This window comes from Nyctibius grandis, chromosome 1, assembly GCF_013368605.1.
Source record: "Nyctibius grandis isolate bNycGra1 chromosome 1, bNycGra1.pri, whole genome shotgun sequence".
Lineage (NCBI taxonomy): Eukaryota > Metazoa > Chordata > Aves > Nyctibiiformes > Nyctibiidae > Nyctibius > Nyctibius grandis.
In genome coordinates this window covers 55,946,686-56,079,243 of record NC_090658.1, presented here as the reverse complement: position 1 = coordinate 56,079,243, position 132,558 = coordinate 55,946,686, and the positions used below count along the sequence as shown (strand labels likewise).

Genomic DNA, 132,558 nt, shown 5'->3' with positions numbered 1-132,558 from the left:
AGAAAACAGAAAGGCAGCACACTGTACAGTCTTGCTTGTAAAAGGGAAAGCATTTATATTATGTGGTAAGCTGATTTAGATGTATTAGTGATTTGGGTAAAATGTTCATTGCTGAAAAGCTTAGACAGCCTATGTTTCTTCAAAGAGCAATTGAAGAACCTGTTACCAGATAAGCACTGCTATTCTCATTTTTTAGTTTTAGGTACTGTGTCAGAGCAGTGATAAGTGCATGAACTGCTTTAGCTGCTTAGTGCTAGTAGCAGCCTTTTTGCAGATTAAGCTACAGAAGTTCTGGCATGACTGACCATTTTAGGAATTGTGTTGGGGAATTATATTGTAATAATAGGTAGGACACTACAGGAGATTATTTTCACTTTTGCACGGGGTTTTGTATAAAATATTTCCTTAACTTTTTAACTTAAGTTCCCTAACTTAGTTTGTTATGTTTAGAAGTAACTAGGCAGCATAAATATGCAATAACATTAGAGTAAACATTACAGGAATACATACAGGAATAACTGTTCTAGTATGTTTGTTTTTTCAAAATCCAATAAAAACATAAAGCTATCTCTGCATCCTCCCCTGCCTCAGATGCCCCAACATATTTCAACAGAGGGCTCTTTCAGTATGCTGTATCAGCCTCGTCAATGCTCAGGTATCAACAAATATCACAGGCAATCCCAGCACACAGGTCCTTCCATTTATATATATAAATGACTAAATTATTGATCTTGAATTCAGGAACAATAAAAACCCATTTGCTGTTGTGTATAAGGTGAGAGAATACACTTGTTAGTTTGCGAAGCAACCATGGGGAAGAAAGTTAAACAAGAAAAGTTTCTTCTCAATATGCTCTTAAGCAATACATTTCTAGCTCCAAAGCTGACTGGAACTTAATGTACAGCATTAAAAAAAATGGAAGTGTTGCAGAAAAGTCTTCTGACTAGATTTTAAGGAAGTTAGAAGTAGACCATTTCATTGTATAATAATTAAACAGCTTTGTTTCATTTACTGTTTTAAAAAAAAAAAAAGCAAACACAAACTGAGGGATGCTATCCCTGAAGTCACGACCCGTATAACAGAAAAGAGAACAGAGGATGAAATGTAGAGAGATGATTAATCACTTAAGTATACAATTCTCAGTGGTTATTATATGCTCCCTGTAAGAAATCCAGCTTATTGGTGGCTGACCTTACCAATCAATTTCTCCAATTATATTAAAAACTAATAACAACTTAAAGCCTTTTCCTTAGACTGAAACTGAATAAAAAAAAAAAAATCCAGAAACCACCCTGCTTCCTACCCAACAGTCCCGCCACACACAGAAAATAAGAACAGGTTGTGTCATCAGCCCAATTTAATAAAGAAGTAGATTTAATGCTCAAGTAGATAATAGAGTACAGAGTATCTACTCTGTTATCTTCTTTCCTTGTATGAGTATGTTGCTGTATCAGTGTATCAATCCAATACATTGCTGCTGCTTCCTCATCTTCTTGGTTTCATGTGTTTCCCGATTTTTCAACTTTACATTTCTTCTCTTTTAAACAAACTCTATTTATTTCAGCTGATTTGGCAAGCTTCACTGAATTCGCTTACCTGAACCACAAAAAATCCTTGCTGAGGAACAAACACTGTTTTCATCCAGCCATACAGAAACCCTTGAAAATAGGAATTGCAGTCTAGAATGAGTGTGTAAACAGCCTGCAACTTAGCAACCTTCCACAGGTCATGGCAACAGCTTGCAGCCAAGAGCCAGAAGATGTGTATGACATACTTTGGAGACTAGATCATAGACAGGGGACTCCTACTTCTTAATTTGGTGTGTGTATGTTGCTGTGCACCATAGTGACCTGTTTCCACTTGAGCCTGAGCTCTCCCACAGATGCCTTTCCATTAGGACAGCCAGTCCCTCAAGATAATCCCAACGTGGAAACCACAGCTGGCTACTCAAGAGCTGTACCTGGCCCCTAAGTCACCAGCTGACCACTTCTTGTTTTTTTCTTCACCTGTTTTGAAGGAATAAGAGAGTTTGGAGATAAGCCCAAAAATGGATCAGTCGTGTTAATGAACACTATTTTAACAGCCTTTGAAGTGCAAGAGTATATACTTCATATATGCATAAGAATAGTCTCCTTGTTAGAGTTACACCTGTATTACACATACATATTACGTTGTCTTGAACAGCTATAAGCACACTTCCATTTTCAAGTGACATAATCTTAGTACTTACTTTTTGCTGCTTACTGCATGAAAATATAATTACACAAGCTGTCTGAAACTTCTTACGTCTTCTACCCCCCACCAAATGGTTTTAAGTTTACTGAAAAATAGCACCTAGGTCTAATTGTCCTACTTAGATTCCTTCTTGGTTTACTTGTATACATTAAGTCATCTGCACGCTTATATAGGCACAATATGCTCAAACTATGATCATTATTGAAGGCTGTCCTGGTTTGGCCCAAACCAGGCCAATTAGTCTTAGAGAAACCAAGGTCACTGCTAAATTCCTCACTGCTTATGAGTGAAGAGCCGAAGGGGGCTCGCACCTGCAGGGAGGAGCAGACAGGGCAGGTGACCCAAGATTGACCAACGAGGTATTCCATCCCATACATGTCATTCTCACTTTCCTATTTATCACTAACCCACTGCCTCCTGGAGGTGGGGCCCAGGAGGGAGGGGTCCTCCTGTCTCCCACTGATTGGTACCAGCTTTCCCAGTTTCCAGTTAAAAGCCTGCAGGTGTGATGGCAGGGAGCTATTGCATTTTGCCCTCTGCCTGTGCTGGGTGGAGCTACTGCATTTTCCCCTCTGCCCGTGCTGGGGGGAGCAACTCTGCCCGAGGAGGATTTCTAAGCTCTCGATCTTGGTTTTGTATATATTTGTATATATTTGATTATTTCTATTATTATTGTTATTATATTCTTTTTCATTATTATAGTTTATTAAAACTGTTTTAACTTTCCAACCCATAAGTCTCTCTCCCTTTTCACTTTCCCCTCGGGTGGTGGGGGGGAGGGTTAACAGAGAGCATCTGCCACAGGTTTAATAGCCAGCCCAGCTTTAAACCGTGACAGATTTATTGGTGCCCAACGTAGGGCTTGAGACAAGCTCCAACAGGTTGCTCTGATAAGTTGAATCCTGGCTCTGGTGGGAGGAGACCCAGAGAGCTCAGCTGAGAGAGTATCAGATTTCTTCCTTTGAGATTTATGAGGGGCTGGAAATTAAAACAGATAGTGAAGATGGTGATGTCATTTTTGAATGCTGTGTTATCTCATCTTTTTATGGCGCTTCTTTCACAGTTGAGTATTGCAATGATGCCTTACCTGCCGTGGGCACTGTGTTATTGCTTGCTTCTTATGAATGTTTACATGCACTTTAGCAGTGGGCGCTGGTCGAAATGTATTGTTTTGGTATGGGGTTTGATCCTGATTTATGCTGTGATAAACTGGGCAGTTAATATTCCGATCTCTTATCTCTATGACACAATGATGGGCAGCTTTAATCGCAAATCAGTAGCAGCAACTTCATCTGCACGCTCCAGGCGTCCTTTAGCTGATTCTGTTAATGATTACACTTCCAGTTTTACTTTGCGAAATAGTACCTTCTCCTTTTCTGCCAAGCTGATTCCACTAGATTTTGCGAAATTAGGATGGTGCTGTCTAGGTGGCATGTTCTTATTTTTGGTTGTCCTGAATGTGTTTCTGATGTGGGATAAGATTAAATATCGGTGCAGGGACAGTTGTAGGTGTTATGCAGCCACCTCAGATCCTACAGTGTGTACTGCTGCTACAGCCACTAAACCCACTGAAGCCTCGGCAGCCTGTACCACAGCTGCTACACCCCCCAAGATGGCCACTGCAGCTACTCAGACTCTCAGCACTCCCACGACAGCCACTGCATCTACTCAGACTCCAGCATCTATCGAATCTGTACCAATTGCTCCTGTAACCAGGAAGAAATACCAAAAGAAATCACCTTGTGAAGAGAAGGATGATGACTCAGAGCCTTCTAAGGCAGAGCCATCATATGACCCAGGTGAGGGCCCTTCTCAGGCAGAGTTGGGGCCTGACACAGATGGGGGTTTCCTTGATTGTCCTTTTAAAGCAGACCCATCACAGAAGAAAGGTCCTTCTAAAGCAGAACTATCACAAGAGGAGGACTCGGACGTAGAGATAACCTACCACTCTTTATCCCTGAAGGACCTGAGAAATATAAGGAAAGACTTCAGCCGTTATGACGGTGAACCTATTATTACCTGGTTGCTCCGATGCTGGGATAATGGGGCAGACAGCATGCAATTGGATGGCAGAGAAGCCAGACAGTTGGGATCCCTGTCCAGAGATGGTGGTATTGATAAGGCGCTCGCAAGAAAGTCAAACACTATCAGTCTCTGGAGGCGACTCTTGTCAGCTGTAAAGAGCAGGTATCCCTATAAAGATGATGTTATGAGCCATCTAAGCAAATGGACCACTATAGAAAAAGGTATTAACTACCTTAGAGAACTGGCTGTGCAAGAGATCATTTATAGACACCCACGGGACATTGTAGATCCTGTAGATCCTGGTGAAGTGGAATGCAACCGATCCATGTTCCGGAAGGTTGTGAAGAATGCTCCACCGACATATACCCATACATTGTCAATATTAGTATGGGGAGAAGATGATATGGCACATTCTACTGTGGGTGAAATGGCTAACTGTATGCGACAGTATGAAGATAGTATTTCTTCCCCACTGCAGGCACGCATCTCGGCTGTGGAAAAACTGACTAAGGAGAACAAGGACTCATTTAAATAACAACTGTCAGACAAACTGTCCAAGATCGAGAATAAACTTGACTCTCTACCTACACAGGCGCACGTTGCAGCCATTAAGAGAAAACGTTCTCCTACAGGACCAGCTCAAAGGAAACGGAACACATCACGAGGTATCCTGTGGTTTGCCCTGCGTGGTTATGGGGAGGACATGAGCAGATGGCATGGACAACCTACCAGTACCCTACAGGCACGAGTACGTGAGTTGCAAGCTAAAAGAAATACCAGAGAGAATTTTTCTAGAAGGATGGCTGCTCCAGTTACCAGTGAGCAGGACCCCAGTCAGGGTAGATGGGCCTCAAATCACTTTTTCCCAAGTGTGAATAGGAGAAATGAAGGTCCAGTCCCTGTGAGCAGCATGAATCCATTTCTTAATTGAGGTGACACGTGCTGAAGAAGCCCCACCATATAGTGAACTACCAGAGGATGAGAAGCTGTATGCCCTGTTCACCGATGGATCCTGCCGTCTTGTAGGAAAGCATCGGAAGTGGAAAGCTGCTGTATGGAGTCCTATACGATGAGTCACAGAAGCCACAGAAGGACAAGGTGAATCAAGTCAATTTGCAGAGGTAAAAGCCATCCAGCTGGCTTTAGGCATGGCTGAACGAGAAAAGTGGCCAAGGCTGTATCTTTATACTGACTCATGGATGGTAGCAAATGCCTTGTGGGGGTGGTTAAAGCAGTGGAAGCGAAGCAACTGGCAGCGCAAAGGTAAACCTATTTGGGCTGCTGAATTGTGGCAAGATATTGCTGCTCGGCTAGAGAAACTAGTCGTGAAGGTACGTCATGTAGATGCTCACGTACCTAAAAGTCGGGCAACTGAGGAACATCGAAACAACCAACAAGCGGATCAAGCTGCTAAAGTGTTCCAAATAGATTTGGACTGGGAACATAAAGGTGAACTATTTTTAGCTCGGTGGGCTCATGACACTTCAGGTCATCAAGGGAGAGATGCAACATACAGATGGGCTCGTGACCGAGGGGTGGACTTAACCATGGACTCTATTGCACAGGTTATCCATGATTGTGAAACATGCGCCGCAATTAAGCAAGCCAAACGGTTAAAACCTTTGTGGTATTGGGGGGGGTGGTTGAAATATAAATATGGGGAGGCCTGGCAAATTGACTACATCACACTCCCTCAAACCTGCCAGGGTAAACGCTATGTGCTTACCATGGTGGAGGCGACCACTGGATGGTTGGAAACATACGCTGTGCCCCATGCCACTGCCCGGAACACCATTCTGGGCCTTGAAAAGCAAATCTTGTGGCGACACGGCACGCCAGAGAGAATTGAGTCGGACAATGGGACTCATTTCAAAAACAGTCTCATAGACAACTGGGCCAAAGAGCATGGCATCGAATGGGTATATCACATCCCCTATCATGCACCAGCCTCTGGGAAAATTGAACGGTATAATGGGCTGTTAAAAACTACCCTGAAAGCAATGGGGGGTGGAACCTTTAAAAACTGGGATAAACATCTGGCACAAGCTACCTGGTTAGTTAACACCAGGGGATCTATCAATCGAGCTGGCCCTGCTCAGTCAGACCTTCTACATACAGTAGAAGGGGATAAAGTCCCGGTGGTGCATGAAAGGAATCTGTTGGGAAAAACTGTCTGGATTCTTCCTGCAACAGGCAAAGGTAAACCCATTCGTGGGATTGCTTTTGCTCAGGGACCTGGATGTACTTGGTGGGTGATTGTCACGGTTTAAAGCTGGGCCAGCTATTAACCAGGTGGCAGATGCTCTCTGTTAACCCTCTCCCCCCACCCAAGGGAAAGGGAAAAGGGAGAGAGACTTATGGGTTGGAAAGTTAAAACAGTTTTAATAAACTATAATAATGAAAAAGAATATAATAACAATAATAATAGAAATAACCAAATATATACAAATATGTACAAAACCAAGATCAAGAGCTTGGAAATCCTCCTCAGGCAGAGTTGCTCCCCCCAGTACAGGCAGAGGGGAAAATGCAGTAGCTCCCTGCCATCACACCTGCAGGCTTTTAACTGGAAACTGGGAAAGCTGGTACCAATCAGTGGGAGACAGGAGGGCCCCTCCCTCCTGGGCCCCACCTCCAGGAGGCAGTGGGTTAGTGATAAATAGGAAAGTGAGAATGACATGTATGGGATGGAATACCTTGTTGGTCAATCTTGGGTCACCTGCCCTGTCTGCTCCTCCCTGCAGGTGCGAGCCCCCTTCGGCTCTTCACTCGTAAGCAGTGAGGAATTTAGCAGTGACCTTGGTTTCTCTAAGACTAATTGGCCTGGTTTGGGCCAAACCAGGACAGTGATGTTGCAAGATGGTGAAGTCCGATGTGTCCCTGAAGGTGATCTGATTCTGGGTGAGACTACTTAAGTCCGAACTGTATGTTGTTACTGCATAAGTGTCTTTCAGGTTAAGACAGTGGTGATGAGACCGAAGCTAGCTTCATCAAGTGGCGTCCAGTAACCTCCTCGAGTCTGACATCTTTAACCTACAACCCGTGGGCACGAACCATGACAAAAGAGAGACTGCTAGCCAGAGAGACTGCTGAGAGACTGCTAGCCAGATGGAAACCCACAATCCTGAACCAAATGAACTTAATGAACTTTTTGTATAGAGATGAATCATAAACTAGTGATATGTGTATATATATTTGAAAATGAAAAGGTAGTGGTGATCTGAGTATGATGTGAATGGTATGGAATAAGGGGTGGAATGTCCTGGTTTGGCCCAAACCAGGCCAATTAGTCTTAGAGAAACCAAGGTCACTGCTAAATTCCTCACTGCTTATGAGTGAAGAGCCGAAGGGGGCTCGCACCTGCAGGGAGGAGCAGACAGGGCAGGTGACCCAAGATTGACCAACGAGGTATTCCATCCCATACATGTCATTCTCACTTTCCTATTTATCACTAACCCACTGCCTCCTGGAGGTGGGGCCCAGGAGTGAGGGGTCCTCCTGTCTCCCACTGATTGGTACCAGCTTTGCCAGTTTCCAGTTAAAAGCCTGCAGGTGTGATGGCAGGGAGCTATTGCATTTTGCCCTCTGCCTGTGCTGGGTGGAGCTACTGCATTTTCCCCTCTGCCCGTGCTGGGGGGAGCAACTCTGCCCGAGGAGGATTTCTAAGCTCTCGATCTTGGTTTTGTATATATTTGTATATATTTGATTATTTCTATTATTATTGTTATTATACTCTTTTTCATTATTATAGTTTATTAAAACTGTTTTAACTTTCCAACCCATAAGTCTCTCTCCCTTTTCCCTTGGGTGGGGGGGGAGGGTTAACAGAGAGCATCTGCCACAGGTTTAATAGCCAGCCCAGCTTTAAACCGTGACAAGGCTTAGTGCTATAAAAAATTTGTTGCCAAAAGCCTTTCCTATTCTGAGAAAAACTCCAATAGAAAAATTCATAGATTCACAGATTAGTAACAGGCACTAATTTGGCCAAAATTTAATAGTTTTTGAGTATGTCACTAATGACCTCAAATTCCAGATAAGTGGAATTGATTTCTTAAATTATCAGAATTAGTTTTTGCTTGATAGCAAATTCCTTGTCTGGGGAACTTGTAGAAGAAATCCTGATCTGTTATCTCACTTTTCAGGTTCCTACCCATAAAACAATGAAATGGAGTTTTGAAAAATATATTTATATATGAATTTTTGGAACTAGTTTGCATGGAACTAGTCCCATGCAAACTTCAAGCCCTCTCTGAATTCCTGCCAGCCAACCAACCATTCTTTGTAGCGTGTAGTAGTTAAACACATGTAGTAGAATATTGTGTTCCAAGTTCTCAAGAGCTTAAACAGTCTTTACACTGCATACATTTATGAGTATTTTTAATTTATTACTGCTTACAGCTATCCCAGTGGTTAAAATATTTTTAAGAAGGGAAAGGGAATAGAGCTATTAGACTAGCATGATGGCCAGTCTGGATTGACAGGGGCAGCACAGTGAAGCACTTCATGAGCAGTTACTAGATTTCCTTTGTAAGCATCTACATTTCAAATGTCTTAAACTGGAAACAACAATTAACCTCTGTATTTTTAATTCTACTGTAACTATGAATATGCAAATACAGTGACTTTTTTTTACCTTAGTAATCAATGATACAGATATTGTAACTATTCAGTACCCTGGTTGCATTAAATGGCACACAAAATAAACTGTATCCTTTGTTTTGAAAAGATCTAGATGTGATAACTCAGTCTATTGCTTCCATAATTAGAACTCCTGAGAGTACCAGTCCTGACCTAGTGAATATGACCAGTGCTGTTGCACAGTTCCACCTCACCAGGAACAACAGTATATTAAGTGAGGTACTGACTGTGTGTACCAGGTACAACAGACCACTTCTTTTACCTTTGCTCTCTAAATTACCTCATTTTCAGCTACACCCATTTCTTTCAAACGACATAGATTCTACCAATATGTAATAATAAACAAGCTAAAATAATTGACAGGGTTTTCTTGAACTGTATTTCTAAGAAGTGATTATGCACACAAAGGGCACATTTAATATTTGCATATTGATCTGCATGTTCCCTTAGTAACTATCTACACGTACTTGTTTGTCTGTATCTACCATTCTACTGTGGGATGGAAGTGAACAATCTGGCAAAGTTATCAACGTCAATACCTTTAAAAAAATGAAGCCTGTTGCAACGTATGACCAATTGAATAATCCATGCCACAGCACGCCCAAAGCCAAGCACTGCAGGTGAGATGGCAATCGGAGACCGTTCCACGTTCATACAACAACCATCTGAAGGAGAACAACTTCAGTATTATTTTATTCCAGAAAGATCCTATACTGAACAAGCACAAGACTTACATCTTTTTAGACTTAATACTGCAAAAGCTGAGCCCACCATTGTTTGCCTGCCAAACTAACAGGGCCAAGGTGGCGTATTCTGTTGGAACAACTAAATTAGATTTATCTTCTAATGGTTTTCCTTTTAATATTTTTAAGGAAAGAGCACAAATCAGTATTCATGTCATTCTGGGCCTCATGTCTTTGTAGGGAAAGTTAAACTAATCTGTCTTACCCAATGAGGCGCTCTGACTTTTTTAAACACTAAACTTTAGAATGTAGAAGTTTCTTTTTTCATATTAAAAAAGTGTAAAATAAAAAACACTGACTGTCAGTGCCGTCTCTTACTAGCAGAAAGATTCGAAGTGGCTCTAGCAAAAGCATTCCGATTTGGAAGCCTAAAGCTAAGACTTTAATTATTAGAGGTAACAGATAAAACAGTACCCTCTATTGATTTTATCAGCACATAAAGGATTAAGTCCCTCTGGAAATACACCTTTCATTTTCTATGCTTTTAAGCCATATATTTGGGCATTTAACATTGGTGCAAGTTTCAACTGAAGACTTTATGAAAATAAAACTAATTGCTGTTTATAAAGCTATTAAATAATGGGTTTACATATGTAATTTAGGTTAGTATGACTGCGAATTAGGAGTCTCACTGATGACAGCCAGTGGGATATTTTTAGAACAATGCAAGGAAAATTACAAAATAAGAAACAAGGGAATAGTGCAAAGAAACTGTTCACTGTCTGGACTACACAGACTTCAAGAGAGGCTAATCATTTTTCTGCTGCTGCTCTCAGCCGTGCTTTTTGCAAAGCTCTATTGATTTCATTAAAGTTCACATATAATCAGCTCAAAATTTAAAATTTAATTATATAATTTTTTTTTGAACATTGCAATTCTTCTCTGCCTTTCAGAAATGCTTGCAAATGTAACAATGTTTTCTTTAGGGACATGTCACCAACCAGAGAACTATAAAAGGGAAAGCTACAGAACTGTTACTTGGCAGCTGACTAGAGTGATGGATGAATTGCGCATTATCACCTAGAAGAGCTTATTTCAGACTTGGAGAACTAGTACTTTGTTCTAGAATTGAGACATATTTTAAGCAGCAACCAGTATGACCTGGATTAGAACAGTCTGAAAATTGCATGGAAGTCAACTGAATCCACTCATTTCACCACAAACACCTCTTTTCTGTAAATTTAGTAATAGTGTTATCATATGCCAGAACATGAATATGTACAACACGTATATCCCTGTAGCTAACAAACTTAAGACTGTTCTACTGAGACCAAAAATACTCAAAAATCTGTTAAAAATTGTATTTACATAACAAATCCAGCTGGCATCACTTTTCACTCGAGTGCTTCTAAGTCAGATAAACAAGTTGCTGGCAGCCTTTCCTAAGTAAACAAGTTCTGTTAAGGTTTCTGTACATACCACCAGAGAATAAGTGTTTTTGTATTGCATTGATTATTCTGTATTTATTAATACTTGTTTTGCTATAGTGCATCTCTGTTCAAACATTACTACCTGCAAAAGTTCAAGGAAATAGAAACCAACATGTTTGATACATTGATCCAACTAAGCATAAAATGAGCTCTGCATGAATTTCACATAATTACTGTAGTCATTGTTTTAGCAGCTCAATTCATTTCAATGTGATTACATCTATATGATCCATAGGGAGCAATAAATAAAAAGGGTTTTTTTTTTCCTCACCCAAGTCGCTTTATGGATGAGTTTGTCAGAACATCCCCTTGAAGCCTAACAGCAACTTTAAAGGTTTCTAATATCGGTGTCAAACAGTGTTTTGAAAAAAATCATTACTTCTATTGTTAATCCTACTTACACTGATGTAAAAAACAATAGACTAGCATTTAATGCCACAGAGGGAAACAAAAGTGACAGTAAATCTGCTGGGAGAGTACATTCAGCAATGATGGGATCACTGACAGTACAGGCTAGATTTTGGCTCCTAGCACATCCCGTGGCAATTCCTCAACCAAATTATTTGTGGAGTAATGTGTCATCAGCTGAGTTGTGGTAAATGACCAGATAAATTCTCTCAGTCTGCTCCAGCTGCAAAGAAGAACACATCTGCTAATACGACCATGATGTCTCAGCTGATTAATGAGTAACCCATTATACTGCAGTAGCTTGCAATTATAAACTATGTGGTCACTTGTGTCTGGGAGCAGGTAACTCCCTTATCATGGATGAGTCCCTAGATAATGATGTGCAGCTCGTCATGTTCTCTATACTTTCTTCAGTTTCTCCTCAGGTTAGTTTCAGCTTGACCACAACTCTAAAATTCTACCTCCATGGATGCAAGCAGTCACTCTGACCTGATGCGTTGCATCAAAGTTTGAAGAAAAACAGTCTTGTATGAGCTTCACTTAACCATTAGGTACTTGCTCAAGGTCCAAAGTCAAACAGCATGCTTCAGTTGGCCACTTGTTAACTTTTTCCTGAGCACTGTTAGGTCACCACAACTGACAGGGAACACTCAACCACTTTGTGTGTTGTTCTCAGTAACTACCATAATTAACATTAAGTTGTTCATCCAACTTATGTTAATTAAGAGTGTCTTAAAGTTCAAACAGAATATTCCAAAGGCAGGCTGTGCCCTAACTCTCTCTAGAGTAGTACTTCTCAAACCCAGTTTTGCTGAGAGCATACCTGCAGGCAGAGCAAAATTAAAGACCAGTTACAATTTATCTTGACTAACTGTCAAAGCATAAATCATCCCATATTCTCCACCTGTTTTGAAGACTTCTTACTGACATTTTATTTCACCTATGGACGTTCTGTCCAGCCTTGTTTAACACACCTATATACAAGGTAACTATTTCCTACAGTGGAATAATTTAACATCATTCATTCTATGAGGAGAGAAAGGGGAAAGCAAGAGACAACTCAGAAGCAGCTCTTGCAGTGGTGATGATGTGAGAAACAGCGCCTTATTATTGCATGTTCCTTCTCTGCTTGATTTGGACACAAGACAAACTGGATTTTCCACATATGAAATGCTCTAACCATTCAGCTGTTACTCTGTATCTTCCTTGCTTTCTTGACATAAACCATACCAAAAAGTTTGTTTCTCATTCCAAAGCAAGAGGAAAATATAGATAAAAACCTCATTTTTTTTTTCTGCAAGGCAAAATTACAGCTTTCCAGTCAAATGTTATTGCTGAGTGACATTAAGCCATACAACCTACTTCACTCCATCAACACTGCAACCCTGATGACAAATCTAATTAAGGCTTCAACACCTGCTCTGGATCAAAACCCTGAATGAAAACTGTTCAACCACTTGAGTAACAGGAAACAAGAAAGTTGGTTATTAAGAAGCGAAATCTTTTGAGTGGTGCTATTGTTACGAATTCATACTATGAGTGCATATGCATCCAGTGACTCAAAACCAAGTACTTTTTAGTCTGAGCTAGGACCTTCGTGGATGTGGTCAGACCCTTCCCTCTCATGTAGCAGGGCTGGTGCTCACCTATCTTGCTGAGTCATAGGACCTCATCATCTCATACATGGTACAAATCAACACAGTAAGCCTGGTATCTCAACCTCCCAAGCCCTGGCATGTTCAATGTGACTCCTAGAAAACTGAAGAGTTTCAAGATGGTATGGAAGATCATAGCTACGTATGAGAATTGCCCTTCTCCCTGATCTTGCAATACAGGGCTGAAAAGATCATCTCATGGCATCTAAGGTATAAAATAACCACCAGAATCTTAGCAAAGACCCATGGTAGAATCTTGTACTTGAAACTGTCTCAGCCCATTAAACACCTATAAAAGCCCTGAGATTTTTTTTCAGCTATTTACGTACTTGGAACTAGTCAAAGAGAACAAAAAACATCTGGATGATAAAACTGAAATCTGGTATCATTTAAGCTTCACTTGAAGATCAAAAGGACAGTAAAAAAGTAACACTGCCAATCACACACCTTTTGTAAATGTGTTTTGTTTTGGTTTTGTTTTTCATTAAAATGGTGCACTTTCTTACCTATATGCAGTAGATTTTATTTGAACAAAATATAGAAATTGGGTTTTCTATTTACTTGCCAGGTTCTCCTAACAAACATTAATGAACACTGTTTATATATAGAAACAGGACAGAAATCCATCAATGAGAATTTTTCTAGTTGTTGAGGGGGTGTTTTTTTTTTTCCCCTGGTTGGTTGGTTTGTTTGTTTTGTTTTTTTAACTTTTAACATAAATGCTTCTGTGTTTATCCAGAATGGCATCAGCTGAAAAATATGATTACAAGTTGCAACTCCATTTAACTGAAGTCCAAGTCACAGGTCACTTAGACTGAATCTGTTTTATCACAAAATATGGAAGCAATTTTGTGTTGTGTGCAATCCCATCTGCTAAGAAGTTAGTCTTACTGCATTGTTAAATCAAGAATATCCTACTCATCTGCATATCAAAAACCATCTGCACAGTGAGATACAATATAAAACTCTTCTGGTTTAGAAGTAAAGCCACCGTGCTTAGGCAACAAGGCATCCACTCATCCCTTACTCTTGAAACACACAATGACAGGAAACTCCAGACAGCTGAGGTTTGTAAACAGCTGCCACAGTTCATAACAGTCATATTTTACCTCAACCAAGGTTCAAATCTCATTAAGCAGCACATTATTTCCTGTTTGCTGCAAAGGCCTCCAGAATTACATGTGGAACACAACTACGTAATTACAATACTAAAGAGTACACAACATTCAGAAGATTACACAACATGTAATGATCAAACATTAACACTTCTGAACAAAGTCCAACATATATTTGTGCCAGGTCTTTGATTGTTCATTTGCTAACCAGTCACATAATCAGATTAGTTTTGTTCTACAGCCTACCCCATTGTTGGGATGTTCATGTGAAAATACTAATGCAACCCAACTTTCATCCTGCCAGCAGAATTCTCTCCATTTAAATCACAATAAGCTTGAAGATAGCTCTTTTGTTACATGCTTGAAAACATACCTTGGCGGGGGGAGGAAATAAAATCTTAAATGAAAAGCATATATTACAATCTGGTTTTTACGTTCCTTTTTTTTCATATTGTAAAATTCTCAGTTTGATACTATGCTATCACAGAATCACAGAATCGTTTTGGTTGGAAAGGACCTTTAAGATCATCAAGTCCAACCATTAACCTAACACTGCCAAGTCAACCACTAAACCATGTCCCTAAGCACCACATCTACTTGTCTTTTAAATACCTCCAGGGACAGTGACTCCACCACTTCCCTGGGCAGCCTGTTCCACTGCTTGACAACCCCTTCCGTAAAGAAACTTTTCCTAACAGCCCATCTAAAACTTCCCTGGTGCAACTTGAGGCTGTTTCCTCTCGTCCTATCACTTGTTACCTGGGAGAAGAGACTAGCACCCTCCTCGCTACAACCTCCTTTCAGGTACTTGTAGACAGCAATAAGGTCTCCCCTGAGCCTCCTTTTCTCCAGGCTAAACAACCCTAGTTCCCTCAGGTACTCCTCATAAGACTTGTTCTCCAGACCCTTCACCAGCTTTGTTGCCCTTCTTTGGACTCTTATGATGCTGTCAAATTGAAATAATTTTGTAAGGTCATTGCAACTTTTCCTACTACTGTTTTTCTGCAGTTCATTCATTTTATGATATTAAATAAATAAATAAATGTCAGCATAGTTTAGGATGAAAATAAGCACCAGAACACTGAAATATCATCAAGGCAGAAATCACATTTTTATGATTGATTCTACAAATCCAGCCTTATGTGAATTCATACCTCATTAAATTCTAGCTTTTCTTCTACGTTTTGCGGTTAAAATCAGACATGCCTATTTTGTATACCTTTTTTTCTACTAACTGAGGCTATAACCAGTCTGCATACCTACTACTGCATGTGTTGCAGAATTCGGTTTGTCAAAACGGCAGAGGTGTGCACTTTTGCTGTCACATTTCGTAGTACATCTAACGATGACTAATAATGTTTTCTGAACTACCAGGCCATTAGCCAGTTATAGTGAATGCTATCAGTCTTCTTATTTTGCTCCTTGTATTCCCTAACACATTTTTGTTCCCTTTTTCTGGCAAATACCGATGGAAACCATGCAGATGAATTCTCCATACCTGAAGGACCTTATGTTTCTATTCTTCTTACCATATTGCCTCTGACACCCCCAGCATATAGAACCTACACTGAATACACACCTTGCATTCAGTAGAGAGGACTGCATTCAACTTAACTAATACTTAATTCAGGAATACAGGCAGCACTTGGAGACAGTTTACAACTAAAGCACATTATAGAGCTCAAATAGCAGCAGGTAACTCCCACTATCATGGAAAGACTGGTAAATCATCAGTAAAACACAGTTAACGGCATGCACAAGTGAGAAACTCCCAGCACTCTCACAAACGCAGTCCCTCAGAAGAGCCTCTATGCAGGGACTGGATGCCTTTGTTCTTTTAAGCCTACTTCTCCATTCAGTTTTCCTCTCCAGTTTGGATTACTGCTACAATATTCACCACATGCCGACCAGTCACACTATGAGAATCCCATTCTTCAAACTGTCTCTGCTTTACATGCCACAACTTTTTATAAACACTATCTGAATGCTGTTCTTTCCTCAGTGCTGTAAACAACCACAAGATTTTGCTCATCTGAAGATGATCAAAGATAATCTGAAATATTAAATCAGCTTTCTGATATTACAGCAAGCATCAAATTCTCCACTGAACTTAAATCTCATTTTAGGAAAGCACATTCAGCAGATAAGAGCCTATGAAGATAGTTTTAGCAGTAGTATTCTCAGAAAAACAAGCTAAAACACATCGTCAAATCCTCTAGAATATTTTAAGTATCAAGAAAGTTAAAGTGAGACAAAAAATATTTCCTTACACAGCAGAATATCTAATCCACTTACGGAGAGAGAAAAACAAAAGGCTAATGTGGCCTGTCTAAACAGTAAAATAGCCACAAGTTTGTAATGGCTGAAATTAAACCATAAGTCACACCATGTTACTGAACACAGTTTAGATTAATTTATTATCATATTTATGTAGTATAGGTACATTTTTGTTTGTAAAGACTATTAGCATACTCATATTAGCAAACGGCAGGGCAAAAGGTTTCTGGGCAGGGTCTTCTATTTTAATGAGGTTTCGGTTTATGTTTTGCCATTCTACAAACAGTCTGAACTACAACTACTATCTAAAAACCACCCTACATTTTTGCTTCTGTACCATTTTAAGCAACTACTTTCTACAGAAACTTTACTCACGAGACAATACACTGAAAATGTTCTTCACAAACCGATAGCATAAGCGTGTACCATGTTGATCAGATAATCTTTTCAATTTATTACTCAGAAAACACAATTAAAACAAACTTATAAGGTACAATTTGAGTCTTCGATGTTATGTAGTTAAATCTTTAATTGTGGAAGGAAATCTATGCTGCATAATAGACCAAAGCAATAGAAATGGGTGTCTAAAAAGGAATGACTGATCCTCATAATGAAGTGAATCTGAATACATATTAATCACTTCCAAATTATGCAGTTTTTAAATGTTTGTAAATAGATTCTTTTATGTAACTTGATTCTTTGAGTACTTACTAGAATCCTTTAGGCAGACACTGAGCACCATGTCTGAACACTGGAAGGCTGGCGATAAGCTTTAAAAAAAGTACAATCATACTAAAAGAGAAACTCCAAAAGTTTTATTAGGATTTCAACAGACATTGCAAAAAAATATTGCATAATGATTGAAAACATAATAGTTTAAACAAAGTAGCAATGTGGTATCAAGTAAAAGAAAGACTGGAACAGCTGTCTATATATGCCGTAAGGAAGATGTACCAGGAAAGGGATACAACATTTTTAAAATTCAAGGGCAAATGTGAACAAGCCACATTTTGATAGACTGACTATACACCATAGATGTTTTCCAAACTGCATAGCAGTGTAAAAAAAAAAGTTTTTATCATAACTATATTGTATTCCTGCATTTGGAGCAGTTTACAAGGCAGAGGTTTTGTTTACAACACTGATATTTTAATAGCTCTGGATTCTCATAAAAAATAAACTAATTTAACAAAAAAAGCCTGTATCTACATTTGAAAACAAAAGTGCATGTATTGAGAAATAGTGTTATTTCCTAAAAACAACACTGAGTACTTAAAAAGATCATTTTAATAGATCAACAACAGATGATACTTTAGATGTAGATCTGCACCGTGCTACAAGAGAGATTCTACCAACACCAGCTCCTCTAACTGAATACCCTCTTTTCCTAAGTGACCGAGACACGTGCCTGCCTACTATACTTATCAGGGTTCTGGGTAGTTACAAAGGATGCCAAGCACCAAAACCACCACATTGCTGACTAAAACAATACCAGTAACCCACGACAGATGTTTTAAAGTAGATTTAGCCATAAACACAACCATAAACTCCTCAACATTCAGGATCAGGGCTGGGTCAGGGACCAATTAAGCAATCTGGATGTCCATAAATCCACGGGCCCTGATGGGATGCACCCGCGGGTGCTGAGGGAGCTGGCAGAAGTCATTGCTAGGCCACTCTCCATCATCTTTGCTAAGTTGTGGGGAACAGGAGAGGTGCCTCAGGACTGGAGGAAAGCGAATGTCACTCCAGTCTTCAAAAAGGGCAAGAAGGAGGACCCGGGTAACTATAGACCGGTCAGCCTCACCTCCATCCCCGGAAAGGTAATGGAACAACTTGTCCTTGATGCTGTCTCTAGGCACATCATGGATAGGGGGATCATTAGGGGCACTCAGCATGGCTTCACCAAGGGGAAGTCATGCTCAACCAACTTGATAGCCTTTTATGAGGACATAACCCGGTCGATAGATGATGGTAAAGCTGTGGATGTGGTCTATCTTGATTTCAGTAAAGCGTTTGACACGGTCTCCCACAGCATCCTCGCAGCTAAACTGAGGAAGTGTGGTCTGGATGATCGGGTAGTGAGGTGGATTGTGAACTGGCTGAAGGAAAGAAGCCAGAGAGTGGTGGTCAATGGGACAGAGTCCAGTTGGAGGCCTGTGTCTAGTGGGGTCCCTCAAGGGTTGGTACTGGGACCAGTTCTATTCAATATATTCATTAATGACTTGGATGAGGGAATAGAGTGCACTGTCAGCAAGTTCGCTGTTGACACAAAACTGGGAGGAGTGGCTGACACACGGGAAGGCTGCGCAGCCATTCAGAGAGACCTGGACAGGCTGGAGAGTTGGGCGGGGAGAAATTTAATGAAATATAACAAGGGCAAGTGTAGAGTCCTGCATCTGGGCAAGAACAACCCCATGTACCAGTATAAGTTGGGGACAGATCTGTTGGAAAGCAGCGTAGGGGAAAGGGACCTGGGGGTCCTAGTGGACAGCAGGATGACCATGAGCCAGCAGTGTGCCCTTGTGGCCAAGAAGGCCAATGGCATCCTGGGGTGTATTAGAAGGGGTGCGGTTAGTAGGTCAAGAGAGGTTCTCCTCCCCCTCTACTCTGCCCTGGTGAGGCTGCATCTGGAATATTGTGTCCAGTTCTGGGCCCCTCAGTTCAAGAAGGACAGGGAACTGCTAGAGAGAGTCCAGCACAGAGCCACGAAGATGATTAAGGGGGTGGAACATCTCCCTTATGAGGAGAGGCGGAGGAAGCTGGGTCTCTTTAGCTTGGAGAAGAGGAGACTGAGGGGTGACCTCATTAATGTTTATAAATATGTAAAGGGCAAGTGTCATGAGGATGGAGCCAGGCTCTTCTCGGTGACATCTATTGACAGGACAAGGGGCAACGGGTGCAAGCTGGAACACAGGAGGTTCCACATAAGTATGAGGAAAAACTTCTTTACAGTGAGGGTAACTGAACACTGGAACAGGCTGCCCAGAGAGGTTGTGGAGTCTCCTTCTCTGGAGACATTCAAAACCCGCCTGGACGCGTTCCTGTGTGATATGATCTAGGTAATCCTGCTCCGGCAGGGGGATTGGACTAGATGATCTTTCGAGGTCCCTTCCACTCCCTAACATTCTGTGATTCTGTGATCCTTCCAATCACACCACTCCTTTAAACACTGCAGCTCTAAGCAGCCATTAGAGCTAAAAGATAAGAACTGATCAAGGTCTGTCTCCTGCCTCGTACTGAAGAATTTGTGGGTAATGAGCATTTCCGTGCACTCAGAGAACTGGGGTGGGGCGGGTGTTAACATCGCTCCCTAAATCTCAGTTGGTATAGTCAAGATTTGTACATGAATCTAGATTCTCCTTTCCACATAACTGTGGTAACAGCTAAGAATTACTGCAAATATTGCTAACGTCTTTAGAGAGTTTACTCCTTTTCTCTCTCCAAACAAAAAACAAAGTGTGGAAAGAGAACACGCAGTTTGAAGATCCAGGCAGAACTTCTGTTTGAGCTTTTTTAATTTCAACTCATGGCACTGAAGAACTAGATTTAATTTTTTTTCTGGGCACCTGTAGCACTCTGGATAGAAAAAGGCAGTGAATGTTTAGCTGGACTGGACCCAGAATGGGAAATGTACAGATACCAAAATTGTGAACTGCAGCCAGACTAGCCATAAACAAGTGTCCAATACAGAAATTACGAGTAATAAATTCAGCCATTTTTGTAAACATCTCCTCCTTACTAATCTCTTAATTTTTCCTATAATGGAAATACACACTGTATTTCTTTGTTCCAAGCTCTGGTCTGTTTCTGTTTTAGCTTTATGGCACAGTTGCTAAGTGCAACAGGCTAGAGACACCAACATTAATACAAACAAGTTGGAAAGGCCTAGTTCAAGTTATTACAGTTTTGCTATACCAGGCCGTTTTTCATAGCATGTACTCTCTGTTCACAAATGCTTTGTAAGATCTTTTATTATGGAAGACTGGAAGCAAATTGGAGTTGTTCATTTAACAGATGTGGTTGAACATACATTTCTGATACGCCTTATGCAATTATCACATCATGTCTCATCTTATGAAGATGATACATTCGCTATACATACCAGTAATTTAAAATGCTCCTCAGAAAAGCAGCATTTTTATAGACAAATTAACAGAAAAGGAGACAATACACCTCACAATACCAAAACACAAGGGAAGCCCTTTCATTAGCTGCATTATAAATCCATAACTGTTCATCACATACTTTGAACGTCTGTCTGCTCAAGCAATTTAACCCTCAGCCAACTGCAGGACAAGGAAAAAACATTTTAAACATTTTATATTGATGTCATTGTGGGTGCGAGAGTAAAAACTAGTATTCCATGGGTTTAGCTCTAAAAGTTTTGCTCCCGAAAGTGAAATAACTGTTAATAGTTCAGAAGAAAAATAATCATTGTTGACATGTCAAAAGAAAGTTGTACTAAAAATTAAGCTGCTGTAAATCTGAGTTCACTTAGATAATTCCTAAAAAAAAAAAAAAAAAAAAATAAAAAAAAGCTGATCCTAGATCACCTGTTAACTAGGAAGAGCTCTAGAACACCAACTTCATAAGAAAAGATGTGCTTAAAAGCTGTGTTTGAAACATCTACTATAAAGTTTTGAATTCTTCCTTATCTTTCAAATATTTGGCTTATAATTTGTTAAAAAAAATAGACCAAATACAGAAAGTACATTTGGTCAGGATTTTGTCTCACTACAATTCAGTGTTTCCTATCTAAATGTGCATACCTAGAGGCCATTTTTGAAATGTTATCAGTTAACAACAACATGGGCACCAGTGAATCAGAAAACACACCTTAGGATTTTGTTCTTAAATTATATAAGTTAGATAAAACTACCCTGTCCAGCAAGTTCCGAATTTTTCAAACGTTAAGGCAACTTCCATTACTTTCCAGCTAAATAGTATTATAAAAAATAAATGTCACTTCAAACCTTATATACACAGTGGCAGAGTAGATTTAGCTAGAAAGTATCTTTAGTACATTAATAAAGTGTCACATAATATTACCGAGGTTATATCAGGTGCTTGAGTGTATGTGCAATTGGAGTGGCTGCAATATTTAAAGTACTGGTTTCAAAACAGACCGCAGTGAACGTCCTTCTTTAGTGAGTTCTCGTGTTACACACATACATGGCAGCGGAACAGCCTCCTCTCTTCTCTCTACAGCATTATAGCTGCATTTCTTCAAGTGGTCAGCCATGCTTACAATGTCAGCAAACTTCCACTCATTCACAGTACAGAAGGCTGTACTGAAGCGCCAAACCTAGAAAATAAGTTGCACTTAGACTCAAAATGGTTTAAGATACCTGAACTCAGAGCAGGAAATTAAATGTTTGTGCTATAATACTTTCAGGCAGTGTTTTGCGGCTACTATAAATCATACTAAAAATCAACGTGACAAAAACATACAATGCTACATTTTGTATAGCCAATCCCAGGCTGATTCAGATTCCAGGTCAACTCTGAACACTGAGAAGAAAGGCAGGCAATACTTTTTGCATCTACAAAGTAGATGCAATCAGAAGTTAAATGACAAAGCATTGCATGACGAGTCACAATGATCCATTTCTGAAATTATCAACTTCTGCAATTCCAAGTGATTGTTGCAAATACTCTGCAGTTCAGGGTGGAGGGGGGAATGGTGAAAACTACTAAACAAAGGTCACCCACAGGTTTTAAGAATTATTTACATACTTAAAGCACTCAGTATCATGGCAATGGATAGGATCTCAACAGATGTGCAAAAATTAAAATTGTTGTAAACAGTGTAAAGGCAAGAAAAGCAAACTTTGTAGGCAACTTTCCCACTTTCATGGAATATTGATATTAAAGAAAATAATGAAGTAATCATTTAATATTTTAAAATCTTGGGAAAATCAGAGGTTAATTGATTTACATCAGGTAAAAACTAGACAGACACTATTTTAACTTCTACTTCAAGTGTTGAGAAGACTTAGCCAACCAGCTAGCAATTTTCATTAATTGTTGTTCTACATGACAAGCTGTTTCTTGAAGGGATATTATATCAAAAAACAGTAATAACAATAGTGATCAAGGAAAATATTAAGGGAAAAAGCAGAGACATGAGCAATTTAATACTTTCCCTTTCACCTTCAAAATAGAAAATAACTTACCTTCTCTTTTATCCGCCAAGAAGAACTTCCATCTGGGTACTTTCTCTTCTCCCAAAGCAGTATCACCATTCCACGTGCTTGAAGCAAGCTTCCACACACATCTCTCATTAAATGTGACACTCTCGAAAGCTGACATAAACTAAAGCCATCTAGAAAACTAGCAATGTGCTGCAGAACCTCAAAAGGTAGACTACTCAGGTGGTCATTGTGTAGTCCAATTAAGCAGCTTTTTGCTGGTTCTACTAATACTGTGGATATACAAGGCTGAACTCCAAATGACCGTAAGTGGCGGTCATGAATAATTTTTGCCCCTTGTGTTGAAGGACAAAACCTGCGTTGAGAATATGTACACCCATAATATGCCAAAGGACACCTCTGCTCCATCCAGCCATTAAGGCCAGCATGAATGTCACCATGTACATTCTTAAAATGCGATGAAAATTCATTCCTCCGAAACAACTGTCCACAAACAAATGTAAACATTGAACGCTGTTTTGTTTGGTATCTAGCCACATATTCCAATACCAAATCCAGTCCAAGGGTCTGGAATGGACTTGGATTTGAGAGCTGTGGGTTTGCATGATCACATGCAGAAGCTGAAGCTATTTCCCCCACCATTGTACTTGTGGCCAATATAGCAGATGGGAGAGAAAATGTTTGGGTCCCAAAGTCAACGTGGTACACATCGACAGTGCGACTTTCTGATATCCCCCTACCTCCAGGAGAGTCTCCTAGGCAAAACAACAGAGCTGCAGTGATTAGATCAATCCCCTGAAGACCCATAGGATCTTCTGTTATCTCCAAATCTGACGTATCAACAGCTTTGTCTTCTTTTGGTGTAGACCAAAAGTGGTTAACAAGGAATTTGTATGATCGATGCCGTAAAAGTGACAATGCATCTACGTTTCTCAGTCTTTCTTGCTCCACTTGGCTCTCTAACATTTCTTCTTCGTTAGCATTATGGGGAAGTAGTACATGATTAACATTGCCATTAACTAAGTGATCAGCTGATATTACTTCTTTAAGTTGTGCTGTTTCAGGGAAGGAGCTGCAAGACTGTAATGCTTCATCATCATGAGATGCAGTACATTCACCATTTGCTATACTGGATGGTTTTGAATTAGATACACCAAGATCTTCATTCTGGTCCAACGCTTTTGAACATTCATTTTCTACATGAAAGCCATTACACAAAAGTGCAGAGTTATTCAGGTTTAGATTTAAGTCACGTTTTTGCACTACATCATAACAAATATCACTGGAACCATTTTGCTCCATTTGTGAATTCTGATTCAGGCTATCAAAGTTAATTCCCCCAACTGCTCCTATGTTATCTTCATCTGGATATTCATGGTCAGATTTTTTATCCTGAATAATGCCATTAGAAGCTTGTTCTTTAATCTCAGTATCTTCTTTCATTTCAAGTGGTGAAATGCAGAGCCTTGAACTTAACATATTAATGTCCCTTGTAGCAGTGTTCAGGATATCCAAAGCAACAGCTAAACTCCTTGTTGTTTCTACAGTAGCTTGATAAAGTGCACCATAGGACTCTTCATCTACAGGCATCAAACCATTTGAATGCACTGTATCCGGGGCACTTGATTTGACAGAAGTTTGCTCTCTGGGTTCTGGTATTTGATCACCTGCTTTTGACATCATAGTTGATACTTTAAGTGATTCTAATAACATGCGTTGGTCTTGAAGGGCTAAAGCCATATCCAACTGTTCCACTTCATCAACATCTTTACTCAGATTTTCATAAGATTTTCGGTCTGCATAACTGACTGGCCATCTATTCCACTCCATGGTACAACATACCACACTTGCAGGACAAACTTCTAGATGATCAGCAATTTTATTTCGGGCTACTATGAAGGGACATCCAAAGCCACTATTCAAACAAGGCACTCTTTCAAGTGGACATAACATGCGATGTTCCTCAGCTTTACACGAGTGAAAAACTGCTCCACAAACCAATGGGCAGCCAATCAAATCACAGGAAATGCCAGGCTCTGGTCTGGTCATACAACGACGGCTGACACAGTTCACACAGTGTAAATGCTGTTGATGTTCCTCCATGACTGTAAATCCAATTCTGAGAGAAGAGAAAGGAGACAAAAGCATACAATATTAACTCAATATTGTTAATATTTACTAAGTTATTTGCAGTTTTGCATCCTCTACATATACAGAGAGATGCATGTTAACACAATGTGAACTTATCAGTAGCCATTTTAAGAGAACAAGTATGTGACGTTTTGTCTCAAAGAAATGGTGTTTAAAAGTTCATTTATATCAGAGTTCAGGACATAGTCTATGCATTTATTCACCAGGTATAACATATGCAGCTTAGGTAAAAATGTTGTATAATCCTTCCCTCTGGAATAGCTCTTTTCCCCTGCCCATCCCACAGATGATTCAATGGGAAAAAAAAAAGCATGACTGTTGACTATGGCCTACTACCTAAAATCATAAACCATACAATTCTACAGAGTAGGGAGATGAAATAAAGGAAGGCAGATTCATCCTCATCTCCAGTTCTCTAAAGTAAACAGAGGCAACCTATTCCCTGGCCTGCTTGCTACCACCTAAGCTTTTGACACCCTCTTCATGCAGTTCTGTTTAAGGCAATCTGCAGCCCTCAGTGTGTACCTCAGTCCCGTCTTGTCCCATTCTCCAACCCCCCATGCTTCTGACAGACAGCAGTCCTTTACAACAGCTCTTCGCTCTTCTTCATCTATAGCCTATAGCTCCTCCCTTATTTTTATAGTAGTTGTTGCGTAAGGGTAGAAATTACACTACCCGTTAAATAAGTCTTTTTATTTCATTGAAAACTTTTACATAAAACTTTACTACCCAACATAGTCCTATCTATACCTCCAGTTCAACTCACAAAAGGTAAGTTTTTTAATGTATCCTATGGCCATCATGATTACAATACCAGCAGTTCCAAGTGTAAGGGTAACACAACTTTACATAACAAGGCCAAACAGCAATAAAAATCCAAAAAAAATTCATTGCATAATCTATTATAACAAATTGACACAAAAAAAATAAATTATTTGTTGTGGTAGGGAGAAAAAAAGAAAAAAAAAAAAAGGAGAGAGTAAACTTTGTGTCTTTATACCATACTTTGAGACGCTCTGGAACTGCTTGCTAGCTGGAGTGCAGGCCCACGCAAGTGACCAAGCTCTCCCCTATGGTCTAACAAACTCCCTCTCAGAAGCGATACCACTAGGGATTACACATCTCAAAATACCGTGTCAAAAATACATTGCTCGGTTCCATCTGTTCCTCACTCCCCACCCTCCAGCAATTTTCTTGAAAAATAAAATGCTTACAGAATTTAAGATTAATAGAAATGGTGCCTTATTTTATTCTACTAGCTAAAAAGTGCTCTCATGCATCGTCTTCAGACTAAACACTTTAGTTTTAATGCATTAAGATTTCTTAAATTAAAAATACTTAAAAACTGTAAAAATAAAATTGATTAGTATTATTCCTTTTGTTCAAACTGAAGCTAAGAGGAAACAAAACAGCCTTTTAGACACTCCACTTTAAATTATTTAAGGCATTTAAATAGAAATCTATGTGACACTTCACTCACTTGTATTCTTTTAATGCTTTGAAATTCATGTCGACTTTAAGTACCAATCAGTCCTCATCCTCCCATCCCTCGTAATCTGGATAACTCAAATATTTTAGCCACCCACTCTCCTGAACACTTCTAACAAAGAAGCATATGTGCTACACTTAGCAGGCAAAACACAGCTGAATTTTCCCCACCATATCTTAGTATTTATACACTAACAAATAAGTTTCAGATAAATTGTCAAGCGCATCAGTCATTGAACTCCGTAACTGACTGACTTGCTAAACATTTTAGCAAACCTTTCTGGCACACAACCTGCTTTCAACTTGCATATTAAGCCAGATAGCACCTACTGCAAAGAGCTGAAACAAGTTCAGTAAAGAATGAAAAAGAGAAAATTATTTGAGATATTTTTAGTTCTTCTGGCAAAGCCCTCTCTAAGTAATTCCTGCCAAATACAGCAGCCTACCTGTTGCTAGACCGAAGAAAATTTCAGAGTTTTGCATCAATACTGAAACCAAACTCTAGTTTTTGTCAAGTCAACAGAGATCAAAAGGAAGATCTCAGGTTATGTGTGTATTTTAAAGCGCTTAACACAAGATGGAAACAGCCCTTAAAAAGACAATTGCTAGTTTGTAATGCAAGAGCCCTCATAGAACCCAGCCCTTGCTTCATGTATCTAAACACAGTCCTGCTCCAGTAAAACAAGCAGTCTGGTAGCAGTAAGGCTTAATTTAACCAGTTACCCACAATTATGTTTAAAAAAAAAAAAATATATTGTTTACCTACTTTGCAAAAAGCTATGCACCCTGCTCACTTTAAGACAGCCAGAAGCGAGCCACTTCTGGAGCAGAGGGCAGGTGTGTTGGGTAGCGCACACTGCTGTGCTAGCACTGTTCTGCTGCTAGGACAAAGCTGGCCCGCATGCAGACAGTGCAGAATGCAGTCAAACTGAGCTTGTGTTTGCCTGCACCATTTGTGTAGACATACCCTAAATCAGCCAACCATCATTAAATACTACCTTTAAATAGCCTATGTGAGCTTATGCAGAAGAACATTCTATTAAGACAGTAAAACATCCTCCTCCCTAGCACACTATCTTGGTCTTTACAAGTCAGATTGTGAAACCTGAGCTGCATGATGATACTGGCTTTTCTCAGGCTCCTGGACTCCTTTCACACATAAGCTAATATTCATCAAAACTTAGTGATTTCATACAAGCAAATGAAATTTTGAAGTGTGGAAGAAGGAGACAAAACCTGGTGAAGACATCAAATATCACTAACAGACAGTATATGAAAGCCAGAGCAGACACTAAAATACCATGTTTTACCAACAGGTAGATGCTAATTTAGTTCTATAACAGATGCTTGCAATTGTTTTTATAAAGAAGCAGTTATGCATGTGATCAATTAAATAGCTGAAGTAACCTATTCTCTCAGTTTCTGTAAATTAGAACTTCATTAGTCACTAAAAAGTTTGATATTAGTTGCCATTTCTCTTAAAGTCTAAATCCTTTGGCTCCTTAACTAAACATGTAATTTAAAATCTCTTTGGGCATCAGTAGACCATCAGCAGGACATTCACTAAAATTCTGTTTCCTTCTTACAAGCCTTAACTTCACAGCACCTGCTGCAGAACTTCAATTTAGTCAGAATGTCACATTTTATTTATAGCTTACTACAAAGTCCTTTTATATATATATTAAATGTACTTTTTCTGCATTTTTAATTTTTATACCTGGGCTTCAAAATCAACAACTGTTTTGGGCAGTCATGACTTCTTGGACTGCTTAAACTATTCAAGGCTTTTGATATAAATCAATTATCAAATTGCAAAGTAAGTCCAAAGGCAAAAAAAAAAATGACCCTATCAAACTGGTGAAATAATGGATAAGACCTCAAGAATAAGCACATTCATTAATCAACAAATGGTCATGACTCACTCCATTTTGTAAGCTAACCTCGTGAACCACGGAGCTTAGCACCTATTTGATTCATTGATTAAGAGCATCCATGTATGAATCATTTTCCTTTGAAGAACCACAACCAATATATCACTAGTACTACACTGAGAATAAGAACCACCCTCTACCCAAACATTGCCTTGTAAAAGAAAAAACCTGTTGGGTAAAGGGGAGATAAAGAAAATTCTTGCTGGAGGTAACAAAGTGCTTTCAGTTACTCAGATACAGAAAACTGAAAGGGCTAGCAAAGAGTGTCATTGCTGACCTGCAGAGAAAAAACTGTCATTAAAACATGTACCAATAATATTTACAGTGTTTATACCCCATTGTGTTCCTTGCCAGAATTTGGTGGAAGAGTGTCAGATCAACGACTATAGCAAGAACGAACAGCTGCCCTTTTCCGATAGTGCAGTGTCAGCAACTAGCTTCAGTTCATATGAGATGCTTAAGCACACGCTTGACTGTTACTAGCAGAGAAACCTAAAAATACATCCAGTTCCAGTGAGGTGACCACTGCTCTCAGAATTTGTGCCATCACTTGATGTTATTGTACATACTATACAGTCAGCTGACCAAATCAGCCAGAACATGCTTTGAAAATCTGTCATAATTAAAAGGATTAAAATTCCAGCTGCTACAGCCAGATGATTTTCAGTTGCTGTTGTAACACAAACATTAAAATAGCATAACAAGGGTTTCAAACAGTCACCACACAATACTTCAGCTGCAAGTGAGAACTCTCACTTTCTTCTACACCACAAAGTATGAGGAGCTGTACTTAGTATTATCAAACCCAAAGTCTGCTTACTTACTCTCCCCTACATGAATTATTTGGTGCCAGTAAGACAGCAAATCACAGCAACTATTACTGCTATTGGAACTCTCCATTACTCAGCTACCTTTTATTCACCAAACCTATAAAGCTCAACTATCTTTGAGACTCTTCCCTCTATCAAATTTGACTAAATAGGCCAACAGGTTCTTAAATTACTGGTTCAAGGAAGTAGCAGAATAGAGAGACACAAGCAGTACTACAGGTTTAAACTCCCAGGAGCATCCAAATCCACCCACAAGCAGCGAAATAAATGCAAACCATTCTAAAAAATTCCCCTTTTGTTTTGGAGATTGTAAAGAAGACTGACATATTTCTGAATCTTCCAGCGTTTTCCCAGGTCTCTGGCTAAAAGAGTAGCTAACAAGTCTGGCAAGATGCAGAAACTTTCAGAGAGGAAATGGCCAAGTGAGAGATTTAAGTGACAGGTGGTTAAAAAAAAAGGGTAAGGAAAAATAAGTGAAGAGGTAGAGAACAGTATTATTAAAAACAAAACAACAACAAAAAAAAGAGAGCTTTAGAATATTCTGCCAAAATAGAATTGGCAGTACTATCGATAATTATTAAACAAGCTGTTTTATTTTTCTATCCCACCATGCATGGGAGAATAACTATCATTCATCTTGACTCACAGGTCTATCAAATGCTTTAAACAAGCTTCGCAGTCTTCTAGAAGGTAAGCTTTTCTTGTTTTGTCATCCCTATCCTGCACAAAATGCGTAACAATGTTTGTATCTAAAGACCAACACCTCAGTCTATTACTACAATAGCGTGGCCTCATTAACTGTCTATGTTATGCATGTTATGCTCCCTTTTTGGGTTTGGGGGTGGTGGTGTTTGGGTTGGTTGGTTTGAGGTCTGTTTTGATTTAACAGTTTTCAAATAACTGATGAAAAACATGAACTGGAGGTTCAGCAAGATGTCTTCGACACCATTTCAACTGGAGAATGGCAAATGCCACCACTAGTTGCCATCCCTGTTTGAGGTGAGCAACAAAAGGCAGCCCTAACTCTACTGCTCAAGATTCCACAAAGCCTAAGGCTAAACAGCCCCATTCTGAGGCTTCTCCAAAGCCAGTGCAGCCATTGTCCTCATATTAGGGACCTGGGTACCTGAAATCCTGCTTAAGTGTCTTTCCACAGCATTGGGAAGGCAGGAAACAGGGACATACAGCAAAGTTGATCTAATGCTACACTAATTTCCAACTACTCTTTAAAATGGTAAATTCAAAAGAGCAACAAACATTACAAACTACTAGTTATTAACATGAAATAACATGACTAAGAGGTGACAAATTTAAAGGTATGTGCTTCAGTTGCACAGGTAATAAAGTAGTACATGTGGCCATATTTTAATATCTCGTATACTAGGCAATTGTTCTTTTTTATACAATTTTTCTGCTTTCAAAGAGAAGTTCCTGACAGGAACTTTATGAAGCCTTATATTTCTTCAAACTAGTTTACATCAGACATACTTTTAGGAAGTAGAATCCTTTCAGATGCCACACTTAAAATCTCAGCCTTATAGGATACAAATTACCGCCCCTCACACCCAAGTTCATCACGACAACCCTGGCTTCTGTTACAATTAGGCAGATCAGAGAACTTAAAACTATATTCAAAAAATTTGCATAGACGAGTTTTCTCTGCATTCTCAAACATAAATTCATCCACAACAAAGAAGAGAGCATCATCCCTGCCTGGCAGTGACTGCACATATTGGACATAGTAGAATAAATCTACATTATTTTTTTGTTAATCAATGAACACATGAGAAGAAGCTTCAATTACTGAAGCCCAAACTACTATACAAGTAGTATGCTACTTCTACCATTACCATCATAGTCTACAGCAATTTCTATGTATTACACAAAAGAGGCAGAAAAAGGTCAGGCTCAAAACATGGCTTCTTATTGCAAGAAAAAAACCTCAGAGGGATATGTACTTCTGGAAGATTCTAGTTTTATCAGTGATGTATTATTGAAGGAGTATTTACTAAGTGCTTTTTGAAGCATAAATTGATGTTATCCATCTACCTCAAAAACAAACCACACCAAAAGAAAAAGAAACTTATCACTATAGCAAAAATAGTGAGTATTAGAATTATACGGAAGTGCAACTTTTTTATGTCAACCTTAGAAAGAAAAGCTTTTCCATGTCAACTCCTGCCCCAAACATCCTATTACAGGAGCTGACCTGTATTTTGCATTCTTTTGCGTAACACTTTAGGAGTTCCTTTCTCCCTAGTGGCAAACCATCTTCCTCCCATTCAGAGAATTCACTGAGGTATTTCTTCCCAAATCATTGCAGCCAAAAAAAACAGAATTCAAGGGGTAAATGACCCAAAGGAAAACACTACTTTGACTGAAATGGACCCTCCACTGATGCCCCATGTGTCTGGCTTTGCTCCATTTTAGAATAGAAGCTCTGATGGAATGATAGAACATTTTCTTCTATCACTATTAAACTCTGAATGTTAAAAATCAAAGCCAAAACTACTAGGCTTTTCCTTAGAGTACTTTTGCGACACATCTGCCATGCATTCTTGTCTCCTTGACACATTCCCCAAAGCAGAAATCCAAAGGCCTCGATGTGCCTTTGGCCGCACACTGACAGAGGACAATCACACCAAAACAGCTATGCTTGCTGCATGGCTCAGGCACAAAAGCACTCTACCTGTTGAGATGGTGACAGCACAGAATCAGCTAGAGAGCCAGTAGATTTCATGTGTAAAGTACTTCTGAACTTGAACTCAGTGCGACTCCTCGATTGCTGCAGACTCTGCAAGAAATGAGATCAGAAGTAAGGTTTCATTTCAGATGTACAGATTGCTTTCCATATGTACAGTCCTCTGAAAAGGTCATGTGCTTACACTATCTGGAGCTACAAATGGTGAAATATTTTGCAGGTTTTATGGAAAAACACACAAGTTTTTAACAGGCTTTGCAAGTGTAATCTAAATTCTGTCATTTTAGCTTACTGCTAGCTGATAGTCACACTAGAGGGTTACCTATTTAGATTTAAGGCTAGAAGAGATTATTAAAAGTTATTATTCTGACCTCCTTCACTTACTTCTTTAGTTTGGTCCACCAGGAACCACTTAAGAAAAAAAACAAACTTAATTATTAAGATTGCAACAGCTGGAGAACTAAAAAAAAATAAATAAATTTAAAGTTTGATTCTTTTACAAACTGCATTTTAGACTAGTTAAAATTTGTCCAGCTTCAGTCTTCAGACATGAGAACTTATTAAACCGTTCTTTATTATTAAAAAGCTCTTTACTGTAACAAACTGCTTCTTCCATGTGTTCATACCTAGAGATCATCACTAAAACTTAACAGAGGTGGAACCAAGGTGATATACCTAAAGGAACAATTATATCCTTATCCCCAGATATCATCTCACAAATCCTCCAGAAAAAAAAGAAAAGAAAAGAAGCCACTTCTCAGAAATCAGAAACAGGACTACTGGAAAACATAATGCATTCTATATTACAGTAGGTAGTTTTATCCACCCCAAAGAAGCCAAAAATAAATCCTTCTTCTTACATAATATTTTAATTCATACATGTTGCTGCAGAATTCCTGACCTCTGTATATTTACAGAGACCAGGCCAAAAATCCTGCTAATATACTGTTTCAGGTCTTACTATACAAGTTTAACCAGTTCCCATAGCAAAATAAGAAAACAACTTTAAAGTAAATGGAACGTGAACACAACTGTTCTCCAAAATCCCAGACCAAAATGCTGATGTTACGTACTCTGTACATATAAGGTTATTTTTTCTATTAATAATACACTCTTGTTAGTAGAAGATGGCTTGACCACTGTACAGCAAAAGTTGACAGTACACAAAAGAAATTTAACAGATCTCCCCACTGCACAAGATAATACTAAAGGAAAAGAGATGGAGTTTGTTCTAAAATATTTTCAAAAATTAAAAGTAGAACAAAAAGAATAGGAGAACAAGAACAGAGACAGTATTAACAAGTTTAACCTATTCTGTTTTCAGGTATTTCACTTATCAAATGAAAGATGTTTTTGCAGCACCTGCTAGGCTTTTTCACCTTCCAAGCTGCCTGGTTTTAAAACCAATGGAAATAGTAAAAAATATCCAGCTTAAAAAAACCCTATTTTCTAAACAAAAACTCACCTATCTCAAATAGTTGATGACAGGAGGCTGGGAACAGATCTCATAATGAGCATGTTATACCAGCTCTTTCAGTATGTTTTTAACTTGAATGAAGAACTGGAAAACAAAGATCTGCACTACACTTTTGTGCAGGGTGTTAGGACATATAATGAGTCATGAATTTCTGATCTCTAATACCATTTAGACTGCCTTTTCCAAACGTCAACAGGCTTGCTTCTGTTACTTTTTCCTCAAAGACTCCAGCTGAACTTTCCCATCCAAACACATTCCATAGCCGATGACAATAGTGACTCAGCTAAAACAAGGTTTTTTAAGAGCATTACAGCTACGTCAATAAAGCACGCTCCTAAAAAGATCCTATTTGCAATGAATCTGTCACTCCAACAAATTACTCTGTCCTATAGCACTTTTGGAAAACTACAGTTTCTACTAGAGATGCTTCAAAATAGAAAAATACAAAGCTTAAACTTCAACAAACAAACTAAACACCACCCACCTTCCGGCACCTATGTAACTGAGTCTGAACCAGGTATCATGACTCAACCATCAACCTGAACCACCACCTTAAGTTTTACATGAAAAGCTGTAACTACGCCAATTAGAATTTTACCTCACCATGCCTCTCATTGTCATGCCTTAAGTTTAAACCTATCAGGTTTTCATCATGATTTCACATTAAGAGCTTAGATCAATGTTTGGCATTTGGTAAACAACAGCACAGTCTACTCAAGTAGATGTTCTACAGACTGTAAGGGTTTGCAGGGTCTTTCAGGTTCAAACAGCATTAACAGATTACAGTAAAACCAAAACAAGACATCAAGTGTCACCTCAAAAACTACTAAAAACAGTAGCTTACAAAGTAAGTCAGAATCTAGAGCTCTCCTGTGACTTTAACTCTCTTGGCCTGTTTTAGACCAGTTTATATTACAAGATTTTTTTCAGTCTTTTTCCTTCATTCAATATTGAGACTAGACAGTGCCCAGACACTTAGGACAGCTTACACAGGATTTCTCTGTAACCCTCACTTAACAGTGTAACTACTTGTTTATTTGTGGTCTGTTCAGGAATACTTACTCCTTATACAATCTAACCATCTCACCAACAAATACTCGAGTTATCTTTATTCTTATTGTACAGATAATGAAACTGAAAAAGAACTGTCACCAGTACACTGATTACTAGATAAATGATTCCCTGCTCGGATCTCTATACCACTGGATCTCATTGCCAGAGGCAAACAGCATTTGCCTCATCTGAGACAGAGCTCACCAAAGAAATAGGTCTATCAATATGAAGGAAATTTTATTTCTTATTTTTAGTTCTATTGGACTAAATACAAAGCATAGGTTTGTTACAAAGCTGAAATCTGCAGCAGCTCACTTGAAACCTAATAGCCATCTGCTTTCTTCTTCACAAAGGTACTACAAGACACTGTTTAGGGCCTAGGGTAGAAACTTGGTTGTCCAAAAACATGCAGAAATCTTGCCCAGAAAGTTTCCAACTAGATACTGCTAGTTAAACTCAGCACCTATTTTGCCCATTAGACTTCCAATATCAAGGTAGGAGGCAAGGGAAATATAAGCCAAATTTAAGAAGTTAATTGAGTAAAAGACGAATTCAGTGCAAAAGAAAGAATATTCAAGAAGCAAAGTAAAAACACACTGCTTTTGCATAGGCTTTGCCCATTCTGCTGGGATTCTCCTGTTCTCTAACACCTTCTAACTTTGGAAAAGAATGACAGAGACCCCACAAAAAGTCTCAGCTTGCAATACAACCCCAATTCACCCTTTCATTCTCTTTCTTCTCTGGATGAAACTTGACCACTATGGAGAAATTATGCACAGATATTTACATGCATATAGAGTGGAAGACGGATTAAATCTGCCAGTGTATGTTTCAGTCTTCTAGATATTTAACTTGCTTACCAGCCAAAGTTCTTTTAATAATATTTTTGTACTTTTGGGAGAGGGGTGGACAGGGGAAGATCATAAATACACATAACTAACATTCTCATCAGCAAGGATGCATGAACCTTAACCCTCCAGATCACAGCACAAGCTAAGGTGTATGACAGTAACATGGAGCAGAAGACAGCAGCTGTTCAGGCAAAGGAATTAACCATCAAGTGCTACACACCCGTTCTAGAGAAAGCAGGAGAAGATCTCTTGCCTAAAGTGCTAGCACAAGCAAGGTGATGCTGCTGCTACAGTAGCACAGGCCCGGTTTTGGAGTAGTATGCTAACACACACTTATTTTGGCATATTAACAACAGAATCAGCAAAAGGGAAACAAGGATTATGAAAAGCTCCTCAGCCAAATCCAAGTAGAAGTTTACAGAACAAAAGAAAGCAGTCTCTCCAGCCTACAGGTTTTTTCCCTGGAGAATTCAGAAGACCTGCTGCAAACACCAGTGGCACTAGAGCTTTTGGAAGTGAGGCCACACCGCTGTTTCAACGTGCGTGCCGTTCAACAAACTGCTGTCATCTCCCTACACACTTCTGATTGCCAGCCTGTGGGGTTACACCAATACAGCTACGCAACCTCCTTTACCTTCATAAAGGAGGAAAAAAAAGGTTCCAATGCATGTCAATAATAGCCATCAGAAAAAAGAATCAAGAGAAGAGAGAGACAAACCACCACCTCTTGCGTGATATGAGCACAGCTACTCGAAATACACGGACACGGGGGATTAGCAGCGGATTTCAGCAATACCTCTGGATTATTCGTTCCCTTCCCCTCTCCTTCCGTGCAGAAAGCAGACTCTCCGACTGCAGCCTCGACAGTACCATGCAGACCCCGGCCCTACCCCTTCCCACGTGCTGTCGCGACAGCCCGGATAGCGCTGGCAGCGCGGTGGGCCAGGAGGAAGCGGCAGGGCTCGCTCCGCCGCTGCCACCCGCTCCCGGCGGCCGCGGGCCCGCAGAGAGGCCAGGCGCGGGGGCGGGGCGGCCGGCGGCCACCCAACATGGCACGTTACCACCGACACACACTCAGCACTTTGGGCCCCGCAGGAGCCGGGCAGGGAGGAGGGGACACCGGCGAAGCACGCACACCGAATCCCTGCGGCCTCCGCCGGGGGCTGCGGTCAGCGCCGCCCCCGCCTCCCGGCCGGGACCTGTCAGGGACAGCGAGAAGCCGCGACCGAGCCGACGCTGGGCCCCGGCCACCCCCGCCCCGCCGCGACCCCGGGCGCCCGCCCCCGCCGGGCCGCCATTTGTTTACCAGCCGGCTGCCAGGCAGCCGCCACCGGCCGGGAGCAGGACGCAGCCCCGCCGGGGGCGCAGGCCCCGGCTCGCCCCGCCGGCCGCGGACAGCTGCGGCTCACCCGTCCCCGTCGCTCGGCAGGCAGGAAGGCGCGGGAGACTGCGCTGCGCCTCGCCCTTTCCCCGCCGGGCTCTCGCTGCCGCGGCGCTCGCTTCGCTTCGCTTCGCCTCTCCCGGCCCGGCTCTGCCTCGCCGCCCGCCGGGCTCCCGCGCGGCCCTGCTGCCAGCCACGCCCCCAAAGGCCGCGCGGACAGGCGCGCGCGCTAGGGCCGGCGAGCACGCGGGGCGGGGCGGCGGGTGCGGGCCCCCGCCGGCGCTGCTGAGGGGCGGGGCAACAGACCGGGAGCGCGCACGGCTCCGGCACGGCCTTTCTTCCCTGGCGGCTGCGCGCGCTCCTCGGCGGGAGGGGTGGGGTCACGGAGCCGGGGTGGGGTGCCCGGATGTCGCGTGCCCGCCCGGGCGCACGCGCGGCGGCGGCAGAGGTGGGGGCGGTGTGGACGGTGTAACCGGTGTCCGCCCACGAGAGGCGGCGGGCTCGCGTCGGCGCTCGCGGGCACGCGGCCTGTGCGCGTGGCCTGGCGGCTGTTGGGCCGGGCTGTTGGTGTGGGGCGAGAGGGACTGGTGCCCGGCCCGGCCCGGCGTGCGAGGGAGAGGTGCCCTCGGGGGGACTGGGTCCTGCCTGCCCTGCCCTGCCCAGCCGGCCTGGGAGCCAGCGTCTCCTGGCAGCGGGGTTACCGTTGGTGAAGCTTTCCTGAGCCCGAATGGGCCTTCGCTGCAGGGGGTGGAGTGTGCGGGGCAGGCCCTGGGCAGAGGGCACAGCAAGCACAGCTGCTGCTTTGTGTCTGAACGACCCCCTCGTCTCATCTAGGGCACAGGTGGGCGCCCTGGCACCAGGCCTTGCTAAAGCTGTCACCTCAGCAAAACATTTCCTGCCAGCCTGTTCGAAATACGCCTTTTGGTGTTACTGGCAATGCCTGACACGTTTCTTGGGGCATGGTCGGCTTACGGTCACCCTACAGGCTTCTAAAGTGCTGATCACAACGTGTTAGGTTTTTTCCCCAGTAACTTGAACTTGCTCCTAGAGGTGTAGGGTGTTGAGCCTGCCTTTGCAGGTTCTGCTCTTCAGACTATGGAAGCTAACTGTTCAGGGGGCTGTAGCTAGGTGGGAATTATTCAGGGCATTAGGGCTGTAAGGGTTCTTATTCCTGATATGCACGTCGTGTTTTGAAGGGACACAGTGTGTCCTGTGGTCCTGAGAGAAAAGCAATTTTATTTATACCATACCCTTTTTTTTTCAGAAGGAACATACTAATGTAAACATATTTTGTGGCCACAGAGCATACAGACTGGGAAGATGAGTTTGTTAATTCACAAGAAATAGTATTCTTTCTTTAAACTTCCAGTTGAAAACCTTGTTTATCTGTACCCAGTTTCCAAAGACCTTATTTCCCTGGCACGGGTAGATTTCTGTTTGAGAGATGTCTATGTTTAAGAGCAAGCCAAATAGATTCCCTAAATATCTTAGTGCTTAACCCAAGTTCAGTGTTGCTAGTTCGGACATTTAGCGTCTTAGAAGATTCTTACCTTTTCTTACCTTTCTTTTCTAACCTTTCTTTTCTTACCTTTTCTTTTCTAAAAATAAGACAACATGAAAGGATGATGTAAGCCATCATTTTCATGTTAGGTATGTAAGACAAAGCATAAAATGACCTTAGTATGAGGCATCATTGCCAGCTCTTCCTATAATAAGCACTCTCAGGTTACCCCACCCTTATACTACAGCCTTGATCTTCCTTGATCCTGAGGACAGGCCCTTTTTTTCCTTCATAGGTTTGATTATAGGATCAGGACATAATCACCTAGCCAAGTGAGCTCTAGAAGATGGTAGGGATTGGCTCCATGACTCACAGAAGCCAAGCAAAATAATTTCACCTGCTCAGCAGGCGATTATACAAATTGCTGGGCAGAATCTGTGTAGACAGTCACTGGTTTTCACAACTGCCTCTTATTGGAAATGTCTTCTGTGGAACAGGTGAAGTTTGCTGTGCTGCTTATTCTCACCACAGTGGAGTACACTCTATGAGATCAACCTGCTCCAAAGGTATTAATTACACAGGGTGTTGCAGTGCTTTTGTCTCTGACTTGACTGTGTGCTGGGACTGGGCTTTTATGACAGAAGTGGGGCTTCTTATTTTACTTGCTTTTTTTGAGTGAGGAGAATGAATTTCTGTGGCTTGGACTTCTTTTCTCATATCTCAGCTGAGACTCATCTGGTCATTTGGTCATTCAGGGAAGAATCTGCTGCTTCGTTTATGCTTTAGTGCATGTACTTGCTCACAGCCCCAGAGCTATCCCCTTCTACCCCACCTGACAATCATCATCATTCTCATGAACTGCTATTTAAGGTAATCAGGCAAGTTGTAATCATACAATTTGGCTTAGTACCATTCACCTACAAGCCAGAAGGTCTTTGAGGATTCAGTGGGTGAACAACTGGAGAGGCTATTTTCTACTGGCTTAAATCCAAAATGAATGAAACTTCATTCTGGTTACTCATAAATGGAAAATGAGTGTCTCTGTCTGGTCCAGTATTGTTCTGTACATGACACTCACTGAAGGCAACAGAAGATTGAAGTGTAAGTTGATTCTTGAGGCAGTGTAGTTCAGGTCTTCCCCTTGTCTGAAGCAAAGCCTGTATCAAATGCCAAGGCAATTGCTGAGGTGTGCGGACAATCTCCTGTAAGCCGGTAATGGTATGTGAAATAAAACACATTAGTGCCTAAGGTTGTAGAAGGTACAATTTGTTTGCTGGCATTTTCTAATAAATGTGAATTATTTAAGCACTTTCTAGTTTCAAATTCTAACAGTCATCACAGTTATTTTTCACTGACACGTATTTGTGTCTGGAAATTCTTCCTACGTGGAGATAGAGAGGGAAAAAAATTACAAATGTTTCCAAAATGCATTTGCAAGAAGATTTACTAATGCGCGAGCGTTCGTATTTAGCAGTGTGTAAAAATAAACAGCTGCGATCTGCCCACAAAGCCATGTATGCAATTTGCACTGCACAGCTTTGAGAGCAGGATGTTTCCAAATAACAGAGACCTCAAACGAAGTTTTTTGCACCCCCTAGGTTTGTGTTTTCAACCTAGGCCTCAAGAGATCTGATCCTTTCTTTAATGCCTTTATGTTTATACCTTTCCAAGCAAAGCCTCTCCTCTCTAACAAGGTACCTCTTCTGTCATTAAAAAAGCCTGCAAATAGCCTGAAGACTTGAAGTAGCATAGTAATCAGATTCTCTTTCATAAAGATTTTTGATAGTAACATTTGATCTTTTAGAACATCTGGGACACAGATTATAAAAGGAGCCGTTAGAGAAGCTCACGTGAATTTTGGGGTTTGGTGGTGTTTTGTCGTATTCCATTTTTAATGGAAGAAGATTTTTTTGGTAGGAAAATCTACCTTAACGTCAGGTCAGATGTCTCAATGTCCGCGTAATTGCCCACCTACATAGTTACAACCATAAAAGCTGTGGTGGGCGGGTGCCACATATGTTTTGTGGGAATTCTTGGTGCTCTGACCCAAGTACTGGGATAGAAATACCTTCAAGTCAATAAAGTTTTAATCCTGCCAAATTGGACTCCCTTGGTTGGTTAGACCTGTGAAGTATCAAGATAGAAAGGATCAATGCTCTCTCTCAGAGTGGGAAAAAATAATGTGCTATTGCATGGAAACTTGTCTGTAAGTCTCATGAGTGGATGTATTAACAAATACTTCGATATGTCATTATAATCTTTGAAATGTAATCCTGTTAATAGTTTAAATCATTGTCCCAGGACTTCAGCAGTCATTCAGCATTGACTTCACACCACACCACCCTTTTTCTAAGACAAAAGTGAAAACTGTCAGATAATGGTTATGTTTGGAGTACTTTTTCATAGGTAAAAAGCCCACACCACAATATACCTGTAATAAATTCCAGTGTTAATATTTCAGCTTTTCTTAGTAAACTACACTCTTCTGAGAGCAAACAAAATATAGAAACATTAGTTCTCCGACATCTTCAACTATCTCAAAATAAAAACTTGATAAAAACATAAACTTAATAGTTAATTAGAGGTGGCACCCTCTAATCTCTTGTGATAATTTAGACCAAAGACTGTAAGAAATTACAGAGAAATCCACAGATCATGAGGCTATTTCTGAGTTGTGAAAATATGTCATAGTCAGCTGCGCTGGTGTAGAAAGGTTTGCGCTTCTTAGTTGAAATAAAAGTTCTCCAAAGATTCCAGTTACAATTAAAACTGCAATGAGCGCTCCCCCAAGGAGTAAGCTTTCAACTGACAAGTTTGGTTTTATCTGGAGTGAAAACAATAGGCAGTGTTTGTTTACAGAGGAGCCTCTTTCGATGAGATCTAACTGATAGTAAATTATCTTAGTATAGATCAGGTTTCCCCAATTCAAAAGCACTTATAAAAGAACATTTCTGAGGCAAAATGACAGTACAGAAACAATGTGTACCAGTTTATTTAACTTGGAGAAGGGGTACTGCACCTGAAACTCTGAGGAAGTAGTTAATAATCTAGGACAGTGTGAATTGGTGCGAAAATGATTTCTTTGTGACTTACCACATCCACTTCACTTTTTGCTTTTACTTCCAATTGTCATTCAGGCAGGAGGAATAGAGTGGGACTGTTAAAGGAGCTAAGCAAGGGACAGTGGTGGTCTTCTAAATAAAAGATAACCCAGAATGTGTAGAGGTTCGGTTAAGTGAGAAGGGGCACGATCTTGTGCCACTGAGCAGTCTGAGCAACCCAGGCTTTGAGCAAGGGTTAAGCCCAGAGCTAGCGACCTTGGACTCCCCTTGAACGGTGCAAAACAAGGAACCCCGCGGTGCCTGCTTCGGCGGGAAGCAGAGCTGCGTCCGGGGGGGGGGGCAGTCACGGCTCTGAGTATGTAAATCTATAGACCAATCACAAGTGCGATCGGGGCACGTGATTAGCATGTACACAGTCCATATAACCGCTGTGTGCTTAGCGAATAAACGGAGAACTTCCATACTCACATTGAGATTGTGTCGTTACTCTGGACCGTCGCCCGACACCTGCGAGCGCGCCCCCGTTTTCCCCTCCTTCAAGAATGCTTTTGTGCCATACACATGTGCAGGATATGATTGTCTGGGATATGATACTGCCTCTTCAACTCAGGGGTTGTCTTTGTGGGGAGGAGGCTGTTTTCAACAGTCTCTCCTGTTGTTTCACAGAGGTTTCATCCTCCATGATCCAGCTGAGAAGATGAATCAGTCTGCAGTCGGAAGGGAAGACTCTTCACCATGCGGTGGTCCATCTTCTGTTATGGGTGGCAGCTAGGCTAGACAGTGCTTTAGGACTGAATTCTTCCTCAAGTTGCCTAAGTTCTACAACAGTGTAATCACAGGGAACCTGTTGGAGCTGTGTCTGATTTGGAGTGGAAAGAGGGAAGAGCTGGGCCCTCTGACTCCACATTTGCAAGGAGGTGTGTGAATGGCTGAGTTTTACATGGCAGCATCAAGGGGACCTCTCTGAGCTCAAGGCAAGTTTGGCTTGGAAGCTGCAGTGCTCAGGAGGATCATTGTACTTCCTGGGCTTAATAGCAGTAAATTGGTTTTTAGTGGAGATGGAGTTCCACAATAAACAAATAAAAATAACAATGATATAACACCTTTATTGGATTTCATTCTCTTTGGCACTAGCAAGTTCTTTGTATAGCTACATGTCAGCAAATTTATCTATTCATATTTTTATTTATTCCATATGTTTGGAGATACTCTTATTAGACAGCCTTGCCATACTGTGTGACCTTTCTGTTTTCAGTGATTCCAAGCTACATGATTTTTTTTAGAAAGAAAGATTCTGTTTCAAAGCTATTGTATTTTAAAAGTGTTAGCTAGCATTGACTCAGGTGATTCAGAAGACTTAGCAAGATTCAGTCAGCCACTGGTGCTTTTCATTTCTTTTCATTTTTCCCTTGCGAAACTGAATCAGTAGTGTGATAAATGCCACTTCAGTGTTTTATCTGAGGGGGAAAGAAGCTGAAGGTCAAGTGATAGAACTACATCAGGTGATTGAACTTGGGAGTGCCATGGAGGGCTGCACGGGGAAGCAAGGGTCAAAATACCATATACACACTACTGCCTGCTCTGCAACCCCTTAGCTTATTTCTGGCTTTGGCAGCATCATGACAGGGGAGAAGGAGCAGTCAGGACTAACTGGAATGCAATTAGAGCTGGTTGGTCCCCCAGTAAACTATCAGCTATATGTGCCTCAAAACTTCTAGCTTTAGTTTTTATCACAGCTTACTGACAGGAAGGCATGGGAGCTCCCGGTCATGAGGACTGATCAGGAAGCAGTGTATTCATCAGTGATACAGGAACATCTGATTGGGTTGTGCACATACGTGCTAATCCAAAAGAGTACACTGGCAAGGAAATCAAGCCCCTTCACGACATGCATGCATAAGTACATTTAGGTTTTTTGGATTACAGTAGATCTCAGTTTTAATCTCGTTCAACAGTGATAAAAATCCAGCTTCAAAGCAGTGTCACATTTTTTACTTTAAAAACATACTGGTGAGTTGCACCAAGCTACGTAAATCTTTATGTTTCACATGAATTACTTTATGAATCACTTCCTTGGAGCTGCTTTCCTGTTGTCTGTTAGCTTTCACTTAATGGGACTGTAAGAGACTATGTGAGTGGGGAGTGGAGTCAAGTCTCTTTTAATTCTGGTCATTCTGCCATAGTTAGTACAATTCTGATAAAAGAAATTGCAAATTGTCAGGCCTGTATGTGCTTATCTAAAAAAAAAAAAAAATTCAATTAATTCATGCACAAAACTGCCTGTTTAGAAACACAAGCTCACCAAGTAGAGGAAGGAACAGCTCTACCAGCTCTGTGAGGCCCTGCATAGGAGCTATCTTCTTTCAAGAGAGGGCTCTGACACGTATATATACAAACTCATACATCATGTACTCCAGAGACACAAGACCCAGCTTGTCCTGCAGCCAAAGCAGGAGTATCTGCTACTCCGAGGACCTGTAGTGGAACACTAACTTTTTTTGTAGATAGGCTCGTTCAGAGTCATTTGAGGTCAATAGTGGCCTGAACCTGCAGACAAAGACCCGGAGCTATAGACAGCCTGAGGCAGCTTGCAGAGGTATAGCTATACCAGAGTTCATTTTCTACCACTGCAAATCAATGTAGTTCTCAGAAAAGCTGGTTTTTTTTTTTAAAGAGTATCATTCACAAAGAGGTACTAGCAGCCTTCCTGAGAGTTAATTCCTCATCATGTATGCTTTTACTCATACAAGGGATATGCTCAGCAACAAGAACAATGAAAGTAAGTTAATGGGGCTTGAACTTGGACATTTCACTCTTACTCCATGAAGTTTTTATTTACTCCCCCAACTGTACCTATGTTTCAGAGCTATTATCCACTATACTGGTCACATCCAAAATGGGAAGGGTTGCTTGTACATCTTAGAGTATAAAACACTAGGATGACAAAAGACATGCTAGAAGTTACTTTAGGAATTGACCCCAGGCTTGAAACATACCCCTTTACTTTGTGAGCGTGAAAGATTTCTGTTTCTTTGTCCCTAGTATTGGCAGATATGACAAGAGGAAATGTCCATAATTGCTTATTTAGGCTTAGACTTCTGTCTATATTATATAGAATATTATATAGAATATTATATATTTTTATATATCTCGATTTATATTTTATATTTCTGTATTATATAGAATTATATAGAATTTCTATATATTATATATTATATATTTCTATATATTATATAGAAATACAATTCTTTTCTTGTCAGAGCTTACTCTCTCATATGGAGCAACTTTCCACATACATCAGAAATTCTCAGTTACGGATTAAGTTTTGGTGACTGGCAGATGCAAGGACAGCTACTGTGGCTGTTTCAAAGAATGGTTAGTACACTCTTGGCTCTTCATGACCAAACTGACAGATGTATCATAAGCAGATAAATCAGAGGTAGTTTTGTCACGGCAATGAAAGACATGGAGCTGTCAATGTGATCCTGAAGAGAACAATTCCAAGATGAAGAGAGTGTAACCAGGAGGGCAATATTACAATGAGTGCTCAGATTTAGAAGTATATGGGCAAAATGATGTACAGTAACAGTGTATTTTTAACCTATTTGTAAAATTGGCCTTTTATAGTAATTTCCCTGATTCCTTTCTTTCTTTCCAAGCAGGCTGATTCAACCAAGACTCTCTGTAGAGAGAGGATAGGCCACTCCTTCATATTAAATGCTTCTGCCTGCAATCACAGGTCAAATCTGGCATCCTGCACACTCCCTTTTTCCAAGGACAAAGCCTTCCCTCTCTCCAAGACCTATATATAGTGATCAAGTTCTTGCGAATGATGCTGGGGAACTCCACTGAGCAATGCTAGTGAATCTCTCAGCATCTTGGTTGGAATGGGGGAGGGAATTCCCAAAGCGCTCAGTCATCTAGGGAAGGATCTTGATATGCATGGCATCATCCTGGTCCAGTTCTCCAAAAAGACTGAATTTCAAAAATAAGATTGAGGATTAAGGAAGAACTTTCACCATTCTTAATAAAAGAGATCAGGATTCAGAAATTCTACCCCTTTCACACCCTTGCAACATACCCAGAACTGAACATCCAGGTCAGCTGCAGAGACGAAAATAAAACCTTGCTTCACTGATTGGGCTCTCAGCCCATAATTCCCTCCAGTCACAACTGTGCAGGGAAGTTACTAGGGCTGTAGCTATCTCTTCTCCTTCCTAAAAACATGTGCTGGAGGTTTGGAAATGTGCCAGTAAAGATATTGTGCAATACTAAAGAAAGAGGGCTGCAGAAGAAGTCAACAGGCAGGACTTTGTAGCCGTAAGATTTTCTTATAGCAGGACAGTTTCTTGCCTGGAAGTGGGGGACTGAATCGTCTCAAGTTTATGGACCTTAGACATCATAAGCGCTAACAACTGGGTAAGACTGAGGAAGGTCTCTGCCCATATGTCAGACTAAGAACTCAATGTCACTTTGTTCCAAAACCTAAAAAATCTGCATGGCAAAAATCGGCCTTATTCCATGAAGAGAAAATTGAGTAGACTGTGGTGAATAGATGCTGATGTTATTAGGCTGCACATTTTGAAGATCTAAGGTCGGCCAAGCATTTTTAAGGCTTTCTTATCCTCCCCCATCAGTATTATTCATGTGGATGAGTAAATGCAACACAGCTATCATTTATACTAATACACACAAAAGGAAATTCAAGTCCCTTTAAGACAACCACTACTGGATAACCCCCTATGATTAAATCAAGACTAACTCTGCAGGTATATCCTGAGGTGTCTTTGTTTTTCACATTAGCAACGGTCAGTATGGAATATGCCCAGCTCATTATGGTGCGATAACCACCTTCTTTTCCCCAGCACTAGATGATTCTAGGTTAGGTCCTATTAGGAAAATAAAATAAATCTGGTGCAATGGGAAATGACTTATTTATGCTCTTCAAAAGTATTTTATTAATCTGATGACATTGGACTGCCAAGGTTTTGAATCACAAGATAAACTAAGCACTGATTTAATAGAATCACATATTGCTAAAAGTTTTGGGTTTTATCTTTTTAAAGGAAGTCCATGCTGTTCTGTGGACAACTTATGTAACAGGGTCTAAAGCAATAAATGACATTTCTATCTGGAACCAGAAGCAAACCTTGGTATTGTTTTTGTCAGACTTTGCTTGTTGGGTGCATTTGCAATCTTGTGACTCTCAGACCTAGCATCTGGTTTTGAGTCCATTTCCAAGATGTCATACTGCCTTCTAATTTCTCCCCTTGTCAGCATGGTGGCATTTCAGATATATCTTTAAAGATACAAACTGGTTCATAAAACCTTGTTGTCATGAGGCAACTGCCATTAATGTCCGAGCCTCTACCACCTGAAACCTATCAATTAGGTGTTGTGTTTTGTGTCATAGTATCTCATAAACACTGAGAATATGATATAATATTTTCTCTTCTGATCTACAAACTATTTCCTCTCTGGGCTTTGAATAATAAATCTTCTTGCTATTATCATAATACTATAAGATTCCACAGCGTAAAAGAATCTGTTCTTCTGGATGGAATACTAGAGTGCTCCCATTAGAAAACTCCTATTTCAAGAGCCCGTAATTCATTAGCTGAATGCTTGTAAACGTCACCTAGTTATAACTCCTTTAGGAACAAGTAATATCACGTGCTTTCTGGTACCACATTACATTGTCTGATCAGAGACAAACAAATGCCTTGTTGTTTGTTTTCCTTCAGGACTACAAGTGTGTAATTTAAGCTGTGAACTACCATCAGTACAGATCTTTTTTTCTATGCACAACACTGGACAGGCTGCTCTAGAAATAACATAAAGTATCAGCCCAAATAATGTAGACAAAGCACAAATTGACTTTGATGGGACTTTTGCCTCTTTAATCATGGTTAAATAGTTTGCTGTCTAGCTGTAAAAGGCTAAAATAAAAACCTTTGCTGATTGCTCCTCAGTTTTCTTTCTGCTGAGTCACTGCACAGGCTTGCAGTAAGAATTATTATTCTTGTAAATGGGGATGCTAAAGCCCTGTGGCTGAACACTTTGCTCAGGGCTACGCACCAGCTAAACAATGGCAGCTGGGATTCAGAAACTCCCATGGAAAGAACCTGCTCTCAGCTTTTCAGGTTGGCCCAGCAGGAACAGAAATTCATCTTTATCCTCACATCACACACACACACACAAAATCACTTATAGGCTTACAAACAGCTGCAGCATCATGACAAATCTGAACTTTGCAGTGCAGAAAAATATCATTGTAAGAGACACCAACAAATCTGACCATCTGGATACTAAACATTGTTCCTGATACTTCTCCATTCATCAATATTGACAGGGTTTCCTCCTTGGCAACTTCGGGGCAACTATATAAAATAAAAGGTATGATGCAGTTAGATCCAAAGGTCGTAAATCTTTTGCTCTGTGGAACCGATTGTATCAGACATTGAAGAGATTTAACTAAACAGCAGGATCCAGTGGCTAGACTTGAGATTCGTGCATCCCACAAAATAATCAGAACTAAAGGAATCAAAATCAAATTGAGAAAAGCAGAGGTGAGTGAAAGTTTGCTAAATTTTAATAATAAAGTTGTTTCTTATTCAGAAGACTATTTAGAAAAAGATACTAACACCATTTCACTGGAAAAAGTCCCAATTTCCACTTCATTTTTAAATAATCATTTCCAATTTTCACATCATTTTTTAAACATTTTTAATTTTTCCAGACTTGCCAGAGGACAGAAAAAGTGAAGGACTGCAAGGAAAAACATTTCACTTATTCTTATGTCTGCAGTTTCTTCTGTGAGTGTTAGAATAAGATGGAAAAACAAAAGTAAAGAATTCCTGAGGCAGGGTCGGAAAATTTTGGTTTAAGAACAGGGAGGCATCTAAATGTACACCAGCTCAGGCCTCAGGTGGAGGTAGATGTGCCTTTGGAAGTCAGACATTTCAGGTGGAGCATCTAAAAGGAAGGAAGCTTTAGTGCCTGCCTGTGAAGAGGACAGCCTAAGGTAAATTAAGTAGTGGGATGTCAGACTGAGATTGAGGGTAGCTAGATAAAAGAAGTGGGGGGGACGGCCTCTGTGGCACAACATCCTTCTAGCAGTGTTGGCCATCGGATATCATACAGTGAACTTGTCTCAGGAGTGTTATTACAGCATTTCTTGCCTCCCCTCCCCTTGCCGTTTTTTTGCCTGCTGCTCGGAGATCCCTCCCAGGCACCTGGCCCTCACCTCGGGGCTGGGTGGCCGAGGGGGCTGGAGCAGGTCATCTCTCTGCTGTCATTCCTGAGGCTGCACTGCTGAGATTGATGTGATTTAAAGCTAGGAGTGAACAAAGACCTCAGAAGTGTTTTAATGCATGTTAAAAGAGTGTTAAAGTGGAATGCAGAGTTCATTTCAGCTGCAATTAATTTTTGCGTGTGACTTGTTGCAAATATTTGACTTTACATTAAGGCACATTTGACATCGTTGCATACATTTATGGTATGTGTTAGAGAAGAATCCAATATTGTAAGCTCTCAGTAGCAAGAAAAAGGTTGGTTTGTTTGTTTTTATTGTTGGGGCAATTTGATGGTCACAAAAGAAAATAATTATTTCATGGAAAATATTGGCAAAATAATTTTTACATTTTGCTATTTGGCATACTGTCAGAAGGTAGAATACTGATTCTTAGTGGGAGGTGTAGATCCAATACCCTATATTCTGGATTCTCTGGCCACATTGCAGATCTCATTATACTTTCCATATTCCAGGAAAATACATCTTAGTCAGAAAATCCTGTCTATAGAGGAGAATTGGATCACAAATTAAGCAAACTGTAACTTCAGGGAACATAGTACCATCTTGAAACAATATGGTTTGGGTTTGAGGTTTCATGTTTTAGTATTTTTAATGAAATATGGAAACAGGCAGCATATTTGGAGAGGGGCAGGGAAGAGTGACTCTGTGTATTGTAAGTAAATTTGCCTCAAAGAACAAGTTTTTCACTAGCTGAAATGTTCAATTTCTCTTACCTTTTTTTTTTTGTTTCGAGCCTGTACACGTGATAGCTTTCCTGCATACTGTAAAATTTAAAATTGTCCCTCAAAGTGAAAGCTGTGATGATCATTGTGTAGAAAGATTTAACAATAAAATTGCAAGACAGGTCACCCTAAAATTACTGGAATGCAAGTACTATCTGGAATGAATCCAGAAAGTATTTGAGCGCTCTCACTAAAAGGTTACCTGAAGGATTGCATGCATCCAGTTGCAGGCCCTAAGGGAAAGGGCACACAGTATAAAGAAATCTGTTGTGGGAGGTAGCTTCTGCTGTCGTGCCTGTTGGGCTTATCAGTCCGTAACCTCTTCTGCGCAATGCTCCAGTGGTCCAAACTAAGACCTGTGTAAAATTCTGCTGCTGTGTAAAATTCTGGTTCCCCTTTGTAATCCAGAGCTCTCAACTGAGCTGGTAAACTGGCAGAGATGCAGATTTGGAGAGGAAGATATGATGAGCAGCTGGGAGACAGCAACATAGCAATATCTTAACCTAGGTCAAGAGCGGCTGGTAGTTTGTCAGACGGCAGCCCACATCCCCATCCCTGCCATCTGCAGCACCAGCTACTGCTCATCTCCAGCGTGTCATTCCATTCATTACCGGCAGATAAACACATTAGCTTGGCGTTTCCACTCAAATTAGCATCAGTGAAAAGGTAATATATTTAAATTATTATCAATCTTCATTCTACTAATTCATGGGGATGAACTGCAAGCTCCTTGCAGAAGTATGTGTTTTGTGCAGGTTTACGGAGGTATCACAGTGCAAATCTACATTTACTTAATATCTGTAAAGTTTTCTTTCCTACCTGCGTTAGCTAGTGACTATTTTAATGCATTCTTAAATTCTGGAATAAATTACATGAGAATTTATAGTAATATGAAAATATGTGTGGCTGCATGGTCAGACTGTACGTATAGTTCAGGTAGTGATCTTATAATAGAGTTGCTCGATATTCAGGATTTCTCCTCTATGGAAAATTTCTACTTTGACTTTTTGTTTTGTCATGAATTGAAACGAAAAGTTAAATTTTCAAAGTCTCCCATGAAGTAAGAATTCAAGAAAATATTATTTGAAAGTGTCAAATAGCTCTTTTTGAAGTATTTAATCTCACAAAGTAAGGGCCTTTGTCTGGAATAGTTTCAGCCTTATTCATAATCTGTTAAGTCAAAATGAAGCACACTGATTTATATGAAAGCAATAATTCTTTCCATAACTTTTTTCTAAAAGTCAGTATATTCCCATGGAAAAATACTTAACTTCACAGCATGTTTTTTCTAACAAAAAAAATACTTTCATAAAAATTTCAGTCAACCCTGTTTTCAGAATAATGTTTAATGTATGATACAGGAATACAAACCTTTCTTCTGTAAAGGAGTACTGGACAGCCTGGGAAGGGCCTTTTGTTGGCGTGGACCAGCAGTTTTCAATTCAAATTATTAAATGTCTTGGAACCTGCAAGGGGACAGATATCATTTTGTGATGAATATAAATCTTTTGCTCCAAAGCTAAAGGCATGTTGTTTGGGCTTTCACCTAATTGGTGTTTGGGAGAAACTCAAGAGAGGATAGCTATTGTTAGATGAAAATTCCTGTAGTATTAACTGATTCAGACTTTCACTTGAGTTGATATATTTTTAAATATTACAGTTCGTTATAATAAATTCCCTTCAAATTCAGTTTGGAGAGAGGCTGAAGCTAACTCATTTCAGTGTAGCAACTAGTTTTGACTAAAAGGGAGAAAAGACTTTGTTGAAATCTTTTTCCAATATTCTTTCCAACAGTTTTAAAATGAAAAATGCCAACTTTCACATTTAAAAGAATGCTTTTTTTCAGAAATCTAAATTTCAGTGAAAGTTAAAAATGGTTTAATAACCTGAAGCTAACTAAAATGTTTTCATTTAAAACAGATTTTTTTTTCCCAATGACTTCATCTCACTTTGAGAATAAGAAATCCACCACAGAAATGGATCAGCCTTTGAAAGGGGCTGTGGCTGGAAGCAGGCTGCTGGGGACAGAGAAGCAGTGGAAGTGCAGGGGCAATGTTGGCAACGCATGTCAAGGGAGGGGAGAGGAGTGGGCCAGAGAAAATACACAATGAGAAAGTACCAAGTATGGACACAGGAGAGCAAAACTGAGGTCTTCTGTGTGGGAATGTCCCTCGCTCAGCAAGCAGGAGCTCTTACCCAGTGAGTGGCAGGAGCTTTGCCGCGAGGAGCCAGAGAGAGAGCTCCAGAGACAAGAGAAAAGACAACCCAGGAAGGGAATGGACCACAAAAGTGGTGAAGATGCCATTTGGCCTGACTCCACTACTGACTCATCGTGGTGAGGATGCCTGCTCCACTAGTCAGCTGTGGCGGGTTTGTCAGATGAGGCTCTTGTGTTTCTCAAGCCTCCCATTCTCTATGGGAAAGCCTCCCTTTCCAGAAAGCCATGCATTATTTGCTAGCTAGGTGAGGATACAACCTCTCTGGCGACATCCTTTATGTGTAATACCTCTAAAATGTATTTCTCTTGTGAGTAGTTTACTGTACATCTTGATCTCCATCTGACTACCTCCATCATTATGGGGACACAACACAGGGTGCTTTCTACCAACCTACCCTGGAGGGATATGGTGGATCAGGCTAGGAAAGTGAGAGGGTCCACATCGGTGCAAGCCACATTACTCCATCACTTGTTATGCTCATCTAAAACATGATCTAACTTAGTAATGGATCTTTCCTATGAAAAGAGAAAATTGTAGGAACCAGAGAGATGTATGAATAGGGAAGCATGAACAGGAGTTGAGAGAAGGACCAGGGGCTGACAGCTTGGGGTAGTCACAGTGGTGGTCATCACTGGAACAGAAAGAGCACAGGACGCTGTGGTAGTCCTGTGTCTGTCATAATTTCCTCTGCCTTCTCCTTCGCATCTTGGCACTCTTGCCTCACAGGAAATATGGTTGCCATTGTCCTTACAGTATTTTTTCTTTAATTCACTCTTAATGAGAAGTGCTGGTGCTACGGCAGTGGAGTGGAGGCAGGAGGTGACAGGCAAATCTGTAAGGAGCCACGCTTTGTTAGCGCTCAAAGCAGAGCCACTTAAGAGGAGAAAATGAACATTCATTAAAGTAATTTATGTTTGTTGGTGCCAGACATGATTAAACCCACACTGCGTAAGGTTGTGGAACCAAAAGTACACATCACCTTTCTGGTGATAGGTGTTTAAAACGTAAAGCTCAGGCAGTCTCAAGTGCCCCTTCCTTCCGCGTGCAGAATGCCCTGGCTTCTGGGAAAGTGTTTATTTCTTCTTTTCCCCAATGTGCACATCTGTTTATCCTGATTTTTTGCATATTTCATTAATTCACATTGCAAATTATAATTATGACTATTAATCCAAGGAATGTAAGTGGAGAAAGCTGCTGTGCCTTGTTTTATTTTTTCTTTTAAGTTACACCTATGGTAAATCTTCTGAATTTGGCTTTTTTTATAGCTGTGAGATTCTTTCTTTAATGTGTATTCTGAAAATGCACATATAGCAAGTTTTTGTTCTTGTCTATACAAAGATCTATTCCCATGGACTTTCAGCAACATCAACTTTTTGATTAGTGTCTGTCAGTCTTTTAAATAAAATTTAAAGTTTTGCAGAATAGGCATATGTGCTTTCATTGCCTAATGCTTCTAATCTTACTAACGATATTAGTTATTCAAATGGTGCGTTAAGTTTATTCAAACTCTTCATTGTCATAACATTTTCTGGAAACACCAGCAGTCCTCAGGAATGTTCGAGTGAATAATAAGGAACTAGTACAGAGTAGCAGCTTCAATAAAAGACAGAGAAAATACAGAACTGTGTGCTTCATCGTCAAACACGTGTGCTATTCTGCAGTTTAAGCCACCCCAGCTGCAGCACCAGAAGAAATAAACATGGCATTTAGGGAAAAAGAGGTTCCTTTCCAACAGCAGGCCTTTGTGCATATTACTAATCTACTTCCGCGGTCTGTCAAATTGGTTTTAATGCTGAACACGTAAACATTTCCCTTTTCAGTAGCATGGCATTTGGGGTTGTTCAGGTGTAAAAACAGAGATCTAGAATGAAATGATCATTTTTAGCAGCTTGTTATGTGTTAACATCAGCTCATTTTATAGCTAGAAGGTCATTACCTTATATACACATATTCCAGGCTTTGAAATGGAACATTTAATTTCTAAAGAATAAAATAAATGAGGAACTATTAATTTTAGCTGTGCACTACAGCAGAAAGAACATAGGTCCAAAGTCTCGAAATGGGGACTTGAGTCTTTTCTTAGAATCAAACTCTCAATGACAGCATGGAGAACTCTGGCTTGCAGACCATGGGATGCTCAGTTGATGGCTTGGAGCTGCACTGGTGGAGAACGCTAAGTAGCAGGAGATTTATATCCCCATTTACCCAGAATTTCTTAGGTAGCTGAGTAGAGCACCCATTTAGGCTCTGTACACAGCTCTGGAGTAATGCAGGCAAAAACACTGAGATTTTTTCTTGCAGAGTTTTGCTGTTGAATTGTGAGGAGCGAATCTCTCATGTCTAATCATCTGCCTGGATCATCTGAGCTGGAAGGCAGCCGTAATAAAATCCTCTGAGCTTGATTTAGGGATGGCCAGTGTACACCTTGCTCCTCTTTTACTGTTTGATTTATGCTGCAAAGACAGTTTTCTTGCATAACAGATGACATTTCCGATAACTTAAATGTTGTCAGCATGTTTGGACAAATAAAGACTTTTTGGAATCGATTGCCAAACTTAAGAAAGAAAACAACCCCAAAAAATTGTTTGAATAGAAATGAAATGGATTTTTATCTCTGATAAAACAAGCAGACCAACAAACAAGAAGATTTTGAATTCAAGTGTTCAATTTTTCCCTTAGTTTAATTGCAAAATGAGAAATGTGATTTTAAAGCCAACTAACATATTTCTTTCTCAAGGCATTGGAATAATTTTTGTTTACTTTTCCAACATGAAACAAGTCTTTAAAATGTCAAATCAAAATATTTCAGTATTTTGATAATTCTGGTCTCCAGTTTTGACTGGAGCACATTGCAAAATTCAACCTAAAGTTGTGTATAGCTTCTGCCCCCCTTCTTACCACACAAAATTTCATTTTTCAGCTGTATTTGGTTAATGGGCTGAGAGAATAATAAAATGCCCAGCACTAGGTAAGAGGTCAAAGCACGGTATTAAACACCATGTAGAGACAATGAACACTGTGTAGGTGTTTACTATCCAGCTCCAGCAAAATACATTCAAAGAACAGTCAGATTTTACTATGTTCCTATTCTTTTACACATTATATATTCCTGCATCCTGAAATGTAAGTCACTGTACACTGTTGACTGTAGGCAGTCAACAAATAATAGGAATGCAAGTCTCTCACAACTCAGCAAAATACGTAGTCAAGTGAGAAAATAGAAGTCTCTTGCCCACCATCACATTTTCATTTGGCTCTTACTGAAAAATTAAAGTTGATATGATAAAAAAGGATTTTCACATGACAAACTGAGCCTTATATGTAGTTTTGTATCACTTGTGATATAGGATGTAAAGATTGTATCTGTTTATGTGAAAGTAAGAGAAAAAAAGACATGAAATATTCAAGTGCAGGAATTGCAAAGCAAACCTTTACTCCTTTAGAAATATTAACTGAACTACAATAGTAGTAAGGTTTCATTGCAAGCTCCTGTATTTGAAGACTCATTATTTTTTTTAACATGCTATCCATCAAAATTCACAGTGAATGAGGTAGGATTCCCAGCTACTGCTGGAGGGGACAGTGACAAAGTCCTGCTGGTTCCTCCTCAATGCTTCAGATACCAGTGACTGAACGACAGGAATAACCTCTTATCACCAATTCTGGAAAGAGCCATTAGGGAAGATCTTCCTCGTCTTACTTCTCTGGGCCTCTGTTGATTTATGCCAGAGGAGAAGCAGGTCTCATTGTGTCCTGTGACGTCCTTGGGAAGATCAGACAATATCTTTAACATAGGCCAATTTTTAAGTTAACTTTTAGGGCCTAATGTCGTCTTTTTCCTTACCCTAAGCCACCCTCTGGCAAGTTCCTTAATAAATGGTATCGCATTAAAGAGTAGCAACGCAAACCTCTCTGATGCCAATCCCTTCTGGAGAAGAACAGCAGCCTGAGTGAAGACTGAGCAAGAAACCAAGCCTACCCTATGCTCCAGTACTAATAATGTCACAGGTTCCTTTCTTTGAGCTTACCAAGGGGCCTCACAGCCACAGCGCAGAGTTAAGTTAAAGTTGAGACCAGCAGCCGAGCAAGGAACAGCTCAGCTGTCGTGTGGCACTGGAATTCAAATGAGGGAACAAGTGCAGCAACCTGAGAAATAGTTAAAGGATAAAGAAAAAAAAATCATCTGTTAAATGTAACCCAAGGTGTTTATCTTCAGTTTCATTAGCTCTGCTAAATATAGATTCTGGGGAACTGGAAATTGGCTCGTGGAGATGCAGAATGTTTATGTCTTGTGTGCAAGAGTTGGAGCACCTTTTCCCTCACATCTGTGCCTAGCACAGGGACATGGTGTCCCCAGAGAGGAGACAAGAATGGAAAGGAACATCCTTTGCTTTTCCCCATCAGATGCAGGACCCTTCTGCTCAGATCTTAGCAAATGGGGTAAGGAACAAATCCTAATGTGGCGTTCATATGAGGGAAAGTGTAGCTTGTTTTTCATGTTCTTCCTTGTAATACCACTCTTGGTGCTGAAGGTAGCATGCAGCACCTCACACAACCATTTTCAGTGCAGGGTCTGACTTAAGTACATGCATAGATACTGAGTGACCCAGAAAGCTTGTAAGCACTTACAGCTTTGGATGGGACAGGGAAGAGTGCAATCTTTATCCCAGACTGTGGTACTGAAGAGACATTCCTGCCCCTCAGTATGAGACACTAACTTAAATGAGTTGCCCAGTAAGGCCACTGGAACCAGAAGGCTCAGGAGGTGTCTACTCTGACAACAAATGACAGCTTGGCACCACCCCACATCAGTACGCAATGGCCCTGAAATACCCTCTTCCCGTGCTCAGCTTACCCTGTTTTACCGGTGTGCTAGCAGCAAGGCCGCTCACAGCCCAGTACCAGAGGGCCTGATCTGAAAAACACCTGAAGTGATGGAGCAGTGACATACAGATGTTTCAAAGACTGGAGTGCTCTCCTGTTTGCAGTGTGGGAAGAGCAGCCCCCAAGCTGAAAAATGATCCGACAGAGCAAGGTCCTGCTGTGTCTTTCCCCTCCTTTAGCCTATATATGAAGTCTCTAGGAAAAGTAACAAGGAAATACCGAGTATTGCATTAGTAATAGATACGATATTCAGCTTCACATTGCTGTTATGGCAAATCCAGTTGGTGATGTGGAAGAGAGAATCTTCAGCCACAGGAGATTTTTACTTGAATGTGACCCATCTGCTGGGGCTCGGTGAAACCATGCCGGTAGGATTGCTGGAAACAGCATTAGCAAGTACTACTGTCCTTCCCCCTATGGTAAATGAGGGACAGAGCTCCAGCAACATCTCAGGCTCAAAGCTGGTGCTAAGATCCCAAGGCAATCATGTCAGGAAGCATTTTAATTATAACAGCCAGGGTGAGGAAAACCTTGTGGTTTCTATACGACCTTTGTGATTGTTTTAAAACCTCTGGTATTTTGCAAAATGAAGGGAAGATCATAGAAACATAGAATCATAGACTGGTTTGGGCTAGAAGGGACCTTAAAGATCATCTAGTTCCAACCCCCCTGCCATGGGCAGGGACATCTTTCCACTAGACCAGGTTGCTCAAAGCCTCATCCAACCTGGCCTTAAACACTGCCAGGGAAGGGGCATCCATAGCTTCTCTGGGCAACCTGTTCCAGTGTCCCACCACCCTCACAGTAAAGAATTTCTTCCTAATATCTAATCTAACTCTACCCTCTTTCAGTTTAAAACCGTTCCCCCTCATCCTATCACTACATGCCGTTATAAAAAGTCCCTCTCCAGCTTTCCTGTAGGTCCCCTTCAGGTACTGGAAGGCTGGTAGAAGGTCTCCCCGGAGCCTTCTCTTCTCCAGGCTGAACAGCCCCAGCTCTCTCAGTCTCTCTTCATAGGAGAGGTACTCCAGCCCTCTGATCATCTTCGTGGCCCTCCTCTGGACTCAATCCAACAGCTCCATGTCCTTCTTATGTTGGGGGTCCCAGAGCTGAACGCAGTACTCCAGGTGGGGTCTCACGAGAGCAGAGTAAAGGGTCAGAATCACCTCCCTCGACCTGCTGGCCACGCTGCTTTTGATGCAGCCCAGGATGCGGTTGGCCTTCTGGGCTGCAAGCGCACATTGCTGGCTCTTGTTGACCTTCTCATCAACCAACACCCCCAAGTCCTTCTCCTCAGGGCTGCTCTCAATCCATTCTCTGCCCAGCCTGTATTTGTGCTTGGGATTGCAAGATTATTTCTTGTGCTTGCAGGGTTTGCACAGGGAGAGCCCCAGCTCTCTGTTTACCACTGAGTCACTGGCTTAGCATCAATTTGACCAATCCACATAAGCTGCAGCCAGTTAATTCCACCTCAGCAGCAGCAGTTCCCTCTCGCTGCCAGCTAACCTCTGGCATAGAGAGCCGCAAATGCGTTTGCCACATTGCAGACGGTAAGTTCCTGCTGGGTTCTTACCATAACTGAAGCAGCTCATGAAGGCTTCTACATACTAATTATCTTCCAGATTGTCACAGTGGCTATTTGTTTTGAATTTACATTCTGGAGTGGATCATGAGCTGCAGGAGGTAGAAAAATAGGCTAAATCAGTTTCTGCTTTGAATGGACGATTTGTATTTCAGAAGGGGTCTAACTAAGGAACAGAAATGCAACCATAGAGTGTATCATCTAACTCAGAAACTCTCCAAAACTTAGACTCGGGTACAAGGGAAGGGTATCTTAAAGACAGCTCTCCCTTTCTAAATGTTCATTGTCTTCATCCTCAGTTTTCATAATAGCTCACTTGCTGTTCACTTGGAACAGAGGCCGGGAGGTTGTCAAATGATGCATGCCCTGGCTCAGGGCAGACTGAGGCTGCAACTCCCAAGGGATGGGAGACAGCTGCTCAGCGCCCATTACAGATTCACTGACACTTAAGGGAATTAGTGCAATTAGCAGTTGCAGGACAGAGGAGATTCTCAAGCTGGCAGTTTTGTACAGGAATCCAGGGAAGCTAATTTTAATCTTCCTGAATGTAGGTTTTCCTGCAGAACAGAATACTGGGAGCAGATGCTGCCCTAGAGTGCTCAGGTATTTTTCTTGGAAGAAACCCTATGCTCCCGTGAAACAGTTAGCAGGGGTCTGATTCGTCTCTCATTTCTGTAAACATCCTAGTGTTTACAGCAACATCCCAATGTTAAGTATTACTGTACCAAATCCAGATGTCCCAACTCATGCAAAACTTTATGAAGTCAACAGGAATTCTTCGGTGGATAAGGCAAGCTGCAGCTTGCTCTAGATGGATGTAACCAGAGCCAAAGTTTACTCTCAGTTGCACTGGCAGGAGCACAGAAAAACTCCATAAAGCTCCAGATTTACACTGGACTGACTGACAGCAAAACACATCCCCAGATACTGAAACTCACCCAAAGGAACCAACTTGTTTAAACATCTTGTTGGAAATGGCCAGCGGCACACCTTAACTTTTGACCTTTTCCTCCAGCTGTGACTCCTGTTTAGCTTTTAGCTTTGTCAGAAGTCCAGATTTTTCCCTTTCCCATTTCGCCATACAAACACGTAACAACTTTTGTTCTATTAACACACCATCTTCCTTATTCAGGATACCATGGATGCCTAAGCAAAGGGAAACTAGATGTAGCAATAATTTCTATCTTTTTTTGTGTGTTAGGAGGAAAAAGTTGCCCCCCAAAGCATTGCCCATGCACTTCCACTTCTCTCTTTGCAATTCTACTTCACACAGCCCTGTTCTCCACCTCCCTGGATGAGGATTACAGCTCCCAGTCATCACCAGCATGCACCCGTGTTTCCTCGACCCAAGGGCTCCCTGCAGTGGGTTGTGGAATCAGCACAGGGACCATCCCTTCCATGAGCAGCCAGGAGGGACCTGCTGCCCAGGTTCCTTCTCAGCCTTCACTGCTTATGGGTAATGCATCCCCACCTGCTTGAAGTCTGGCCAGCAAGGCTCCCAAAGCCAGAGGCGTCCTCTAACTCCTTCACAGCGAAACCTCAATATGAAACAGACGGTTTCAGGGTGATTCCATTGGAATCGTAGCTTCATTTCTCACCATGTACATTACATTACAGTATTTAAAACTGAAGCAACTTCTCTCCAGCAAGGTGGAAAACAATTTAAAAAAAAAAACAACTTACTTATTGGAAGGTGATGTCATAAGATAGTGTCACCATAACACATCTTACTGAAAGTCTGTATGTCACTCACACCAGCTCTTTTCCTTTTGATTCAACAAGACCCCACTATGGACTTGCTGTGAGACCACTTTTTAATAACTGGACCCCAAAGAGCCTAGGTGCCTTCCTATGCAATGTGTAATGTACTTAACACCTTGTTATTTGTTTATTCCAGAGTATAACAGATCTGTAAAAACCTTGTTCAATGCATGCAGTATTTTTGATTGTTGTACTGCCTTTTGTTACAAAAACTTAATCTCCTGCCTATTTACATCATAAGCATTTCAGCATATCAGGTCATAAAATGCTGGATGTGGTGTTTCTTCCAAGGTCATCCTATCGTCCATGTTATTGCTAGAACAGGCATCTCTTGAGGAAGACTGACTGGCTCCTCAGAGCAGGAGGGCTGTTGAAAGCTGTCAGCCGAGGTGCGGGGGACATGGAAAACAATCTTGCTCTGCCTGTGCACAGCACTCGGGAACAGGGAGCGTTGCAAGGAACAACCCAGCAAGTCACAAGAGCCTCTGTGGAGTTGCATCGACGTACAATCCCACAGTAACAGCAGGAACAGGATCCCGTTGTGTGCCAGTGGGCACCGCACACGACAGCTTGTGCTGAACGGCTCTGGCACTTACCGTGCCAACAGCCCTGTGTGATACAGGCATCTGAACGCGACCGTGCCCATGCGGCTGCCCGCGAGCTCAGGTGGGCACGCCTGGTCTCCCTGGGGCTTCTGTGCCCTCTGCGGGTGCCTGGCTTCGGGCAAGCCCCCTCACACCCCTTGCAGCTCTGTGCACTTTGGTTGCAGGTTATCTCTCCCTGTGTAATTGGTCCACAGACCATTTAACTCCACAGAAAATCTTACATTTTTGCTTTGGATTATAGCCCAAGCATTTGTACAGTTCCCAAAAAAATAAGGACCCGCTGAAGTGCTGACTTAAAACTAAGTTAAGATACCTTATTTTCAATATAATTTCTCATGTTTTGTCATAAAGTTGGGGTTTCTTTGAAACATATCAGCTATTTTCTTCATTCTTTAGGTACTATCTAGGTATAACTAACTGAACAAATGGTTTTTTTATTAGTTTTTGAAAATGTTAAAAGGAATTAGAAACAGTAACACATGAACTGTGATACAGCAATGGGCCAAAGACGACTCCTAATTATACTACAGTATTAAAAATAATTCTTTGACTGATTTACAGTTCTAGGAAGGAAAATATGATGCAAGTGATCCGACAGATGACTTTATCGAGGAGGTATCACAGGCCCAGGCTCTATGGAGCAGGAGACTGCAGTGAAGAAGTGCTGTAGGGAAGTGTTAGCTGTTTCCAGAAGGCAGCAGTTTCGGAGCTGGGTTCAACCAACCACATTGAAAAGAATAATTATGGACCCCTAAGCTTCTCCACATATTGTAATTGTAGTTTTGAATAACAATTATTTACAGATGCAGAACATTCCTACTAATTGATACTATTTAACAGGTAACATCTATCAGACAATTCAGTGACATACTGAGGAAAATTATTAGGAACACAAATTATTAAGCACTGTCTCTCCGAAGAGGCACCAGCTATTTTTCTACAAACCAGAAAGAAAAGGATAGTTAATGACTATTACAAGAACCAGTATTATTTCAGTAGCAGGGTAATATAAGACAAAAATTTGCGTTCACAAAGACTTTGAAATAGATGCAAACCTTAAGAGACAGTATGATGTAATTATGACAGCAAATTGTGAATGCAAAAGAAAGGCTTTTGACAGGAATGTTAAGTTACTCAGAGACCAAGGGAACATTAAGTTCTACATTTATCCATCCCTGGTCATTTTCAAATAGAAATTCAGTTTTGCTACTTTCTAGATGAATTATTTCATTGAAATTACGATGTCTATATAATGCAAGGATACAGATCAGGTAATCAAAATACTCTTTCTTGGATCATCATCCAGGAATTTCAGTTTTGGAACACAACTGAAAACTGCTCTTTTCTCTCCCATGTGTTGCTTTCTAGAGGTCATTACCTTGCCACTGCAAAAGCTGATTAGTTTCACTATTCTGTTACTAAAACAATTCAATTATTCTGTTTCCACACTGAAATCTATAATTAAATTACAGAACATCAAATTTATTGGAAATACCTGACAAAGTATTTGTTAATATGTATTTGTATAAAAGAAAATATTTTCTATCAAAAAGTGGGTAATTTATAGACTTTATAGTAATTTGATTACTAAAACAATATTTGAAATATTAAAAATATAAATGTAATTAAAAGATCTATCTCAGGATTAATTTGCAAATAATTTTTAAATTTAACATTATTATAGTAAACAAATAACACAAATAAATGAGGAACTGGCACAGACAACACTAAGGCAACCAACCATTTCACTTTAAAATCTGTATCTATTTAAATTTAAAGCATTACAAAGGCTCTAGCTATCTTTTTGTAATCTACAAAGTTATGGTAGAAAACTAATTCAGAGGTTATGAAAGAAATTTTGGTTTGGTACTATCTAAAATTATCCTACATCCCACTGTACATCAGTACAACACCAGGAAGTACTGCCTTCGGTTACTGCATAGCTGGGATAGATTCTCATTTAAGATTAAGTTTTAAAGCTGACAATTACACCAGCAGATGTTAAGAAGCTGGCTTACAGGGTTTCTGTGTTGCTATAGGTGGTACATGGAAGTAACTGTTTTCAATAATCAATGATGGTATTTTCTTGAAGAAAAATACACAACTTGCCCTCTCCCGTGTCAGCAGCATCTGCTGAAGTTAAAGAAATCAGCGCAGAAACAGCCAGTAAACCAGGAAACAACACGTTGCAAAGCACAGTCAGTAGCAAACTTCCCTCTGCAGTATCAGGGTATCTCTGAAGACCTCTCTGTATCTTTGCCCTTCTAACTGCTTTCTGTAGTGGGAGTAAAAGGTGGGGTTTCTTTCAGTTCAATGGAAGGTGAAAGAATCCCTCAAGACTTTAAAGTCCAGAGTCATGGTTTTGGGCTTTAAAACCTCTCCACAGAAACAAGCACCTCAGAAAATGACCAAATGGTGTCCTGTGCCCAACAATAGGATTCCCAAAGTGCAGAGTCAGTGGAGACCAAGACTTTGCAGAAAGGCTTTTCTACCTATTTTAGAATTGATTCCCCCTAGGACAGGACAGGACCCACCCCCTACCATACCCCAACTCGCACATTTCCCTCTTGTGCTACAGCAGCAGCATAGTGTGCCCTTCACTAGGCAGGAGAACCTCCCTCACTTTGTCTACCCCTTTGGTGTTTTATGTCCTTCAGTTCTACTTTAGAGGCCTTTAACAAGAGCTGTAAAATATTCAGAGGCAGCCACCTTTCTTAAGAATGAGTAACAGAAAAGAAATACATGCTCCACAGGGAAAACAGAAAAGTCTGCTTGAATAGTGGTAGCTTGCTGATGAAGGAAGCATGTGTTAAAAATTGTACAAACTTTACAGAAAATCTATGCTTACAAGATGCTCAGTGATTACAGTATGCAAAAGGTGATTCCTCAGAAATATCTTCTGATGTAGCAGGCTCAAACCTTTGGCAAGACTTCTCAGCACTCTGTTTCCCTGCACAACAGGACTGGTCTAGGCGCATTGCCTTTCAGCCCCTCTGCTGACATGGAAGTTCAGTAGGTGCAAAACTTCTCAAATGGCAATTACAAAGTCTGCTGTCTTGCCCCTTCAGAGACACTTGTGCATTTACAGCAGAAGTGATTAATTACCTTTCCTTTATTAGCAAAACTTGTCAGTTTGTTTCAGGGAGGTCTGTAAATTTATATCATGAGTTTGACCTTCACAAATCCACAGCATAAATTTGGCTAGGGAGTCCTATGACTTTTCTTAGGTGCACATTGAAACACGTGTCATCACAGGGGTAAAACTTTCCCATAATCCCATTTGCTCAGCCACTGCAAAGCCCTGTATATTCATATTCCAAGATTTCAGTAAGAAAATTACTACAATCTCAAATCATGAACACACAAAAATGTGCCACTGCATCTAGATGAACATTGAGCTCCAATGAATAGGTTACACTTATGATCTTTCACCCTTTACTTATTCATTGCTCCTATCAGTGACTCATTCCTCCCACAGGAATATCAGCAGAAGGGCACTCAGAGAAAGGTTTTACAACTATTCCTCAAATTTTCCTCCCAACCTCCTCCCTGTCTCCTCCAGCTCCATCCAGTGTAGGTTCTAGCTCCACTATAGCATACGCAACAGGAGCAGCAGATACGAATGGATCACTGGGACTCAGAGATACTCCCTCCATCTCTTTTCTGGCTGGTGGTGAAATGCTCTGGGCTTTCTACTTCTATAAGAGGAGCTGTATGATAGAATGTCTTTTCATCAGTTCTGCTTTCAAGACCTGACAATGGTGGCAGCAGTTAGTACAGTATAATCATTTCCACAAAGTCCTGCATTGCTTTACTAAGACTTTGTAGAAGACTAGAAGAGAAAAAACACAAGTATGACCTTCCCTTGCTGCTGGTCCCCTTCCTGTTGGACCAGCCACAGAGCATGGTGTCTGTGAAGGTGGCATGCATTCAAGAGCATGGTAGTACAGCAGGGAAGATCTTATGTCATATTTAGGTATATTTGCTGCAGAATAAAGAATGTAGATATTTTAAAAGTGCTCCATATCAAATAAAACATTGCAGGGAGGAGCTGTTAGCTTTACACCTGCACCACTCTGGTTTACTTTCCAGTATGTTGGGAGAAGCTGGCATAGAAACCAATTCTGCTGCTTGCAGCTGCTGAATACATTCTTATAATATAAATGTGCACTAATTTACATGGGAGAAGGAAGGATTGGTATCATTATTTGTCATTTTGCAAGCAAATGTCCTTTTGTGAGCAAGAAATGGCCTTTATGTTAACAAACAGGAGATTAGAAACTTTTTGCAACCAAGATTTCCCATTCTCAGGGCCTGGGTTGCCAAAGGGGAAATAGAAGAGGCATTTCCAGGAATTACTGTTCCACAGTCCAATACAGGAATGTTTGGAAATTACACAAAAATAATCCCCCGCAGAAAGACTGAAGTTGACTTTCACATTGCTTAAGTAAACCTCCAGATTGGTGATGTAAAAGTAGGTGCTCATCACTTCAGTCAAATGTGCCCTCTATTCCCTCACCATTTGTTCTAGTGTTGCTTCAAATATAAACAAAGTCAACTGCATGCAGGGAAGAAGGAAAACAAAAAATGTCACAGTTGGAGAATGAGAAAGAAATATGTCAAATATAATGGCTTTGTTCTCTTGAAAATGTATGCCCTATCATATCAATGAACCCCAAAGCTGATTTTTCATAAATGCACATGAAGCACCTAGTGGAGCAGTGGCCCTATATCAATATGCAATTTTAATAGTAATTATTTGGTTGTCCAAGATGACATGCTGAATACGTATATGAATATATACATATGCTCTATTATTGCAGAACAAGCCATTAAAATGGTTGAATGCACCTCGGTGTTTTAAGTGCCACTCTCAAATAGACTATTTCGGTTGGAAGTGACCTACAATGATCATCTAGTCCAACTGCCTGACCGATTCAGGGCTGACCAAGTTAAAGCATGTTATTAAGGACATTGTCCAAATGCCTCTTTAAACACTTGGGGCATCAACCATCTCTCTAGGAAACCTGTTCCAGTGTTTGACCACCCTCTCTGTAAAGAAATGCTTCCTTATGTCCAGTCTGAACCCCCCCTGGTGCAGCTCTGAACCATTCCCATGTGTCCTATCACTGGATAACAGCGAGATCAGCACATCCTTCTCCCCTTCCCCTCCTCAGGAAGCTGTAGAGAGCAATGAGCTCACCCCTCAGCTTCCTTTGCTCTAAACTAGACAACCCCGAAGTCCTTAGCCACTTCTCCACAGGACATTCCTTCCAGCCCTTTCACCAGCTTTGTTGCCCTCCCCTGGATGCATTCAAGGACATTCACGCCCTTCTTAAATTGTGGGGCCCAGAACTGCATGCAGTACTCAAGGTGAGGCTGCACCAACGCGGAATGCAGTGGGATAATCACCTCTTTTGACCAGCTGGTTATGCTGTGTCTGGTGCACCCCAGGATGCGGTTTGCCCTCTTGGCTGCCAGGGCCCACTGCTGACTCATATTGAGCTCAGATCCAGTTCTGCAGGGCTGCTCGCCAGCCACTCCTCTCCCGATTTATACTTGTGCCTGGCGTTACTGTGTCCTAGGTGCAGAATCCAGCATTTTGACTTGCTAAATTTTCATCCCATTAATCATAGCCCAATGCTCCCATCTATCTAGATCCCTCTCCAAGGCCTCTTGTCCCTCAAAAGAGTCAACAGCACCTCCCGCTTTGGTTTCATCAGCAAACTTGCTAATGGTGCATTCAACTCCTGCATCCAGATCGTTGATAAATATCTTGAACAGAACTGGCCCTAGAACTGAACCTTTAGGAACACTGCTGGTGACTGGTCACCGGCCAGATGTAGTCCCATTCACTACAACCCTTTGAGCTCTGCCCTTAGCTAGTTCTTCACCCAGTGCACCGTGAACACACTCATCCTACAGCTGGGACAACTTGTCCAGAAGGATGCTGTCAGGGACAGTATCAAAAGCCCTACTAAAATCCAGAAAAACTACATCCACCGCCTTCCCTGCCTCCACTAGGCAGGTGACCTTATCACAGAAGGATATCAAATTAGTTAAACAGGACTTTCCCTGTGTGAACCCACGTTGGCTGTGCCTGAAGATTGCATTATTCTTTAAATGCCTTTCAATAGTACTCACTATAATCTTCTCCATAATTTTTTCAAGCACTGAAGTTAGACTAAACGATCTGTAGTTTCCCGAGTCTTCCCTCATGCCCTTCTTGTAAACTGGAATAACGTTAGCTAGCTTCCAGTCAGCAGGGACCTCCTCAGACTCCCAAGACCTTTGGTAGATGATTCAGAGGGGTCCTGCCATAACATCCGTGAGCTCCTTCAGTACTCTAGGATGAATCCTATCAGGCCCTATGGACTTGTGAACATTCAGCTGATAAAGCTGGTCCCTTACAATTTCAGTGTCCACAAATGGAAAGTCACTGTTCCCACACTTGTGATCCTCTGTCTCAGGGGACTCCAAGAGTGAAGGACAAAACTCCATCAGGGTAACAAGAAAGGCAGTCTAGATTTTCTTCCTTAATGAAATGACATAGTCAAGAGAAAGCCTAGATTGATCAGCCAAAGTTCTTTGACACATGATGATAACCTGTTAGCGTAAAGAGGGGACAATTCACAGCAACATAGCATAAATCCTGCTATCTCACCAGCCCCCATAGTTAGGAAGAAAAGCAGCATGGGGGAAAAAAAAAAAAAAAAAAAAAAAAGAAACTATCTAAGCCAGCCTACATTAACAACTTACATTTTGAGACACCCTGTAAGCAGTCAGACCTTACACTTGGTAGAATCTTGAAGGTAGTTTCTACCTGATGTGAAGGCTGCTATCAAACCAAGAGATGTTACGTCATGGAAATAATGACATCTGTTCCTAAACTGATAAAATTTGGTATGTGTCCAGTTGAATGAATGGGGCCAGGCACTTGCTTGTGTGAAATCTGTAAATACACAAAACAAAGGGACTTGGAATTTAAGCCCTGGAAGGCTGACATGTTGTATATAAAAGGAAACTTAGCCAGAGCTTTTCAGATATCTTGTATCCCAATCTTCTAAGTAGAATTATTCTAGTACTTAGATACTCTACATCATTTACCTCCCCCACCCCCAGATGACCTAATTCCTTAACTACATTTGAAAGCTACAAGTTCAACTAACTGTCCTCTTTATATGGTATATGACTGTACAATATGTAGAATGACTGCCTGGGACTTGAATTCAATACTGCAGTGATTCAATAGTTACCTACTCTTTCCTCCTCCTCTAAAGAAGAGAAGACAAGACAGTGGATGCACCGGCAGTTGTGACAGTGGTTCAGGTGCACTTTATGAATCCCAAACCTATAGACTTTACAGCTAAAAACTTGTAAGCCTCACTGATTGCTCAGTAATTAGACTACCAGGTCTTTTTACATATCAGCTGTACAACATAAAGCCAGAAATATAAAAGTTAACAGACTGAAATTCAACATCTGCTTCTACAGGGGTAAATGAAGACATTACAGGTACAAAAAAGAATTTACACCAGGCTAAAATTCCCTTTACTCCTGACACTTTTCCTATGACACAGTAAGCTAGTTTTACTGTAGCCATTTTATGAATTATAACTCTTTTACTCTACTTCCACTGACAAAACACAATAATTCTTTGTAAGAAACTGAGCGAGCTGGGGGTGGGCGTAGATGACAGATAAAGGGAGATAGACAGACAGAAGGATAGACAAGGATGTCTTGGACCTTCTTTTTTTCTCCATTATGAAATTCCTTTAACCTACATTTATAGTATATAATCTTGTAAAGACCTTACTTGTTTCAGGCAACCAAAAAAGGAAGAAAACCACAGGCACGGTGGCCTTGCAACTAGCCTTTCAGTCTGTAGAAAAGCTTATCATACAGATTTTAAGCAGTAAGTCTTTAGATTAAGCTTCAGAAACAGGCTCCATTTATAGCTAGAAAAAACCTAGATTTTCCTTTAGAAACTCATCTAATTCCTTACCTTGGGGGCACAATAAATTTCAAGGTTAATTTTTCTTACACTGGTCAATGCAAGAGTGATCCATACAGACTTTTTCCCCTCTAATTTAACTGAAGCACAGTTGGTAATTAAACAAATAATTCTGGGACTCCTGGAAAACATAATGTAGTCATAAGGATTGCAAAAAGCAATGGAAAGAGGACAGCACTGTTTGTGTCAGAAAAGACAGTGGTAGGGAGTTGTTAACTGGTCCTCAGCCACTAATCCAGACAGAATCTTACAAGAGGAAGTATGTCTAATTATGGTTTTAACCAGAAACAACTATGCATTTTTTCTTCTGTAGGACCCCACTCACATTTGTACTGAAGCACAGCTACTTTTGAAGTAGAGGATGCTCTGCTGGTAGACAACTTGAATACATCTACAGATATTGGCAGAAAAGTGGTTTTGGAAGACCTGTCTCACAAAAAGCATCATCAACTCTTATGTCCATTCCTTAATATGCAACTTTAATATGGATGAGAAGACTGAGGTAAATATTCTTTTGTAGTATCTGACCTGCGTGAAAACTATAGTGTATCCAGGACTTTCATTAGTACACTAAGAAGTTACCTAACAGGTTAAGATGAAAACCTTTTCCTGGCGGAGACTGATTTAGAGACCAAAGAGGACCTTAACTTACGAACTCATTTAAAGGTCCACAGTGAAATTCACAGAGCTCAATTTAACACCATAAGGGAACACACTCCTTAGTTTGCATCAAGCTTTTACAGATACCTAAATGACAGCTCTGTTCTACAAGGCACTGAAGTTTTATATACAGGGAGAAAAACCTGTCCTGAAATCCTCACCGACTACATTTAAAAAAACTCCCAACATTATTTGTCATGGAACTGTAAGAGATGAAAGGCCAGTACTGAGTTCTCTGTGATCAGTTGGAGCCTCATTTTTAAAGGGACTGACTTCACTGGATAAACAATAGTGTCAACCTGGATCATGTTTAGATATGTTAGCAGGAGAACACATAAGAATCTGGTACATGACTGTGGGTACATCCACACAAATATTATGTAAACACTGTAGTCAGTATTTATACATTTCTGTCTCCTGGGGAAAAATGCCATTTCTATGAGTATGTTGGAACTATTATGATAGGGCAAAGTTTGTTCTCAGTGAAGATACTGTCTTGCAAAAGAGTGTTCTCCTGATAAAGAGCAAAATCATGGCAGCACTGTGAAAACAGGCTTACTGTGCTTTGATAAGAGAAAAGCACTGCAGATATACAAGCTGCACCCTTAGCAGAAAAAAAAAAAAAAAAAGTTCACCTTATGAGGTGTCTTAAGATGTCTGAAAGAAAACCTTTGTCAAAGAAACTAAATGTTGCAAAGCATGGCAAAAACGTGGTAAATTACAGTTTGGTTTCTTTTTCAAAATAATTATTTGAATTTAGTCTCTGTACTTAGTATTATGTGAAACTTGAAGACTGACACAGGCTATATACTCCAATGGTTCAACCTTCCAATTTCAAGAGGTGCTTTAACACAACTAGTGTACATACTTTAACATACACCTCCAGAGGTCTAGGTCCTGGTGCTCTAAGGCAGTTGGGGAGAGCACCAAGAACCAGATCTCTGGCATTCCATGCTGTTATGTGGGCCTAAAAAAAATAAGTCAGGACTAAAGACTCATGCACTGCTTGATGAGAAGCTATGCTTTTGCTTAGGAATTCAAAAGCCACATTTTTGTAAATAAACAATGAAACCACTGTCTTTATATAAATAAGCCAAAAACTTGCAGAGCTTGGGAAACCTCTCATAGCAGATATTTTTCAGTTTGCTTCTCTGTCTTCACATTCACTGACAACTATTATTCCCACATCTAGTTATTTAAAATGGGAGCTATGAATGTAAACACTATGTGCTTCCACAGTTTTTAACATAGATATATAATTTCTCAGAGTGAACAGCAGCTCCTTGTTCAGTCACATTATGCCGTACAATATTCAAGTTATCCGAGGACAATAAGGAAACCAGAATGTTGCTGCCCTCAGAGTTCCTGGAGTGTCTGTACAGCACGATCTCCAGTACACTGTAGAATAATTCAGCCTGGAACAGATCCATGGAGGTCATCTGGTGCAACACACCACTCATAGCAGGGCCAGCTTTGAAGCTGGATCAGGTTACTCAGGGTCATTTGAGTTCCCAATACATTCAAGGATGGACATGTCACAGTCTCTGTGCAAACCGTTTGATCAATCTCATTTTTAAAAAAGTCTACTATCTATCCTACTTCCCTTGCTGCAAACTGTAATCTGCAAAAAATCAGTAATATCCAAACCAAAATGTATAAATAAGACTAATACATAGTACAAATATGGGAAATAAAAGATACATTGTCTGTAAATTTACTCAAATAGTCTTTAGAACAAAGTGTCTAATTGGTCCAGAAGGACAACAGACTACAAATGCCAAAAAAACCACTTTTTGACACAGTGTTATTCATATAAATTCCGTTCACATTTGTTGTCAGCAGCAGAAAACTTGTCTGCCATGAAGACAGGCTTAATACTCAAAACGGTGCAGCTCAAATGTAGTATGATTGAAAACATATCTCAGGAAGCTCAATAACTATATGGCAAATCTATTTAGCAGACATGATTAGAGTAAAAATTTTAAGATGAGATTTCTTAAAGGACTCATTTTAATTTCAGCCTCAAGTAAGACTTCTAAAATATACAAAAAACATTGCCTACTGAAACAGTAAATATTGTAATTTGAGGGAAGTAGCCTGTTGCTTATGCATATATTTGCCCAGTCTCTCAACACAAAATTGTGTTTAACATCAACTGCATAACTGAAGTTGGTTCTGTAATACCTTCAGAAATGATGTTACATAAATATGTATCCATAACCTATGCCAAAAGGCTTAAAATTTATCTTGCCTACTTTCTGCAGTCTAAAAGTTAGCCTAGATTTGTTTTCTAAAACTCTCTACTGTCAATAGAGATGGGTAGAGTGATCTCACATGTCTAAGGATGAAGTTTCACAAAAGCTTCATCTGTCTCCACTGATTATCTAACTTAGACTAGGTACCTAATAGTTAGACTGCCTACCTTAATTTCATCTATTTTGAATATGTAGATTGCTTCATCTTTATGAGGAGAGGCTGAGGGAGCTGGGTCTCTTTAGCTTGGAGGAGACTGAGGGGTGACCTCATTAATGTTTATAAATATGTAAAGGGCAAGTGTCAAGAGGATGGAGCCAGGCTCTTCTCAGGGACATCCATTGACAGGACAAGGGGCAATGGGTGCAAGCTGGAACACAGGAGGTTCCACTTAAATATGAGGAAAAACTTCTTTATGGTGGGGGTAACCAAACACTGGAACAGGCTGCCCAGAGAGGTTGTGGAGTCTCCTTCTCTGGAGACATTCAAAACCCGCCTGGACGCGTTCCTGTGTGATATGGTCTAGGCAATCCTGCCCCGGCAGGGGGATTGGACTAGATGATCTTTCGAGGTCCCTTCCAATCCCTAACATTCTGTGATTCTGTGATCTTTAAGGAGAAGAACTAGACAAAAAAATCAGGGTGAGAAAATGTACACAAGCATCAAATGATTATAGAGTGATCAGCAGCTTAACCAATTAATTTTTTAAAAATTCTGTAACAAACACATTAATTTTTTTTCTTTAACCAAAGCACTAAATTAGTCATGGCTTCAAGAATAAGTAAAAACATGTACAGTAAATTCAAGTATTTAACTGATTACCAGACCAACACACATACAAAAAGCATAATTTAATTATAATTTGCAGTAAGTAAGCATTAACAATGAAATTTTTAACTGTCACAAGTCTTTAAGAACATCTAAAGCCTAATACAAATATCCAAATTATTAGTAAAGATTAGTCATTTAAAGTGTTACCAATAAGACGTTCAGTAACTCTGCATTAAATGCTAACAAGCCCTTTCTAGAAGAATATTAATTTACAGCCATTCTTTCTAACAATCTTTGTACAGTAAAAAAAATTAATTTGTTTTTTTCTGCTCCCCTTTCCCACCCAACCACCCACATAGTTTTGCTCTCAGACTGAGCTACTAGCCATTCAAACCTGATGGTAAAAATCCTCTCAACCAAGGGTCCAAGATCTCAGTTTTAGCACCCAGCTCAAATGCTCTTTGGGAATAAAATCCATGTTTTTGTATAATGTGCAAAGTGCAAGTTTTCTCCAGTGCTATCAGAAGTGCGTGCTGCTAAGACCTTCATCACAGAATAAAACAGTAACAATTAAGACTTTCCAATTTCCAATAGCTCTGTTACAGACAAATGTTAGGTGATGTTTACAGGAATGACAGATCAAATGGATAATATACCAGTGCTTATTAGGTCAGGTACTTTCTGATTTTCTTAGGCCAAACCAGTGTTTTTACTCAAGTTCTTCAGTTTCCTCTGTAAAAAGGTCAGCCAAATCTGCCACTGTCAAAACTGAGGCTTCTGACTGTTTCATGGAAGAGCTCGTGTGGCTGTGGGAAGAAATTGCATGCAGACATCAGAGAAGGAATCAAGTAACAAGCTGTATGCACTGAAGACAGACCACATGGTTCAGAGTCCAATAACTGTTCAGCTTTGAAGCTCAGCAGGAAAACACACTTTCTATCAGGGAAAATACGTACACTGATCAGCTACTTCTTTTGCATATTCTCAGTAAGATGCAAAGTCCATCTACTGTCCCTAGCAGTGGTCAACACCAAACACTGCAGAGGCAGCAGAACATGGGATAATCTGCTTTGCCCTCTTAACATTTAAGGGATTGGCTTCAGCTTCCAAGCATAAGGTTTGATATTACTTTCAAAACATTAGCCCTCATTAGATCATTCAACCACTTTATATTTATCTGAATTTTATATGCAAAAGTAGTGCTAATTTACAGATATAAGAACTGATTACATCATTCTTTCAAAGATAAAGCTGAAATCTTTCATAACTATAGCCAAAGATATGCATGTAAATTTTTAGTCTCATAATTTGTAACAGCCAAAAAACTAGAAAAATAACCAATTTTCTTAAACTAAGGCCTCCTCCTAGATTTGTTATGTGTATACAACATAGAGGTACAAACCTCTTATACTTTCTGCATAAAGAATGTAAATACCACTTTTGTTCCACTCCCAGACATTGCTTATAGATTTTTAAAAGATAAACAGTGAAAACTGCTTTCTGTGTCTGCACACCAGACTGACTTAGGAGCTAGCATCTGGACAACTCTTGTATTGACTGCAAATCCAACCAGTGTGACACAGAACTGACAGGCTAGGTTTGTAGAATTTAAAAATAATGAAAGAAAGAATTAATGTCCTATACTAGAGCATATAATATATGCTGTTACTCCAGTGGCAGGCTTAGTATTACTCCATTAATTGTAATGCTTTCATAGTAATGGAAATAGGTAAACTGAAAAGATAAATCATAACATATAATTTATTAATTGGGCTTTTATGAAATAAAATATACAAAATGTAACCAAAATATTCTCCAGAGAATTAAAATCCTTAAGATTCAAGTTACTGGAACCAGGTTAAAATATCAATTTTTCAAGTCTTAAAACTTCTTTGTCAATCAAAACAATTTGAAGAACAGTTGAAGTTTATATGTAAGATATGCATACCTAACTTTAATAAAAGTATGGTTGAGAACCACCTTTTCATTTTCAGTGCAATAATGATGTCTTAAAAAACATTCAACACATACCTTCTATCTACAGTTTTCAGCATAGTCTGCATTCTCTCTTCTATTGTTGCTTTTATCAGGAACCTATGAACAATGGTAGATCTGAATGTGTTTAAAAAAAAAAACCAAAAACACAAGAGCAGAAGTGAGCAGAAGTTATGCTGTCACTGTCAAAGTTCAAGACCACATTTTTGTCTCATACTAATTATTGTAAGAGTGCCGAAAAAATGCCTCTGTATTTTAAGAAAGAAATCTTACAAGGTGATTAACAATTTCCACTGACATTTAAGGATGCTTAGTGCCTCCCAGAGCACACACTGCCACTTGGCTGAATCATCTACTAAATGAATATAAGCTGTATTAACTAAAATCCTAAGGCAGACGCTGGGCAAAGTTCTGCTTTCTGTGTCCCTACTATAAACAAACAGTCCTCAAGAGCCCATCATTTAAAGAAATTACTTTGTCCCACTGGTTATATACAATGTTTGGACTGACTTGTGACAATGCAGTGTAAGAGACAGAGCTCAGTGTATGGATAATTAAAGCTCATTCCCAAAGTTTTAACAATATTGTTCTTGAAGCTATAAATTTTTTTTTAAAAGTCAGTAATTGTAGTCAGTAAACATGAAATTGTAAACACTGGTAAAACATAAAAAACAAAATGTCAATAAACATAAAACAAAATGAGGACTCCATTTACAAAATAAAATTTTGAAAAGAAAGCTGTAATAAGAAAAGTCTGGCACAAAAAAGTGAAACGGAAAAGAGTCAGCTCCAAAGATAAAAATGAAAAATCACTCCAGGCTCCCCAATATAAACATTTTTCAAGATATGAACCCTTGAAAGTACTTGGATGGTTTTAAGATCTTAAGTTGAAACTTTGGCAGGTGACATTACACAGAGGAATTCTGGGGGAATAGTTTGCAATTCATATGCAAATGTCTACCCAAAAAAAAGAGAAATAAATAAGAACTCAACTGAACTGGTAATAGTTACACCAGTGAAAATAAACAGAGTATTCCATTATGCTCACTGTACATTAACACAGCCCTTTTTCAAATAAGCCTTGCTGAAGTCTTATTCTGAAGAAGTACAGCACACATTCTTGCTGGTTTTATTGAAACGGTTTTGCCAGACCTTTTGTGCCAGCATCATGTAAAATAATAATGCAGGCTGTTGCAATCAATCTTTCTTACGCCCTCACAGTTAATTCAAAATCTTTACCAACACACCCAAATATCCACCTGTTCATAAACATTCTTTCACATACATGCTCATTCATGCCCTCTTGCTTTGCCTCCGTTTCCAGAATACAAAACCCTCTATTATTCTAGAATATTATTATTCCAGAATCGATTCCAGCTATTTATCTTCATCATGTACAGGGAGTTTTTTTATTACTTTTTCAAGTCACATGAAACCTAAGGAAAAACATATATATCTTATCCATTCAGGACAAACTTTCCAAAACCTCTGTTAAGTGTTCAGTACTACTCATGTAAAATCTACAACACTGAAACAAATAAGAGATATGCAAATTCATTAATGTCTTCAAAAAGATCTAGACAGAGGTGAGGGCAGAACTGTGATTAAAAACTAATCAGTTCTAAAAAGCGTATCCTACAAATTAGTTTCAGGAAAAAAAAAAACCACAAAAAAAACACCCCCCAAAACCCCACAACAATTTACACAGCTCCTAATCTGGAGCTGGGAATGACCAGCTAGAAGGAGCCTCTCAAGGAAACTAGGACAGGCCATGCTTGAACTTAGCCACATATGACATAAATGGTGAGTTGCTCAGACCTGCAAAGCTAAGACATTTCTGGACATGCTTACAAGCAGAACTTCAAAGTTAAAAACTAAGGCATCAACAGCACACATGAAATAGGGCAGCAACTGAACAAAGTTTTTCAGGATTTTGGACTCAGGGGCCTATGCTTTTCCTAAATGTCTAAATGCAATTTGCTTCTGCATCTTACCCGTGTAGAACTCCCTAAAATACACATTGTATATTTTCAGCAAACTTTTTTTAATTTTAATCTTTCTGTCCTTTATATGTGCATCTTTAAAAACAGGATTCCTATGAATACCCTAATCTCTAAAATTGAGAAGTTCAGTGAACTAGATTTATTCTGATTACAGTATGCAGTTCTGTTCTGGACCGTATCTAAACCACTCAAGACAATTTCAACTCTTACTTTGTTTGGCCAATACGATGTACTCTGCCAATAGCCTGCAGCTCATGTGCAGGATTCAGAATGGGTTCCACAAGCAGAACATGAGTTGCTTCAATGATGTTTAGCCCATTGGAACCAGTGTGAAGAGGGAGCAGCAAAATATTGATGTTGGGATCATATTTAAATGCAGAGAGATTTTCCTAAAAGACAAACATCACAGCAACATGACAAAAGTTCCTCAATAAAGAATGTGGGGGACATGTCTATATTTTCAAGAAATTATAGCAGCTACTACAGGCCCCAGAGTGACAATCTTGCAGCCTGACTGATCCAAGACCTGTCATCCCAGAACAGATACTCGACGGATATCATGAAGACAAGAACTTCTTGTAACATTGATCAGTGTGTCTCAACATTCATGCCAACGCTTCTTTCTCAAAAGCGAATGCACTGTTTATCTCCAAAGGCTTTAAATTGTGGCTTTTTGTGATTATGATTTTTAGAATTAATGAGGTAGAGATCAAAGCTTCTGCCAAACAAATTTGCTGCTCTTTCAGTTTCTCAAATGAAGCAATAAAGTAAAAGGATCAAATTAACTTCTATGAACTGTACTTTTCTTCACTGAAAATAATTTTAAGAAAAATATTCTTTATGTACCTGAAATTTACTAATTCCATTGATCTGAGAAAAAATCATGTTGTTGTCATACAAAGCTTTTGAAATTATGTCCAACATATCTTGCCACTGTAAAAAAAAGAAAAAAAAAATCACACAACATAGTAAGAGTAACTCAACATATCAAACAGCAATGACAACTAAAATATACTAATTAACTTCCCTAAGAAAGAATAGATAAAAAGGCCTTTCAAAATACAAAATTTGCAATAAAAAAAAAAAAGAAAAAGGAAAAATATTTGTGTGCCAGGAACAAAATAGTTCATAAAACTAAATAAGAAATTTAATTAAAAAGATCAGCTTGAATAAAAGAAATTGGTAGCTATCATAAAACCAGTTTTACAATTTAACAAAAATATCTGGACATTACATTTAAAAATAGCTAGAATTTCTAATGCTCCCATATAAATCTAAGTGTTTGCCCTTTAAAGAAACAAGCTTTTATATCTGTTGACTACGATCATTGTTCATATCCCAGTTACATGAATTGCCCTACAAATTCTCAAAACAATCAAGTGGCTGTACACAGTGATTCAACGTTTTGGTAGCTAAACTAATTCCTGAACATCGTATGACCGCTTTAAACTCACACACACAAAGACAAGCAGAAAACAATGGATTAATACCGTTGAGAAAACTAAGGATTTAGCCCCTGGATCTTTAAATTGAATTTTCTTCAGTGTTCGGACCACAGCTTCCACTTTGGTGGAGTGACTTCCCTTTGAAAAGTCAAAGAACAGCATTAGTAAAGCAGGATATTAAACAACAACTTCCACATTCACTGTTTTATTAAATAATGTTATATTAGGACTCTTACATATCTTACACAAATTAAAAAATTAGCAACCTGGAGGAAGGGTAGGTTAAGTAGCACTGAACTGCTTTTATACCTCCCTTATAATGCACTGCCATAGGATCAGCAGTGTATTACAGCATCTGAAGTACACGGAATGCAGTGCCAGAGAGATATACCTGTATAGTTCTGCATGCGGCAGAATGGATAGTCCAAGCAGTGCAGTTGCACCAAACATGCCAGTTAGGCCTCCTGAGGTTTAACTTAATGGCACAATCTTTATAGAAATCTTCCAAATGCACATTTAAATTTCCCTCCCTTCACACCTCTTGAAAACTAGCAATGAAAAAACCTACCTGAACGCTAGTTCTGTTGCTTTTGTTTCTCACTCTGGCAACACCAAACTTATGCTCAGTACTATGAAGCTTGTTAATCATATTTAAAATAATAAGAAATTGGTAAATGTAGTTAATTTAATTCTTGAGGGATTGCATGCTGCAATGAAATCATCTTCTTATTCTGCATTCAGAAGTATTTCAGTGTTTAACCAATCCAATACTACATTCTACTTCTTTTCCACTTTGATTTCTGTACTCCTCCCTTTCCCCTTAAGTCAGGAAGAGGATTCTGAGAAACAGTTCTTTAGAATCTCCATTTCGTTCAGTATGTACTTTGTATTACAGCAATTTTACCTAATGTGTTTTTTTAAGAAGCCCTTATTTAATTTCTTTACTAGTTCTTACATGCATAGTAATTTCAAGTTGCACTAGATTCAGCTGGACAAATATTGCTTTATTTCTGCCTGCACCTGTCCTCTGAACACTGAATTAACTATGTTGGCTTGCTACAATGACAGATCAAATTTACTGAAGTTATGCTGCTTGCAGAATTGGTGGGGAAGGATGTCAGCAGTCTAAGCAGAAGTTGGGAACCAGTTCTGGGCGGCTTGATCATTCCTATGTTATGCAGCTAGATGAATGCTCTAGAAATACAGGTAGAAGACTTTCTGCAGACTGTTTTACCAAAGGCTGCAATAAGCAGTACCATTTTATTTCCCAGGGTCTTCCATAATGATTCCAACTCTGTGTCATAGACACAGAAGTAAACCAGCTTTTTTCATGACATCTCTGTTGCACCTGGTAGACATTAACACTGTTTCTGAAAGTCAGACAGACAATTAAAAATGCTTGTGTCAGTAGGTGTTATGATATGCAAGGATGAATGACACATTTGCAGCCCTACAGCAGCTGCCTGCCAATCATAACCACCTTCAGTTAAGAGATCCAAGACTAACTTTTGTTATTTCCTATATATTCTAGGGTCATTTATGTCCTTTGCTGATACCATTCATCTGTGATTCAATGATGACAATTCTTGCTAATCTGCTCTGACACTCTTTTCCTCAGAGACTTTTTTTGGACCTTACCACAGGTCCCATTTTTCCCTGCTGTTAGCCACTGTTGTTGCTGTTTCCACCCTTCAGACTTCCTGTGGCTCAGGTGTTACAAATATGAGTTTGTACAAGATCAGTCAGAGGAACTATGGTGAAGACAAGAACAGCACAATGATCAAAGTGGTTACAGTCTTTTTGCTCTAGTTTTTAAACAAGATAACTAAGTGTGCAAAGTTCTCCATCCCTCCACTTACATTGTATTAGACGAACTGTATCAGACTTGTCATTGAACTAACAATTGACTCACAGCACACAAAAAATTTCCATTTTGTTCTCAATATTTATGGAGAGATGAAACTGACAGAACTACCCTTGCTATTATGAGTTCTTGGTTTTCAAGTCTGTCTTTAAAAAAATGTTACCCCACTCATTACCCATACACCTTGAGTTTGTCATTTTGTTGACTATCCAGATGAGCATTTATAAGCAGATTAGCTAGTTCTAACTAATTATGGAACAGCACACATAAGAATCAAAACAACTCTCTAACAAACAATTTCTGTCTCAGATGACAGGCTGGCAATGCCCACTGCAATACTGACCAGACACTGGAAGCTTTTACAGAACCAAAACATGCAGGGATGCCAGTAATCTCTCTCTCAGTATAAAATGCTCCCATTTACAGTAGTCCTTTTGCATCTAAGGCATTAACTTAAGATGGCTAGTGCTGGCACAATAAAGAGCAAGATGTATATGACAACAAAGGGGAAAAAAAAAAAAAAAGAGGTACTAAATAGTGAAAGAGACCAAAGGGACTGAGAAAGTTCAGATGAAAATATAAAAGCTGAATAAATCACACAATTTTTGTATATATACAGCAAGATATTGATCTTAACCTCAGTATTCTATAGAAACCATAGTTAAGTTTGTTAACTGTCCTTAAAGGAATATGAGGTAGAATTTTTTAACAGTGCTGCTTGTTTTGATAGTACATACAATGAAGCTACAGTGTAAATTGTTAATTTTTCATTAAATAAGAATGGGCTTTTCTCAAAATGACATGAAAATTCACACAGAACTCATCTTTTTGCTTTGCCTTAAGTTTTTGATGCAGAAATACTTCAAGAAAACACTACAACCCTTTACATGGGACAGTAAATGACATGTTCCTTGTGTTTTTATTTATGAGATCTAGTGATTCTATTTATTTTTTAACATAATTGTGAAATATATTTGAAATTTTCTTGTTAGAAACAAGGTGATATTTCTAAACCTGAGGAAATAATCTTTTAAAAAACAAGTATGAAGTGAGGTCCTAATAACTAGCACTTAAAAATATGGCCTATTTACTCCCCCTGGTGCCACATGCTGTCAACTACTTCAAATCTAATCACAGAATCACAGAATCAACCAGGTTGGAAGAGACCTCAGGGATCATCGAGTCCAACTGTTGCCCTGACACCACCCTGTCAACTAGACCATGGCACTAAGTGCCATGTCCAGTCTTTTCTTAAACACATCCAGAGATGGTGACTCCACCACCTCCCTGGGCAGCCCATTCCAATGTCTAATAACCCTTTCTGAAAAGAAATTCTTCCTAATGTCCAACCTGAACCTCCCCTGGTGAAGCTTGAGGCTATGTCCTCTTGTCCTATCGCTAGCTGCCTGGGAGAAGAGGCCGACTCCCACTCCACCACAACCTCCTTTCAGGTAGTTGTAGACTGCAATAAGGTCACCTCTGAGCCTCCTCTTCTCCAGGCTAAACAACCCCAGCTCCCTCAGCCGTTCCTCATAGGTCAGACCCTCCAGACCCTTCACCAGCTTGGTCGCCCTCCTCTGGACTCGCTCCAACACCTCAACATCTTTCTTGAAGTGCGGGGCCCAGAACTGGACACAGTATTCAAGGTGTGGCCTCACCACTGCCGAGTACAGGGGGATGATCACTTCCCTAGACCGGCTGGCTACACTATTCCTAATAGAGGCCAGGATGCCATTGGCCTTCTTGGTCACCTGGGCACACTGCTGGCTCATGTTTAGCCGGCTGTCGATCAGCACCCCCAGGTCTCTTTCCACCAGGCCGCTCTCTAACCACTCTTCCCCCAGCCTGTAGAGCTGCATGGGGTTGTTGTGGCCGAAGTGTAAGACCCGGCACTTGTTCTTGTTGAACCTCATGCCGTTGGTCTCAGCCCATCTATCTAACCTGTCCAGATCCCTCTGTAGGGCCTTCCTACCCTCCAGCAGATCAACACTCCCACCCAGCTTGGTGTCATCTGCAAATTTGCTGAGGGTGCACTCAATCCCTATGTCTAGATCATCTATAAAGATATTGAACAGCACCGGCCCCAGAACTGAGCCCTGGGGAACACTGCTAGTGACCGGCCGCCAGTTGGACTTTGCCCCATTCACCACCACTCTCTGGGCTCGGCCATCCAGCCAGTTTTTAACCCATTGAAGCCCTGGGCAGCCAGTTTGTCTAGGAGGATGCTGTGGGAGACAACGTCGAATGCCTTACTGAAGTCTAGATAGACTACATCCACAACCCTGCCCTCGTCTACTAAGTGGGTCACTTTGTCATAGAAGGAGACCAGGTTGGTCAAGCAGGACCTGCCTTTCATGAATCCGTGTTGGCTGGCACCGATGCCCCGATTGTCCTGCATATGCCATGTAATGGCACTCAGGATGATCTGTTTCATCACCTTGCCTGGCACCGAGGTCAGGCTGACAGGCCTATAGTTCCCTGGATCGTCCTTCCGACCCTTCTTGTAGATGGGCGTTACATTTGCTAATTTCCAGTCAGCTGGAACTTCTCCAGTTAACCAGGACTGCCGGTAGATAATAGAGAGTGGTTTGGCAAGTTCATTTGCCAGTTCCTTCATTACTCTGGGGTGAATCCCATCCAGGCCCATAGCCTTGTGAGTGTCCAATTGGCACAGCAGGTCACTAACCATCTCCTCCTGGATTACGGGGGGTTCACACAGCCCCTCATCCCTAACTGGGGAGGCTCTGGGGGCCGAGTCTCCTGAGGACAACCGGTCTTGACATTAAAGACCGAGGCAAAGAAGGCACTGAGCACCTCTGCCTTTTCCTCATCCCCTGACACTACACTACCCTACTCATTCAGCAAGTGGTGGAGGCTCTCCTTGACCCTCCTTTTGCTGTTGATGTATTTGCAGAAACTTTTTTTGTTATCTTTGACTGTAGCAGCCAAATCAAGCTCTAATTGAGCTTTGGCCCTTCTAATCTTCTCCCTACATGACATGGCAACATGGTTGCCTAATTTGACTTAGGAAGCATCTACTTGTAAAATGGAATTCCAGTTGTCCAGGGAGGCTGCCATAACTAGTGTGAACGTGGTAGCATTGACTTCAGTACAGGTCAGCAACCCTAGTACACCTGCAAGGCTCAAGCAGACTTGCACAGACACCATGGAACTCTGCTGGCCCATTTCGTTATTAGTTTTAACTATAGTAACCAGATTAAACTATGATTGGTATGTCCAGCTGTATTATAATCATATTTTAATTAAAGATAGCAGTATAATCTAAATCAAAGTATTACCAATCTTAGTCTTTTACCTTTGCATTTTAGTCTAGAATCCTCTATTTTTTCCACAACTGCAATAACCACAGGATTTTGGTTTAACACTATTCTGTAACAGATTAGTGCAAAGCAAAAATGTACCTATGCACTACATGTGTGTCAGTATTGCTAAAGACTCATGGAGATGCTGTCTCTTCCTCCACACCTGCCTTCAACCCAATGAAAATCCTCAGTTACCAAGAAAAGCAGATAAAACAGTGCAATCAGGACTGGTTTCCTACACATTTCTGTCTAGAGGTTCATTAACTTTTATCATTAGGAAGGCGCACAAGTTACAAATAAAGTTTCCCCAGACTTGAACTTTTGTATTAAGGGGAAAGTCAAGCTACAGTATTTTGCTAAGTAGGAGACATACTTCATATGGAGACTTGTAGAAAATTAGTTACCTTTGAAACTCAAGACACTTTGTCAAGCTGTTTGAAATTATCTAATAGGTTGCTAAATTAAGGGAGAAGTCTAAGATAGTACAATGAAAAGACTACATCTCCTTAGAAAGCCAGGCTAGAAGAAATAAACACAGAAAGTCACAGTGGAAAATATAGCTACCAGTCTTCAACAGAGCTAGACATTTTCAGTGGAAAGCCTTGAGAAAGAAATTGCCCAGCCAGGGAGCCATTTTAAGACCAAAAGTCACTCTTTATTCAACAATCATCTTTTCAGTAGGTATATGAATCCACTCAGTGAGGCTTTAACCAAATACCAACAAGTTTAAAATGCAGACAGGCAAGCAGCACTAATAGTTTTTCCAAAGTTTTCCTTTTGAATTTTCAAACAGAAACAAACAAAAAAATCCAGAAAGAATACTGTTGCAGAGTATCCAGCTGAGTCAACACTCATCTAGAATACAGAGAAAAAGCTTACACCACACAACTAGATCAAAAGAATTGAGGATGAGCACGAAGAAAGTGGCCTCACAACCATGTTATTGATGATACACTTGTAGGAAAAAGAAAAGAGAATGTCCCCAACATCACACCAGAGAAACCTTTCTCCAAAGAACAAATTCATGGTCAACAGGTTCCAATGAAAAGCACTGGTTTTGACAAATAATATTTTACGGGATTAAAATTTTTCTATTTTCTCCAGTGTGATTTGATTTATTACTGAATAAACTTTGGGTCAAGTTACTGAATATACTCATCAGAACCTGTCCACTAATTTATTAGTGGACAAGTTAGATGGAGGAAGCTTAGATATAAGTTTTTAATGTTCATTCACCCTTATTAAAAAAGTCATTTTTTTTTTCTCCTAATTATGGTTTGTATAACAGACAATATTACATAAATATGCAAAATGCAAAACAACTATTCTACTACTCAGGTAGCTCAAGAAACATTCCAGATGACTAATCTTAAATTCAGAATCAGGATCTACGTTCTCTGGCTAACAATGAAGACCTACCAATTTAAAATATTTATATTATCCTAACAGCTTTATAATACAGGTAGCTTTGTCAAACTACTCGTTTCAAGCACACACAGCAAAACTATGCCTCCAAAAAGCCCCATTTCTCCTTAGCTACAAAAAGCCAAAACCACCACAACCAAAAAAACCAAATATCCTGCACACGAACAGCATTTGTTTCTACCCAGTGTCAAATGCTTAAAAAAAAAAGTCATAACTAAAGCTCAGCAAAAGCTGTGCCTCCCCCACACACCCCAAGACAGCATTACTTTAACAGGTGTGTAAAGGTTAAGTTAAAAAAAACGTAAACCAAACAAAAAACAAGAAACCCCTTTTACTTGACAGGAAAACATGTATCCTTCCTGGGGGAAGGATGCAAAACATTGATTACAGTATAAGAAAGGCCTATATACATCATGTCCAATTCAAAAGAAAAAGAACTATACCTGTTATAAATGAAACTAATTAGAAAAGTGAACCTACTTGTAAAACTGTATAGTAAATTTGTCTGCCTAAACGCAGTATGCAACAAAACACAACAAATATGCACTGCTGAAAGTTTGGGCCACAAAGCTCACGTAAACAACGTACCTTTACAGGGATATCATCCTCCTGATTTGCAGTTTCTGCAGTGAAGACATACGATATTTCTTTATGAGATGTTGTCTGCCTGCAAATGGCACATTTAATTGAGCTCCGGCGGGTGCCAACACTGTACTGTTCTATGATGATAGCTGTACACTCATTACAAAAACAATGTCCACAAGTCAGCACTGCCCACTACACAGAGAATTAAAAAAAACAACACAGTATCAGTTTCGGATCAATGCAAAAGAAAAACAGTGTACTAATACATGATAAATTACATTTTCATACAAACATTATTTTCATGAAACTCATCAGATTAAAATTGAAGAATTTTAGAATTTTTAGCACTCCAGCTGCTAAAAAGCATGGATTTCAAAGTTTTCCAGCACAGAAAGATTCATGATCCACAGCAGTTCTCTGCATTTATTGTTCCTTTTTTTGCATTTCCCCAGCTTTAAACTTGAAGAAAGGCATTATAGTCTTTCATTTCTATGAATGATGATTCTTAATGCATAGGTTAAGTACACAGATGAAGTATTTACAACATTTTAAAAAAATTACACAAATGTTTGTATTGGCCTTCTGTAAAAGTCTATCTATACATTCATACTAGATCAGTCTTTATTAAAAAAGTCCTAAAGAAAGTGCTTTAATTTTATGTATTGTTAAGTCCTAGACAACATCTTCGGATTTAAGAAGAAAAAAGATTTTGAACAGAGAGGCTTAATCTTTTTTAACAGAATACATTAGAAACAAAAGATAGCATTGCAGAAGCTGTCCTTCCTTTGAGAGCCTAGAACATCTACATGTCAGCTGTGACCTTCCTTAACAAAGAAATAATTTGTAAACCAATGTTTTTGCACCTAGAAATAGGGTCTTAGTCTGCACTAGTCTGTTCTATAGGCCATTCTAAGAGGAAAAAACAAAACCGTTTTCATGGGTCTAAGTAGCAGAGGGAATTGACTAAATGACTGATTATCAAGCGAAAGGTCTTTTAGGCTTTGTAAGGTTCTTTCAATCATGAAGAAACGCAATGCAAAGCATTTTAAAAGCTGCTTGCAACGTGATGGCTACTATCATCTCAAGTGGCAGTCTGGGCCAAAGTTAAAGAAAAGACTATTTTTCCTTTCAGTGAGCTCCTCCAGCTCAGAGATGAAGCATAATGGCAGTTAACAGGGCAAACAACTGTACTGTGTGAAAAACTGTATCACACTTGGAAGAAGAGCATAGAGGGGATTTTGGAAACATGGCAGGACACCAGTTCAAGCTTACACATGTCTAAGCTTAGCTAACAGAAGTAAAACACCTTAAAATAGGTACCCTAAAAAAGAGCCAATTTAGTTTGACTGTGCAGGAGTCCTTTCTTGTTTATACCTAATGCATGGTAAGTAATGTATAAACTATGGCTTTGTACTTTATGATATAGATCAGTTTTGATTAAATCTCACTTAAATTTCAACTCCTGCAGTCCAGGAGGTAAGTGGTGGGGAAAGAAATCCAAATTGCCAGTCTTTATTCTATTGGTTTTTACTACTGTTTAAGTAGCTAATATCCATTTCTTTGAAGTCTAGAAGAAAAAAAATACTATCAATAAGAGCAGTTACAGTAAAACACAGTACCATACTACAGGATTTTATCTATTTCTTCATTCTATTAGCTTATAAATGGTAAAGAAATTTTTCTGACAGAAGTATGAAATCAAAACTTGAGGTTATAAAACAATCAGCAACACACATTCTTGGAATACTTCTGTCAAAACACTTAAGCATTGATGTCAACAGCTAAAGGCAGTAGAGGTGCTTGCATCTGAGCAAGATGTTATTTCAGGGGAGAGGCTGGTTGGCACATTATAGGAAAGGGCTTATTTCCCCTGTTTCAACACAACATTCATTTAAAATCACATGTTGAAAATCTGACACACAACTGACTCAGATCTAAAACCAAAACCTGCTGACTAAACATCTTACCTGTTTTCCCAGTTGACGTGCACAGATTGGACATGGTTCTGGGTTAACTCCCCCAGTAGTTTTATCCTGAGACTAAAAAGAAAAGAAAAAAAAAAAACTTTGTGTTTCATCAAATAAAAAGTTATTCTATATTTAAAACAAGCTTGTAGAAAAAATTAATAATGAAGTCTTTAAAAAAAAGGGGGTGTGAGCAAATTAAAAAACATCATTTAAATAAATAAGTCTATCTTGAGGAGTTAAAAAATATGTAAATTAAGGTAAGTAAAAGGAGCACTGTTCATACTGCAGTCCTTCATATAGCATCTGCATCTCTACTACAGCTTTGAAAAATCCTGGGAAAACACAAGCTTCAAACAAGAAACTCCTCATATTTTCTATCAGCTTTACATTGTTATAAAAACACTTAGATATACTTAATCATGCTTAACTATGCTTACTTAAGCATAATTGTACTTACTTGAGTACTATGATTAAAATAACATCACATACATAGAACCAAAAAAAAATCAAAACAGACAAACCCTTTTTTTGTTGTTGGTTGGTTGGTTGGTTGTTTTTTTACAGACCTGCTTGTCCTTCTGTTTAAGAAGGTAAGCTCTTTGTAAAACAGCAAGGATACGTGGAGAGGTACATAATTTTACAAAGCTTCTACTAAACATGGCACAGTTAACTTTAACAAAAGTTTTAACCATCTAAAACGAGTTCACAGTTTTATAACTGTGTAATTAAGCAAATAGCCAAAATATATAAATAAAAAAATAATATGACTATGCAGTAACACAAAGAGCAACACACTGTATTTCAACATGTAATGAGTCTTTACAGAAAATACGTTTTCTTTAAAATGTAAGTTTTAAATAAGAATAATGGTAGGTTTCTTCTACTAGGCAAATAGAATACATCACTTTGGTTAAGACTAAGAAACAACAAACCTTACCTTCTCCAGATTAGTGAGATACAGAAGTTGTCCTAATTTCTTTTGAAGCTGTGATTTGGCAACTGCCTTGTCATTCAAAAGTTTCACTCGATTTTGCTCTACCTATGGAAACAGTATTAAACATGTATTTAAAAAAAGAAAAAAAAAAAGAGTTAAGTTTTACAATAAGGCTTAAGTTCATTTTTTGGTAAAATTCAACTGAATAGTTTACTGGAAATAGATAGAAGAACTGTATTCTGTAGATAGCATTCTGTTGTAGACCTTATACATAGATCTAGATACAGATTTTCTTTTGTAGGAGGTAGGTTCTTTCAGAGAAAAAAAGATCTCTTTCCTGCCAAGTACTTTACCTCATGTGGTTCTATGATGTGGAGAACTGGTGGATTTGGTTTTGGCTCATCAGGATGACGCACTCTCAGCCGTTCTGTAGCCATTGCCAGTTCATCAATAGCAGACACATGATCCCTCAGTACCATCCAATATTCATGAAGCAACTGTAAGAAAAGCCTAAACAAATTAGCAGCAGAACTGAACTGAGTCCCCTTTATATGACTCTGCCATACAATGTATAATGTGAAAATCTTTTTGGAGTAAGGGATAATATTTCTTTACAGTAATTCAGCCACAACAACAACAAATAATGAAGGAAAACAAACAGTATAGAGATCACCTTGCCTGCTTTCTTTTGCAGGCTCTCTTTATGAACAACCATAAATAGCTCTCCCGTTTCTTCTACAAATATTACTATTACAATAACTAATGCAGCTAAAAATTCAGAAACAAAATGCCTTGCATGACTAAGCAAATGCTGAATAAAATAAAGAAAAATGATTAAGCAATTTTAAACAGTTAGCTATTATAGTACCAAGACTGCTTCTTAAAGATGAAGTATGTTTTAGAGAAATGCTAACATTTTGAGTGGTCTTGATAAAAGCACAGACGAGCACAAGGTGAAGATAACATCAGATTCAATTCTCCCAAGAAAAAGTAAATTCTGGCTTTCTACAAAAGAAATGGCTACAACTGGAAGTATACTATACATATAAACTGACATTATTTTTAAATTACTGATAATACTGTAAAACACTTCTTCCCAAGTTTCCACTATTTTATTTTATAAAAAAATCTTCAGTGATCTTACTGAAATTCCAAGACCTTTTGCAAATGCCAAAAATTACTATTTGTTGATTTTTGATTTTTCAATTGTAAATATATTTCTAAACACTCATATGCTGGGAGGTGTGCTGCTTCTTTGTTTGGGGTTTTTCTTCTAGCTCAACAGAGACTACTGAAGCATTTGTTTTGAGCTATGCCTAGATTACAAACATAAAATTACTGTGTATTAAACCTGGCATATAGGGTAAGGACAGAGAATAAGATGAAAGGAGATTACTCCCCCAAAACTAAAGAAACGAAACTAAAATTAGGGAGAAACTAAGCTACAATTACTTTGTCTTTTTTTTTTTTAAAAAAAAAAGAGCATGATTAAAGCAAATTAGTAAGCCTTTAGACCAGCAACCAAGAGCCTAAGTCAAGTAACATCAGCAGTAACTGAAGTTTCCTTTTCGTGATATTAATAATTTAATTCTACTATCACCAGATGCTTTCTCAGAAATCCCAGGACTGCCTTCAAGTATTCATATCATATAATTCCTTCACTAAGCCTGCATAAAAGTTCTTCAGTTAGTATTCACTAATGGAAAAGCCTGGCTGTTACTTTTGCTTTCCCCTTCAAGTCAAAGTTTGTGCATATTAAGCATTTGTCTGAACTGCACAAAGCTTCTTAAAAAGTCTGTGTGACTAAGAAACAACAACAAAAAAATCTTCTCACTTTTGTTTTCAGAGCATTTATCATTCATTAGACCTAAACACAAATTGTCTGTGCTTCTTTTTTATCTTAACAAATACGTTAGTTTTGGGTGGGGTGTAAAAGGCCAATTTCTGGTCATTAATGCAAGCTTGTTTTAGATTTAAGGGTTATTTTACAGAGGATCACCCCTTTAGCTCCATGTAGATCAGAGTAGTACAGACAATCAAATCAGTATTTCAAAGTCATGACAGATGGAATCATAATGGCACTGTTTTCATTCTCATTGGCATATTAGTCCCACCTTTTGTTTCCTAAAGTAAAAGAAGATGAAGAGACTGTGTTCCCTTCTTGCAGCAGCAAATCCTCAACACATAGCAATGCCTTGGTAACTGGTTACCTTATGTCCTCCTCCTTTTGTGCACTGTTACAAGCCGAGCACATAAAATAATGAAGCATGAGAACTTCATGATTCTCCAGTCAGCATTTTGATACCGTAAGCAACTGACCTGACTTTGTGAGAGCAGCACAACTTTATTAGGTGTTTAATAACTAACTATCAGATATTTAAATGCTGATTGAGATGCCGTTTTGTTTAAAAAGGTTTTGCACTGTGTTACGCTGTAACCTAGTAATTTTTTTTAAGGTGGCTCCAGATGAAGTCTCACTCCTAAGTAGCTCCACCAACTCAAGGAAAGTAGGTGGTCAATAACCAAGTCTATTGAAGAACAGAGATGGACTGAATTACACTAGTTAATCTAAGATACATAAAGCAAATCACTCTCCAGAGTATCTTTTCTTCTTCTATGGACTAAGCTAATAACAACGGTTTAAATTCTTGGATAGCATACTTCTGCAAGAAGTATCTTTGCTTTTTCAAAACCTCCTAGGAAAAAGCAAGTGACAATTTCCTAGAATCATGAAAGAGAAGGCCTGGGAGAAAGATCACAGGGATGAAGACTTTTCAAGGAACAGGAATTTCCTCTGATGTCAGACCACATTAAAAAAAAAAGCACATACAAAAGAGTTAATAAACCTGAAACTAGTGTACCAAGTGTGTTCTACTGAAGCTGAAGTTTGTGTTAATTAAAAATGAGAAGGAGAAGCATTCAAAAGAAAACACTTTTCGTTACACCTAAGCTGTAGGACAGGATGAGACCCTTGTGTGCAACAGCTCTTCCTCTTCTCCATCACTGTATTCACTGCACAGAAACACAGACACACAAGGATGCATGAAGAAAGCCACACAGTATATTCCTGTAGTTCTCTCTGATCCAAACAACAGGAGATTAATTATTTCAGGTTACATTATGTAGTAAACAATATCCAGGAAATAGAGCAATAGTGAAAGGTAATCTGTAGCTAGCACAAGAGTGAAGGTAAACTGAATTACAGAATGGACCAACATTTGATGTGCTGAGTCTTTCTACATTCTGATTTAACTAAAGAAACACATTTAATTACATGTGTATACTGTCTTAATAGATGCAATTACATTGCTTACTAATTTGCTTAGTAGACAGGATAGCTTTTAGGAACTCTTAAATGATATACAAACCATTTTAAATCAAATCCTGTAATAAGCACTGTGAAAAAGCTTGGCGTAGGCAAACCCTAATTTCAGGAATACAACTTAGATTTGTTCATGTTCAGCTTAAATTTGTTTATATTACATTAAATGTTTATATTACACAACTGTTTCGTCACCATCTGATTTACTGTACCTTATATTCCTTTTTCCATGCTTCAAAGAGTTCCAGAAATATGCTGCCTTCTTCAGTTAGCTTAGCATCCATTCGGTGAGCTTTGGCAAAGGAGAGAATAGCTTTCAAGGCACGTTCCGTTTCACTAGTCGCCCACAGTCCTCTACTTGTGGTGGGCAAACGGTCATCAACGAGCCCTTCTTCATCTTCTATCATCTCCTCAAATATTGCCATTTGACCTTTAACACTTAAAAAGCAGACAATATTTAGCACTGATTTTGTACTTCCACATCCATTTCTACTTATTCATCATATTTTTCAGCCTTCTAATATTTGATTAGAGGATAAAGCAAACCAAACAAATATAAACAGCTGTTTTATTACTTCATATCCCAAAAGTCTGCTTTGAACACAGTATCAGCAACGAAATCACTGTACAGGCCATGTTATCAGCTCAAAATCATCAATAGTTTTTGTAAAGGCTTACACATCTGAATTATCTTTCAGTAGTTATTAATGATTAATGTCACAGTCATTTATAAAAATTGCAATTCTGATTTCTTAAACCAGCAAGAGTTGCAGTTAAACTCTGATGCAACATCTGCTGTATATTGCACTATTTAAGAACACTACAGCTTCTCAGTTCCCTCCTTGACAAACAACGCTAATGCAGAAACACATTAACATTTCCTAATGATTCCACCAATCATTAGGTTAACAGAGCTCCCACTGGTAAAGACTGTTCAAAATGTTTTCTCAGTGACCTCAAGATTTTTGAATCCAATTTTGACATTGTGAGGGACATGAGAGATAAAAGTCAAAGAGAAAGCATGCAGAGGGCTGTCATCTATGCCTCTTGGTACTGTCTACTATGCATACTTCTCTCACACCATGTGCTGGTGCAACCCTTCTTTCAGCTCACAGCTGCATTTGTGTCTGAAATCTCCTGTCTCATTGTGGCTTTAGTAAAATTTTGTTATTTTATGAATTATACGGAATTAAAAAAAAATCTATGATGAGTATGGTATTATACCATTTGCAACTGGACTGCAAATAAATATTTGCACTAACAGGAATATGCGTTGAATTAGCATACCTGTATTTATACACACAGTTACTGAACACTCAACACTTCATTTCAAACGTATGGTCATATTATAGCAGATTGAGAAAAAGTGGCATGTATTTGTTCCTTGTACACAACTTTTTCAAATGAAATTTACAAAGAATATTAAACCTGACTAATAAAATTGCTATCAAGGCCACTAGCAAGAAGTTGCTGTCATTTGTTCATAATGTTATTTCAGAAAATTTGAAGCAGAAAATATAAAACAATCCAACTTTCACCTTTTTTTATAGTGAGAAGTTTATAAAGCTATGAACTTACGTATGAGAAAAGAGCTTCGACTCATATTCTGTGAACAACTCATCAGCCTTACAAAAGACACAGCTGCAATACAGAAAATTGAAAATAGAAGCACTCAGAATTTAATCAGAAACCAAAGTAATTCCTGTAATCATCTATTCCAACATATAAAATCACACAAAGTCCTTAAAAAAAGAACAATTTAACAGTCTTATGTACACTCAATATAACAACTGACAGGAAAATATTTTATAAGAATAAAACCAAAGTAAGGTCATGATTCTGACAAATGGATCTGTGATATCTGTGTGCATACAAATCCCGAGTACAGAATAAAGACTTTAATCTCTTATTTCAAATGAAGGAAAATTTAATAATACACCTTTTAAAAGTATATTTTCTATTTTCAAGACATACTTGTTAAGTGGAAGTCTAACAGGTCGCAAATGGCAGATAGTGGCAGCCTCAATAACCTGCTTAGAGGGAGGGCCTTCTAAGCTTTTCACTGCTTCTCTTACAATCTTCTGGAACTTCTTCACTTCGTCCAGCTGGGTTGTGAGCAGGTATTGAAGGCCTCTGCAGTCACGGAATCTGATTAAAGAAAAAGGGAACTCATTGCACACTAAGTCACCGAATCCAAACTTAACTCAGTATTTTGAAGTAGAAGAGAAATAGCTAAATAGCAATACAGTACAACATACAAAGTTCATATCATAAACAAATGCTTATTACTACTACATATAATGCTAACTCTTAGGAATTACTCCACTGTATCCCTGAGATGATGCCTGGTATTTGTAGAATAGAAATACTCTTTCCAAGACTTGAGAGATGCAACTAAATATTAGTAGTCAACACCAACCTGCAACATTCTGGTCCACAAAGCAAATCTACTAAAGGTAAACAACTGCACATACTCATAGTCTTATTTGCATCTGTTGGCCAACAAACTGATTTTCAATGCACCTGTGCAATTCACAGCAGACACATGCACCCATCACAAAAATATACTGCATTTTGCAAGTCAGCTTTCAAAGTTAAAATTAATTATTAAACAGACACAACAGTGAACTATTTTCCTAAAACCTAGCTGCTGTCTTTCTTGACCGGAGTGGGAACATGAACAACAGTTAAGCCATATTGTTTTTCCTGTGAGCAGAGGTCTCTTCCTGAGCATGCACCATTCATACAAGGTCTGGCATTCGAATACAAGACAGTGTATTACAAGACAGTGGTTCTATCCCATGTAGAAAGTTTGATCCAAAACATCTCTTTTGTAAAGTGTGGAGAGAAAAAGCAAAGGTTTAAGAACACTACTGAAGTCTGACATTTAAAACGACCTACTTAAGCAATATGTATTTTAAAGTTTGCCTAACCAGGTAGTCTGAAAATACATGTAAATTGCAATCACAAATCTGTTGTTAATACTATCAGTTGCCAAATATTCCAGATTTATGAAAATCTCCCATGCTATACCCTGGATTAATCATCTCTAACACTCAACTAGAGATTAGCACTTGTTATTTCCACCACTGACCAGTAATACTTCATAAGATACTTCCTAAACAGCTAATTTCTACTGAGAAAAATCAACTTTTTTCCAGTATGACAAGACAAGCAAACAGAGATACACAGGCATATGAGTTCAGCATGAACATGCAAACAATCCTTCCCTCAAATTTATTTTGACCAGAATGAGATGCCATCATTCTCAAATAACATTTAACCATGAAATGGTCATATCACAGACTCAGAGACTGGTTGAGGTTGGAAGGGACCTCTGGAGGTTGTCTTGTCCAATCCCTCTCCTCAGGCAGGGTCACCTAGAGCTGGTTTCCCAGGACCACACCCAGACAGCATTTGAGTATCTCCAAGGATGGAGACTCCACAACCTTTCTGGGCAACCTGTGCAAGTGCTCAGTCACTCTCACAGTTAAAAAATGTTTCCTGATGTTCAGAGGGAACCTTCTGTGTTTCAGTTTGTGCTCATTGCCTCTTGTGCTGTCACTGAGCACCACTAAAAAAAGCCCGGCTCCAACTTTTTTGCACTCTCCCTTTAGATATTTCTACACATTGAGGAGATCCCTCCTGAACTGCTGAATAGTCCCAGCTCTCTCAGCCTCTCCTTATATGAGAGATGCGCCTGCCCTTTCATCATCTTCTTGGCCCTTTGTTGGGCTCTCTCCAGTATGTCCATCTCTCTCTTGTATGAGAGAGCCCAGAACTGGACACAGAGTACTCCACGTGTGGCCTCACCAGCGCTGAGTAGATGGAAAGGATCACCTCCCTCAGCCTGATGGCAATATTTTGTCTAATGCAGTCCAGGATACCATTAGCCTTCTTCGCTGCAAGGGCACAGAGACGGCTCATGGTCAACTCAGTGTCCACCAGAACCCCAAGGTCCTTTCCCACAAAGCTACTTTCCACCTGGGTGGCCTCAATATCCATTTTGAACAGATAGAATTTCCTTCTTCCTTCTCAGCATATTTCTGAGTTTTGAAGAAAGAAGAGGTAAAGTTCTGTATCTTTATTTAGATTATTCAATAGAATTACAGTAAGTACTGAGAAGTAAAACATACGCTTACTTCCAGAAAGGACAAGGAAGTGCCACCTTTTGGGACCATGATAACAGAGTAGTCATACTGGAGGATATGTCTTTACATATTTAATTAAAATCTGTGCATATTTCAAGTATTTACATTTATATACACATACACATTTTATATACACATTACATATTTATATACATATGCATATGCATTTATATACATCTATTTATATTTTTTATATATAATAAAAAAATGTTTTTAACTAAAACATGATTCAGAAAGACTGTATTTAAGAGCATAAGGATTGTTCACGTAGCTGAGAAAACTGCCTCAAGTTAAACTGTGACAGCATTCTCCTTCCTAGGTTTCCCTTTTCTGTTATGAGCGTATGGAGCTGGAGCACAGAACATATAAGAGGAAGCTGGGAGAAAAGGGTTTATTCAGCCTTAAAATGAGATCGCTCAGGGGAGACCTTCTTGCTTTCTACATCTATCTAACTGGAAGGTACTGAGAAGACTGAGCCAAACTTTCCTCAAAGGCACATGGTGAAAGGACAAGAGACAACAGACACAAGATGCAACAGAGGAAATATTAACGAGATAGAAGGATTTTTAATTTGGGTTGTTTTTTTTTTTTCCCCACAAAGTGGGTCAAATACTGGAACAGACTTCACATAGAGGCTATGAAATCTCCCTCCTTGGAGACAGCCTAAACTCAACAGGACAAATCCCTGTGCAACCTGATCAGGCTGAATCTCTGGGCATGGGCCTGGATCTATAAGCTGAGTGTTGGTCTAGGTGACCTCCAGATGTCCCTTCCAATCTATTATTCAGTAATTGCACATAACACCAGTGGTACTGTTGTCTCTAACATGAAACCAAACCAAAATTCTTTGTTCATAAAAAAGTGATGCTATTTTATGCTGTTACACAAGGATTTTCTGATACTGTCTACTTTCCATCTAAGCAAGTCAGTTTCTTTTAGAAGTTACTCAATTTTAATGCAATAAACTTTGAATCTTTTTTGCTCAGCAGTTGCATGAGTACAGAAGACTGTAAAACCACAGTAGATAATATAAAGGATCATTCAAAAGATGCTTGTCTAGGAGAAAACTGTAATTCTCCTGCTTTTCTTTCCAAGTCTTCTACCTAATTACACTTTTTGGGGGACTGTTTTTGAAACTTAACTGCAGCCCAGATGCTCTGAAGCAAAAATGCCTGCTATTTAATTGCAACTGTTAGCACAAACTGGTAAGAGGACTTGAATAGACCTAACTGTATCCCTTAGCCTATTTTAGCTATTCTCTTACTTCTCTGCCATGGAGAGTTTATTAGTCTGCTGTTTGTAGTTGCTGGTTATTTCGTTTTGCACACGTTGAGCAAGCTCCTCGTCAATGGCATACTGTATTGCTGTCTGGATGACATCCAACCACCAAGGAGAGCCTGAATGTATCTGTATACAAAAGAACAGATTTATCCATGAATATTTAACAAACAACCAATTTACTCATTGTAGATTGGCTTTTACTTCTCTTTAGGCCACACTCAAACACAGACTGGTAAATTCCATGGAAAATGGAAGACAAGACTACGCTGAAAAATATCCCCTTTCCTGTTTAAGCAAATACATGACCAAGAAATTTTCTACATTCCCATCTGCTTCCACACTTTCAAATTGCTTCAATAGAGTTAGATTCACCGAGGCCATCTATGCAGAATAACCATGCAAAGATATTGTAATCTTAAAGTTTCTTTTCTCCCTCTCTCAAAAAGGGAGGAAAGGACCATTTAATCAGAGAAAGCAAGCTCTCTGTGAAATTAATAGAGCAACACTGAAGTGACCTTATAATTTTAAAAGGCGAAAGAAGATGCAGAAGTTTACTTCCTCATGTGCCATTTGCCCTCATTTCTTTATTATTTCCTTACTGTTATATGCAAGTGACAAGCAGCATTTCAAGTCAGGTGTTCCATCACTTCATTAAGGGTTTGCACCTTTCCATGAAACCTGAATTGTCATATTGACTAAACACAATTAAGCCTTAAGCACAATGACTAAATGCATGTCAAAGAACAGTTCCTTTGAAAGTAACTGAAATACCGTCTCATACACCACAGAAATGTTTTAAGGCCAAAACCTATAACTTATTTACCTAAATTACAGGTGAAGCACAGTTAATATTAAAATCAAGCATGGTGTTAAACCATACTAGAATCATCCCACCGTGCACTTCTGTTTTTAATCGTCTGTTCATCACGTACTATGTCTCTTTGTGCAGGGAACACAGAATATGTTTTGGGGCTTTGTCCAAACAGGCCTTCAGAGAACTGTTAGAGATAATAAACAGCTGGAGTTCTGGATAAACAGATGAAAATATTTTTTAAAAAATCTCAAAATTCAGAGACTGAATATGTAAGAGGTACCTGCCTTTCTCTGGAGCTCACGAATGGTCTGAAGAACTGGCTGTAAGGCCTGATGGGCTTCTGCAACTTCTGCATTGGATTTACTCATATAATGCTGTCGAAGTTGCTCTGCCTGCATGGAAATGAGAGTTTAAATGACACAAAACTCATTTATGACGAATAACTGAAAGTGCAAGAACTTCCCGCTATCATGCTTTAAAATGGTTAGCTACCTACATGCTACCCACTTTCATTTGTATGCCATATTTAGCATTATTTTTTTCTCTAGAATCTGGCATTTATTAGTAAGCCAAAAAACAATTAAGAAGACAAACTACTACAAAGATGCTAACTATGCAATTTTGCTTTTGGACAACCCCAAACAACACAATAGGAATACACTGAATTACAAAAAGGAACTAGAATTTAACCCATAATTCTTACTTCTCTGTACACTAAAATATATTGTGTTGAATAAGTAAACAATAAGAAGATCCTACAACAATCTGAGAACAGGACAATTTAACTTATGTACATATAAAATTTACCAATAAAATAGCACGAAAGAAGAATTTGAAGAGAATGAATTTGCTCTTCAAAATGTATTTATAGAAAAATTAACACTGTTTACCTCTTCTGCAAGTCGGCTATCACGCAAAGTCGGGGGAATTCCTGGGTGCTTTGCCAACAATTCCATCAAATTGTGTGTAGAATGAAGTCTCTAAATATACACAAAGTCAACAGCAATCATGAAAAAATACATTGCAACATCTGTGCCAGGAGAAGCTTAAACAGCAATGAATGCTTACAGCAAGAAATTAGTATTAATTTTAAATTAGTTTTTTTTTTCTCTGTTAGTCTAGAAGCATCTTATAAAGAAAATAAACATTTTTTTCCTGACGTAGGAAACAAAACATTAAAAAGACCTTATTCAACACCTCAAAAGTAAATCAGCAGGAAAGTCTGATACCAAGTCATCAGATTCTCTCCTGTAACCACCCTCCTAATTAAAACAGCTCTTGACTACCATGAAAAACAACTTATTTATCTCAGAGCACATTCTTTTGTAAATACCTTTCAGAATATCATAAGGATACAATTCACTTAGCCTATCTAAAGCAAAATATAAGTATAAGGAAAAAAACAGCTTCCAGGAACTTCAATCATTTTTCATATTTTTCACTTTTCTGAAATAAAAATGACTGAATAAAACATGACCTTTTTGTTTATGTTTAGGGAAAATAAACTTGATTGTTAATATAAGGCAACTCTGTTCCTCTTCCCTAGGTTCACCCTACGTATCCCAAACCAGACCCCTAATATTATGCTGCCTGCATTTCTCCTACAAACTCATACGAGTAACTTTCACTATCATGAACTTGTGCCCTTCTCACCTGCTGGATTCATTTCACCTTTGCCCTATTACTATCTCAGCCACTGAAGACCACTGGCCAGCAGTGCTTCGCCATTATCTTAAAGAGCTAAGCCTACACAAGTGGGAAGTACTCAACAGAAGCAGAGTTTTATTACACAAAGGCAATATTAGGCAGTGTACATTTTAAGGAAAAAAAAAAGGCTTTATTGGATTGCATAATCCAGTAAAACAGCTTAATTAACAATCTTGTTATGAGTAGCTTAACAAGTTTATGCTGATGTGGCTACGCTAAGTGAAAAATGCCTCTGGGAAGGCACAAAGGAGAAGGAAGGATCAAAGGAGTGCAACAGAGCCATTAGATGACCACATGCAAGATAATCAAAGAATAACTTCCTTAGTGAAGCAAGCAAAGTAAAGAAATAGACAAGCGATCACTTATTTATCTTATTTTAAATATCTTGTTATCCTTAAGAGAATTTTGGTCAATTTAGAACTGATTATTTCTTGAAGAAATATAAAGATGTTACTTACAGAACCATTGCTTTTTTATCAGGAAAATATATTCATATTTTTAATATAGTATTCAAAATGTATTAATATATTTCCTGAAGAGAAAATTCACTTTGATTCTTTTTCATGTCTTGATGCCCTTTCAGAGAATGTTTTCTGCAGTGCAACAATTTTATTATTCTCTATCATTTGGCATATTAATATCATTCTCAATGCAAACCCAGCATCTTGTATTCACAGGATGTAATATAGTACCAGTAATATGAGCAGTCACAGTCGCATACACAAAGTCTAGGAATTCAGTGAGTTAAGTTTATTGCAGAACAGCAGGTGGAGATCATACACTGCTTCTGGGATATCAAAGAACATTCACAAGCAAAAGTTTTTAGAAATACAGTAGCTTTTCTAAAAAAAGGGAACATGAAGGTCACTGGACAGATTCCTGTCTAAAGGTTGTGTTAATGACAGAAGGCTCAAAGAGTCATTCAGCATACCACTGGGAGGAAGAAAAGGCTGTCCTGTTAAATTAAATATAAAGTATTCCAGTTCTTAACTAAGTCTCTTTACATTTGAATGCTCACTCACTTGCAAGGAATCTGTTTTGAGCTTTTCTTTGTGCTCTTCAGATGATCGTAACACTTCTCTGTACAGCTCTGCAGCCAGTGCATATTCTCCTGAATTAAAAAAGAATAACAAAAATACACACATACACATATTGTGTTGGTTTTTAAATACACGAAGAGCCATGACTGGCCATCACTTGTTACATACTAAGATGTTTGCAGAGAGGATGTATAATATCTGCTTGTCTTCAAGCAAATCTTCCCTACTCATTCCTGCCCCCTCCTCCCTCCCCCCCCAAAAAAACAACACCCTGGTAAAAGACAGACACTGTTATATTCTACAAAGACTAAAGCAGTTTCCAAGTTAAATATCTTTTGTGACTGCAAGATCTGTAGACTTCTTGGTCTTAAAATGTGTATTTAGAGTTGCATAAGTCCAAAAAAATCTCACATTGCACTAAAAAAAAAAATCATCTACAACTCACTCCAGTGATGCATTACTGAATTTGCACTGCAAATACATTATTCACTCTTCCAGTGAAAACAATGAAAGTTGTGTCATACTTCAGAAATGCAGAAATGATTAATACATGCAGGAAGCATAACTACTGATATAAAGTGCTAACAACACAATCAGTTCTCAGAAAATAGTTTACATAAATTAAAAATGAAATACAAAATTGAAGTTGCATATGGCAAAGCAGAAAAAAAAAAAAAATCAATTTTTATTTTCTTTTCTCAACTGACAGAAATTTACTTAGCCAGTAATAGTCTTAGAAGACTCTTAAAACTTGGAGAAGTACAGGGATATGAAATGTATAAAGACAGGTAATAGTAAAACAAAAATCATCTTCCTACATATCTGGAAGTGTAACAACCCTATTTCAACAAGATTTGTTGCTTCTTACACGGAAACAGTTGCCAGTTGTAATGGTGTAGTCCTGCAATATACTGTTGCCATTACTGTAACAGGCCCAGAGCTATGTGCTGAATTTGCAAGGCCTCAAGGTTGAGGCTTGTCAGGCCTCCTTTGAATTTTTCTTGACCTGCCTAGACATTTTAATCGGCTTAGCTGTGACAGCAATTTCTTTAATTCACTAGGTGTCTATGACTAATTTTAATTTTTTTTCCACTTCTGTTTATCTTTGTGTGGTACAATCACAGCTCTATACAGATAGCAGTAACAAGCAGTTATTCTATGTAGAATGAGATATTTACAACTAACACAATGATGTAGTGTAGAGAAATACAGGCCTAGTAACAATAGCAGAGGCCTTGAAAAGCAAAGATATAGGATGCAGTGTAGAGAAGTACAGTCATGGGATGCTAAGAGATGGTGCACAGGCTTGGCAGTGAATAAGGAAGCCATGGCTATAAACAACTCACCCACAGTCAAAGAAATGCAGACCTAGAGCTGGACAAAACTGGGTTTAGGGGCAACAAAGAGAACAAAGAAACAGTATGTAACATTCATAAAAGGCATCATGTACACTAAATTTGGTATTAACGTGGAGCTGCAGACCAATGAAGAAAGAGAAAGATATAAAAGTGTGCTAGCAAACATAAAAATGATCCTAATTGGATCCTTAAGTGAGAAAGAAGAAACCATCAACACAAACATCTTACTCCTGAAGAACTCCAGGTGGTGACAACTAGCCCTAGCACTGCTACCACCAGTATGAAGCCATTGGCCTCAGGACCCAGAAGGGAAGCAGAAAGGTGAGCATAAAAGCAGGACAAGCAGTAGAAACAAGGAAGTGTGATTATTATTCTTTTTTCACCTGTAACAATTAGATCTGGACTATTAACAATTAGACCTATAAGATTTCAATTATACTAACCATAAATTCATGGCTTTACTTAAACGTAAGGTGTACTTCCTCCTTGCTGATAAAGAAAACTGAGTGTAACAGTAATGGGGGGAGGGAGAAAAGTTATAAACCAGAACCCGCTTCAGCCCTGCTTCTGTTTCTCACACAATGCAATTTTCATCAATCTGCTTTTCAAAAAGGGCCAAACTTAATTTTTGCTACTAGTGTATTTTAGAAGTATTTAATTTGCACAGAAATCTTTTCAAGCACTTTATTTTATCTGAAAAATTTCATCTCCATCCTGCAATCACAAAGTATTTCAAACCTACTAACTACAGACTAGAGAATCTGAATGTAGTCTTTCTGTAAGGCAAGTAACAGAACAGGCAGTTGGCTTGTTCCCCTCTTTCAAGGAAGACTTGAACATGAGCTGGAAAAATTCAAGAAATTCAAGCAGCTTGTCAACTTTAGAAGACTTGATACTTGGCAAAGAGGCAGTTCTTTCACATTCATGACTAAGTGATTTTAATTTTTTTTTTTTCCCCATTCAAAGCTTGTTTTCCTCCTGATTCACACAAAATCTACATTGACAGAGATGTATAGCAGGCAGCAGCAAACAGATACCACAGTCAGCATAGCAGTTTGCATGGCAGGGGGCACAAAGGAAGCCCAGAAAGCAGCCCTAATAAAACAAAAGCAGGTTAAGTACAACTACACAAGTATGACTTTTTATCCTCCCAGTACACACAGATGGTAGAATCAAGAATGAAAATATAACAAAAGAGCCAGAAATACTCTGAGACATCTCAAAGAAGCGCCAAACTTTTCTCCCTTATCTGGAATGAATGTTGCTTTTGTCACAAACACTGTTTCAAGCCTCTCTAGTTTCCCAGGATTTCACTGTGGCTTTTTCCCTGAATTCATGAATGCCACTGTTTTTACATGTTGTCACCTAAACATTAATTAGCCTACTAAAAGGAGTAAAGAATATGCTACAGCCATCCAGTCTTACCTTTAATGATATGGATACCAGCTAAGCCATTAAGGGCACACACCAACTGTCGGTGAGCTTCCTCACACTCTGTTCGACATTTCTTCTGCAGTGATGTTAGCAGCTCCTCCATGGTCATGGTGCTGAAATAGAGACCAAATGGCTCAAATTTGAAACAAAACCACAATACTAGAGAAGCAAAACTGTTACGCTGTGCAGCATAAAAGATTGTTACATGCATCCAACATACTGTGTAAATGTTTATTCGAGATTTATTTACTTATTAAAAAAAACCCTAGTTGTCATCAGCTTTTCTTCCAACTAGAGCTTTACCCTAACTTGAGGGTGTCAAAAGGTTGACATCCCCTAAAACCAGAAAGAAATAGGAAACAAGAGGAAAATTAGAACTAGGTAAAATAACCCTTCACAGGGCAAAATATTTTGCTGCCTCTGTTACAGCGGTGAACCGGCAACAAGCAAAAATGAACCTCATTTTGCTAGAGGCTGTTCAAATGAAAACAGCTGAGACTACATTTCTCCCCTCTGCTACCAAACTAAACATGGAAAACGGGTGAGGTGTCAAGGTAAAGAGGAAAACGTGTGGAATGAGAATACTGAAGATTAGCAAGTATCATTTTAAACTTCCTTTTCTACATTTGTTTGTAGTATTTGTAATTCTTGAGAGGAATTTGGAAGAGAATTAGCTTAACATAAAAATACAGGAAATGAAGAGGTAAGAGCGAGAAACAAGAACAGAGATAAGAAAGAAGAAAGAAGCATGAAGGATAGCTTGGAGTAAGGCCAAGGGATGAGGAATCCAGGCAGGAAGATGACTGATGCAAAGAGACAGAAAAGTAAACTACAACAACAGTCTACAACAGCTGACCTGAGGCTGCTTCTATGACCAATTGCTGCTGTGAGACATTATACCCCTCCCCGAAACTCTGCTCCTCAGCCTCATTCACCTTCAGGAGAAGCATTTACTATTTGGCATTTAGTGCTGTGGAGTAGGTTAACAGGTGACATAACTCCTGTGCAGTCTGAGCCCAAGGTATGCTGGAAGGGTATCCTTGACTAGGCCTTTATTCTACCCTCCTTGCAACACCGTTCCATTTGCAGAAACCATTCCTTGAGTTTACACCAGTGTTACACTAGAGCAGGCTCTAAATCAAATAATAACTATTTATAATTAGCTCAATACTGCAGAGGTATTGGCAAACATACATAGCACGTGCCACTCATACTATTAATACTTCTACTACTACTACTTACTTTTCATTTTCAAAACCATCAGCAGATTCAAGAAAAATTACAAAAGCAAATGGATGTACATATAAAGTATACGATTTGATACAAAGCCTGAGGCTACCTATTAAGACAAAAAGAAGTTAATTTTCTTTTTTTTTTTTTTTTCTCAGTTTAACTACTGGAGCCTAGAAAACTCCCTTTTGAGGGCTGTATTTTTGCTGAGTAGATGTTCTCATTTACTGCCTTCGCTACACAGGTGGAAAAAAAGAGTAATCTAGCATAGAATATGCTCCAAACTCAGCTTTCTTGTTTCAGGCCAGTTTCTCTCATCCATATGCTCCAGCATCAACTTTATTGTTTCATTAAATTTCTCTTCTTCATCGAAGTTCCTAGCACTAAATTTCTTCATTATTCTCATACATATAAGCAAAGCCAGGAGCCAAATCTCTCTCTTCTGTGAATGTCCACTGCTGCAGTCAAACTTGGTTCACAAAAAAGATATGTAAATAGTGCTTGGAAACAGCTTTTCTTCATACACATGATTTTAAGAAAGATTTAATTTTCATTCCTAGTTTTTCCACCACAGTTACTATGCAGCTGTCACTCTGCAAGCATTCCACCAAAATCAACACAGTACTAAGCTGTCCCCAGAATACTCAGCTCAGTTTACATGTTTCATTTGTACTCCACTGGCTCATTTTAATGCAAATAATCTTGTATGGGCTGGTGGGAATATTGATTTCTCTAATGCTCGAGTCATTGCTTCCACACTAGCAACTATTAGACAGAAAGTGCTACAGCACATTGCCTATTATTGGTCCCTGCTGAAGCAGGTGCAAAGTCAGTTACAGCACCTTAGGCACTGTAGATGCCCTGTATGAAAAAGGGGAAGGAATAGGACACAAAAACTCCATAAAAGGATAGAAAGAGACTGAACAAAATGGATGAACAAGAGCAGGAGACAGTAGAAATAACACTGGCAGTGTTACAAATTTAAGTTCTTCCCTACCTGTAGCTTAAAAAAAACCAACATAGACAGTGCTCTGAGAACGTAGAACAGAAACAGCCTGTTCTTTCACCACCCCCACCTAATTGACTGAAAAAGTAGGAGCTACACTTCGCAGAGTGCTAGCAACATGCTTTTGGTCTAACAAAGGCTGAGACCTAACTGGTATTTGCAGAGCACTTGTAAGGAAGATGATCTTGAAAGCGAGCAAAAAAAGAAAAAAAAAAAAGCATTTGAACAGCTTTCAAGTTTGGATCTACATTTACAAATTCTGCAACCTCACATTAACAATGTTTTCTTTGAATTAAAGAATTATTCCATTGTTTATTCATTTTGTTCATTGTTCTCATTTATGAATATGAGTTTTATAAGACACAAAGAAAATCAGTGGGCTTATTTAAAACTGAAAAAGAATCTGGTTTGTTTCACACTCAATCTGTCACCTGCAACACCCTGGTATCCATTGGCATCATAAGGTTAAAATATTACTGCACAAACAACTGTCTCTCAGTACTATGTTCTTCAACAGAAGAATTACACTAATTACCCTACCCCATCCTATTCAAGTTCTGAGGTCAGATAGCCTGGTGTTGCATAGTTGCACATATAACTAAAGAAGCTTAAAATTAGGCTTGTCTGAGAACGGTGCAAGATCTTGCACTGTTAGGGACACTTAAGAGTTTTGCTTTGGATAAAGCAAGCCATTTAGGAAGTGACAGAAATTCACCTTTTCTGTAACGGCAAGAACTCTCCCCGAACAGCTTGTGGATGACAGCAGGCCTGCCTCAGCCTCAGCAAAGGGTACAGAATAGAAGTCACAGTCCTCCTATCTAGGCTACTAAGCTTAAGAGTCCAGTCCGAAATCTTCCTGAGTTTTGCCAACGCATCCTGGCAGCACACCTCATGCTGGCGATGATAGAAGTGTCTCTCCACAGGAGAAAAGTGAAGCCAGTGTACATCTTCTGTTTGGGGGGGGATTTGAATCTGCAATTAAAAAAGAAAATAAGTAATTTGCAAATAAAGCTATTGATAAATGTTGTTCAGGAATTTTAAACCCCAAAATTCTTATTTACTTGGTCAATCACATCCTTCTTTGCTGATCTCCACATTATCTTGGCAATTAGACTGTAGAGAGGCTGGGGATTTTTCCTACAATACGGTCGATATAAAAGTTGGTCCCACCAATGTTTGACCCAGTAAGGATCAACTCCAAGAAAAAGGACTAATCCATACAGATCTGCCAAGAAAAGAAAGTGGTTTAGTACAATGTTTGTGTTTTAATACTTCACAATATGACTCAAAAAAAATTAACTTTCACAGAAAGGTTACCAGGCCTAAAGCAACGACATTCTGGTCGTTATCTTTTCCACTTGTTTTCCGGTCATTCCCTCACCAAAATAGCTAATTTGAAGCAGGGGACCAGGTGGGGGAAGGTGGGGGTTCTCTCCTTTAGCCAGTTGATTTTCACAGAACTTGCTGGAATATAACTATTTGTGAGACGCTTTCCTAATTTCAAGTTTAGGAAAACAGAGTGATGAATTTAAACCTATTCAGAGCAGGGGTGAGAAGTAGAAATTACATGGTTGCATATGGTTAACTGGGTTTGCCAGGTTTTTGAAAACAATATTGCTCCGTATCATTACTTCACAGCCTGCTGTGCACCAACTGTTTGTTGCCCACCATCCTAAAAGGGGCTGCAATTCAGAAGTCTTTCACTTTTCTACTAAGGCAGAAGAAATTAACAAAACACACTTTTATTGTTTTCTTACTAATTGAGAGAATACAGCTTGCTAATTCTGCCCAGTTCAGAAATCCTTCATTTTTGGGCATTAAATTTACGGACATACTGACTTTAAGCTTGTATCTAAGTCTTACTGGAAAAATAGAGAAGCACATGTTTAAATGCTGCATGTGGGCAATGCAGAAATAGAAATATATGATGGTACCTTACAGATAGTTCTTAAAGATCTGGTGGCTACATTCTTTATTCTGTTAGCTTTATAATAATTTTGGTATTCAGCTAAGAGCCGTAAGACATTCACCAAATACATCATAGATCAGGGAAAGAAAAATCCTGGGAATAATTTCTATCCAGGAAGCAATTGTTTACCCAGAGGTCCTATCCCACTTTATTACAGCAGCGGCAGCAGAGATTCAAATTAGTCAGCAGTTTTCGTCCCCTATGTGATGGGGGCTGCCTCAGTATAGCCTAAGCGTCTGGCCAACACGTACTATGGACAATATGACATTTCAGGTACGTATTAAATCAACACTATCACACATAAGGACTTGAACAAGTTAATCATGACAATCACTTCCTTCTATAGTGTTTGCTTTAATAACTATGTATTCTCACAACTATTATGTGTATTTATAAATTTAATCCACAATCCATAATGAATTAATCTACAATACTGACTTTTGTAATAGTTTGGTATCTGAACAATAGTTCACAAATGCACACAAATGCTTACACCCATTTATCCACTTTTGAACTCATTGCCTCAGTGTGTACCACATATTCCTAAATCCCTCAAAGAGCACAGGGAGACAAAGAAGTTAGTCAGTTCCCTGTCTTCTTTTTCTGTCTCTGTCTGAAGCCTGTCTACAGAAACTGAGTACCTCACAAAAAGACAATATAAATGACACCTGCTAACATACAGCTCCCTACTCTACACATCTCAATTCATTAAGTCCTTACATAAGGACTTTCATAAGTCTCATAAGTTTCATAAAGCTTTAGTATGATTTTTAGCATTTATATTCACGACAGTTGATGCCCGCAGCAGTTCATACACGGCTACGCAAAAAGCAAACACAGCTTTGCTTGCTGTATTTGACAGAAGGATTCTGCAACCAGAGCAGACTATCTTTAGCTGCAATAGATAGGGGTTAATATTTACCCACTCTGCTAAGTGAAAACTGAAGAACAGACTTGAGTCAGCTGTTCGATTACAGCTTCCCTACTCCTCAAAGTATTTGTCTAACTTGGAGATAAAAAAATTTTTGCTCTGCAATTTTTATATTGATACATTTACTGATGGCTTTATTAGATGCTTAAGGTTTATGGCTTACCAAGCCAGAGTACCTAATGAATTCAGAGCAAAACTAGCAGACATTTTAACTGCTTCAAACCACTTCCTAATTATAAGCATAAGGAAAACCCACAGATGACACTGCTACATAAAATCTCACCTTCTAATCCTCGCTGCACAGGAGTGCCACTGACACACCAGCGATTGATTCCACTTAAACGGAGTGCCATTTCAGCAGCCTAGCAAAAGAAGATAGAATCAATGGTAGGAAAGCAAAAACAAAGGCAGAGTGAACACAGTCGGAAAACACATGGATCTTATTTTTAAGAAGTACGAACATCTTTTCAGTATGTAAAATTAGCAGACCTATAAGCAGCATTGGTACACTATATCATTAAAAAGTGTATGAAGTTATTGAGCTTTTTTGAAGGTAACTGAAAGCTGATAAAAGCCACATCCACTTCCAAGTAATTGAGTGCAATTAAGGGTTCACAAAAGGCAAACAGTTAGCAAAAGAAACTATATGTAAAAAAAAAAAAAAAATAATTAAAGCCTATAAGCCATCATGTAAGCAGCATTTTTGTCTTCCTGTCTTGGGAAAAAAGACTGGATGAATACTGATTAAATCTCCCTCTGCAGACTGCAGCCCTACAGTTTGCAGACTGATGACTATTTTAGCTTCTAGACTCAAAGGACATATCTATGCCTCTGAACCATGTCACTGAGCAGGCTAGTGTCTTGTTTGAAACTATCACACAACATATACAATGTGATGACCTAGTTCTTTATACTGTCAGTACAGATTATGTTAAGTATTTTTTGAGCTGGATATACTTCAGAGTCTGCCAAAATTCCAACAGGGGAACCATTTAATAGTAAATATCTCCAACAGAAAATTCACTTCTAAAGAACAAGCTACAAAGACAAATTACCTGAGTGCACTGAACAGTAAGAGCGGGAGAGGGAAGTCTACTGTATTATTTACAACAAGCTTGTCAAAACCTTTTCAAGTTAAATAAATGCATGACTGGGAATGTCATACCTTTGCAGTAGTGCATTCAACCATTTGTGCTTCATCAAGGCAGATCCTCCACCACTCCACTGCTACTAAGGGGCTCGGGATGGCCATGTACCGCTTCTGGTTCCTGAAACGGCGCCCATCTTCGCTGTTGCTGTGGGGTATATCTACATAGTTCAGTTCAGTGCGGAGGACGTCATATGTGGTGATAACCACCTCCTGCTCTGCCAGCATGTGTGGCTGCAAAAAGCCATGCTTCTTCACACCTTGATACACCTACACAGATTTGTATTCAATAGCACAACAGCAAAGAATGAAGCTAAGAGTCACTTTAATAAAAACGTAAAAATACCAGCACAGCGTAATACATGCATGCTTGTTGCTCATATAACACGAAACCATTCACAAAACCTGTATTCAGATAGTAGCATGGTGGGAAATCCATACAAGTCACACAGATAATAAATGCAATACAGACACTGATGCGAAATTTTTATGTATAATTATTTATATCTTTGCAAAACATTTTTTTCTCCTTTGAAGAACAGATGACTTCAGTATTTTCTGCAATAGTTATTTGTTGCAACAGTTGTTTGCAATATTAAGGATTCTGTAACGTTGTATGGAGCAACATTGTGTAAGTCAGTGTTACATGTCCAGTCCTCTCCTCTCCTTTATTGTAGATAAAGGAGATTGTACCTTTCTCCTCACTGCCCCAAAAATTTCATGGATGATTAGACAAAGACAGAAGTATGCAGCAAAATATTTAAAAAACAGAAATGGTACTCTGGGTAATGTATTATCTACAAAAAGGATCTCTACAGATACTCATGAAACAGAAAGAATACCCTAGTAAGAAACAACCCCTGTGCATCACAGAATACTATTATAAACCTTTCATATTGACATTTGTTCTAATATCAAAAGTAGTTTTCTGTCTCTGTAGGGATCGGTTCCTTGTCCCCCTCTTTTTTTTTTTCTTTCGGCATTGTCTCAGAAACCGTCCTAGGCCATGTGCTCAGACACCATCTTGTGGGGGCCCGGACTGCCTGACCTTGGCGACATTTTATGACGCAAGAAGGTAGGCGCCGACTTGAGGGACGTCTCCGCCCTGCACCCTCCACTCCTCCTCTGGAGAAACACATCCAGCGACAGCCTGGCAATGGGCCAATCCTACGGCGCAGGAACTGGACCTGTCCCGCCCTCGGACCTGTGATTGGTGCGAACTGTTGACTGGCGGCTCCATGTCACATGACTCTGCCGAAAAACTCTATAAAAGAGGCTGGATCGCCCGACCGCGCGGGCCCCCACCACCGTCTGCCGAGAATCAACAATGGACCCACGGGATGCCGCGGGATCCAGGGTGGTGACTATCCTTTCCCTATCAACTGATCTCTTTTCCTCTCTTCCTTTTACCTCTCTCTCTCTCTCTCCCCCCCCCCTTCCTTCCTCGCTCACTAAGTTGCCTCATTGTTGGACTTAATAAAGTCAGAGTTAAGTTTATTGATACCGTGCCTCGGTTGTGCTTTGTCCAAACTCAAGGATGACGAACCTATTTTATTTCTGGTCAGGATTTTGGGGGTGCTTTACCTGCAGGCAGGTTAAGCATACCGGGTGATTTATAATTAGGTGGGTCCCGCGTGGGCTGACTGCATTGAACCAGGCACGTCCCACGTGGACTGGCTGCACTGAAGTTACTAATCAGGCGGGTCCCTCTCGGGGACTGACTGCATTTATTTTCTAGATTTCTTTTTTTTTACTAATCAGGCGGGTCCCACGTGGACTGACTGCATTTTATTTTCTAGATTTACTTCTTTTTACTAATCAGGCGGGTCCCTCTTGGGGACTGACTGCATTTTTATTTTCTAGATTTACTTTTTACCAATCAGGCGGGTCCCTCTCGGGGACCGACTGCATTTTTATTTCTAGATTTACTTTTAAGGCAGATCTTAATCCGGAACATGACAATCTCCTTCGTCATTTTAAGAATAATACTTTTGGAAACATACAGCAGTTTAAATAAAAAAAATTAACAAGTTAACCAAACATTTTACTATATGCTTCTGCATGGTAGCGTTCTGTATCTAAAGAAAATAAACACAGCACATGTAAATCCCAATATACTTACAATACCAAAACATGTTAGAATTTCAAATAATGTGTGGTACAGTAGACAATCAAAATATATTTTTAGAATAGGAGTGTTTTCTCATCTCCAGGATTTTTTGCTACTAAGAACAAATATTAGCAGAGCTATATACCAATTGCCTTTTTCTCCTTCTCATACTAACTTTTTCTCTTGCTCCCAATTTACTTCAGGAACTTACTTCAAAATTACAGGCATCCATTGCTTGTTTTAAGAACTCTGTCAGCTACTTCTGACCACTCAACTAGATCTGTATATTAATCACAATATTAAAATAGATAAGGCTTTCTTCTGACAGATAAAGGAATATCCCTACCTTTTTAAGAAAGAATCTATAGTCTAGTCTCATCTTCAAACAGACAGCATCTTTCTGTTCTCTCTCATTCTGCGAGTTCATGATCCATATGTAAGAATGGACCATCTTGGTTAGTGTTTATCTGCAACTACCTACAAACACTTTCACCATTTAAGAAAATCATACTTTCAGTCCCTCATAGTGTCACAAACTTTAATGTTCTCTTAATTCATGCAACTAATAGTTAAAAATACCAAAATTAAGGTGACCTTATAAAATCTTTGTTGATTTTCCCTCCTCTTTATGCCTTGATGATCAGCACATTATTTCACTGTTAATTTTGCTGTTAACAGTACTTTTTCTTCCAGTAATAATCTTCTGCTACATTTGTGCATATGGCAACAATGTTTCCGTCAACTGAAACACTTGCAGAAAATTTTTGTTCAGCCCCAGAGTGGGACAACAGAGCATGTGCAACCAGGTCAATGCACATGGGCGAAAGAGAGAGAAAGGGGGGGAAGGAAAAAGGAGAGCATGCTTGCTGAAGCAACTGTTAAGAAGGAAAAAATAGCTGTCGAAGTCTAATGATCTCTTCCAAGTATTTATGAACAGATTTTCCGGAGGTTTATAACTTGGCCAAGTTTCGGTTGTTTTCACAGCAGCAGGAAAAGACAATCTGCCACAAAGCAAGACCTACTGATAAATTTTGGTTCCTTGTTCTATTGCATAACCATTAGAATTTGCCATGGGTTGTAAGCAGTTGGAAGAATAAAAAAAAACATCCTTCACATGCAGTGCAAAACCTGTTAACATGGGAAACTGGTTCTTTGAAACATCTGCACTATTTTTGTTTTAACTTTACAGGAAAAAAGACAACAAATTTTCATTTTGAAGCAACACTGAAAGCAAGTCTGGACGAATTACGGTTGGCAGTTAAGAGAAAATGAAAACAGTGTCTTAGAATGGAAGGTGTCGCACAGCTTGAAGTACTAACATTCATTATTTAAGCTATTTTACTGTTACCATGTAAATCTATTTCAGACAGTTTTCATCAAAGCTGGTATAAAACTTGGACTGGGTCCTATGAAAACTATGCAAGTTTTACACATTTGTTAGTTGCTGCACTAAAGCTAATTAGACTGCTCACACAAATGGCTTACTGGAGACCTAGAATTCAGTTATACATTGAGCATCCATGTAGGATAGCTGATGGTATCAGATATATCCCTGAATACAAAGCTTGTCTCTTCCATCAATCTACTACTACTGTTATTTTATCCAAAACATAAGGGATCTACGGTTCTCAAAGCATTTTATCATTACAAAGGTTCTTGCTTACCGAAAATAGGAAGGACAAAACTTGACTACATCATTAAAAGACAATGGCTACCCTTGAATACTATGATAACTATATTCAAAAGAATCCTGTATAGCCATAGTTCCTATATGTATAATTAGGTTTATTTTAGTGATAGAGCTATTAAAATCAAGTAAAAGGACAATACAAGGTCTCCAGATAAGCAATATCCTAATAATTATGGCAGATGTTATAGAGACAACGCCCAAGTTATAATGGTGTTATTCTCAGTAAACACCAAGGCCCAAGACTTCTTTTGTAAAGCCTGAGAACCAGAAATTCGAAAGTACTCTCTTTACCTACTGAAACATTTGTTTTTATCTAGAACAAAATGAGAAGCAACTGTCAAGAGAGATGATTGGGTGCAAATGTACAGTGAGACTGGACACTGCCAAAACACCTATAGCTAGGCCTTTCTAAGTTCCTTGGTAATCTTTCAGAAAAAAAAGACACAAACGGCCTTCCCTCTCAGAAATCACCTGCTGATTCAACTGCTCAAAATCTGCTTCCATTTGATAAAGATATCTAGTCCATTCTATCATCTCCCAGTGACCAACTAATAAGGAAAACATTAATAACTAAATGCAGTCTTTCTGGGACACAAATGCACTGTGTGGTGCCAAAGTATAGGTCTAATAGCAAGAAATGTAGAATTCTGACACAGAGGACAACGAAACCTCTGAACTTTACATTATGCAGTGTCACACAGGAAGTCCTGAGCCTCCATAAAATAACTCTCCAGAATATGAAGCTATATAATCTTACCAGAACTCGAAGAGAAGATGATCTTACATGTCTGTTGATCTCATCTACCCACTGATGACAAATAGAACTTGGAGAAATTATCAGAGTTGCTCCTGTAGAAACTGGTTTCATTGCCACAAGGCAATGTGGACAGTAGAAGGGCTTGGTCTTCAGGTTTTCCTCTTTGTAGTTTACACATTCTGCATGCTGCCATAAGTAACATTTCAGACACTGCACACGAGCTTTATAGTCCGCCAACCCAAGCTCACCACAGATGCATTCAAAACGATATTCAGAGGTATTAAATGGAAATACAGAACTGGTGTGTTGTACGCTGCTGCCGGCATGTTCTTGGGAATGTGAGGACCGGTCCTTTGGGATTTCCTGCTGGACATCAGCTGTAGTTTTAGAAACATCAAAATCAGGATGACTGCTCACTTCACTGGAGACAAGGAGGCTGCCATGCAAATCAGGTGACTTTAAGACCACAGCTTCCTGCTGAACATGATTCTCTTTTACAGAGTTCTCATCATCTGCTTCAGATTTCCTGTTATTTTTGCTAGTTGTACAATAATCATGTTCTTCCATGGTGATATCCACCCGTAAAGGAGTTTTAAGGACATTTTCAGAAGTGACATCACTATTTCTTGATTCTTTGGTTTGAGTTTTAGCAGCAATCAACTGCTTCTTCTGAATGCTTTCTGAAGTCCTTGCTATCTACAAAGTAAAATTAACCAAGACTGTCAAACTTTCTCCTCACGGGTTTGGTTTTTTTTTTGGAATGTATAAACACATCAAAACATAGATATTAAGATTTTATATCAATTTCCAGTTTGATGATTTGGTTAATGATGTTTACCAGTGTTTAAAAGACAACTTCATAGTAAGAACAATACATCTGCCAGCCCCTGCAGCACTATTTTAAAAGATTTGTGACAGACGTAGTTAATATTTTAGCCCCAAATTTGATCTACTTATGATTTCTGCCTCTTTGTTCATGAATGTCAAAGCAAATGTTGCAGTTTCCTTCATTTTTATCAATAAGCCAGTATCACTGAACTAGTGCACACAGACAACACAGCTGAGTAGCATGCAATTGGCAGAAATAAGATCTGCCTTTGCAACATTCTTTGAAGTAACTATGGCAGCATGTTTTACCTGCTCCTTGGTTCTTTCTCGCTTCTTCTGTTCCTTGTAATTCTTTCCCAGCTTGAAAGATCCAGCCAGACCATGTCCTTTGACTTGCTCTACTACTTGTTCTGTGATTAGTTTTTCTAGAGTTCTTTTGAGAAGCCGCCTATTTCTCTGTATGTCATACCTATATATAGCACTGATGTACTTAAATATTGCAATAATGGACGCTCCTTTCTTCACATTCATTTCCTTTACAGCTGCTAGTATCATCACTCGTAAGCCTATATGTAGAATCAAAGCAAAAAAACTTACAGCTCAGATAAAATGAAAGTTACCTCAGAGAATGCATATTAAGGGAACTCTAAACATCTAAAAAATGTTCATCTAAAAAAATGCAAAAGAGAGGCAGTTTTGACAATGTTTTACTTGATGTAGCTTTACTAATTGCTATTTTTCAGTGGTTCTAAGACAATATTGAGTAGCAATAGAAGTAAGTCGCTCCATTTTCTTACTGAAGCTAATAAAAAGACAGTGTATTTCAGTTAAACGCGTAAACTCTCTTACAACCACCTTTAGTTACACGGAGCTCTGTAGCACAGAGATCTGAGTTGGTAACTTTACTTTTAAGTGTGGATCACTTGATTGTAGCACGCAATCCTACATCACAGTGCTCAGCAAAAGAATCATTTCATTCTGCAGAAGTGAAGAGTAGCCTTGAACTCGAAGTCTGTGGCTAATATAAGACTTATGCTAAAAGCAAAATGTATTAAAAAAAGTAATGAGAAATACTTACTGGGATATTGTATTTTTTCCTTCAATTTAAGCTCCATTTCCTTTGGTTTTTTCTTTTTATTTCCTTCTAAAGGTTGAGGTGGAACAAAGAAGTTCACAAGCTTACCCTAATGCAGACAACATTAAATAGTTATTAGCTCATGTCTCTTCACGGTAATTCTGAACTTCATTAATATTTTCACATTTGAAAATAAGCATGAGCTACTATAGATGTGTGCTCTGATCTCAGTAATTTGCTCAGATAGCTCATTTTTAGTGTACAGAGTGATACCCCATTCAGTTCAGTTTCTCAGCAAACAATGTTCAGCACCCTACACTGAGAACAGAAACAGCAGCCCTGCAAGCCACTTGGGTCCTCCACTACTTCAGAATAAAGCTGAAGGAATCTATAGCTGTAAGTGACCTAGGTTACTAATAGGGAAGGAAAATATATATTTAATATATAGCTAGAAGCACAAAAGGAGGTAAGCAATATAGATTGAAAAGCCTTAGTTAGTTGTACAACAAGTAAGTTTCTCTTTTTAGGGACTGCCTCCAAAATTTTACTCTATTATTAGTGATTCAGGAATAGTTATTTAATTCAAGGAGATGTATACTCAAGAACCGGGATATAAAAAAGAATTCCAGAACTGGAACAAATGTAGTGCCAATATTTCTGTGATTAATTGGTTTATAGCTGTACTCATTTACACTTCACTCTGCCCTGTCCAACTGGTTGCTTTGCTGAGTCCCTTAACAGTAACTGCAATGAAACTCCAGACACTGTTTGAGCCCTACTCCAAGTATTTCAACTCACTGTAACTCTGACATTGACTTACACAAGGCAGGAGTCATCCAGAAAGTCTCTGTTGGAATAAAGCACTTTTGGTGGGTTGGTTTTGGTTATGGTTTTTTTTTTCAGGACATCATACAAAAGACATTTTATATTTGAAGACAAGAAAAATGCAGATGACAAGGAGCCTTCTGGATTAGTGGAATAGTGCCTTTTAACCATAGGCAATGTCACATAATTCTGTTAATAAAGATCCCAAAATATTAGCTGTCTGTCCCAATTACCCTATCATGAAACAGTTTCATAACTCCAGCTCTCCAAAAGCTATGGTCTCTAGCTATTGTTGCCAGTTGATGTTCAGATGCTTTAGTGCTAATACTCCCCTCTTCACATCCCTCAGTGCTGACCCTCTGATACATTTAAGAAGAATCTTATTCACTCTTTCGAGAATTGGGTCTTTTTAACTGATAAAATTACAAGCAGACAGGAGATCATTATGAACAGATCTACAATGAAACTAGCTGCCATGAATTCAAACGGATTGAACCCACAATACTGGTAAGAATTTACTTTAGGATAAAAGGTTCTCTCCCTTCAGAGAGAATTTTTGGTTTTAGGGAATGTGCCAAATTTTCACAGGATGCATGATGATGCAAGTGAAAAGACGGAAAACTCTTGCTAAATAAGCCCATTTATTATATGAAATAGACGGGGAGCAGAAATCTTTATTCACCGCGTTTAAATCATCCCTATTTTAGCACAGAACATATGTCTAATGGATGTTTGATACTCGTCAATACAATGAAGTGAAGGGGAGAATGATTTCCAACATAGTAGATTAAATTACATATTTATACACTCCTGGAGTACGTGTAAACTACCAACAGCCTATTAACAGCACAGTTGCCTGCTAACACCCTTCAACAATGGAAACTATCAATTGCTTCTCATGCAAACCATTCCACTATTTATGACACCAAGTATCACATCCTACAAAGCAAAAACTTTCACTGTACTTTAATCCAGCTTTAAATCTGTACTTCTATAAAACAGAAAGCAATAAACTCAAGAGAAGTGCATTTCCATTAATTATGAAAAGTATTTCCTTCGTATTAAATCTTATCCTGGTTTTCTTACCTCAGGTAATGTCAGATCATCTTCTTTAATATCTGGTCGGGTATGACTCAGAATAAGAGCCAACACTTCTACTGTTTTTCCAAGACCCATCTCATCTGCCAAAATACCTCCAGGCCACTGGGGTCCAGCAATCGGACATTCATGGATAATACTAAAATTCAAGTACATTCCCAAATTAAAGTCAGTAACTATAGCACGGTGTGACAGAGAAGCGCATGTTCAGAGACACACTATCTAGCTTCAGCAAGGCAAAGTTTGTAAGGTGAGGCAATATCTTTTATTAGATAAGCTGAGATTGACAAAAGCTACCAAGCTTTTTGGGTGTACAAACCTGACCAAGACAAATATGTATGCCAGAAGTTTTTGGATTTTTTTCCCAACCTAATAGGCTTTGCCTTGATAACCTTGGCATATCACAACATTAGTGCCCAAAAAACTAGAAATAAATTTATATTCACACGTGTGATCGCAAAGTTATATAGGGAAAAAAAAATAAAAAGCAAACTAGCAATCAAAAGGTTCTACTCTAACCAAATTAACGAGAAAAGTGAAACAGAACTAGTAATGCAATATCCAACATTAATAAAAGACATTATACTGCCTCCTTCCTTTAGATTTTAAAAACATGGCACCAGAGAGTTGAAGCCTCCAATGCTCTATTTTAAAAAAATGTTAATCTTAAACCCACAAATTTGCATGGAAATTGAAAAAAAAAAAAACAGCTTTAAGAATTACGTCTTCAACTCAAGATTTACATATTTACCTGTGCATTATATACTCCAGTTTGCCTTTTTTTTTTTCAAATTAAAGATATCACTGTTCTAATTCTTTAGTTGCTAACTGAAAAACAACAGTTATGAATTATCTTACATCCTCTAGATAAAAGCTGCCAATAAGGTTTTCACGAACTACAGCCTTGAGGTGTTCTCAGAAAGAGATAACTATAAAAACATACCAGCCAGTAAATGGATTATAGTAGATTTTTACTCCATCCAGAGTGACAACCTCCCGCCACAAGAAGTGCAGTGCATTTTCTACAGAGAAAGAGTTCTTGTTACTATTATGAGGTTTCTCTAAAAACAGCACACTGCTTCGAATTGCTCAGCCTGACTGTGACATTTATAGACTAAAAGCAGATGTTTACCTCCACAGTGCTTCATGACCAACAAGATATATCAACTGCTGTTCAGCAAAGTTTAGTTTATCATTTAGTGAACTAACCAAACAACAGCTTTTACCAAAATAGTAATGAAATAATTAACAAAGCTTCTAATCAAACAGCAAGAAAACATTTCTGCTGACAATACGATGCCACTTTCCTCAATTACTGAGTCTTCCAGACCCATATACTTGCCACCACTTGGAGTGCTTGTGAGGTTCTCTCGGTGAAGCATCCAGTTCACAGCCTCCCTTTGGTACGGCCTCAGAATAGGAATTAATGCAGGATGCTGCACATCCTCTCTCAGTAACTGGATATCCTGCTGATGGGTATGCCTCACAAAGTCATAAAGCTCTTCAATATTTTGTCGCTCTAGTTCCGTGTCAGATTCTTCCTCATCTTCCTCCAGCTCATCTGCATACACCAAGCCATTCAAGACATGCATTATCAATCAACTTTGGTCAACATTTCAGTAAATTTTGCAGCAACACATCTACCTAACATATGACAGCAAGCAAAGCAAGACATCATTTAAACATATGTCATGACTGCACCTGACTCAGCTAGCAGCAGTAGGAAACAATGAGCACTACTTTCCTGAAAGTTAAGATTAACATGCTATAGCGATCACTGAGGTATACGTAATCAGCAAAGCTCTTCCTTTAGAATTTAGGGACAGAATGACAAGACCTTATTTATTTGATAGAGACTTTCCACTAAACACTTCCAACTGATATAGAACCACAAATAACTCACATTTCAGATTTAAATGTTAACATGGGTCGATGATATTATAGAAGGGGGAAAAACACAGTGGGTTGTCAAGGATTTGTACATTTTTCATGAAATAAAGCCTTTCTTGATAAAATAACATATTTTTAAAAAACCCAGGAGGCTCTATTCAGTGAGCTTTCATGCTGGATAAGAAAATTGTAGCAGCAGGACAACACGAAATTCTCACCACTTGCATCACTGCAAAAAATCAGACAAGGCATACTTCTAAATTAAAATCCCACCTAAATCTATCTAAAAATTCAGTTTCTCTGATAGGATTCTATAATCAAGTATTCTACTTAATTCCTTCACTGACTGAACTAAAGTTCTGCTATTGCATTTGCAGTAGAACCTTCCAGTTTTATCTGTATGGCAGTTTCCAAGTTGCTGTATAAGAATATCTACATCAATGAAAATGTAATCTTTTCCCCCTTTATTCTAAATTAATGAAGAACTTGTTGCTTCACATTTAGTATTAAAAAAAGCCATACAAAGACCAAAAAAACTCTTCTTTGTACAAGCACTTTATTATTCTTAAGAAAACTGAAGGAGAATGGTATATGGTAAATGCTATTGCCATGCTACTCTATAGTTCCATGACACTATGGGAAAATAAACTCCGAAACATTTACCATTCATTAGAACAAATATACGAATAGCAATTAAACAGACATTTTAGTCTTTTTTTCTTAATTTTAATTATAAAGACTATGGGTTTTTCATACTAAGAAAGCAGCTAGCTGGATCTATAGATGATCTAAGCCTGTGTGTTCACTGAAGTAACATGCAATGTTATACAGCAGATACAGGATAAAACGAGCTGTTAAAGCAAACAAAAGAAATCTCTGAAAACAAATTCCTCAAAAAAGTGGTTAACTCTACAATTAATATTCAAAACTCATGAAGCTTCTGCATATTAAATATTTTGTCACTCTCTTGCAGATTCATTAATACATCTATCCTATGCTTGCTATAACTTGAGATGGATTCCTGCCACAAAGTCTCAAAACCATCTATAAGGACATTAACACGATGAGTACATTGAGGAAAACAAACATACAAAAATTAAATGTAGGGATAGAGACGAAATGTCTCTTATTTGTGTAAATCCTTGTGCGCAACTCCATCAGCACAAGCATTTGCTCATCAATGGGGAGAACAAGAAGCCTCATCTTGGAACACTGTTGTGTAATAGAGTTCATTTTAGATGGATGTTGACAAGTGTTAAAATACATAATTACATGCAGTTTTACAAAAATTTCAATTAATTCTGTTTAAAAAACAGGTGAAATTCAAACATAGACTCAATTGTTAGAAATGGAAATCAATTTACGCCTCTTAAGAAGAATGCATTCATTGGTGCAGAATCAAGACTACATTATTATTTTGTGCTAAATCAAAAAGTATGTGCTGAAAAACTGTCAGAAAATGTAACTGGTTTCACAGTGTGTAACCGCCTGGAGTCTTCCCTCCCAAATCTTTTCCATTTCTGTGATCAGCCTTATTTCTGGATTTGGAGCATAGCATAATGCGTGCTATGGGCTTATATAGTGGTTTAATGAGCCTGTTTTTTTTTTTTTAATACTTTCAGGACAATTCTTTACCTTTTATTTTGTTTGACTGACACTGAGCACTAAGTTGATGAATTTACTAAACCATACACCTACCTACGGAACTGCAACCTTAGTTGCAACAGTTGGCAAAGAAGCCATAATTTTTTTCTAATGTGAAGTAAGGATTTTTTTCTTCTGCATGGCTTTATATTTATCTATACTGAATTTGCACCTAATCTCCACTTCATTACCTAATCTGCTTGCAAGATTTCAGCTGTTCTTCATCTGTATTATGCTGAAGAATACATTTAAAGTTTGTTCATGATACCATCTCACCAACTACTGTATTTCCCAAAACACTAGGAATACATTAAGCTGCACATGCCTTTGTAGGACTTGCCGGTGATCTTCAGACACATTAACAACTGTTTATTTCTATTCTCCACACCCTCTATTTTACTTAGTCATTTAGATGGCATTCGTTGGCACAGAATCAATACTATATTATTATTTTACACCACATCAAAATATACATGCTGAGAAATGGTCAGAAAATTTACCAGTTGGCAACACAGCTCCTTTATGAACCTGAGCTGGTTGCATGGCTTCTGAAAAGGTAAGGTAAAGCAAAACAACCCAAACAATCAGGCCCACATTCTTGCTCCAGTTAGTTTGAGGGGCATGTCTTCCCTTTCAGAAGCTATATTGCCTCTTCACCTGTAAGCTACACTCAACCAGGCAGTCCATAAAAATCTATCCTTTAGTGTACGGAGGACAAATGTCCCAAGTTCCAGCAGAAAGTTCTTCTGGATCTCAAAATAGGTCGCTGTTCACTTTGTCCATAAACAATCTCTTTCCTCAACTCTTCCACAACGAGAAGGTGTGCAGAATAGAAAATTGTGCTTCCTGCTATAGCATCTTTGAGCACTCTTTTATATGCCTTAGTCATCTCAAGTCCATGAAGTCTCTGGCAGATATTCTGCTTCTAACGTATTTATGATAACGTATTTCTCCTAATGCACTTAAAAACATTACTATTTTCAATATCTTAAACTATTTATTCTTCAGACTTCTTTTTTTGACCAGCTTTATTGTGCTTTTAAACGTAAAAAGACAAATTTGCTTCAGTCAGATTACTTCAGTTTTTTGAACGATTTCTTCTTATGCACAATATCTTCCCTTTCCCACATAGTTATACTGGCCCTTCTCTTGTTATATCTCAAGTCTTTTCTGACAGTTGCATGTTTGTTCTTTGCAGCAGGCATGGATGTACAGGTTTTATTATTAGCTTGAAGAAGGGGAAGACGAGGGCGCGGCTCACAGGTGCTGGGCGACGGTCCAGAGTAACGACACCATCTCAATATGAGTATGGAAGTTCTCCTTTATTACAAGGGTGCACAGAGTATATATAGCCTTTAAGCAGAGCGCACGCTGATCACGCATCCAAGCCCGCGTTCTGATTGGCTTATGCTAAAAAGTTATATCTTGCAGGTGCAGCATTCTTTCTTATTTTTCAACTTCCCCCATATCTTGTTGGTCTCATACCCAAGGCCCTTGTTCTGTATTATGATTGGCTAGTTCATCACCACCCCATTACCACCCCCTGGACATGCCTGGACATAGCTCGTTCAGTACGTGACCACTGTCCTGTGGGAACCCCACAAATCCCCCTTTTTGTTTTTTGAACGAGCTATGTCCTGTCTCATCCTTTTTGTCTTTGTTTCTTACTTAAACCCGGTTCCCTGTGTCTCGCAGACCCCAGTCAGAGAATCCCAGCCTTGGTTACCCATAAATCCTGCTCTCTGTTGTTGTGCCAAAAAGGCTGTATTGACCATTCGTTGCACAGTTCTCTGCAAATATGCAAACAAACAGGGTAACACAAGTAGGATAATGCCTATTATAAACATTCCCATAAGCAGACTCTATCTACAAAACATGCAGTTTGCTTCAGAACATACTGTTATTCTCTGTTATTCTAGCTGAAAGGAAAATTACTGACAGGAAAGCTGATTCTGTTTAAAGGTAACACAGAGCAGGCCTTTTAGAGCCTACTCTGAGGCCTACTCTTGCTAAACTGTTGCTAAACCATCCGGTATCAATTTCCCCCTTTGGAAGCAGTTAGATTTATTATCTCACTACCTCCATACACTTTTCTCAATGATTGTCTTAACACAACCCACGTACTCCTGTGCCTGTAGAGACAGAAGCATAACCTCGACCCATTAGTAATAGTTCCCCTGGTCCTAACCACTCGTTAGTACCTGGTTCCCTATACCACACTTTGCCTTTGTTTTGCACATAGCTTGCTCCCTGTCGAACTGCCTCCCAATGTATTACAATTGGGGGTCGCTCCTTATCTCCTGCTAAAGTTAAATGGTTAAGTACGTAAACAGCTTTTGCAAGTCTCTCAGAAGGTTCAGTTTCCTCTCCCCCTTTTTGTTTTTGCAGAAGCTCTTTCAATGTACTATGAGCATGTTCCACAATCGCCTGACCCGTAGGCGAATGAGGAATCCCGGTGACATGTGTAATACCCCATAGTTGACAAAATTGACAAAAAGTTTATGAACAGTATGCTGGTCCATTATCAGTCTTAAGTTGTTGTGGAACCCCAAGACTCGCAAACAAAGCAAGTAAATGTCGTTTGACATGACGACCTGTTTCTCCAGTTTGTGCTGTTGCCCATATTACATGTGAAAACGTATCAACAGATACATGAACATATTTGAGCCTTCCAAATTCTGCAATGTGAGTAACATCCATTTGCCACAGTTGCAACGCACACAACTCTCAAGGATTTACCCCATCCCAATTCCCATGCCAATTTTCTGACAACTAGGACAAACACTAACTAATTCACGTGCTTGTGCCATGGTGAGCTGAAACTGTTTCGCTAGCATTTTCGCTGATTGATGAAAGAATTGACGGGATAGGCGCGCTTGTTCAAATAGATTTGGTGATATTTGCGTATAGGACACAAGTGTGTCTGCTTTATTATTTCCAATGCTCAAACCTTGATCAAATTGATGACTACGAATGTGAGTGACAAAATAAGGTACCTCTCTGAGGTTTATTGCTTGATGCAACTGTAGCAAAATGGTGTAAAGTCGCATATTCTTCACTGGTCGTATAAAAGCTCTTTCAATTCGATTTACAATGCCTGTTGCATAAAGAGAGTCTGTTACAATATTTACAGGTAAGTCCTTCCATTTTATAAAGACCTGGTATATTGCAAAAAGTTCAAGTGTCTGCAATGAGTCCTCAGTTTGTCCTGAGAACTTGTAATGTTTCCATTGTCCATCCTCTTGCCAGGTAATAACTGCTGAATGTGATCGCTTTCCTGCATCAGTAAAAACAGTTAGTCCAGTTACAGGTATCTCTGATCTGATAGGTTGTTCTTCCCAATCCTGTTTGCAAATAAACTGTAGCTTTTTATCTTTTGGTAAATGTGTTAATAATTGTCCAGTAAAGTCCTGTAAGGCCATTTGAAAAATAGTTGACTGATTTGTTAACCACTGTAGATATTCCTTCCTGATAGGTAAATAGATAACATCTGAGTCTAGTCCGGTAATGTCTGTAATTCTTTTACGCACTTTGATAAGCAATTGTGCTATTGCTTCCACTCTAGTCACAATATTTCGAGCATCACTGTGTGACAAATGAAATTGTCGTCACAGTGCCCGATGTCCTTGATGAAAAAACTCATGTGACATACGTGCCTGCTGTTTAATATCCGGCACCTGCACCAAAGAGTCCACTCGAGCATTGCCTTCTGCAATAAACCCAGGCAAATTAGTACGATTTCTTACATGTAAAACATAAAACAATGCAGTTCGGATTTGAATTTCTTGCCACAGAGCTCGCAGCAATTCAAAAACACACTGATTACATATATGCTCTATAACAGATCTATTCAATTGCTTTACAATGCCAGCCACATATGCTGAGTCAGTAACCAAATTAAAGGGAATGGGAAAATTCTGAAATACTTCTAATACAGCTCATAATTCTACCACCTGAGGTGAACCCTTTTTTTTTTTTTTTTTTTTTTAATACCATAGATTCCCACTTGCTGTCAGAATACCAGACAAGGCCTGCCTTGCCTGTTTTCCCAGATCCATCTGTAAAAATGGTAATTCCATCCACGGGAGTGTCTGTACACCACACTCCCGTGGCAATTGGAAATTCCGCACTCAACAACCTGTCCCGAGAAATTCTCCACGGCTGTTTGCAAAGCAAAGCTATTAGCCATACACCACTCAAAATACTGAGCTGCAATAGGAACGGTTAGTGATGCAGGATCTCTGGCCACAAGCTCCCGACAACGCATCCGTCCTTTGATGATAATCTGTGCCAATAGCTCTGTAACGAATCTGATCATTCTGAATTCCATTGACCAATTATAGCATACAGAATTTGCCTATCAAACAAAGTGATAATTTGTATTTCCTGATTCAAATCAATACAATGTACAAATTTGGAATGTAGCCTGCTTTCTACTTCTGTAATCAGTTGCTGTACTTCTGCAGTAGTCTGTCGTGGTGCTGTTAAATTTGTGTCCCCTGCTAACAATTGGAATAGAGGCTGCAATTGTGACGACGCAAGCCCCAAGTACGGCCGCAGCCATAACTTGAGCCTTATGTTCCACATTTGCACTCGTTCTAAAACGGGCTGGCCTGTAGTATGTGCGTTACATCCTGCGCTCCCTGCGGTTCGGGCTGCGAGTTGACTGCTTAGGCCTGGAACTGGTTGGGAAGATTCATTTGTGTCAGCACACAGCTCCTCCCTGCGTTCTTTCTCCAGTTTCCCTGCACTCTGCAGCTGGTTGTTATCAGCTGACCTTGAGCATTATACTTAGACCTGCACAGCTTCACAAAATGCCCTAGCTTCCCACAGCAATGACACATCAAAACAGAGTTATCTCTCCCACTCAGCTTCAACTTTTTAAGGCAGTTTTTCTTAAAGTGACCTTCCTGTTCGCATGTATAACAACGATGAACTACCTTAACTGCCGACACAAAAGTTTTTGCTAAATGCTCCATCTGAAACGTCGTGGTTCCTACTTTCCCACAACCATCCATCAGCTCAGTTAAGGTGGGGTTATGATTCGCCATCCCTGCAACAACTTTCCTGCAGTCCTCATCTGTGTTGTCCCTTGCTAACTGTAGTAACAATGCTTCTTTTACAATTTTCCAATCTAATGGTTGCCAAATATTTCTTCCCTCAGGACCCGCACCCACAATCACCGGATATGCTTGTGGAATTATAACTCCTTCTAATAACGCATCTCGAATGATCCCTTTCCATTTCACTCCTCTCCCCTCTTCCCCTGTATACGCGGGCGGACGCTGACTCTCTCCCCCACCTCCCACATAACCAGATGGACGCAAACCTCCCCCCCCACCCTGATCCAAAGGTGGGGTAGGGAGTTGTAAAGGAGGTTGAGGTGGCCCTAATACTTGTCCCGAACACAGAGGGGGGTTTGGGGGAGACATAGTCACGTGTCCCGAGGTGTTGGTTGAACGGTGCTGCTGCAATTCCGTCTTTAATTCTTCCAGTCGTCTACCAAGCTCTGTCATGTCAATTTCGTGTCCATTTCGTGATAGTAACAGTCCTTTAAGTCCTTGTGACTCTGGTACTGCTGACTCCGTAAATGGCGACTTTAACGGTGGTCGTTTAGCGCCGGAATGTGAACTTTGTTCAACAGACTCAGGAAACGGCGAATCCGGTAAAGGTGGATACGAAGTAGGTTTATTCTCCTTCTTGTCCTCCTGCTCAGCCTCATCCGTAGAGAGATCAATGAGAGGAGGAGGGGGGTTTCGGAGGGGGTTTCGGCCAAGTCTCCTGTTCAGCGTCTGAATCAATTAGTCCAAATCGAGTTAGTGTTTTAGGGCGCACTACCGGTTCTGATGGATCTGTATCTGTTTTACTCACTCCCCGCTCCTCGGCTTTTTTCGGAGCTGTCCGTACCAACGGCGATAAAGGAGCTGCCACTGGTACAGCCACCCGGGCCGTGGGAGGTTTTGGTCCCGCAAATAGCGAGGTAGTAGTAGGCGCCTGCGGTCCTAAAGCCATAAAAGCTGTATGAGTGACTTCTCTCTCTGCTTTTATTCCTTTTAACGCTTCGCTAACCCGCCTCCATGTAGCAGACAATTTAAAGGCTTCCTTATCACCACTTGACACCGCATTCCAGAGAGAGTCACCAATCTTCTCCCATAAAGGCACTTCAAAGACATCATTAAAGGTTGTAAAATGTCCTAAATCTTTTGCCCAGAACAGCAACTGCTTTAACGCAGCTTCGTCGTATTTAATTCCTCTCTCAGAGAGTATACGTTGGAGGAGTTTCACCACTGTCACTTCTGTCTTGGTCAGGGTAGACCCCATCCCCGCTGTCACAATTCCTCTCTTAGAGAGAATACTGGCGAGTAACGCGGCTGCAGCTTCTGTCTCCATAGCTGCTCCTTGTACTCTGGGAGCCGAGTGGCGCCAACTCAACCAGTGTCTGCTCTGCCTTCCTTGACCCAAGCAGCACCACTCCCAGCCGTCCTTTTCCCAGCACCCTCCAAAAGTTTCTGCTTACCGTAGTTGTGGAACCAAGCTCGCGGCGGGAAGGACTGATTTCCGATCCGTTGAAACCGTCCTCTGCTACCAGTTGAAGAAGGGGAAGACGAGGGCGCAGCTCACAGGTGCTGGGCGACGGTCCAGAGTAACGACACCATCTCAATATGAGTATGGAAGTTCTCCTTTATTACAAGGGTGCACAGAGTATATATAGCCTTTAAGCAGAGCGCACGCTGATCACGCATCCAAGCCCGCGTTCTGATTGGCTTATGCTAAAAAGTTATATCTTGCAGGTGCAGCATTCTTTCTTATTTTTCAACTTCCCCCATATCTTGTTGGTCTCATACCCAAGGCCCTTGTTCTGTATTATGATTGGCTAGTTCATCACCACCCCATTACCACCCCCTGGACATGCCTGGACATATGTGGATGTGCCTGTTCAGTATGTGACCACTGTCCCGTGGGAACCCCACATTAGCTCTTCCTTTTAGCTTCTCTTTAGCAGGTTCCCTAATTTTTTATACAATTCTGCCTTTTGAAATTAAGTACAATTGGGGGGTGGGGTGTGTTAGGCTTCTGTTGCTTCTGCAAAAATACTGAAACTCAACATAATATAGTCACTGCTATTGAGTCAGTCTTCAACTAACACTCTGAATCAATCCTACACTCGGGAACAAGACTAAGGCTGTTTTTTTAAGAGTCTCCTAAGGCATCACACCATAAAGAGGTCGTTGATCACCCTAAAAATCTCTATCACTGCTGAGTATAATCTGGCAAACAGATCTTCAATTCCAAAATTATGACAAGGCCCTTGTTTGTAATTTCGCAGTGGTGTATTCTTATAACTGTCCGAAAGATGCATTTTGTAGTAGTTTACATTACAACTGCTTTACAATAGAAACCATACAGAAATTCTGTTGCTACAGTTGTGTGTTTGGCACCAAACTAGGAAAGAAGCTTTCCAAATTTAATTCCTGGTTCTTTTGAACAGTTCCTGTGCAACTCAGACAAGTTACTGTAGATCTGTTCAGACAACCCACATGAATCAGTGAAAATTGTATTCACTCCCGAAAACGGTAAGGACTCAAACTTTTATGTGCCTCAGTGCCTTATCTGTAGAGAAGGAATATTATCACCTGTAATTTGACCATAATGAGCGTATGATTAACAGTCAGGTAATAATATGGAGAGAATTACCTAATAATATTACCTTGAAAATAAAGTTGCTTTAGATGGCAGGAATAACTTAGTATTTTCCCTTACATTTAAAACTACTAAAAAAAGACAGACTTTAATAACAAAAATTATTCATCAATGTTCAACTGAACTGCTTTACCTGGAATTAAAAAACTATAGAACTTTTCCATGAGTTTTTGAATCAACTGATTAGCTTTTTTGGGTCTTCCACCTCCATCACTGAGAAACTCTGGTTTACTTAGCGCAGCTTCCAGAAGGTAAATTCCAACCTGTGAAATGGTTATACAGTTAATAATTTAATTAACTGTTAGAATGACAACACTATTATAAACAGAAGAGTATGAAAATAATAACAGTGCTTTGAAAGTGAGCAGATGTAGGCAGATATAATAAATCTACTAAAATCACCATATAGAGGATACAGTACATTGCAGCTAAAAGCTTCTTTTGATTCTTTCAGGTAATGCATTACTAACGGTGCAACGGTAAAAAGAAATTTTTAGGAAAAAACACACTGAAAACATTTACATAAGCATGTAGAAACTATGTATGTCCATCACGTTATAAAAATATATGGTAGCTGCCAGACTTCATTGTTCAGAGGTTTTTATTTTATATTTCAAACAAAAAAGAATAACTTTGAAAATGCAAAACAAATATGAACCCATACCTTTAAAGCTTCAGCTTCTCCAGGTCTTTGATAAAGTCCAATTATCTTTTTCTTTTGCAACCATCTCAAGCCTTCCAATATTTCACTACCTAAAGTTGGTTCCACCAAAATACATTGTTCATAAGCACCTAGGTATTCTTTTGTTTCATTACTGTACTCTTCTTCACTTCTTTCATGAACACAGACCTGCAGGCGATCATCAGAGTCTCCTCTCAAAGTAAAGCTCCTTTCATGGAATTTGTCAGTTAGAATTTGCTCAGAAAGAAGATGAAGAGCAAATTCTCCCAACAAAGCTTTCCAAGACCCATCTTCACGGTATGGCAAGACTATAATATTTAGCTGTACCGACACCGAAGTCAAGATGGAATAAGAGTCTTCTTCATCGTTAACTGTCAAAACCTTAACAGATTTTGAGCCACTGCCTTCTTTTTGAATGAGATCTTCATCAGTGCTATCGTCGTTTATAACAATCAAGGATGCAGAAGTGCTTGGACCTGGAATGTGGTCCTCATTAGTCATTTCATCATCTAATGTTATCACCTCATTTCTCCGGTCCTCGTGCATATTCCAGCAGAGCTTTTTCTTTTGCTCCTCATCTATTTTTGATGGAGGTGCATGTTTTCGACGACTACTCATTTTGTCGTTTTCTCAACAGTATTTTTAGTCTCTGCGAGATTAAGTAAATTAGTCAGCAATGATTATTATAAAATCAAATGCCCACACTGAAGTTTCACTGTGCAGTAGCTACTAAACTTGCAAAGGGTTTGGACACAGACATATGCACTAAGAAATCTGTTAAAACAGACTTAGTTTTACAGAGTCTCTCCTGTCCCTGTGCCATCACACAAAGCTGGACATGAAGCATTTGCCTTGTACTGTATGTTATCATTTTGCCAGACAGCTACAGACAGAGATCCACAAGCACGTTACATTCCACAGCTGTTACTCAGAATCTTGTGGGACAGATATAGAACGAGAACCAGTGGAATCCCTCAAAGGCGGGGGTGGAGGGAGACAGCAAAAGAAACTCCACAAACAAAAGTGCAGGAGGTACAGGAGATTCGGGGGCAGGTGTGAGGAAAATACACATACAAATTTCTTCCTTTCTTTCAAAGCCTACATTGAGATGGAACTTTAAGCAAACTTGACACAGGGCTAGTCTGAAACTGTCATTACATAAAATATGGTTTAGAGCCTAAGCTATCAAGTTCTGCCCTTAGAAGCCTCTAATGACCTTCCTACTGGTATTGAATACTTCATTTTCCCAAGAAACTGTGCATCCTGGGACTTGAATATACAAAGTGCTTGCAGAGGAGCCCTTACTTATTCTACTGTGCATTTCAGTGGGACCAATCAGCAAACTAAATGCACAGTCTTACTGATTTTGACTAACTGCAAATCTAAGTTAAGACACACGTCCAACTCCTTCACTGAACCTGGGCAGTGAACAGACTTTGTGGATAAAATACTGGAAAATAAAGTATACATGCTAAGCAATACACATGAAGAAGCAGATTATGGAATATTAGACCCATCTGGGAAACTAATAACTACATACTCAAAACTACATGCTCATACTTAAATACTCAAACAAGTAGCAACCTTTTTTAAAAAAATACTGTTTTTATAAGGAGCCTGAACACAGCAATAGATTTATGACCTCATATTACAACACTGTCTTTGCCAGACAAGCAGACTGGAAAATGTTCAGATGTCTATGTCAATTCAGCTTCTGCATACAACTTTCGAAGAAATATAGGAAGATGAGAGACAAATATTCTAAGCTACTAAATCCAGTGTCCCACATCCTAATATTAAAAGGGTTTATGCTGGAACAGGGTAGAATGCCTAGAATTCTGAAAAATTTTAAAAGGGACTGAAAAAAAAAAAACCCAAGCAAAAAACCCCAAACCAAAACAAACAAAAAAAACCCCAAACAAACCCTAAATGTTATAGTTCATGAAAAGTCAAAATAAATATACAGGAATATACAAATCTTGTTGCTTTTCAATTTCAAACACAACAGAATTAGGGAAAGGAAACATATGAGTTTTTCAAAATAATACTCAGGCACAGAGCGCTGCCGACAGCAAACCCCGTAACAATGCACGTCAACCAAGGAAAGGGGGATTCCCGCATCGCCAGGTCTGCACGCGTACCCCAACTTCAGCATCACACTCTGATGTACAGAGAGATCGTATTTCTGTTTAAAACCCCCACGGCCAGGAGACGGCCGTGTCTACAACGCGAAGCAACAAACCTGCCCACAGCAGCACATGCAGTAACCTGTGCCGGTCCGGAGCGGTAACACAGCGCCCGGCCAACGGTACCCCGGGGCCTGCCCAGCGGCCGCGCACCAACGCCACACCGAGCCGCCGGCGGCAGTGTCCCCCCGGTGCCACTGCCTCCCCCCGCCCCGTCGCCAGGACGCGGGCAGGTCTCGTCGCCCCTAACGAGGAAAGTTACTTGAAACTCGGAGAGGAAGGGCCAGCAGCGGACAAGTGTACTCCCAGCAATCGGTACTTCACCGCCCGCCACACCTGCTTACCGGAGCGGCCAAAGGCTGCGGCTCGCCTGCCCACCGCCGCAAGCGGCCCGTCAGGCCAGCCGAGAAACAAGCAGCCAGCCCGGGGCACCCACCGCTCCCCAGGGGCACTCGCACAGGCCCCCGGGCCGCCCAGACCCGCCGCGGCCACACCACCGCCCCGCAGCAAGGCCGCCCCGCCACGTTACGGCCAGTAGGTCGCCAGGGGCGCAGGGCGAGCCCGCAGGCACACTGGCCGGCCACCGCCCTCCCGAGCCCGGCGGGCGGCCCCTCGCTGCGGCCCCTGGGGCCGCGCAGGTGAGGGGAGGGGGGAGCAGAGCCAACCACCACCAACGTACCGAGGGGGTGACGCCACTGCGGCTGCCCTGGCGGCCACGGCTCCTTCCCCGCGCGGGGCAGCGGGGGGCTGGCGGGAGCTCCAGACCCCTCCGCCGCTGGCAAAGTCGGAAGGACCTCCCGGGCGGTGGGCGGGCACGGGGATGCGCGCGCACCCGCCCCGGCCCGGCCAGCGACCAATGGGATGTGAGGAAGGTGACAGTTCTCCCCGCCCCCCTGCGCCAGCGGAAAAAACAACGGGAGGACGAGGGGCAGCGCAGGCGCAGACGTTGCTCCGTGGGCAAGGGGGCGGGGAAAACGCTGTTCGCCCTCAGGGGGGCGTGGCCGAGGGAGGCTCAAGAACGAGGCTGTAACGTCATTGTCGGCGTGCGCAGGCGCGGTGGCAGCGGCTGAGGGTTGGTGGGTCTGTGTGTTCGGCTGCGGCTGCGGGGGTTGGCCCGTCTTCCCTAGGCAGAGCCTTCTGGCGTAATGAGGCAGGCGGGGGGAACGGGCTAGGTAATGCCCGTGAAGAACGAGGCTGGAGGGTATTGGGTAGGTTAAAGCCCCTCATCGGGTTCGTGAGGTGACTCAG

At 39.6% G+C, this 132,558-nt stretch overlaps 2 protein-coding genes across 4 annotated transcripts; both read right to left on the bottom strand.

Annotated features, from left to right (window-relative positions):
* Window positions 1-17,319: 17,319 nt before the first annotated feature.
* On the bottom strand, window positions 17,320-36,732 carry FBXO30 (F-box protein 30). 2 transcript variants are annotated; one of them, XM_068412320.1, is made up of 4 exons: window positions 36,573-36,732; window positions 31,771-31,875; window positions 22,706-24,800; window positions 17,320-21,834 (listed from the first exon to the last, which is right to left on the bottom strand). In XM_068412320.1, exons 3-4 carry the CDS (start codon window positions 24,782-24,784, stop codon window positions 21,631-21,633), a joined length of 2,283 nt encoding a protein of 760 aa, XP_068268421.1. In that variant the 5' UTR covers window positions 24,785-24,800; window positions 31,771-31,875; window positions 36,573-36,732; the 3' UTR covers window positions 17,320-21,630. The 2 variants fall into 2 exon arrangements, with proteins under 2 accessions (XP_068268421.1, XP_068268431.1); XM_068412330.1 differs by lacking the exon at window positions 31,771-31,875.
* Window positions 36,733-71,992: 35,260 nt separating this feature from the next.
* SHPRH (SNF2 histone linker PHD RING helicase) lies at window positions 71,993-132,099 on the bottom strand. Of its 2 annotated transcripts, none has more exons than XM_068400984.1 (30): window positions 131,990-132,099; window positions 129,107-129,773; window positions 128,576-128,705; window positions 118,550-118,768; window positions 118,151-118,229; window positions 117,196-117,346; window positions 115,288-115,393; window positions 114,519-114,775; window positions 113,382-114,077; window positions 108,843-109,094; window positions 107,961-108,039; window positions 105,839-106,002; window positions 105,493-105,749; window positions 102,533-102,654; window positions 99,732-99,820; window positions 97,893-97,982; window positions 97,287-97,394; window positions 96,172-96,314; window positions 92,731-92,904; window positions 92,335-92,397; window positions 90,969-91,194; window positions 87,788-87,931; window positions 87,438-87,539; window positions 86,501-86,572; window positions 84,537-84,725; window positions 77,382-77,474; window positions 76,738-76,824; window positions 76,102-76,280; window positions 73,925-74,005; window positions 71,993-72,699 (listed from the first exon to the last, which is right to left on the bottom strand). In XM_068400984.1, the coding sequence occupies exons 2-30, from the start codon at window positions 129,740-129,742 to the stop codon at window positions 72,603-72,605; spliced, it is 5,085 nt and encodes a 1,694-aa protein (XP_068257085.1). In that variant the 5' UTR covers window positions 129,743-129,773; window positions 131,990-132,099; the 3' UTR covers window positions 71,993-72,602. The 2 variants fall into 2 exon arrangements, with proteins under 2 accessions (XP_068257085.1, XP_068257094.1); XM_068400993.1 differs by having other exon boundaries at window positions 73,925-73,987.
* Window positions 132,100-132,558: the final 459 nt, after the last annotated feature.

Bases quoted from the DNA above. Each gene is read 5' to 3' on its own strand.
- FBXO30 (XM_068412320.1), bottom strand. From the start codon at position 24,784: ATGGAGGAACATCAACAGCATTTACACTGTGTGAACTGTGTCAGCCGT. The intron at 21,835-22,705 runs GTAAGTTATTTT...CTTATTTTCTAG, and splicing joins CTTGGCGGATAAAAGAGAAG to GTTTGGCGCTTCAGTACAGC.
- SHPRH (XM_068400984.1), bottom strand. From the start codon at position 129,742: ATGAGTAGTCGTCGAAAACATGCACCTCCATCAAAAATAGATGAGGAG. The intron at 117,347-118,150 runs GTATGTTTTTAT...CTTGAATTTTAG, and splicing joins TATAATCCATTTACTGGCTG to TATTATCCATGAATGTCCGA. The intron at 108,040-108,842 runs GTATGACATTCC...TTCTTTTGCTAG, and splicing joins TTGAATGCACTACTGCAAAG to GCTGCTGAAATGGCACTCCG.